Source organism: Numida meleagris, chromosome 1 (genome assembly GCF_002078875.1).
Source record: "Numida meleagris isolate 19003 breed g44 Domestic line chromosome 1, NumMel1.0, whole genome shotgun sequence".
In the NCBI taxonomy this organism is placed as follows: domain Eukaryota; kingdom Metazoa; phylum Chordata; class Aves; order Galliformes; family Numididae; genus Numida; species Numida meleagris.
In genome coordinates this window covers 19536824-19681002 of record NC_034409.1, presented here as the reverse complement: position 1 = coordinate 19681002, position 144179 = coordinate 19536824, and positions in this window count along the sequence as shown.

Here is a 144179-nt window from a genome sequence, read left to right as displayed (position 1 = left end):
GCTCTTTCCTCGGAATAGAGTGTTACAGGAGATTTTTGATCTGAGGAAATAGCTGCACCTAGTGCCCAGGAAGAATGGAAAGGAGGCAGCACCTGGCATTCAAACAGCTCAAAAAGTTGAAGTCCTTTCAAGGTTATACAGCATCTGAGCAGTGGTGAGTAGAATAAAAATCTGGGGCTGTTCTAAAGTGGTTGTGAGGTGCCTTAGTACTTTTGCAGATCATGTCCCAGAGGCCATTGAAAACCCTGCAAGGGGCCCAACTGTCAATGCAGCAATGTTGTACTTAGGTTTAGTTTGAAGCTGTGAGACCTACATAATAATAACTAAATGCCTTAGGGGAAGATCATTTACTAACTTGTTCAATAGGTTATATACAATCTTTATGCAAGAGTAATATTCACCCCAAATTATGAAGTGTTCTATATTAAAGGAACGTTAAATCTCTTACACAACTTCAATATTTTCAGGTACTGGACGTTATGCCTTTAATATAACTATTGATCAGGCAAAACTGGCAAAAAAGCTAAGCATAAATGGCAAGTATTTCAAGACTACTGATTGACACAACTAAGTTTTTATAAATCTTCACAACAAATAATGAAAATTCTAATCAGTTACATAAATGATGAATCAGAATTTGTGTGTTTCAGGGATTTCTATGATTTTTAGAGTTTCTTAGATTCCTATTTAAGGTTAATAATATAATATTCAATTGTGAATAGCTTTATCGAAAAGATCTTCTGTTAGCACAGTTCTCCTTCTATAAGAGATGTACCACAGTGTGAGATGGATTAGATCCACTTATATAAAAAGACACCAAACTCTCTCACTATTTTTCTGTAGAATACAGAAGATATGAGAGGTGGAAGTCAATGTTAGTTTTTTATCAAAAGGAACTTTTGAGCACAGGGTGTTTTTACAAATACCTACTCATACAAAATTGTAAGATATATATTACAGTGATTAAATTATATGTAAAATAATAAAAGCAACAACAATAAAAATGAGCATTTTAAACAATTTTAAAGCAGCCTTATTTTTTCAGACATGTTGAATCCAAATGTTTGGCAGCAGAATGTTTCTTTTTTTAGCAGTTTTCATAAGCAAACAAAATTGGCAAAGACTAGAATGGGAAACAAAGGCAAAATGAGTTGCTCAGGATTACTAAAGAAATTAGTGACACAAGCCAGGAATAAGTTATACAGCCTTCTGACTCAGAGACCTTTTTCTCCCCCAAGTCTGTTGAAACAAAATCATAGAATGAACATCAAGTTAGTATTCATAGGCTCACTATTAGAAAAATTTTGCTTAGGTAGTCACTTTTGTCTAATACCAGTTATGTATTCTAAAGGAAAAAAGAAATTATTTTCCACTCACTTAACATCAGAATTTTCTTCTGTGCTGAAATTTATGCTAGAGGAGTTTATGCAAAAATAGTTTGAGAGCTGAGGCTGGTTAAATCAAAGATCACATTTGTAGAAATTTCAGGTATTTATTATTTATCAGTATTCCCTCCAGGCTCATTTATGATTGGGCAGCTGGCTGGTCAAACAAAATGTATAATGAGGAAATTTCTTCTACCTTCTCCTTAGTAGAAGTAGGATTGAGTTTCTTTCACACATCTGGTTAATAATTCTTGCAGAATTTGTAGAAGTGGGACTTTGTGACCTTTATCCCTCTGTCAAACTTGACTAAAATTGCCAATGGTTTTAAAAGTCATAAATTCTGGGACAGAACTTTGCCCAGACATCACATCAAAATTATTTATTTGGGAAAACATGGCAGAAAATAGATTGAGAAGATCTCGTTCTGTTTTGACATTTTCACAATTTATATCTTAGTTTGATTTAGCAAACGTGAATCATGAAAGTGTGGGGTATTACTTTCATGGAAGATTCTTGTTTCATCTTATTCACACAGTGGGAGATCTGTATGGTTTTGGCTTTGGAAATTATATCCGGGGTGATTCAAAACTAGTTGTTATATTGTACAAAACACTGAATTCTAATTAACTCATGATTACCAGCAAAATTATGAAAGAATTAAACAACTTTATTTTGTAAGACAATGGATTGACTGTATTGTGAACAGTTAAGTAACCAAGAATAAAAAAAAAAACAAATTTTCAGCTCTGTTTTCTGCTTATATTTAAAAGTACATGTGAACTCTTGCCCAAAATATGGATGAAAAATTTTCTTCACTTTTTTCATTTTCATTCTTTTCTGAATGTCTGGAATTTATCTGGGGACCAAATGTGCTAAAATAATGAGGGGATGATATTTTACTGGTATTCAAGTCTGAGCCTTTACAAGAACCCAGTGTGACAGTTTCGGCCTGAATTTGCCAAACCAACACTTACTGGTCTCAAGTTCTAAAAAATATACAAAGTTTTTTTCTTTATTTAATGGAAGTGATCTCATGAAATACAGCTGCTTTTTTAAAAATGGGATCCCACAAAACACAGGAAAATGAGGACTAAATGCAATATTATATTTACTAGCAATAGACCTTTTTGACAAAGAAATAGTCTGTCAAGAAAAGGATCAAAAGAAGATTGGATGAAGCACCAAGGAAAGTAGCAGAGGAAACAATACTGTATTAGCAAAAAAGGCAAGATGATCTACCCAGTGGGCATTTCTAATTGTTACAATTCAAATTAAGATCTGCTGTTACTGAGAATGTCTGGAGTCATTGTGTTCCTTTAAACAAGACAGAGATGCTGCCATTTATGCCATGTATCCTCTTCAAGTTCCATGTTCTCTGAAAAACAGTATGACTTTCTTTGATATTTTTGTAGAGAAACACATGTTTCTCAGTGCAAAACTATTTTTTCTTTTTTTTTTAAAGTGGAAAAAAAGGAAAGAAAGAGTATGAGAAAGAGGCATTTTTGTTCATGTACACTGCTTCTCTCCAATGGTGAGAAGAAGGCAGTGGAACTCACAGCACACTCAGAAGAGGTGGAAACTAATGTTTATCAGCAGTAACTGATCTTGAAGGTACGGAGGATGGTTTTATTCTTGACTAATCTTTCTTTAACAATAAGATGCATTCAACACTGAAGAACTGCACTGGTAAGTCTCTGCAATAGGAAGTATTAAATAGTGATCACAAGCTGGATCCCAGCTAAAGAACTGTGAGCTGGCCTTTCTTTACTCTCATATAGCATTGCAGAAATTTTCCAAGCAATCCCATGCCCCATCTCCTTAGGACTCTGATTCCTATGTACTTCCCAGCGGAGCAGATCCTGGCAAGAGCTGTGTAGCTTGCAGTGCACAGGGCTCACAGGATTTGCTTCCTCACACAACAACTAGTTAACCTCAGTTTTTTTGTTCTGTGCCATCTGCCCATGGGCAAAGTCTTGTGATGTTGTACCTACTACCTAACTTTCTCTGTCTATGCATGAGATACCTAAAAGGAGTCCTAGGTGGACACGTAATCTTTAATGCAGGCACCACCAATGGACAGTTCATCCTGTTTGAAAGTAAGTGTTTAAGTAGAGTCAGCTGGCCTCAGGTTATGAACATCTTTGCTCCACTGACTGTAGAAGAAGCATCTATATCTCTATAGCTATCTCTATGTCTCTGTCTCTCTGTCTCTCTAACTGAATCAGCTAATAAAAACACCCTTTGGAAAATTCAAGCTGAGTGAAATCCTGGCCTCATACTTACACTCAGCCTGCAGAGCAGATAATTTGAGATCAGTATAACAACATAAAGGTCAAAATGGGTATTCAGAAGTGCTGGTACAGCAGTTCAGAAACCTTAGTTTACCTCTTCTCTGTGCCATCTGGGAAAAGGGTCATATGTACTCTGGGCCATGTACCAACATAGGGAATGTCCTACTGGAGGCATTTCTACCCCTTCATGCAATACTTGCTCAATTGAAATAACTTTCTAAAGAGAAAAATGAGTGAAAAGTGAAAGGTTGATTTGCTTTCCCAAAGTATTATGTGGGAAAAGAAATATGTACTAACTTTTCTCCAGGTATGTCTGTGCAGACATGGAGCAGTCAACTGGGAAATGAAAAGTGGGAACACAAAAATTAGATTAGTGGGGTAAACATATTCCAATCACAAAGAAAGCTTTTACTTGTGAAGTAAGGACACTGCTGAAGCTTGAATTAAGTCTAAAGTAAATTTTACCAGTCTCTTGGCCACAGACATGCTAATAAAAACCTAAAAGTCTCATGTTAGCAATCAAGAGACTGTAATTTGCAGTACAAAATAAATTCATGAAATCATTATGAAACTTCAAAACAAGTTCTCATTCAGAGTCTCCAAATTGCCTTCAGTAACTTTATTTCCTTTACAAGGGATAGAAAACTGTAAGGCATTGAAGCAGAATAAAAACGATGAAGGTTTTTCAATGGACTCATTGTAGGAATAAAGAAAATAAACCATCAAACTGGCCTTTATTGTCAAGGTAAAGAGCTATTTCTGTGCTGAACATTTCTGCACTGATTTGTGAGACACGCTGTCTCCGTATAAAGTTTACATCTATATACTATTCACATTTTGGTACTGAATACAGAAAGAAAAAATAGGTTAAAATAACTGGGAATTATTCTCCAAAAAATTATGTCACCATTACCTCAGAGTAAATGTGTCTTTAGGTTTTTGTTGCTCCTTAAATAGCTTTTTTGTGCTGCTGGAGTTTAGCACTGCTGGAACTCTGTCAATTCTTGACCTTATTTTTTTGTTGCCTAAGTAAGGAAAACTCCCAGCTGATTGTAAGAGTGCTCTGTTGCCATCACAAAAGATCCTCTTTTTTGGGAGTAAAACTGAATTTCCGGTGTGAGATCATCAGGTTCAAGAAAAGAAGAAAAAGACATGCTCTTAAAAAATAACTGAAGCAGACAGAAGAGTAAGTATTGAGGATTGTCTGGCATGCAGTCAGATTGTCAGTCATGGCAAGACATGAGCAACATGGGCTTTGCAGCTGCAGGCTGGAAAAATCGGTGAGACTAAACAGTGAGCATTTATCAACAACTGGAAGCATTTAGACAAAGCAACTAATTTTTCATTGTCCTCCTTCACAATCTTTTTTTTTTTTCCTTTCTTCTGCATTTTTCTTCAGTCTGAATGGAAATTAGCATACAGAGTTCTCACCAGTCCTTCTGAGGGCTTTTTCTCTTCTACTTCATTGGCACAGTAGAACTGATCGTGCACAAGCAAATTATGGCCTGATTAAAATATTTGGGGGCCAGATTGTCTGCAGAATTTATTTAATTTTAATGGGACTGGCACTGTTCTAAGGAGGTGGATCCTGGTGAGAAAGAGGGTGTTAATTCCCAGAGCTAGGCTCTGGACTCAGAGTGCTCTGGCCCAAAAATGTTTGAGCCTTCAAAAATGTAAGGCCTTGGACTTGAATGTTTGGCTTCTGTCAGCTGCTCTGGACTATATTCTTGTGACAGGAAAGTAGACCAGTCTCTTTTCCATGGAAATATGGTTTATTGCCATGAGAGACACTACAAAAGCAAAAAGTGGGGACAGATGAGCTGAGGCCTTGTGCTTTCTACTTACTGCTGTGGCTTCTCTGATGGAGGTATATGACAGAGCCAATAAAAACTGGGGTAGAAAGAAGCACATGAGTACTGGTAAGACAGTTATTGGACTTGGAACATTGATATTAAGGATGAAATTTTTGGGTTTCATTCTAATCAAGGGTATAAGAACACAGAGAGGCTTGCAATGTTACCACAGGATATTCTTGTCTCAAATAGTTAGGAATGGTGAATGATTTCCTTAAGCATGTGGGGTCGTGCAGGCACTATTCACTCCTATTCTCAGTATGCAACAGATAGCTGTTTCCTTTCTCTTGTTCATGAATTCAGTGACTATGAAAGTAGCACGGACACAAAATGTCATCAAAAGTAGTGTACCACTTGCTTACAATAGAGATGGAAAACACTATGTATGATTGTTGTTTTGAAAGTAATGCCTCCTATTTTATTATGTTTGTCCATGATATCATAGGCAGATGTTGACAGTATGACAGCAGAGGTTGAACCTTCCTGCCAGTATGCCGTTACATGTTGTTACTGTAGTACAGATGGCAGCAGAGGGGAAATCTGACAAAATGGCATCTGACATGGAAGTGCTTGTGAAGCAAAGGTGTGTAACTGAATTCCTCCATATAGAAAAAATGGTACCCATTGCCATTCACCAACACTTGCTGAATGTTTATGGAGACCGAACAGTGGATGTGAACACAGTGAAGTGGTGTGTGGTGCATTTCAGCAGTTGTGACAGTGACAATGGATCATCTCTACTGGTGCAGATTTTTACGAATCCAGCATGCAGGCTCTTGCTCATTGCTGGCAAAAATGCGCCATTAATGGTGATGACTATGTTGAAAAAGAATGTTTTGTAGCTGAGAATTTGCTCTATCAAACGGTGCTCTTGTACTTTTTGTATCTGTTGTAGTTTCCATGGAAGTAAATAGGCCTTACATTTAGAGCTACTTATGTATATGAAGATATGCAAGTCAAGATCTGTTAGGGAGATAACTATCCAGAGAAGTCATTAGCAATAAAAAAAAAAAAAAAAAAAAAAAAAAAAAAAAAAAAAAAAAAAAAGTGGTGTCAGAAAGCAAGCTTTTCTTGATGAACACAGGAATTGATGACCTCACTTTTTTCACTGTCTGCAGACAGATAGATCAACTGAAGACTCAGACCTTCATTTCTGTTACTTGTACATAACTCATTGCATGGAGAATTAACTAGGTGGCAGTAATCACTCAATGATCTCAGATATGCATCATAATCCTTACAATTTTTTTTTTTTGTTATACTAAAACTGGGGAAGGGAGAAGAAAAAAAAATTGTGCTCTTAAAAGAATATTTTGTCTTAACAATGCTCTGCAGCAGCTTATGTAGCAGATCTACGGCTAGTACAAAGTGTTCATGGATTCTGGTTGATCACTACAGTTGCTTATACACAGAGCCTTTAACTCTATGTGATATGAAGAGCTGCCTAATTTACAGAAAAGTAAAGATGTTCTCAAACTTTTAACAGAAAATTCATGCCTTCAGAGAATACTGTCCCCGGTTGCTTCATCCTCACTGGTACATCAACATTCAGCTATTCTGTACATTAAACAGTGGCCACATAGGAATGTGGGAAAAACAGGAAGATGGAGGGTGAACTCTGATGACACTGAGATGGAGTCATTCAGAGAAGAATACAATGATGTATTGTAAAACTTCTGTTTGTCAAAGCAAGTCTACATCTTCTGAAAAGTAATTATGATTAGAGTAATTTGCTCCAGTTCACGTCAGTAGAAACAGGGAAGATACAACTAAAAATTAAATATGAGCTACAGGATTTTATTCATCGTGTATCTCCCATGAAAGAGGCCCAAGTGGAAATGTAACTGCATAAGGATCTCACTTGAAAAGCTTTTAGTGTGAAGCTAGTAGGTGGCTGGTGGTAAAAACTCTGGGGTTTGTTTCCTACTTAGTCCTGAGGTTCCTCCTGGGTCTAATGGAAGAGACTAATGACAATTAAGAGGCGTAAGTTTTCAAACGGTGTATGAGAGTTGGTGCTGCAAAACTCTTACCAGTTCTGTGGTGATTCTTAAGGATGTATTATTTGGGAGGTATGAAAAAAGCAAATAAAATACCATTCACTACACAGAAAGACTGGCAAACATTCGCATTCTTCTGAAGGAATGTGAAAAAAAACTTTATTTATATGAGAGCAATACCTTGTATTCATGACCACACAACATATGAATGGAAGGAAGCTCAAAATGCAGACCTCAGTATGTCATTAATATTGAAAGCTCTCTCAAGTAAATTATGATTATATTTTGGGACTCTTTCTGTAATATGAAATCATGACATTCATTATTGCTTTCAGAAACAAGTGTACTTTTACTCCAAGTTCAGTGGTACAATTCATGATTGGCTATATCTCAGCTAAAGAGTATGGAGTTGTGCCCAGTTTTGCTGGTAGTAGATTTGACCAAGTTATCTGTAGATTGAAGCTCCTTGGAGTTTTGGCTCAGCGACAAAGAAAGAAGTTGGGTAAAAATATCTTGACTCTCTCAGCAGTGGGAAAAAAATCACTGGCATGCATTTATATGGAAGAAATATTATATCACAATATTCACACAGTTTGCAACATTTTCTTTTGAATGTTGCTGTTGTCAACTTTGCTAAGGAAATACATGTTGAAAGTATTATTTTCATTCAGTCTGCCATTGTGGATCATGGGTTCATTGACCTGTGATCATTTTTTACTTCCTCATTTTTTTTTCTCTCCAACTAGTTCTCTTTGTGAGAACAGCAAAGTAAATGTTGATATGTAAAAAAAAAATATATCCTCTAAATAAAATTATGAAAGCTATTTCAATGGGTTAATTATTTCAGTCTCAAGTGGAAAGTGAATCAGTGAGATTGCTTCTGAACTTGTCTTTCTCTTTCAGTGCAACTACAGAGGACTCTTCAGATTGTGTAGTACCTTTCACTAGGAATAAAAGCAATGACCTAATACAGGATGAAAATCCTAATAGAAGAAAGTAGTCAAATGAAGGTGTTTCTACAAGATACATTATTGCAAACAAAAGCTTTAATAAGAAATTAGGATTAACATTTAACTTGATACGTTTTAAATATTCCAAAATGTATCTCATCTTACCCCATTATACCAATGACTCAAAGATATTACTACCAAAAATCTTAATCAAATGATATTATATGTTTTAAGAACGTTAGCCAGTTTTATTGGAATATCCATGACTCCTTGTAAGAAAGGAGAGAAAACTGGACTAGATTCTGGAGTCACCTGTATTAGATTGTTTTCTCTTTTGGATCTACTCTTTTTTTTTTATTTTGTTGCAGCATTCAGAGATCCCTCAAGATTCACACATTAATAAGATTTCCATAATATCTGAAAGCCAAATTTATTGTCAGAAAGTACTTTTAGGAGTGAGAGATGGAACAGTTTAACTTTTCTTAATCTGAAATAGATGCTGTTATGACTGCATGTTGAGTACCTCTTATTCTGGGAAAATATTGTTGAGAATCAAAGCTTCACCTGTACCCTATGCCTTACTGCAAAGATGCAATACTATTGGAAAAAGGGAATTTGTGGAATTTGCTGTTTGTTCAGCCTGCAACTGATTTTATGCCTGTATTTCCCATTTTAATTGTTAAGCCTTGTTCGGGGTTAACTTCTGTTTTTTTTTTAATTCTAAGGGAAGTTTCCAAGTGCAAACAGGTAAACTGACAAAGGTACACTAAGAAATCGCTCAAAACTTTCAAAATTTAAGTCATCCATCTCAAGTTTGGATTGACATCTTCAGGCCTGCATGGAATAAAATGTACTAGGAATATCCCAGGACTTACTGAACTGTTTTCTTTGGTAATGTCTCCAGATGGATTTTGTAGTCTAAGAAGGACTATGACTAAGAATTAGTAATTTGTAGTAGAATTAGATATCTAATAAGACAGGTTTTTTTGTTGTTTAAATTTGGCATGGATTAACCTGAATAGACAAAATTGTTAATATTCTCAGCTTTCCAAGATCCAGCCAATGGATTCTTATTCTGCTAAAATTTCACCTGAGTGACTAACAATTTGAGACATTTTTGTATAACAAATTTTAACACATTATTGAACACAGATTAGCATTTTTCAAGAGAAACCATAGTATGGTCAGAAACCATTGATTCCATCAGTGATTCTGAAGTTATTCTTTTGAAGAAATAGTTGAAAAAAATATTATTTATGATTTTTGTGGGAGAAGCAATGTCTGACGAGGGATTTGGAAGAAAAATGGGTGAATGCCAGTGGCACTAGTTTGGAAGTAATTTGCAGTTTATTATTCTGATCTCTGTGTAGCAAGATTATAAATTTATAAGTTACTAAGATTCATATAAATTACATACAAAATAGACAAATAAATCCTGCCACATTAAAAAAAAAACACAGAAATTAAAAAATATGATTCCTGGTATAGCAAATTTATCCCTCTGCACGTTCTTTTTATGAATCAAAGTTAAAATTACATGACCATTTTCTAATATTTTCACAAGACTTTTAGATTATTTAGTCCAGTGGTAAAGGTTGCTGTTTTGTATTCTTTATTTTCTCTCTGTTCTGTCTGATCTAGCCTTTGCTCCATCTAATCTACACCATACCATCCTCATCCCTGGATTAACTGATTACTCTCCTGTCTTGGCTCACTAATCAGTTTTGTTTGAATTTCTATTTTATTTACTGTTTCTTTCATTTTAGAACCATCTGCATAAATGATAACTATTTATTCTTCATAAAATATATATGCACAAGTCCCTGTTTGGGATGAGGTGAGGAAGGAGAACCATTACCTGGAACCCTTTGGAGCAAAAACCCTGTGCTGAATTGACTTTTAACATGGGTAGGTCAGAATAAAGAAACATCTTTCCTTAAGCAGTAGCTTACTATGTTCAAAAGAATGCTTGGAAGAGTGATATATTATTGCAGCCACCTATACACCATGGGTGCAAAGCTCTGTTGTCTGTCCTTGAGAAGAGTGGTTTACCCTCCCACTGCTTAGCACTTATGCAGCAATCAGCAGGAAGAATTAAGTGGAACTGCAGTGTGTTTCTGTGTAGCTCAGCAGAAAAATGTTCTCTGCTCTGCATTCCCTCAGACTGCTCAGATAAATTCTAATCGACAGGCTTCCAGAAGCAATGGCCATTACATGTGCATACAGCATTACTCAAGTAAGAAATAAGACTGTGTTATAGGTAATGTTAACAACGAAACAGGCCACGTTTATCTTGTGGAGGTGCAACAGGGAGATTTCTCTTTGCAAATAAAGGTTATACCTTCTCACCTGTTTTTATGAAGTCTGTAAATGCTTTGTACATTGGAATAATGAGAAATCATAATTAAAGCAAAAAAAAAAAAGTTAAACGGGATAGGAGCAGCTCTGCTAATTTCTGAGTGTCATGTTACTGAGTCCAGAGGATGAGACAAAACCATGATCTTTTGATTTATTTTCTTTACATAAAATAATCCCACTATGTGATACTATATGAAGTCATATAGTAACAAGTAACAAAACAAACAACAAATAAAAATGCCAAACTGAAGCTAAATATTATGAAAAACACTAAAATGATAAAAAAGCACAAGCTTCGTTGTCTTCTGATGGGAAGTGCTTTTGGAAATCAAGTAAACTCTTCTGAAAAACACTTTCTATGTCCGAAGTTTATTTAGCAGAAACCTCTCTCTTAACTGAAAGAAGAGATTTAGATCAGTCACATGTAGAAGTCTTCCAAGGGTAGTCATGTGGCTTATAGATATTAAATTATGTGAAATGGTGCTTATACTTACCTGTGGGATTATGAGCTCAGAAGTAGCACTGCAGGGAAAAGGTTGGGAATCCACACTCATTCCACAGGCCCCAGAATTATAACTGGAATAGATGCAAATGGCATGCAAAAAATGGAAATGTGCACAGCAAAGGAGTAACAGCATTTACTGCACAGAGAACTGGTTTGAAATAAGAACTACAAATGTAACATTTAGAGAAAGATAACTATGGTATAAATCAATACGGAAGTAGAGAAGTGTTGCATGAGATGAGGTATTTCCTTTTTGAAAAAGAATAGGGTATTTCCAAAATGGAAGATTATTATTTTTTTTTTAAAAAAGAACATTGTTGAATGCATTAACCACTGTTTCCACTGCTTGCAGGAACTTGAACAGACAGAGGTAAAGAAGACTTTGGGTCACTGACAGCAGCCTGCAGAAAGATAACATCTCTCATACACTATAGAATAAGTTTAACTGAAATGTGAAAAACTGTGAAGAATTCTGTGCTGGATACACATTGAATAAAGCCCATATTGTACCAGGGTCCATCACTTACCTTCCTACTGAACCTTGCTTTTTATAGATTAAAAATTATTCTTTTTGAGGAAAATAAAAGGAATTTATGTACATGCATTCTATATTTCTTAGATTTCAGTTCTGCAGTGTAAACTTCTGACATTCTTTCTCATACATATTCTTCTCACAAGCAATATCATGTGCATCATTCATTACTGAATCTTCTGTATTCGCAGTCTGTAACCTTCCGCCTGGTAGTGAAATCATCCTATTTATCACATTGGCACGAAGGACTTGTTTTTAAACCTTAATATTACTTCAGCTTGCAGAATTTAAGCAGGACCTGACTGTAAAAAGAAGGACACAGCTGTTACTCCACTAATACACACTACTTTTTGTCTAAAATAACATGTAAAACCCACATACAAACTGTTGAGATGAGTTAATTCTGTCATGCAGTAGTGTGGGGTGTTGAAACACTTGAGGAACCAATAGTTTATCCACCACAGCAGCAAATACGACTGAGAGGGAGTTCACACTCTGGGACCATGACCAGAGACAGATCAAGATGAACCCTACCACATTTGATCTTCAACAGAAAAGAACAAAACTGCAACAAGATTAGAGATCTACCCAAGAAGAATCCTCTGAGGGATCAGTACCATTGCTAAACCATTGTTTTGTTACTTCAGTTTGCCCCCAGTTCATCACTAGATCTTGTGCTCATTCTTCTAAAATGAAAATCATTTCTGTATAGCAACATCTAAAATAATTTCATAGAATTATCCATGGCATATGTCTATACAAATTTAATGAGTTAAACTGGCTAATATTTAGTTTCATGTAATCCCTGGATGATCTGGACTAAAGTATTCTAGGGAGTGATTACATAAGTGGCTTATCCTGAGTATCTGAGAGGGAAGTAATGGTAAGAGAAACCATGAAACCAATAGAATGAAATGCTTGTAAAATGCAGTGATCACATCTGTTACACTTGTATATAGGATAGATTTTATTTGTTTCTTCCAAATGAAAAAAGAATATCAGTAAAAAATCTTAGAGTTAATTGGGCTCAGCTGCTAAACCGTTGCCTATATACATTCAACACATAAAATTATCCACTTTGTCAAAGTACAGTAAATTCCGTGGAATTAGCCAGTAATCTGGCACAATGACCTATTAAATTTTTCCCTCTCTGTTTCACTTGGCTAATTTCATTTTTACAATGGCACGTTTACTCTCAACTTCACCAATATAGTTCTTGCTTACAGTTCTACTTTCTTTCATTGTTTTATTGGTTTATTTTATTCTTGTTGTCAATCCTTATTGACTACAGTAAGAAGCACATATTATTATTGGCATTTAAGTCATTAGTTTGTGAGGCAACATTTTTCATTTACATTTTTAGAATTTGCAAATATTGGGTGCCCTGTTCTCTACATGTATTTCATGCTGTCTCTCATAACATGTAATTATATATAAAATGGGTGCTGCTGAGCACAAAGAAGGTTTGTGGGTATACTTACCCATGCTGTATGACAGTTTCTTTATACCTTAACAATGGTAAAACTGCATAGGAGTTCAGGGCTCACAGATCTAATGACTTTAAGCGGCTTTCAGTTAGAAGTCTAAGTGCAAGCTACTCACATTTTTATAAGAAGTCTGAAGCTTTGAAAAGGAAAGTAACTAATGATTAGGCACACTGTATCAGAGAAGAAAGAGATTTCCCTTTGTCACAGGGAAGAAATTAAAGTTTTAATAATACTTCTTGTTGAAAGACTTTTTTTGGAAGCATGCAGCCTACAATGTAAAAAACGCTGCTAAAAATATTACACTGTTTAATCTGTAATATGTATAGAAGGAAAACACCTTCATCCTGCTGTCTGGGCAATTAGACACACCTCCTTAATGCACCCAGTAACAGAAATTGTGCTTTTTATTCTCTACTAATTTCTCTGCTAATTCCCATTGGTTTGTACTCCAAAAAGCTCTAGAGTTTTTCCCTTTATTCTTTCAAGAGTATATAGAAAATCATATATTTATATATATGTTTACATATATATATATACATATATATATATGTAAACAACAACAATAACAAAAAAACCCACAAATAACTCTCCCACCCCTTTCAGAGATACTACACAATGTAGGCATTTTGCTCAACAGGCAAAAATTTGCTTCACTGGTAAATTTAAGTGAATAAAATCAAAAGGGATAGGTTAGGAGCTATTATTTCCTATCAGTTACCATGATCTTTTGGTCTGTAGGTTTAAAAAATATGAGACTGGAAAAGTGAGATGATTGTAGGTAGGAGATGGACTCCCACTTAATGAATGAATGATAGCAAGGATAGGAGAAATTGCAGAGATTTAACTGTAGAAAAAGGCAGCCCTTCCTTGATGCAGTGGACAAGAAGTAGAAAATTAGCAATAGATGTGTATAGTCTAAGCCAGTGGTTTTGATAGCTGCTTCCTGAATGCCTTGTACATGTTAAGATTGCATATATCAGAGAAGTCAAGTTAATAAAAAAGAGAGTTTTTGACATGAATAGGTCAATGACAGGATAGGAAGGAGCCTTCAATGTTTAGCAATAGTGAGAAGATGAAGACTAAAAAAAAGATCTGAATGAAAATTTGTATTCTCCGTATGGTTTTCAGTGACAGTGATTAAACAAAAAAGTAAAATAAGTTTAGCCATGACATTCTCTAATATTTTTTAATATATTTCATACTAACTATCTGAAATAAGAATAAGGATTTATGCTGATTTACTATGAATGATTCAGCTTGGGGCAAGATGCTTCATCAGTTGGTTATGGAAAGTTAAATTTTGAGAGTATTAATTTCAGTGACTACACACACTTTGTTATTAAAGGAATGGTAAATCACAAGGCATTTCTGAGAGATATTAAAAAGATGGGATAAGGTACGTAAGGTTCCCTGAAGGTTTCATATGGTATAATCTAATGGTGATAGAACCTCTGTCCCACCATGTGTTTGGTGGCTGTGCAAAGGGATTTGTGATCATTGCTAGGAAAAGATGGATGCCCAAGTGAGATCATACCAACGAAAGAACACATTATATATTAAAAGTGAGAGATATGTGATTCTTTCTATTACATATTGAGTATTGCAGACAAGGCGTGAACATTTCTTGTTTAGATTCCCCTGGGACATCTGTGAGAAAGATGAAGCAAAAGCTTTCTCTTTGCAAGAGATGTCTGAGGTACACTTCTTGTTCCTACTTGTGTTTGGGATTTCCTTGCACTGGCAGGTCTTTCACCCCAAATTTCCACCCTGCTATATAGTTGAGAAACACACTTCTACTCAATTTTCTTATAAAAAACTCTATAAAATATAAAATGGCGGCCATTTACACATTACGTCCGGTCCACTAATATTTTGGGACTGTAAATCTGTTCGCAAGGAATTGTATTCATACCTCTTGTCTTTTTTTCTTTGCTTTTTTTCCCTTATTAATTTTTTAATGAGAAGCTGATAAGTTTAATCCCATAAGGTAACAACAACTTTATAACTTTATTTTTTTTAAAACTTAAGTGACTCTTGTCCCTCCGTGGTATTTTCCTCTTTGGTGTATTTACACATAGTAGTCATATTCTTTCCAACTTTCGTTTTGCTTGGCTAGAGAAATCAGACTCTCCTAACTCTCAGAAGAAGGTTCTTCATGCTAGAAGCTCATTTCTCTACTTTCCCTGCTCTTTTTTCCCAAACAGGTCCCAAAGATGTTGGGACTGGGTGCTACCCTGGGTCCAAGGAAGCTTTCAGCAGTGTTTGATGATACATGCTACCGTCTCAGGCAGACAATTACTTCCTACCTGAACAGTGGCTGGCAGTTTCATACAGACACTTCATAATTCCAGGTGAACTTGATCAGACTTTGGCTGCCCAGCCTTGCCTTACTGCTTAGCCTTGTGTGCTGCATTAACAACAGAGTGCTTTGAAAATATAAGGAGCCTTGGGGTCTGTCTTACGTCATGAATTTGGATGTGCCAATATTTTCATGTCCAGCATATGAGCTCGCAATTCATAATATGCCATCTCACAACAGAGGAGCAGTCAATATTTACAGCATTTTCATCTGTATTGAAAACGTAAGGCTGGATCCGAAGTCAGCAATAGCTGGGGAAGAATATTACTGATGGAACTCACAGATCAGCAGGCGACCAGAATTTCTGACCTCCGTTAGTCTATGACAATCTGGCTTACCTTTGAATAATGAAACACCTATTTATTGCGCAAGTATGGCAAGGCCAGTGACCAAAGCACTTATGACACATGTTCCAGTTAACAATACTTTTTATTGCATTAGCAAAATGCTAACACATAAAGTCACTTATCTTTTTAAAAATGTGTAAGTACAAAATAAATTATTCATGTAGGACTTCACTGAATTGCTTCTGATTCAGTTTTTTAAAGTCTGAAAAACACATCTGGACATGCATCAGAAAAGAAACAGGATAGACTTCCCTTGAAAAAGCTTTTACTTTGGAAATAACCACATAATTTGACATCAGAATGACCCTGGGATTCAGTTGAGTAACATTAAAGCAGCCCATCAACAGGAATTAAAAAAATCCAAGCTGAGACCATCTTGCTGACCTGGTGAAAACTGAGATGTGCAATGTTGATTTGGTATAATGGCAGCAGCCTTATACAGTTAATTGCAAAACTAAATGTATTTATTATACCCATTACTATTTCTGTTCTCCTTAAAAATTCTCAAAATTTTTGTATGTGAAAGCCAATCTGGAAAAAAAGATAGCTTATGAAATGTCAGCATTCCTGGGTGCATATCGGTATGTCTAACAAAATAGGATATAAACTGAAATTATAATCACTATAATCCTACTGAAGTCATATTAGATTTTTCTATATACATAAAATTTGGATTGTTTGCACAATTTTATATTATAAAGATAAAATAGAATGCATGGTAGAAGGCAAAAGAAGAAACTGAAGTGACGGAAAAAATAACAAGATTATGTACCTATTTAGACAAATAATCTCAAATTTGTCAAATGTCAAATAATTAATTGTTTTAGGAAAAACATCAATATATCTCTTAAGAAATAGATTGGTTTTTCTGTACGCTTTAGATTTTTCCCCCAGATTCTGAACTTTAAGAATTATATATATAATTAATAATTAATAATAAATTATATTATATTTTGATTTTTAATAGAAGTAAAAACAAAGGCCTTAAATATAACTAATTTAGTGCTGATGGTTAGGTACATTAAAGGCCAGTACAAGCTTAAAGTGATATATGTACTGTACATTGATTGCTAAAATCAAAACTATAGATCTGAAAGTCCTTGCTTAGTTGTTCTTTTGCTTTGAAGCATCCTCCTTTTCAAATGTCCGCAGCAATTCACATAACACTTTCATACAGGCACATAATAAACAAAATCTTGAATTACTAGTTCATGCCTGAGCATTCATGAAACGAATAGGCTTGATTCGTCCACACATAACTCTAAAGACTGTATTTACTTGCTGACTTATGAGTGTCTGGTGTCATTTGAAATGTCTTGAAATATCTATGGCAGTACTGAGAGGACCATCATGTCCTTCTAGGACATTATAGGGTAAGCCAGGAAGTATGCTGTAGGACAAATGAAATGACACTAGACACTTTTGTGTAGAAAAATATGTAGACACTAAATTTAGGTTTTATGTGTGATTTGCACTCTCTGAAGCAGGAGACAGAAGACAGGTAGGAAACCTTACATTATATCTAGTATTGTCCTAGAAGAATATGCTTAAACAATGGAATCTTCCCTTAGTTTAATCCTAAAAATGGGCATCCAGTGCTATTGTATGGTACCATGGGATATCCTAACTAGCCTCTACCCAGCACTTGAGGAAGACATGTTTTTTTCTTAAGTTCTGCAACACCGTGTCAATGCCATGTGGCTTTCCTGGACACCCTATCAAATCTCAAACAGCATTGGTTGTTTATGTTCAGGCAACTGAGTCAAGCCTGGAATGTGGACACTTTACAGGTTGTTTTCATTCTGAGATTGGTACTGAAATGTACACATTCATGTGTCAGTGTTAACCTGTGAGTTGAATAGCTGCATAGGTGTATAACTACATTTAAAGGAAATCCAATCAATGAGAAAATTGAAAGCATGGAGAGCTATTTTTCTGATCACTAATCAGCTGCTCACATAAAATGGCTAGAGCCTTTTAAAATATCTTAGGGTGTTAGACAACTATGTGGGGCTGGGAGATTTTGCACTGATTGTAGGGAAGATGGGTGCCTTCCTGGAGCAAGCTGGGTACCCCAGGAGACAGATTAATGTATTTGGAGTTTCAGATAAAAGTTGATTCCTATGCTTGATGTCAATGTCATGCCCAAATAGTTCTCTGCATATTCAACGGAGACTTGCATATTCGGTGGGGACAAGTAGACTTGACTGGTTATGGGTATCTCCTAAGACAAGATGAATTGCAGCCTAAAAGAGGCTGTTGATGTGGAAGTCCTTCATATAGCTATCTTGCAGATATCTGTATTACAGATATGTATATTTGACCAGATGAATCCCACACTGTTCAAAAAGATCCATCAGACAACACTCAAGTTCTCCTATGAACTTTTAAGATGATGGTGGCTGTATCACTACCATTACGCCCTTCCCTTTCTCCAAAACTATTTCCATTTATTAGATATAGCAAAGTTCTTGGACAAGCCTGGCCTGAGACAGTTTGCTTGCATAGCTCCTACACCCTGAGCAGATGTCTAATGTAGCCATAGAAACAAAGACAATATAGGTTGATACACCAGGCTCCTAACTTCAGCAGTAAAACATATCAGCACCTCTAACTATATTTAAGGCAATCAGCTACAGTTCCAAACAGTGCAGCCTGGATTGTTCATATATTTTATCTTCTTTTTCTTCATATGAAGAGCTATGGTAGTCCATAAACTGAGGTTTTTTTTCTGTTAGAATGAACTTATGTATTCATCACACTATTTTTATATATTCTCTTTCAAACCAGTAAAACTAAGAAATTCTCAGAAAATAAACATCATGAGCAAGGCAAATTATTTCAACACTGATTTAGAATCACTGAGCTGTGTTTGTGCAAACTAAAGTGCAATTTTCTTTGTTGTCTGTACCAAGAATTTATGAGGCTTCTTCAAGACAATAATCAATAGCGGAAAAGACACTTTGGGACCAGAAATTTAGCTTATATCCTTGTGCTATGGTACAGAATATATGTTATACACATATAAAAGTAAACATATTTTGTTTAAAAATAAAGGAAGAAATCTCAGGTGTGTTGTAAAATACATCATACAAGGTTATAGTCGACTGATTGATAGACAAATGAATCAGTATTTGCTGCTACTTTACTTTTATTAAAAAATAATTCTGTCAAATACTTTATTATCTGAATAATCTCCAGGGTGCAGCTAAGGGCAGTGCAAGCTTTATCCTCTCTTAAAAGCATTATAATACTATACATTTTTACATATAGTGCTACCATTTTGTGAGTATGCTACTCACACTCTTAAATATTGTCAATATGGGCTGTTAAAAGACAGATAATACATTCCCTTACCTGTTGGAGGGCAGAGAGACGTTATTTTTTATATCCAGTCATGCAGTTTTCTTTGGTTGATATGAGACCTAAAAGGGAAACACAGTGTTTAACTCTACATTTTTGAATGCTGAGAGTTTGGAAGCACCCACAACCAGAGGTAATATAAGGAGGTATATACTGACTGATACCATTAGGACGTGTTCTTGAAATATGATTTTGCTAGCTTGACAGAATAACTATAAATATTTTTCTCTAATAAATTTATTTGCATTTCCCCTTCTTTTTCAAGAAGAAAAGGTGAGTCTTATCCAGTTCTTCAAAGGAAAACTTGTATATCTACAGTTTTTACTACAAACCTAAATTCTCTAGAAGATAGTTCTAACAACTTTAACAGAGAAACTTCCCTTTAAACTTTCAAGCTCTGTCCTCATCTTCATCATCATCTTATATGTCAGCATTAGGCAGACAATCACTGAGCATAATGGTTGTGTCAATGATTCCTGTATTGTTTGCTGGAATCTACCTTTAATACTATGCTGCTATAACTAAACAATGTTTACCTTTTAATTTAGAAGCTGAAGTATGTTGGAAATTTTAGGAAGATATTTGCAAGATCTAGGTCTTAAATTTGAATCCTTGTGGCTCGATGTCCACTGTGTTGGGTTGACCTCACTACAAGAAAGTCCACTGTTTTCCACTGTGGGCCCCTCACTACAAGAAAGACATTGAGGCCCTGGAACATGTTCAGAGAAGGACAATGAAGCTAGTGAGGAGTCTGGAGCACAAGTCTTAATGAGGATTGGCTGAGGGAACTGGGATTATTCCGGAGAAGAGGAGGCTCAGGGGAGACCTTATCGCTACTTGAAGGGAGGTTGTGGTGAGGTGGAGGTTGGCCTCTTCTCCCATGTAATTAGCAATAGGACTAGAGGGAATGACCTCAAGTTGTGCCAGGGAAGATTCAGGTCAGAAGTTAGGAAAAATTTCTTCTCTGAAAGAGTGATCAGGCACTGGAACAGGCTGCTAGGGAAGTAGGTGGTGGAGTCACTGTCCCTGGAGGTGTTCAGTAAATGTGTAGATGTTGTACTAAAGGACATGGTTTAGTGGGGAAATATTGGCAGCTGGTGGAGTGTTGGACTAGATGATCTTGGAGGTCTTTTCTACCCTTGGTGATTCTGTGACCTTGGCTGTCTACCAGTCCTAGCTTCTGTCCCAACACCTTCCACATCAGAATAAGAGAAAAAATAAGATGAAAAGATTTATGGGTCAAGATGAAGATGGGGAGATCTCTAACCAGTTACTGCCATACTATGATGGTCAAAATAAAATCAACTTGGAAAAAAATATTATATGTATATATATGCCAATTGAAATAGATTTGTTAGTGAGAAAAAAAAGACAAAAATCAAAACACCCTTACCCTCCTCACCTTGCAACCAAATTTTTCCCAGTCTAGATTCACTGTTTCATTACCAGCACCTGTACCTCCCCATCTCAAGTAGTGTAGGGAAGACAGAGAAAAGAGTTCCTCTCGGCTGTTTCTTTTCAACTAATGTTTTCATACTTCTCATTTCTCTCTCACACAATTGTTCTGTAGCATTTTCTATCCCATTTTAAACGTATTTTTTGAGTGCCACCATCTTGTCTGAGAAACTCAGCAGAGTGTCCATTGGAGCTGGCTGGAACTAACTGTGTCCAGTATGGGGCAACCCCGGTTTCTTCTCACAGAAGCTGTACGTAGAGACACAATACCTACACAAGTAAACATGAGAAAAATATGAATTAAAAAGATACTGAAAAAAACTTCGGATGTTGCTCCAGCATAGCATCCAGAAGTTGACCTGATTTACACCTGTTTCATCCATCCTGAAAAGATGGCTGAAATATGTTTTGCTTTAGACAGTTATTTCTGATGGCTGTGCAAAGCCTTTGAAGAAAAATATCTCTTGGTTCTTAGGTTTCAAGATGGAATGTGTTCTCAGCAAAGTCTTAAAGAAGATGCCCTCTCCTTTTGCACCATCTCAATTGCTTACATACTTTTAGATAATCATACTGAGGTTCTGAAATCTTACTAAAGCAAGCAGAAGTGATGAACATTTGAAAATCGTGTCTCCTGCAGAGGAAATCAGGGGTGTCATGCTCAACTCTCATACAAAAGTATTTGATTGAAAAATCCCATATAATTTTTAATCCTAAATTAAGAACATTACTTCAGTATAATTTATTTTACCCTATTGTCTCCCAAATTTTATTTTAATAATCAAAGTTATAAAAACCACTCAGAGTTGCTTAGTAGAAATTAGAAGTGTCATAATTCTGGGAAATCTAAATATTTAATCTATTAAGTTTATAAGAATCAAAACACAGAAGAGTTTGTTCAAAATTAATGCATAGTACACACTCAGAAAGAAAGATCTGTGGAGCACAAAGCAAGGAAGTGTCCAAACATTCATGCAACTATGTCATAAATCATGAGTCCAGACCACTGACAAAATGTTCTAGAGAGCTGTTCGTTCACAAAAAAAAACCCCTTTCTGAGACATATAGAATTTCTCATGACTTCAATATGTTTCCAAGATGCATAGTTATGTGAATAAATTCTGGGTTTTGCAATAGTTGGATACATATGCCATTCTGATATAAGGGCTGCTCGAAAAGTAATGCCTCCTATTTTATTATGTTGGCCCACAATGTCAGAGGCAGATGTTGGTGGTATGGAAGCAGAGGGTGAACCTTCTCACCAACATTTTATTACAGACAGTTGGTAGCAGAAGGATAGTCTGACAAAATGGTTCTGACATGGAAGTGTGTATGAAGCAAAGGTCTGTCATTAAATTCCTCCATGCAGAAAAAATTGCACCCATTGACAGTTGCTGATACTTGCTGAACATTTTATAGAGACCCAACAGTAGATGTGAGCACAGTGGGGCAATGGGTGGTGCATTTCAGCAGTGGCAACAGCAGGCCACCTCCACTGATACAGATTTTTATGAACATGGCATGCAGACTCTTGTTCATTCCTGGTGAAAATGCATAGCTAATGGTAGTGAACATGTTGAGAAATAGTTTTTTGTAGCTGAGAATTTGCTCTATCAAATAGTGCTCTTTTGCAAATACTCTTCTTTGTATCCATTGCAGTTTCCACAGAGATGTATAGGAGGCATTACTTTAGGAGCAGCATACATAATGAGAAGATGCAATGTAGCTCAGATGTAAGCTTTGGAGTTGGATCAAACAGCAGCTGTAAACCCTTCCAAGCAGCTGCAGCTTCATTCAGGGCTTAATGGAACATGAATCACAACTTGCCATTTGAGCCTCTTCCACAGCATAGAGGCGACAGAACAGCCTGGCATTAGTTTGAGGTAAAAGAGAAATTAGGGTAGATATAGAAAGCAATTACTCTTGTGAATGAAGTAATCTTTGTGCTTTCAACACTTGGGTTCAAAGGTTACTGACAAAATCATCTCATTCTTCAGAACCTCTTCTTGAATCCATATGTAGTTATTGTATTTTTCTATATGCAGTAGTGTACACATCCACTTAAAACAGGTTGAGGTGTGATCCACTGACCTCCATAAGGGCAACAGGAGTTTCTCATCAACACTAATACTGTCCAAGGCTAAAATGTGTTGGAAGAATTTCTTAGTGTTTCTGCAAAATACAGCTATTTGCCTAAATCTCAAAGCTGTGAATATGTGTTCACATGCACTGCAGTTTGAGGTATTTCAGCAAAAGTGAATAAAAAATTACAAAAAACATATATCAAATGTGGAAGTTTCTTCATAATAAATGATCTTAACAAACACTAGCAAGGCTTAGTCAGAGAACTTCAAGGTAGTAATCTCCATGGCCAGATCCACTCCTAAATTCCCCAAAAGCATATAGTCCACAATGTAGCTGCCAATGGTACAGACTGGTTTAATTTAACACTCTAGGGCATTCCAGCAGTTCTCATGAATGTTTATTTATATGCCCACACATACCCAGAAGTACTATGCCGCTCCCATATAGTTTTTCTGTGATACAGTTTGAAGCACAGCATTGCCTGAGATCTGCTTAATTACCCTGAAGAAAAGTGTCACCCCCTATATCAGCTGCCTAATTTTTCTAGAATACCATTAATTTGGTCACACACCAAGTACAGAAGAGAAATAGATTATATGGTCTTCACAATTTCTTTATCCTTTTGGTATATTCTAGATTATAACTGGTATGTTCCCTTTTGAAGCTTTCTTAATGCTTTTCTTAAAGATCTTTAAAGCCCACTCTAGATCTACTAACAAAGGTTATGGGACCAGTTGGAGAAGTGGAAATGAAAAACTGTGGCCAGACTATTGCTGTGGTTTAACCCAGCAGGCAGCTAAGCATCAGACACATGTTTGCATCCAGTGGGATGAGGAAGAGAATTGGGGAAAAAAAAAAGCCAAAGTAGAATGCAAGGATTGAGATAAAAACTATTTACTAAGACAGAAAAGGAAATAAAAAAATAATAGTAATGATAATAACTATTACTGACTATCTCCCCCCAGTTTTATTGTTCAGCATGATGCCATATGGTATGAAATATCCCTTTGGTTAGTTTGGGTCAGCTGCTCTGGTTCTGTCCCCTCCCACCTCCTTCTGCCATCCCAGCCCCCTCACTGACAGGACAGTAGGAGAAGCTAGAACATCCTTGGCTCTGTACAGCACTGTTCAGGAACAGCTAATACATTGGTGTCTTATCAACACTGTTTTTCTCCTAAAGTGAAAACATGGCATCATACCAGCCACCATGAGGAGAATCAACTCTATCCCAGCTGAAACCAGGACAACTATCCAGATTTCCACAGAAGCCTGGAAAAGTTTTAGATCTTGGGGACTCTGAGCAGAGGAAATGCTTCTTCTCCCTTACCTGAGATTTTTTTCATAGATTAATGCCTGTATAATCCAACATATGAATGATGATAAAATTTGAATTTCTATCTTTGGCACCATGTAGATAAGAGGCTCCATGCTGCCTCTTGCCCTGAGCTCTGCAGTCCTGCCTTTAGTAGTAAGAATGGAGAATTTCTCTTCTCTTGGAAGTCCCTTCATCTTTTTAATAGGAGTATTAAGAATGGTTAGGCTGGTGTGCAGGAGGAACATTTCTTGTATATAAAGTCATTGGAAGCAGGCTGTAGGTAGGCTACAACTATTTTAACAGAGTATAGTTCAAAACAATTGTATCCATAGAGTGAATCAGGTGTTGCTATGATCCCAGCGTCCACCTATATGTGTTTCGTAATGCCTTCCTTATGATTTGCTCTGCTCTGGTTCCACTGACTGAAAGCACATTAGCAGTTGGATTGCAACTATATTCTCTTCAAGAGTGTGTAATTTAGCTTAATTTAATCTACCAGGAACCCAATTAGCATGCTCCAAATCTGCTCTGCCATGCAACCAGTGCCCACTAAGAGGGATGACTGAGAAACTTCCTTCAAACACACATTCCTGATCTGACTAAAATGCTAGCTGATGTAGCATCTTAATCACCTATGGAGAACTAGGATAAGTGGCTTGTGTTGCTTCTGAAGGGCTTCAGGATGTCAGCTTGGCAGTTCAGTTGCCTAGGGAGGGGCATCTAATGCCATTTGATTTGCCCTAGGAAATTCTCTCTGTTTTTGAAACAGCTGTCCATTACGGCACTGACTTCCCATATGTACTGCATCATATTTCATATTTGGCAGCCCTATGTGGGTGTTTTGATACCAGAGGACATTTCAAAAGCCACTATATATCTGTCTTTAGGCAACCAAATCAAGATTTTAAACTTTTACTCTGATGTGATTTGATTGCCCTTCCCCTCTTGTCCTGCAGACGTGGGAGAATCAGTTCTGGATAAAGTAGCTGTAACTATACATACTAGTCTTGTTGTACCTTGGTCTTCAGTTATAGATATTTACCTGAGTGCTGGGTGCTAAGTTCCTCTGTCTGAACATGGAGTTCATCTTCTTCTGAAAGAATTCCCACGGAGTTTGCTGTACTCAGATTAAAGATGCTTACATATGAGAAAAAAAAATGTACTGGAATTTCTGACTTTTTTCCAGCAGCATGTGCAAAGACTGATTTTTTAATCATGAACAGCTGCATACACCCCACCTTAGGAACTCTGATTAGTGACATTTTGATTGTAGATGATCCCCAAATATTTTGAAATTTTGCTTTCAACTTGAATAACATAGAGAGAAGATGAATCTTTATAATTATCTTTAAAGATGTTGCTATCAGCCCTCCTCAAGGAACGTTGTTTCACACAAAGTAAGAGCCAGATTCTGCTCCAAGGCAAACAGTGGTTGTCAGTGGCTATGCCTTCATTTAAAAGAAGGGCATGCAACTTCAACAGTTCTTCCCATCTCAGAGAAACAAATTTGGCAGGTTTGCAATGGTAGACAATTACTCCCATTCTTCAGACTATGAAAATGAAAAGTAAGAACTACTTACACAGAAATCAGAGCCATAAAATGTGAACGTTTGTCATTTTGTCTGACAGTAGTCATGTGCCTTTGTGCTTGCAGCTGCGTTATGGAATTTACATTCTTTACAGAGATAATTCTGCTGGTGCCAGACTACAGCTATGGATGGACAGATGGATTAGCAGAGTACCCACATAAAATATAAAAGTAGCATGGGAGCCCAACATACCAAATAATAAGTGTATGACTTTTTCTTTAATTGTTGGATTAGAGCAAAAGTTTGATTTCAGACTAGTAAGATTTAACAATTTCTTTAGAATTATTTGGAAAGTACCGCTGTCCTTGCATATAAGGGCAGGGGGGATTTTGTTCTATTTTGTTCATTTGTAGTGTAATATTAATTCTCATCACATAATGAAATAACATCATTAAAAAAAAGGTTTTTTTAAAAACATCCTCCAATTTTGTGGAAATTCTGGTGTATTAGATAATTATTCCTCCACAATGACCAATCTCTGCGGTAAAATGTAGAATCTCCATAAACATAATGTGTTAAATTTGTGATAGATTTATTTTGTGCATTAAGTACAAATATCCTTAGTACTCCATGAGTTTTACTTTAAGTTGAACAGTCATGCTCATTTTCTCATTGCAAGCGCAAATGGTTCCACTTTCTAATTCTGAGCTGTGGTGCTCACCACAGATATGACTGTAACCATTTGTAGCACTGAACTCATGTTTGGGATGTGCAGATCCGTGCAGAATCATTTTCTTTAAGTAGATATATTGAAAGTTCTTTATGAATTAATTCAATGAGGTTTGAACCAAGATGAAAAAATTGCTGAGAACTCTGCAACATCCCATTCTTCTTGTTGCTAATCTCATTTTAGAATGATGGTTCTGTCTATCAAATGAACAGAAAATACAAATTTTATTTATTTTTTAACTCTGATGTGTTTCAGAGATTATGAAACACATTTATTGGTGTTAAATTTCAAGTATTAAACTTGTTTATGGTCCTCAAGGAAATATGTACAGATATTTTATATTAAAGTTACCTATTATGTGTAAAAACATCACATAAAACATGATAAAAGGAAGGAAAGAGGGAAACTCAATTCTCTTTAACTTTACTACATTTCCAGTGGTGAAGTGCACATAGTGAAGGCTTAGAAATTATGGCAAAAAAATAAAACCAAACCAGGAAACCTCATCCCATTTAGACATCAGAATGTTTATAAACACATCTGCTGTGTTATTTAAAATAACTTGTTCCTCTGTTCTAGATTACAGGCCAGAAAGGTACAGGATAAAAACCTTCCTGATCATTCCATACTTTGTCATACATCATTCTAAGAGTGTATGATTATCTTTAATGAACTTCAAAAAATTATCTGTGTACCTAAAATAAAAAAGTAATTTATATCTTTGTAGCATCTTTGAATTTTTAATTACTTGATTATTATTGTTATTTTATTTATAGAAGCCACTTTTTATTTCCTTTAAGTTTAATAAGAATTAAATTGTGTTCTTTTTGAAGTATAAACAATAAAACTCTTTGTTAAAATAATGTGTTATTTTCATTTTAAAGGATCCATTGTTTGTGGTTTCTTGCCTGTTACTTGTCATAAATGGGTAATTGTTTCCAGTAGCTTAATTTAAGGCCAGAGAGCCTTTTGCATCCTCACACTTCTTGGAATCCTTCTTCAAACAATACATTTAAATCAGAGTTACATTTAGCAGATGCATTAGGAAGACAAACTTTATTAATAGATTGAGTAGTGGACTTTTGGAATTTATTTTGGAATTGAGCAGTAAGACTTCTTATTTTTCTTTTGCATTTTATTTCTTTTTTTTTTTTTTTTTTTTTTTTGGAAGTGGAGTTGGTGTGTGATTGGATTACTTGTCCAAATTTTCTAGAAATGAATAAAATATAGAAAAAAAAGGATCTTTCCTCCAAAAATAGCATGCTTTAGAAATTTTTGTATTAAATGGTTACATGTTCAGCCAAATTACTGTTGAAATTTTCATTTGTATTCATTACAGTATTTAGAACTGGACTACTGATTTTTCATAATAATCATCAATATGAAACTAAACAAGCAAGGAAATCGTTCTAAATTAAAGATTTTGCTGCAGTTTGGCAGGCACTTCTTGAACACTAGAAATGTTAAAACTAATTTTTTTTTGTGGTGGTCCAAGTTTTTCTCATTAACACCAGCAGTGCCTAGGCACAATATCTCTGAGAAGGGGAGGGATTCATATCTACTGATGTATTTTTGGGTCTCTAATATATTAATAGGAAAACCAAGAACTGTATAAGTAGTTGCAAACACTTCCTCACTTCTGCAAAACATAGTACAGCTTTAAAACTGGAAAAGGAGGAAAAGACAAATAATTCAAGGACAAAAAGGTGACTGATGAACACAACAATAGTGAGCCTTAAAATGTGGCATACATTAAACTTCAAGAGAAACCTCTCTTTCCTATCACTTACATACTGACTCATCACAGTCAGCAAGCATGTCAACATGCTAAACATGTCAGTCAATCTTTGATGCCCGATAGTCCTCCTCTTCATGACAAACACAAAAACCTGTGTCCAGAATATTCAGTGACTAAGAGCTTCTAGCAATATATATGCATGGATAACCTTTCCAATATCACCATTCTTGTGCAAAAATCAGACTTTGAAATGCACAGCTACATGTGAGGAGAACAAATTAATTTTGGATTCTTCAGTGCATCTCCAGCACTTCTGGGGGGAATTCACTTGGATCTGGGACATGAAGGTAAATGAAAGTCTCCTCCTCTCACTCACAGGCATAATGGAATAGTCTACTATTAAAATATAACTCATTTGTAAAACAGGTAGAAACAAATATAGGTTTTGTTATTTTAGTTTTCCTATTTTTTACCTATCAAAAACTTAAGCAAAATCTCTACTAAGATCTGAATAATGTGTAAAGGCAGATATGTTGCACATATGCTTCAGTGGCACGTGTAATAGGTAACAATAGTCTCAAAGCTCTCAGGAAGCACTGTTAAAAATAGTAGACTCTACGAAAAAAAAAAAAAAAGAACTGAGTACCACCAGTATCTTGTTTTATACCACACATTAAGTGTAAGATTCATCATTACCAAATGCTATGCTACTTACTCTAAGCAAAGAAAGTGAAATAGCAGATGAAATCCATATTCTGAATCAATTCCTTATTGAATGTGCTTAGCTTGACTATTAATTTTCCTCCCTAATGCTACTTTACTGACAATAGACATACTGCTGGGTAGAGCAAGCCTTTGCACTTCTATAATCCTCAGATTATTTCTCAAAGAGAAATCCATTAAGAGCAATATGGATCTAGATGCAATTCTCAGATTCTCCTGTACTGTACATTCATGTAATGGAACGGACTTACATGTTCTATCGGCACTAGGACTGAACATGTGGAATTTGTTGCTAGGGGAAGCTGAGGTACCATAATATTGAATTTTAAGAGGTTGGTTAGATTCTCTTTCTGCTATATGTAAAAACAATAATAAGTAGAGAAATGTGAAGAAAGAAAGTGCAAATTTTATCACAAACTAGAGAAGTACGCTTGCAGTGTATTATATCTAAAAGTATTACAAAACACCGAAGTAAGTCACAATAAAATAATTGTATGAATGTTTTCTTCTTACATTGAAATATTTTTTCCCCACTGCCTACGAATTTTAATAGTGTCAGCTCTCCAGTAATTGTTTCACTACACAGTTCCCTCTATACAAGAATATATGTTTTAGAAATGACATAAAACAGAATGATCGCACCCAGTAATTTCTAAATAGTCTTTGATAATTTTGTATTATTTGATAATATCTGAATATTCAATCTCTAACTTCAGTAGGCTGTTGGAGAAAGAAAGTTTCTACAGAGGACTTGTAGTCTGGTGACTCATTTTGGTAAATTACCTGACTATTTCCAGTGGCTTTTGCTACATGTTGTAGAGGAAATGGTAGAAATTATCAAATAGTCATTTGAAACATAATTTGCCACAAGCAAAAAACCCTTTTTCTTTTATTCCCAGCACTTAAAAAGAGAAAACACGTGTTCTTAATCACATGAAAGAATGTCTAGTGTATTTTATGTCTTATTCAGGTGTTCTTGGGACTCAGTAAAACTGTCTAGCTTGTTTTGAGTTTTGAGTAATTACTCATTGAGTAATACAACTCAATACTCTCAATGAGTAACTTTGTAGAACTATGCAAAATAATTATGCAAGTTGCACCATAGAGAAAAATATTAAGCATTACCAAAGTTCTTGTTGTTATTTGTTTGTTTATGTAAAGGCAAGAAACAACTTTTCAAATCTCAGGTCTGATTTGACATCTTGTTTCTTTTGGTATTGTAGTTGTTGCTCAAAGAGAATTCCATCACAAAATTTTTAATGTTCTGAATTCATTTTTAAAGCCTTTATGTTGTAATAACTTTGGTCTAAATCAGGAAGGTGTGATTTTACATATTTGTTTTTGTGAATTAGAAATTTCATTTTATACCAATAAAAACTATAGTTATATATAGCAGAAATTCTCAGTTTTATATAGGCAATTAGGTTTTATAATTAAGAAGATTTAATGATCCAGAAGACAGAAAATTTTTATTAAGTAAAGCTGTAATTTTCTACAGAAATGACAACTTTATCTGCAGTTAGAATGCTTAATGCCCTCTTGCAGTGTAACAAATATCTTTGCAGCTTACTTTCTAACTGTATAAATACATGTTAGTGATATAGGGATATGAATTAGATAAAATAAATATGTCTTTGAAATGCAAAGCTTCATTGTCTCTGATAGTCTAAGCAAACTATCAATTCAATAATATCCATAAATCTAAATTTTATTTAGGACAGAGGATATAAAGTAATAATCAAGTATTCTTTATTAAATCCAAGAGGTTAGACAACATTTTATAAAGCCTAGTTTTAAGATCTTGTGAAAAAAACTGTTACAGATAGTCAGCAAAATCAGGTTCAAAGGTGAGACTTGGCATAGGAGACCTAACCCAGACTCACAGATAACTGGTGAAATAACCTAGTTTGCTTGTGCAATCACAATGTTCCATGCAAGTCCTTTCGATGCCTGTAATTGGCTTTCTGTGGAAAAAAATACACAATAGCATTTGTAAGTAAGCAAAGGGGAACAATTTGTAATAGCTCAGTGATTTGTTGAACTAAATCCTATTATACAGTCAATTCAGAATAGCACAACTGGAGAAAAAAAATCTATAAAATATGTGAGTCAATAAAATCCAAACAATTGCAATCTGCTCCTTCAATAGACTTATTCAGCAGAGCAACAGAAGTTCTAAAATAAAGGCTTCAAAAGGCCCACAAAACTAGTATCAGTCTGGTTATTCAGGTTACAGGTTTCTAAAAACAAGGCCTGAATGCTTTTGGTCTCCTGATGGGAACATTTGGCTTGCTCAAATGGCAAGAGCAAAGCTGTGATTCACAGTTCTTCTGGCTCTATGAATGAATCATTCCTAGCAGCTCCAGAGCTTTCCCATTTCCTGTCTCCTCAATATAACACAACTACTCTCTGCTACTCTGCAGCCATATCTACAGCTGTTTCTCTGCTGTCATGTATCAGTACTGCAGAGAGGTATGACTGCCTGGTCATATGACTGCATAAGAAAACAGTGAAAATAGATCTATACTGGAAAGGATTAAGAAACCAAGAACTCCATTTAAGTGACAGAATCATGGTCTAATAAAAGCTACCAGAGAATCAAAACCACAAAAGAACCACTTTATGCACCACAGCGGAAAAATGTAAGAATTATATGTATTTTGACCAAGACTTGACTGCTTTTCTATTTAAGTTTTGTAAATTTCTATTTTAAAATGTACATACATATTATTCTCTGTATAATTAATATATCCATTTTCATCAATTCTGCAAACAGAGGAAATGTATCAGTACAGTATCAGAAATGTTTTTGCAGTGCTAGAGTAAATGATTTTGTTGTTGAATAGGTGAGAAAGTGAAAATGAACGGATGGTATGATTATAGTTGTTAAAGTAAATCTATTCTCTGTTTTTCAGTACCATCACAAGCCAAACAGCAGAAAAACTGTATTTACAGTATGTTCATAGAAATACTAAATACTTAACAAGCTTCCTCAGAAGCTTAATTTAGCTCTCCTTCATAACATGGAACATATTTATACCGAAAAACCACCAAGTATTAAGAAATAATGAGCTCTGAAGCATCCAGAATCATCTGTCCAATACTCAGCTGAGCTGTAAAATTGACTAGCATGGCCAATTTTTTTTCAGCAGCAGAGAGTTAGGGATAAAACTAGGCCAGGCCAAAAGGAAAATGAAGTTCAGTGAGTCTGTTTACACTCCCTCTGCACATCGTTCACTGGATTGCTATGTTGCTTTCAAGTTTACTGAGCCAGGTGCTCTGAGTCATCCTTCCATCCCTGTTCTGTGCCCATCCAGTACATTTACTGGCCTTAGGTTGTCCATTTATAATTTCTTCCCAGAAACAAGATGTCACAGTCTAGCTACTCTGGACTTCATAATTTAGTCTGTCTGTTATGCTTTCCTGCTGCTTTAAACATATCTTCTCCCAAAGCCTTACAATGCAGCTCTTCAGGGACTTGAGTTTAATGTAAGGTGCATTCATCTGATTGAGCACACCAATCTGTATGATATGAAAAAATGCAGCCAGGTTAAATGGTAAAGAGAGCTGCCTGTGTTTGCATGCTTCAGGTGGATGCCCTTTTCTGGAGAGCTCTTTGTAGCTGAAGGACAACTATTTTCAATTATTTAGAAGATCTCCTCCTTTCCCTCTCCCACTCTCCCTTTTTTATTTTAGCTTTCAGCAGTAAAATTGTCTTGTAAGCCCCTGTTTGTTTTTTTCCCCCTAAATGCTCTTGGGCAAGGGTTTCTATGAGTTTACGGAGGTACTTTTTACGGAGAGCTGTGGGAATACCTTTGTTAGGGGCTACCAAATCTTGCTATGTGATAACAATGGCCACTGCCAGAATCTTTGTGCAGAAGTGCACAAAGTCGGTAGAGAGTCATCAGGGAAGTTGACAGATTAGTTGTCCTAAGGCCCCTTCTTTCCATCTCTTCAATATCTCCATAGATGGAGTCTCCACAACCTCTCTGGGCAACCTGTTCCCATGTTCCGTCACCCTTACTGAAAAGCAGTTCCTCTGCATGTTTGTGTGGAACTTCCTGTGTTCAAGTTTCAGGCCATTACTCCTTGTCCTATCACTACACACCACTGAGAAGAACCAGGCCTCATCCATTTGCCTCCCACCTCCCTTTAGATATTTATAAACGCTGATCAGATCCCCTCTCAGTCAGTTCTCAATCCACCTCCCTGTCCACGTATCTATCCCACACTTTCTAAGTTTCATAACAAGGCTATTGTGGGAGACTCTGTCAAATGCCTTTCTGAAGTCATGGTACACAACATCCACTACTCTCTGCTCATCTACTCAGCCAGTGATGACATCATAGAAGGCTACCAGGTTGCTCAAGCATGATTTCCCCTTGCTGAATCCATGTTGACTACTCCTGATAACCTTCTTCTCTTCCAATTGCTTGGAGATGGCATCCAGAACAAGTTGTTCTATCACCTTTCCGGAGACAGAAGTGAGGTCTACTGGCCTGTAGTTTCCCAGATCCTCGTTCTTGCTCTTCATGAAGACCGGAGTGACACTGGCTATCCTCCAGTCTTCAGGCACCTCTCCCATTTGACCTTTCAAATTTCCATTTGACCTTTCAAAGACAATGGCAAGTGGTTCAGCAATCACCTCTGCCAGTTCTCTCAGTATATGTGGGGGTATCACATCAGGGCCCACAGACTTGTGTGTGTTGATTTTGGCTACACACTCTGACCAGATCCATCTCAATCAACAGAAAGTCTTCCTTCACCCAGACTCTCTCTCTTACCTCCAGAGTTTGGGATTCCTGAAGGCTAGTCTTAGCATTAAAGATTGACGCAAAGAAGGCATTCAGAATCTTCACCTTCTCAGCATCCTGTTACCAAGGCACCTACCTCATTTAGTAGGGGTCCCACATTTTGCCTAGTTTTCTTCGTACTGCTGACATACTTAAAAAAACCTTTCTTTTTATCCTTTACTTCCTTTGCAAGGTTTAATTCCAAGAGGGCCTTAGCCTTCCTTGTTGCATCCCTACAGGCCCTGACAACATTCCTATGTTTTTCCCAGGTGGACAGGCCCTTTTTCCATATTTCATGGGCTTTCTTCTTTCCTTTCAGTCTATCCATGAGTTCCTTGCTCATTCTTGCAGACCTCTTGTGACCTTTCCTTGATTTCTTACTCTTAGGAATGCACTGATCTTGAGCTCAGAAGAAGTGGTGTTTAAGCACCAACCAAATCTCATGGACCCGCTTACCTCCTAACACCCTAGCCCATGGGTTACCTCCAAGAAGGTCTTTGAAGAAGTCAAAGTTGGCTCTCCTGAAGTCCAGAGTCTGGGTTCAAATGGAATGTTAATTAATATATTGTTAAAAACAGCTAAAGTTTATGAGTACCTCTAATCTGGACCCTGGTGAGACTGTAACCCGTACGTGGCTGTATCATTGTGAGCTGCAGAGGAATGTTGACAACTTCTAAGAGAAGTGAAGCCAGAAGTTTAAGTTAACTTCTTAGCTTTGTACTAATGTAGAAAATAAGTGCCTGTACAATCAGAAATAGCTGTGCACTGGGTTAAAAAACCAACCCATAGTAAAGTCCCACTGTGATATAAAACCAGACACTGTAATGTCATGGATGTTGTTTGGAGATTTAAATGTTCACTAGGCAAACATTTTCCTTGGGAAACATTATTAGTGATCAAATGCAATGTTTTCTCTGGCCACTACTGCCACATAGTCCTGTTAGTCATTCATTTTAGGCAGATCATTGGTAGTGTTAAAGGAATTATGCTAGAATTTTTCTCTTACAAGATAATTCACATATATACATGTATATTTCCCAGCTGGAGGAAACTTACCCTTCTCCACAACAAACACTAATAAAACATTTACAGTGTGGATGACTTTGAAATTTGTACTCTAGACTGCAGTTTTAAAAACAATAAAGTGATTAGTCTGTCTCACTTTATAAAAATACAAATAATACTGAGAAGGTATATTATTCAGCATATAGTGATTCTCAAAGATGTACTTTACTAAGTCTCAAAGTATGATTTCCTGGCATAAACACAGAGGTTTCTCTAAGGGTCAGTATTGGAGTAGTCTTATTGAGCAGTCTGTCCAGTATAAGGAACACAGATGTTATGACCTCAGATTTGGAAAGCCAGTACATAATATGTTTGTCTAAACCTGTATCATCAGTGGTAGACATAGAGATGGTAGTCTAATGTACTTTATAGAAGACTTCTAATTCATCAAGCAATTTCCAGGTCCTCCTACCAGTCAGACTTACAGACTGCCTTTTTTTTCTGTGCTGAATTGGATCAGCGTGAACCAATGCCAAAACAAAAACAAATTCTCAGGAATGATTTTTTATATCACAGCTGTCCTAGGAGGAATAGAAGAGCAAAACACGAGTTCTAATCAGAAACAAAAAGCTTGGCAAATAGTGAGAAAGTACCTTAAATCTGTTAATTTGCTAATGTAAACTATACTTGGATGATCTTGCATCACGTTTCAATGTTAATATCTCCTTTCTAAGCAAGTAGCAAATATGAAAATATTTTTTCTCTTTCAAGCAATCTTCAGACTTATCTACAGGGGATGATATTGGACATGTTTATCTTCTTACTTATTAGAAGCTTTCCACTGTCTATTTTTATTGTAGCTTTTAAGGAAGAGTCATAGCACAAGCTTGGCAACAATTGCTTTTTTGCTAGATTTGTTTTGACTCATCTCCTTAGGAAACTCATCATGGACCAGAGAACCCATCTCAGCTAAATAAAACTCAGTCTTGGAAGGTTATCTGGTCTGTAGGTTCATTACCATTCCTACTGGTCAAGCCTCTGAGCTTCTGGATATGAAGTGAACCAAGTAAAGACCTCTTCAGCCTTTTTGTTCTACACAAATAATGTTACTCCTAGTCCAGTGGTATGGGAGAAGGAAAGCTGCTTCTTAATATTCAGGCCAGCCAAAGATCAAGGTTTCAGTTTACTTACCACCTGTTTCTTAAATAATGTGAGTTCACTATGAGTAAATAACTTATCAGGCTTAGAATGATGCTTCAAAGTATAAATATGAAAACATGCTATTTCCTCACTTAAAGGATGCATTAAATTAGCATCTACAGATGGGCAAAAAGAGTGCCATGTGAGATTTTGTTAGATTTTGATTGTCATTGTAGATGACTCTGAAATGTGGAAGTTTCACAGGCCCGCAGGGACAGGGAATTAACAGTGTTGTGCCTTGACCAAGACTTTGTTTCTGTAGGTTCTTCCCTACTTCCTACTGCTATTCATTGAAGATTCCTATTCCCTACTTCTGATTTAAAGAACTAATTTCTTCCGCTAATGCATCACTAATAGGCCCATGGCAGGTTGTGCATTCTTTCTTACAGGGCCAAGCTTTTCTCTTTTTTTGACTGACAGTTGCTTGTCTGGGTTGCTTTGCTCCCACTTTCTGCATAATTATACCTCTTAGTGATTATATGAAGGGCACTGTGATTTGCTACAGAAAACATTTAGGAATACCTAACTGCACTACATCTACTGGTGTCCCACTTTTATATCTATATCTCCTTTATTGAAACCCAGCCTGAGCCACCGTATTGTCACTAGTTTTTGGTTTTTTGTAAATTTTCTCTTTTACAGAAATGCAGAAACATATCCTTTATATATTCTCTCTGCAGAAAGTTTTGTACAAAATGGGAAAAAATCTCCACAACAGTGCAAACAAAAATACTCCCAAATCCTTGAACCGGGAAGACGTGTACTCATTTACTGCATATCTTAATCTGTTAAATATAATCTGGATGGAAAATTCTCGAGGAAAGAATCTTGTTTCATTATTTGTCTATTTTTAAAATAAGTCAATTTGCATTTATAGAATAACCTGCAGTGTAGAGGAAGTAATTGTAGCTAAGTATATCTACCTGCTTTCCTTCCTAGTCCCTCATTTACTTTCTTCCATTCCATTTCCCTATGTAATCTGTTTTGCTCATCTGAAGCTCTTAGCTTTTGGGAATCAGCCATATTATGTATTTGGAGAACATTTGGAAAAACTGAGCACTTTCACATTATCAGTAATAATTAATGAAGCTTCTGCATGCTTTGTAACAGTATGCATGATACACAAGCAAACAAAAAAACACAAATGGACAAAATGTTAGCAAAGAATTGCACTCAATATGTCTCAGTTATACAGTTTTAGTAAGATAAGATGAAATAACTAAAGAAAGTTATTAAGTATCTGTTTATATGCTAGGAAGGAATATTTCTTTCCTCATCATCAATCTCCTTTCCTCTATTGCCTTTAATGTGCATCTCACTGCTTTTTGTACCTGACCTACTAAAGCAATTTATAGCGTGATAATGCATAATGTTTGTGTTGGCATTTTAAATGGATTGCTGTGGTAGTGCTTTGAAAGAGAAACAGATGTTCCAACCAAAAAAAAATCTATAAGGTCATCAACCACCTATATTGATGCAACATGAGACTCAGTCGCTGATCAATTAATTCTGTTTGCATATCAGATATATATGTGATGCTGTTAACTGTGTTCTTAGGTGACCCACAACAACTAACAGTCTACTGTCCATAATACTCTCTAATATTTTCCTGAGCGACTGTTATATATTTGACTCTGCTTACTGGTTCACTGAGATTATTCTACTTTATACTGGTATCCTTGGAGATTTTGTTTAAAGCTGAGTTTATAGTTTTGTTTTCTATAAGTCTTTTCAGTTTCTAAGAGCCAAGGAGGTAATTTTCCTGGGAGAATATATAAGGAATTGTTAGTTACGTAAGTCCTTTACAAACATATACCTAACTCTGCTAAAAGTTTATTTTTTATTTATATAGACTTTTCCTTTTAAACAGTCAGAACATCTCCTTGTTCAGCCTGTTCCTGTTGCCTCTTGTTCTCCCACCATGCACTTTTGTGAAGATCTTGACTCAAACTTCTTGTTGCTCCTGTTATATGAGCTGGAGAGCAACTGCTCAGTTTTCCCAAAGGTGTCTGCTCCAGGTTGAACACATCCATATCCCTCAGCATCTTTTTGCAGGGAAAGAGCTCTGAAGTGCAGCAATTCTGGTGGCCATCAGCTGAACTTCTTCTAGTTCATCACTCTGTCTTGTGCTGGGGTCCCAAACCTGGACAGAATCATAGAATCATATAATTATAGAATCATAGAATCATAGAATGGAGTTTTAAGAATGTGAGAGACATAGCAAGCCTGCCAGTGAACACTGGGACAAAGAACTTGTTGAATACCTCAGCCTTCTCTGTCTGTTGTAGACAATTCTCCCTTCTCATTTATCAGAGGAGGTACACTCTCCTTGGCCTTTGTTTTCTGACTAATGTAGAATATCTTGGTTTTTTTTTCAAATCCTTCACCAAGCTCAGTTCTATGTGAGCCTTGGCTTTTCTGATCTCATCTCTGTGTGTCTGGATGTCTAAGGAGTACTGAGTAGAAGGAAATAAATCCTTCCTTCGATCTACTGATGATGATCTTGGTAATGCAGACCTGGAGGCTATTGTCCATCTTTACTGCAAGGGGCACTCCTGGATCACACTCGGTTTGCTGTCCACCAGGGTTCCTTGGACCTCTTCTGCAGAGCAATTATCCAGCAAATCAGACCTCAGTCTGTATTACTGCAAGGGTTTCTTTCCTCAATGTGCAGGAATTTGCTTTTATAAAGTTCCTCTTGGACCACTCTACCAGTCAGAATAAGTCCTGCTGAATGGCAACATCATGCCTGAGTATAACAGCTGCTCTTACCTATCATCTCCTAGTTTGACAAGAGTGCAATCCAATGCCTTCTCCAGCTCATTGGTAAACATGATAAACAGAATAGGCCCCGCAAGAGACTCCTGTGATACATGTTACCAACATCCATATAGACCACTTGACCTGTTAACAATTATCTGTAAATCCAACCTTGTTTTATTCTTCTTCTTGTTCATCCATCCCATCTCTAACCTCCTAACTGGGATGCCAGAATATTGCAAGAGGAAGCGTCATAGGAACTGCTCATCTCTCATCCACAAATCCTATTGTTTCATTATGGAAGGCATACAGTGGGAAAAAAAAACTCTGCAATCAATGATAAGGACAATACTGGATAAGGATGGTACTTCTCTAGCTTCTTCTCTTCTTAAGCAATGAATTCAGAATTCCCCACCTCACCTTTCAAATTCAGCCTATCCTTTCACTAAAATATTGGTCTTACCTTTTTTTGCTGGTCTTGAGTCTCTTTCTTCAGCTCACGATTCACAGCTGAAACTTTCCTTTTATACACTTTTTTCAAACACACCTTTTATTCCTCTCCTATTTCTGCCTATGCTCAAAGGAACTTCTTCTCCCTCTTTTAACGTGTTCTTTTGATATAATATACTCAAATTCAACTACTTGCATCATAAGCCTCAGGCTCAGATACTAAAGCATAAATGTGTATTCCGTAAAACAGCTTTATTGACAGGAGTCAAATTAAAAAAATCTCCTAGTCTTCAAGATACTTTTATCCAATATTATAAATATATTCAAACAACTAATCAGAAGATCTATGAAGAATATACTAAAACTGAAGGATAAATAAGAACAAAACTGTTTACAGTTTTCAGTCATGAAAATAGCCATATTTAACCAACTGATAAGTAAAACAAATGCTGGTTGCCACATTTTAATGAACATTTCTGGAATTCAAAAATATGGGCAAATAATAAGCCTCTTATTAGGAAGTTTTTTAAATCTCTCTTTTTCTGAAGTTTGATGTGCAAGTAGAAGTAAATCAGCAATGCACTAGAAAAGGCATGAACATAAATAATAGTTTATAAACACACTGATAACCAATATGAACTAATGAAAAGCTTGAAAAAAAATATTAGATGAATTTTATCCTCCTGGGATGCACATGAGCCTGCATATTGCAACTAGGATGCTGGTATTGAGCTAGGATGGCTGGTATTTATACTGGGACACAACACAGACATGAGTGAAGGACACCACCTCATACTGTAAGAACACGTGTTATGCAACCGAGTATGCTGACTTGATGTAACGCTGTGCACGATTTCAAATTCTATTTTTCAAATGTTGTCATTTCCATTTTGTGGAAAACTGCAAGCTGTCATCAGTGGAAAAGTATCTTCGTCATTTTTTTAGTTCTCTTCCTCTTTTGAATTTGGAATGACAGGGTTGCTTCCAGCTATCTCATTGCTTTTTCACAACTGATGTTAGTAAATCTAAAACATTTCCCCTTGTACATTATCTATGCATCTTAATTTTGGTTAATCAGGATGCATGCACTCATTCTTGAATCAATTATTCATTTTATCAGTGCAAGCATTCATGCAAATGGAGGTCAAGGTTCAGGCTTTCTGAAAATGCAACCCAAATATTATTTTGGAGAATTACGTTTGAAATAGCAATGGCTTTTTATCTACTCAGCTCTACTGCCTGTTGACAATACTCAAAAGTTAACTAACTCTCTCCTTGCTTTCCTCCGCAGCTAACTGCAAGACAATTGCTTTTGTAGAATAATGACAAAGGCATACTTCTCTTACAGGGTCAGAAAATCTCAAGTTCAATGCATACCACACACTACCTTGGCTGAAAGTACATTCTACTGTAATAACTGAGTCACTGGTCTGACAGCTTGTCTCCTGGGCACTTGCAAAGCCACCATGGCTCCAAGTGAATGTACAAAGATGTCTTGTGCTTTCATTTTGAAAGTTCCTCAGAGGATTCCCTCTTAGAAAGAGCTGCTTTTGAAATGCACAGAGGGACAAAGAAACAGGCAAAAGGAAATAACTGTTGCAGAAATATGAGAAATATATATTCTGCTCAAAGTTATATTACCTGTGTTCACTGGCCAATATGTACTTTGCACCAAGGAGGATAAACAATCCAAATAATTAAAATCCATGGGAACCAAAGCAAGGAAGCAAATACTCAGGTTAAATAAAAAGGGACTCATTTGGAGATAACCCACCTCATAAATTTGATGACAAGAGTTTCCAAGTTTGGATACCAAATGAGAGACATAAAAATAGCAGGCGATACTTAAAAATCGTTGTAGCCACAGAAGCATTTCAAACTCTGAATAAGCAACTTCACTTACTGTAGCTCAGTTGTTCTAATTCTTTTGAAGGCTCTCCTTTCCTTGGTGTATGGAAGAACAATTGTGAAGAAAAATCCCTGAAAGTACTTAAAAGAACAAATAATAAACTATCATATTTACACTGCATTCTTAAACAATCAACACACAGTGTTCAACATGCTTAAAATGTCATGGATACTGCAGGTTACAGAGACCTTTTGTTGTTTTGCTTGCTTATTCCAACAGCTTTAGGCTCTGAAATCTGACAATACTAGTCACAGCAAGTTATGCTTCATTTTTGTGGGAAATGTAATGCTGTTGTCTAATTTTCTTTCATTAGCCTGCCTGGATCTGTTGGGAGGTCAATAAAATGTGGGAAAGAATTAGGTAAAGACTGGATGCTGTCATTTACTTGAGATTTCAATAACTTTTATCAGCTGGTAAAAAAAAAATCAATTTGATTTGTTCACAGTATATTTGTTTTCTTCTTTAAAGAGTTCTGCATCAGCATAATAAAGAATAACATGGAGGAACATAGAAACCCTCGCTTAAGTACAAGTTTACATGACTTTTTTTTTCTTAAGTGCATATATTATTGCTAGAAGTAAACATGAATTTCCCAGAATCACATAATTGATGTCATAATCATATCTTTCTGCAGAGATCGTATATAAACAAATGAACCACATTTATTCATCCTATAGCTTCTAATTTAATAGCAGACTCCACAGCTGCTTTCAGTCAAGGGTAGGTCTACCTGTATGTGTTGAATATGTTCCAAGTTCATCACTGTTGCACTGCCTTACAAACACCATATTCCCTCTACATTTCACAAAAAAAAAAAAAAAAAAAAAAAAATCCAGCTCTTTCACCCCATGGAAGTCAGGCTAGAACTGTAAGTCTGATGCTATCCTCTGGCAGAAACAGAGGTTAAATCCAGTTGAGGATATTTCAAAGTCATTCCTTTGTTTGTGAAGCACTATCATGAAGCAGTTCTGGTAAAGTAGGTGTATTCAGTTCATGAAAGCCCTTTAAACTTTGTTGCTCTAATAAATATTAGATAGTATTTTACAGAATCTGGGTTATAGCTACTAACATTTTGCAGAGTCTAAACCATTTTTCTCTTCCATATGTGTGTTCACAGACAAAAAAAAAAAAAAAAAAAAAGCCTAGAGTGCCAAACTCACCCCAAAACATCTAAAAGAAGTCTTTTACAGCTAGCTATGTATAATGTAGTAGTTACATAATTTGTGTATATGTATCTGTATTTAAACTCCTTGTTATGCTCTGGAATGGCTCTTCTTAGCAAGACTAATCCTTCATGTAGCTATGTATTTTAGATGTTCTCTATACATAGAAAAATATTTACAACATTTCCAGGAAAAAGAAATATATAGAGAGAAAATAGAACGTATGTTTACAGCGATTCCCAGAAACTGCTTGGCTGTGGTTTTCTGTATCATTCAAACAGCACATGAGAGAACTTTTTAATTCAAGAAAGAGACAGGCAAATGAACCATCATAATTATAGAAAGACAAAGAAATATGAATACTGAGACCAGACCAACAGGCACTTCTTTCAGATCCTCATAATGGGAGGTTACTGTTTAGATTGAAATTTTTCATCTATAGTTTCAGCCTGAAGACCTCTTTTTGAAATTTTAAAGACAATTCCTTCTTGTCTTTAAGAGTTGTGGGGTAGAAGCAAATAAAGAGTTATGTCTTCATGTCTGGCACCCTCTCTGTATTGAAATGTGAAAGTTTTTGCTAGTTCACCTGCAGACAACTGTTTATATGTTCAACTCATTCATGTGAGTTAGTCAGCTGACATTCTGCAGACAGGTAACATTTAGTATAAACCACAGAAAAAGAGAATGCAGTGGAATGTGGTAAGAGACTTAAGAAAACATGTCACTCTGTGTACAACTGTACTGGAGCGTCCTTTGTGTGCCTACTTCACATAATCAGAAAAGCATCCAATGAAGAACATAAGCAGTAATTCATAAGATTTCTTTTTTTTTTTTTTAATTGTTTGTTTGTTTTTTTGGGGGGAAATCAAAGAAACGTACACATTCCTTTATCAGCCTTCACATTTGAGCATTCTCTCCTATGGAGAAAGGTTGAAGAACCTGGGTATGATTGGTCTGGAAAAGAGAATGCTCCAAGGAGATCTCATTGCAGCCTTCCAGTACTTAAAGGGATCTTAAACGGGGGGGAGTGACTTTTTACAAAGTTCAATAGGACAAGAGGGAATAGTTATAAACTAAAAGAGAAGAGATTTAAATTAGATATTATTATTAGGAGGAAATTTTTGCTCAGAGGGTGGTGAGGCACTGGAACAGGCTGCCCAGAGAACTTGTGGGTGCACCGTCACTGGAGGTGTTCAGGGCCAGGTTGGATAGGGTCCTGGAAGCTTGAGTGCTGTTCCCCTGGGGTTAGTATTGAGACTGACCCTGATTAATTTCATTACTGATGACCTGGATGAGGGGATTGACTGCATCTGCAGTAAATTTGCAGATGATACCAAGCTGGGAGGAAGTGTTGATCTGTCTGGGGGCAGGAAGGCCCTTTAGAGGGATCTGGTCAGGCTGGCTGACTGGGTTGAGGCTAATGGGATGAAGTTCAACAATACCAAGTGCCAGGTCCTGCACTTTGGCCACAACAACTCCAGGCAATGCTACAGACCTGGGGCAGAATAGCTGGAAGACTGTGCTGAGGAAATGGGAGTGCTGGTTATTACTCAGCTGAATGTGAGCCAGCAGTGTATCTAAGCAGTGAAGAAGACCAATGGCATCCTGGCTTGTATCAGAAATAGTGTTGCCAGCAGGAGCAGGGAAGTGATTGCCCCCATGTAGACACCTCTATTGAGGCCAAATCTCGAGTACTGTGTTCAGTTTTGGACCCCAAAAAGTCCAAGAAACTACAAAAAAGACACTGAATCCCTGGAGCATGCCCAGTGAAGGACAATGAAGCTAGTGAGGGGTCTGGAGCACAAGTCTCATAAGAAGCAACTGAGAGAACTAGGGTTGTTCAGTCTGGACAAGAGGAGGCTCAGGGGAGACCTTATCACTCTCTACAACTACCTGAAAGTAAGTTGTGGTGAGGTGGGTGTCAGCCTCTTCTCCCATGTAACTTGCGATAAGTCTAGAGGGAATGGCCTCAAATTGTGCCCAGGGAGGTTCAGGTTGGATATTCGGAAAAATTTATTCTCTGAAAGAGTGGTCAGGTGCTGGAATGGGCTGCCCAAGGAGGTGACTGAGTCGCTATCCCAGGAGGTGTTTAAGAAATGAATAGATGTTGTACTAATGGACCTGGTTTAGTGGAGAAATATTGGTGGTAGTTGGACTGTTGGACTGGATGATCTTGAAGGTCTTTTCTAACCTTGGTGATTCCATGATTCTGTGATTGATTCTATTGTATGAGTTGCTGGGTGGCAACCCTGCCTGTGGCAGTGGAGTTGAACTAGGTGATTTTTAAGGTCCCTTCCAACCGAAGCCATTCTATTGTTCTATGATTCTGTGATTGATTCTGAGCCCCCTTTCAAATGAAATGAGATGTTAAATGCATATAAACATTATTTTCAGCAATCTTCTTTGTAAGGAATTACAGTATTTCTATTTGTATGTTTTGTCTCTGCAGGTCAGAAACAAATGTAAAGAATCTCACTTAACTATATTTTGGGTATATTATCAAACACGTTACTACTGTACTCTCTTACTGTTCTTTTCTGAAAAAGGTCTTTCAGATGCTGGTCATCTATCTAAAAAAGTAATGTAGCAGAATTATGTTTTCATCCAACTATAAATATAGCTTAACCTCACTTTATATTCTGTACTCTGCAGAATTCTGAAAGTTGACAAGGGAGTCTTGAAAATAGTTTAAAAAAGAAAGCTAACTCAGCAAATCACTCCACGTAGAAAGAAAGGAAAAATCAAAGAAAAAAACACATCACACAGTTGAGAAGTTTAAGTTTGCCCAGAGATGTGGTTGATGCCTCATCCCTGGAGACTTTCAAGGTGAGGCTGGATCAGGCCCTGGGCAACCAGTTCTAGAGGTGCATGTCCCTGTTCATTGCAGAGGAGTTGGACTAGATGACCTTTAAAGGCCCCTTCCAACTCTAAGGATTCTATGAGTCTATGATTCTGTGATTCATTTAAGCTTGATAAGCATTGGCTTACATCTCCAAATAAAGGGAAGATTACAAGAGGTTTCAAGTCTGAGAGCTGTTAGAACTCAGAATCTTTAAGGAAGTTTCTCCCAAACTATCTAAAACATGGAGGTCATTCAGTGAGAAATGCTGAATTCATGCATAGGATAAAACGATCTCTGTTTTTAGAGTTACACTAACTATATGGATTCCAAAGAACTGTTGCAAATGAACCTGAGCCATAAAAATAAAACAGTATATTCAGCACCTCTTTATGCATGTGAGTTATGAATCTTTTTATGGAGTCTTATTGGCTTCAAATACTCAAGTAGAACACCTTGTAGGATGAAGACCTAAAAATATATGGGAAGTCCTATGTGACAGGTGAAAGTGAACCTAACTCTTCCATAGGCGTTTTGTTATACAGCTATCTCTTCTTATCTTCCACAATATCTCTGCAGAGATGCCTGACATAAAAAATTACAACTGCTGACCCAGACTTTTCCTGAGAAAGGATTCACAAAAATTTGCCTGTTACAGTTAATTCAGCAACTTTCCCTTTCCCTTCTTATGGCTAAAATCCACATATGTTGTTAATTACATTTGCCTTGACATAGATCCATCTTCCCTGCCTTTGAAGGGGTTGGTGGGGTGGGTGGTTTGCTCGCTAGGCAGTTTCTCAGACTCTTATCACTGTTTTAATTATTTCTCATAAATGTTTACCAAAGGGAACAACACACACACACAAAATCATATAGTTGATGAAGTAGTAGAAGAATGTTTCTAAAAATAGTGTGTAAAAAAAGTCACAAAATATCTCTTATTAATAAGTACACAGAAAAGTGGATAAATGTTTGTGTTGGCTTTTTCTCCAGTTAGTTCAGTATTTTTCTGCTAGCAGACATTGTGGAATCCTTATGTAAATTCCAGATATGAATTACTTCAACTAATAAGGGTAGAGATAATAAATATAATAATTGTGAATAGATGTACTAATATCTTTGTTTTACATAATTGAAGATGCAAGATTGAAAGTTGTAGCATGGAAGAAGTTAAGGGCAAATTTCTTTCCAGAATCCTTCATCATTTCCTCCTATAAAACTCCTTTACAGGTTAGTTCCTCAATCTCTTTTTACTGGAATGATATGGAATCTTACCTTTGTTTTCTCATTCTCTTTTTTTACCTTCTTGATTAGGGTACTACAAAGTGACTTTAAGATCACTGCAAATGGCTATAAGCCACTTTAGACCAATAAGGTACACTCTTGACATTATGAACAACAAAAAAAGTGTTCAACCTGTGTAAACAAATGGTTGAAAATGTTTTCATAAACATTAGGTCTCAGAAGACTAAGCAAGAGTTTTGGGTGAGGGTTGCTAATCACCTGCTGTAAATCAGTGTATCCCCTTTTCTTAAACTGAGTAATGTAATTAAATGAATAAATCTGAGATGAGAAATGAAATAACATAACTTTGCTATCGGATATTTGATATCCATAGGTAGTTTGACATAGACTGTTTCCCATAGGAAAAGCTACTTGATAGATTAGGTATGGTATAATTTTGTAGCGATTGGAACCTGATGAGTGCTAATTCAGCTGATCTTCTCAAGAAGTTTATTCAACTGTTCAGATTTTTGCCATGGCTCGCTGTTGGATACTCAAGATAAGACTGTTACGTCAAAGGTAGTCAATGGTCACTTGCTTTCCAGATAGATATCCATTCTAATTATAGACTGTGTAGTGTCACTTAAGAACTTCTTTAATTCACTGACATCCGTTAAGATCTAGTGAGCTTTTCCTAGGGTCTACTCTTTCTCAACTAATAATGAGGAGTCTAGAATGACTACACTTGCCAATATGATGTCCATCTGTGGGAAGGGTCTTAAGGGTCTTTAGTGTTAGGGAAGATTATGGAGCAGATCATCTTAAGTATGACCACATGGCATGTGTGGAACAACCAGACAATCAGGCTTAGCCAGGGTTTGTGACAGGCAGGTGTTGCTTGACTAACTTGATCTCCTTCTGTGACCAGGGGACTCACCCAGTGGATGAAGGAAAGTCTGTAGATGCAGTCTACCTAGACTTTAGTAAAACATTTGACTCTGTCTCCTAGAGTATTCTCCCATAGTATCTGGCAGCTCATGCCTCGGTCAGGTGTACTCTTTACTGTTTTAAAAAATCCCTGTATAGCCCAGAGAGCCGTCATGAATTGAGTTAATTTCAGATGGTCACTGGTCATTAGTGGTGTTCCCCTAGGTTCAGTACCAGGACCGACCCTGTTTAATATCTTTACTGATGATCTGGATGAGGGGATTGAGTGCACTATCATAAATTCACAGATGACACCAAGCTGGAAGGAACTGTTGATATGCCTGAGGGTAGGAAGGCCCTACAGAGTGATTTGGACAGGCTAAATCAATTGGGTCAGGCTAGTTGTATGGGCTTCAATTAGATCAAGTGCTGGGTCCTGCACTTTGATCACAACAACCTCAGGCTATGCTACAGCCTTGGAGCAGAGTGGCTGGAAAGCTGTACAGACAGAAGGGATCTGGGAGTAGTCAGCAGCCAGCTGAACATGAGCCAGCAGTGTGGTGGCCAAGTAGGTGGCCAAGAAGGCCAGTGGTGGTATCCTGTCTTGTGTCAGAAATAACCTAGTCAGAAGGACGAGAGAGGTGATCAGCCTCTGGTGAGGCTGCACCACATTCAGTTTTGGACCCCTGACTAAAATAAAAGATATTCAGGCCCCGGAGTGTGTACAAAAAAGGGTCTGCAGCACAAGTCTTATAAGAATCAGCTGAGGAAACTGGGATTCTTTGGTCTGGAGAAGGGGGAGGCTCAGGGGAGACCATATTGCTCTTTGTAACATCCAGAAAGGAGGTTGTAACAAGGTGGGAGTCAACCTTTTCTTGCGAGTAACTAGTGATAGGGTGAGAGGTAATGGCCTTAAGTTGTACTGGAGGAGATTCATGATGGATATTAGGAAAAACATATTCTTAGAAAGGCTAGTAATGTATTGGGACAGGCTACCTTGGGAAGTGGTGGAGTCACCACAGAGATGTGGATATGCGGGATATGAGCATGGTGGTGATGGACTGACAGCTGGATTAGATGATCTTTAAGGTTTATTCCAACCCTAATATTCTATGATTCTATGATTGATTCTACCTTGGATTTTAAATGCTTTTAGTAGGTAAACTGGAGGAACTTGGTATCATCCTGAAACTCTCAGTTTATTTCACATATTATTGCATTACCTGTACTTCATTTTCAGTGGAGCATAGGCAATACATAACACACATGTTTATAGATTCTTAAAATCTTGCATATATGTTGATGCCTAGCTTCTATTATTATAGATAACATACATAGATGTGTAAGATCTCAGTGTTAAAAGTAATTATGATCTTGTCCAGTTTTAATCTTATAAGGTATAAAATCAATGAATCAAAAATAAGTACTTCTAGAGATACAAATGCTTTCCTCGTTACCATAAAGTTTACAGTTTTCATTGTAGGTTTTATAACAATAAGAGCAAAAAATAAGGGACAACATATCCATATTTACAGACAAGAAACCAAGTATGTTCATAAAATGGGGATAATAATTTTAATTGCAGGCTGACTGAATACCTCACTTAAGGACACACAATAAGTCTGTGGTGGATCTGGAGCTGAACCCAGGTCCTCTGCTGAGATCTGTGTCCTGTATGCCAGACAGGAAAACTCACTGAGATGAGCAGATGATTTGTCTGAATGTAAACACAAGCACTACTTCCTAAGCAAGAGGAGAAAACAACTTTTTAATTGCAGTTTGCAGTGATTAATCAAATGAGATCAGAAGTATGAACATAGAATCTTCTTACCCTGTGCATATAGTGAACAATACTCCCTAATGTAACACTATAACTACACAGATTTATAGGACTCATTACATGCAACACATCAGCAGAAAAATCTGAATAAATGTGCTTTAAATTTAGCTTTTTTTTTTTTTTTTTGTCTTTCCAGTGTGGGACATTTGATGTATATTTAATTTTTAAAACTTGTTACCCACAAATGTTTTAGATCCCAAATGGAATCTTTTAGGGTAATTACTGGGTCACATTACAGACATGAAATGAACAGTTCTGCTAACCAAAGGCAGAAGCATAAAATGCCTGTTTCTTTCATTACAAATGGACTAAAATTTTCCATATTTCTGAGGTTGTCACCATTCAAGGAGAGGATGGTATTTTGTCACCATTTATTTTTACTATTGACTTTGAAGACAATAAACTAAGCTCCAGTGTTTGTGTTATCTGAATATGTGTATGAGCATCTGTAGTACATGGGTAAAAGCCATACTTCAAGGAGGTTACACTACAAAGAAATTTCATATACAACTACTTAAATAAAAGTAGCCAATCCCTTTAAACAAAAAAGGGTGAACTTAAAGATTCAGGTTTAGTAATAAATACCATTATTAACACTTAGCTCTTGTCTTTGATAAAGGCTGAAACTGGAATGCAACCAAGTGGACTTTTGAACATTTTCCTAACACTGTACAAGATTGCTTTCTTCTCTCATTGGTGCTGTGTTTAGGCTATTTAGATGATAGAAAATTACAACTGTAATGTTCTAATGCTAAAGCTTAAGGACCATCTGACAAAATTTCTCACCTCTCCTCACTAAGGAAATGAGTTCCATGCTGCCCTGAGCATATCTAAGGTCCGTATGTGTTTTCTGTATTAATGCAATTATGCTCTGTTTTCCTCAGAAGGTTTCTGCTTTCCGGATATGTGCATTTATTCAACCAGGACAAGGAATACAGTCTGTTAGACAAAAGGTTGTGGTAGAGCTGATGTTTCCCATGGGAGGAGAGAAGGACCTTTTCCATATTTGCTTTTTCTTCTTAGCATTTCTTTAAAACATTGTATATCTCTGGATGTTATCCAATTGTTGTGCTGTAGTCTGACTCCACATTGGAGGTAAATTGCAGTCATCCAGCAACATGGTAGCCAAGTATAACACCTGGAGGATACCTGGCTTTCTTTGTCCATCTCAGCTCCAGCATTTATTCCATCTGACTGCAAAATGCACAGGTCAATGAAGCTGTACTCTTTGCATTTAAGAACTTGCAAGTATCAATTTGTCCACCGTTATTTTGATGTATTAATTATGCTTCCATAAATGCCTAGTTTGAACTTTATTTTAATTCTGGGCTATCCTGATATATTAAGATAAGGCTTAATTTTTCAAACATTTTCCATTCTTATCTCCAGTCTTTCTGGTTTCTGCAAAACTCCCTTCAACTTAGTATCTGTAAAACTCACACAGGAGCCTTGGCTGCCCCCTGACACAACAAAGACTTAAGTGATATCCCATGTGTTACCAAACTAGTTAGGCAGAATTTGTCTGTATAAACCAGCAAAAAATGTTGTAGTTAAATTGAATGAAATATTGAACTAATTTTGAGAAGAAAGATTCATGGTTTCATGACACCATTCTTTCCACTCTAATAATGCAATTGTTCTGCAAGATTTTAGTTAGTAATGTTTTTGGTAGTTAGGAGGAAAAAAATAAAAGTTTAAATAGTAAATAAATCCATACAGATCGATGGTTTTAAATTATTCAGACTATCCAGTAAATGGATAGAGAAACTATTTTAAAAAGTTCCCTGAGGCTTAAGGTGAAATTGCAGTCCTTTGGTGAGGCTTCCAATAAATAGATTACGTGATTGACATGCCCAGGGAAATAGACCTTCTCTGAGCCTGCTAAGTGCCTCTTTTAACACACAACTGTTTGTAGATTCTGCATGGCTTAGTAAGCAGAACATATAAGGATTCCTTATGTTCCAGATTTTACATATGCTGTTTTTTCTTTTTAAGGAAAACAGCCTATGATATGTATACATAACTTTAAGTAAACTGTAACAAGCTTTTTGGAAAAGATTTTAATTATAATAGGCCTAGACTTAGTTATGCACACTTTTTTTCTAAAAGCTTCTGAGTTCTTCTCTGCATATAAATTAGTGTTCCTGGCCATCCATAGCAAACAGAGTTGGAGTTTATTATATTTTTTAAGACAAATTTGAATCAAAATTCCTAGAGATGTTTATGTGATCTTTTGGAAAGTTATTCATTCAGATAGCGCCTAAATCAATGCATATTTAATCATTTACTTACTACAACAAGTCTTTATTTTTTTCTTAATATGACCAGCTATCTAAGTGAATTCATTCTTGATTAGTAAAAATAATGAATAAACTGAACATCAAATCCAACAAGTTCCTCTTCTCTTTCTCTTCCAATCTTCCAGGCCATTCAGTTTCAATGAAAAAAAAACCTGAGCTATAGAAGAAAGAGAATTATTATAACAAGTATTCTAATGTATTCTGGCCAAATTCCGATTAAATATACTAAAGAAATCATTATGTTCCATTAGAACCTGAGTGTTTTTTGTTGTTGTTGTTGTTTTTTTTAAGGAAAACCAATAATTTTTTCCTCTGTTCAGTTATTCCTTAAAAATATATTGAGAAAGGAAGCACTGCATATGGAAACAGAAGCTTTAACTGATTATATTCACAAGATACAAAATAACAAGTCCAGACTTTTATGGTTGCTTTTATAACACTGACTCACTCTACCCAAAGCCAGGCCTTCCTGCCTCAGCAACCATCAGTCTCCAACAGTTTCATACAGTGTTTTTGTCCAAATAAGTAGAAACTACAGATTCTCTCTGGACTGTTTCCAAGAGAAAGATTTACCATGGGCAATTAGAATAAAAAGAAAGAACAATAATAATTACACAATTTTTTATTGTCACCTTATCCAGCTTTTGAAAGATACCTATAAACACAGGAAGTAACATTTTAAGAGACTAGTTGATATAGCATGTACAATTTTTATCCTGCAACTAATGTCTATTAGATACTAACTCTTCATGGCAGATGCTGCTCTGGTGAAGCAAGAGGGAGTTCTCAAACATCCAAAATCCCTATGTGTTACTTGTGGACGTATGCTTGTAACATATCCATCTGTAACTGAGATCAGTCAAAACACTTTTGCAGTCACTCATGGTCCTGCTTATGTTCTTAGCTGCTGCAGACTAAACATCCCAATTGGCTTTGGTCAGCATGCCAAATCATGTAAACGTTTCTAAATGTGCGTAAATGGACATCTATTTACAGGCTCTTGCTTGCAAAATCTCTGGCTCTTCTCTTAATATAAAAAATAAAAAAATAAAAAATAAAAAATTATTTTTCTCCTTCTGTAAGCCTGGTGCGTGACATATAAGCATCACATCTGACTTGTTGTAGCACTCCTACTCAATGAAATAAGGGCATTTGCTGTGGTCAGACCTTTCAGGTTTCCTCTTCAGTAAATATGTAACAAAATTTCTACATTCTGATTCTGAGGAGAAGTCTCCCCTCCTTGGTCTGCAGATCCAAAAAACTTTTTGTTTGACAAGTTTGTGGCAAGCAGTCTGAGCTGCTGATCATGGCTTAGGATTGCTCTGAACTTGCCTCAACTTACTTTCCTAAGTTGTCATGTTATGGGCAAATTTTAATAAAATTGAATTTGCTTTGTGAAGAACATCCAGTATTTGCATTCCAGAATTCTATTTTATGCTAGAGTTCTGAGATCTGTAAGGTTTATATTAGTCTAAAATTGTTACACTGAATGAGACTGAGGAACCTCTATCTAGGAGTCAAGTTTTTTTACAAGCAATAACAAGAATCACTTTTCAAATGGTGAAATCCCAATGTTCAGTGTAGGATGCTGGTACACATGCATTTCATTTATTTGCAAAATGAGCTGTTCAATGAAAATTAAAAGCTATTTTAACAATATTTTCCCATCATTTTTAAAGATAAATGAGTATAAAGTTTTGTTTCCGTCAAGTCAATATGAAAGTTACTTTTCTGGATTTAAAAAGATAATGTTACACTGAGAAATTCTAAAATGCATTAGATACTCAATTCTTTGCTGAGACATGTAATTTAGAGCCACAAAGATCTGGCTGAAATAATAATATTAAGCTTTGTTTTTAATTTTTCTCAATCAACTAAAGGCAATTTGTCATTACCTAATTAATTTTCTTCTGAAGAAGTAAGTGGTAGTTTGAAAAATAGCAGCATATTCAATAATACTGATGTTTCAATATTCACAAATACTAGTATTTTAATATTATTCATGCCTCAGACTTTTAAAAAAGGTTAATATTTTTTGCTCGGTATATTTCATAGTTCCCTTACCAAAAACGTGTATGATTACTGTGATATTAACGTGATTAAATTCAAGAATTCTGGTCTGAGATGAGATTGAAGCTCTTTGTACCATATCTGAAATTGACATGGCATGGACAGCTTTTCCTAACAGCCTCTGCATTGCTGAAGTTGCTGATGTGTCCACATACTTTGGAAAATAAATCATTTTGAGAATACATATCTGTAAGAAGACCACTGAAGGGAAAAGTGCTCAGGGAAGGACTTGGATCTACTGTTGCTGATGCTAAAGAGAGAGATCCACAGATAGCTATGGAGTAGGATCAATCCTGCAAATCCCAAAAGAATTATATTTACACCACACTTTGCATATTAAAAGATAAGCGATCAACACTGAGATCAACAGCTTATCCTTCATATCTGAAGGCATAGTAGATTTCAGTTATACATACAATTTCACTCTGTCAAGAACTGAATTAGCTGTCACTTCAAATGCAGTATACTACAAGAAATCATAATAGCTCTTGAAATCTATTTAAATATTTTAGACTTCAACTCTGAAAAGGCAAAATACTATATATATTCTGTTATAAATGCCCTTTAATGTACTAACATATCAGATTTTCACAAGTATACAACAGAAATAAAGAAGAACTTTCTGGAGAACAAAACAACAACTACAAACCTTTCTATTTTCAAAGCCACTTGAGAGATTCAGGAATAACATCATTCAAAATAAGTGGAAAATACGTTGCCTCTTGTAGTAGGCATGTTACTGAGTACTCGGGCTGTAACGCTGAAGGCCCTTGCTCATATGCTTGCTATTGGTTCACCTACTTTACTTGAACCCGTGTCGTAAGAAGGAGAGGCTGTCCTTCTTTGTTTTCATAACAAGGTGTATAACAACTCCGTGTATGGCCTTTCGGAAGAGAGTGGCCAGAGCGGGATATTCAATATGATTGGCCAGGGGCCCGCGTGAGCTTCTGGAACAGTCTAGTAAAAGATAAGATATACTATATAGTTTTGTAGCTTTTAACAATAAACGCCATTTTGCCGCTCATCATATTGATGTGTAAATGCGATGAGGTGACCGGGGACAGAAAGTAGTCCTTGCAGGCAGGGTGACAAGTTACGAACAGAAAATCATATGTGGTGGTCTTCACTACAGCCTCTTTTCTTCAGAAAGTTCACTAAAGATGATGACATAATAGCTTTTGATCACATTGATTGAGGGGAGGACTATATATATTTAAACAATTTAAGATACTCTTGGAATTATCTTCAGAGACTTGATTGATTGTGGAGAAACACTTTGTAGCTGTAGCAAAAAAAAAAAAAAAAAAAAAAAACCTCTGAGATAAATTCCAGTGAACGTATATTCAATTACAGTGGTGTAGATGGAAAATACATTTAGGGAGAAACAGTACATATTTTTTGTATTAATTAAAATGGTATGATTTTCAAAACATTGAATCTAGAATAAAATGAATGTGATTATTTATTAATTTATTTTAGATAAAAAAAATAGTTCATTGGCTGTGGAATCATGGAAAGGATGTCCTTTTTTTTGTAGTGTCTGGAAATTCTATGTGATATAAAACAGCTATTTTTAATACAATATTGATAAACTAATAAAGTGGCAAGATGATTAGAAACACAGCTGATTTTTAGGTGGAATAGTCATATATTTTTTCACTTTATGTCACCATATAAAAACATATTCACAAATTAGAGGTATAAATTATGGGTTTTGCAGTAACAAATATTTTCTTGGAAGGACTCAAATAGAACCCTTGTGTATTGTTATCACATTTTTTTCTATGCGTTCCTGAGAAAAAGATGTAGCCTCATTTAAATTTTAGCAGTCCAGTATGGGCTAATTGCTGCCATTGATAGCCTGAATTACATCATCTCAAGAGGAGAGCAGTATTACTTCACAAAACTTGGCCAAAGTATTTTAACTTTAAACACGCAGTCAGGAGGGAAGATCAATAACTTTGCTAGTGACATTGGAGGTTTTCATTTTATTTTCTTGTGTCTTTTTTTTACATCCTGGTTTGGATGGCTAGATTTTAGTCAAGCAGGCTGAAAGTTGCAGCTGCTTTGTAGTATTTTTAAAATCTCTCATGCAGAAAATGTTTACATGCGTTCTAAATTTTATATTTTGAATACAGCCATCATTTCAATGAACTGAGAACATACATCTTTAGACAACTGTAGACATATATATATATCAAACTTCTGTAGAATCAGAACCCGTGTAAAACCATATTCTTTAAAATTCATTGTCCTCTGTCTGGAGTAACACCTTCATTAGTAATGCATGATTGACACTTTCCTTTCTGTAAAGCATGACTTTCATGACATTCATTAAACTCAAGTAGCAATCATTATCAACAGACTGAGTTGAACGATAAATGTTCTTCTCATTCTGTTGTAAGGTCATACTAAGTCCTTTCATGTGTTTTTGTGAGATTATTTCTCTTCAGAGTAGTCAGGTTTCTGAGCTTTGAACTGGAACTTCTCTTTCTCTCTGTGAATGGTATTTATACTTCTATTTTTCCTACCTCTTTTTCTTCTCTTTCTGCTTCTCTGTTTTGTTTTTTTTTTTTCCCCATCTATTCTATTTCCCTATTTCAAACCCTAATTTCCTATCAAAAATTAGTTGAAATTGTATGTCTCACATTTCTATAAGAAGTCAAACAAGAAAGGATTAAATACACACTTAAAATATTCCTGAAAATTTCACTGTATTTCTCTTAGCTTGCTTGAGCAAAAGGTGGTATGTATGTATGTATGTAAGACCATGTAGGAGTAACTAAGGAAGTAAAATGAAAATAAAAAATGGAAAGAAAAACCTTTGAAAAATTATCCTTATTTGTTTGAAAAATTTCTTTAAATGTAACCTCTTTCAAAATTTGATAAGGCATTAATGCTGAATTGAACTCAGTTTTATTCCTCACCATCACAGTTTCTGGGAGAAAAAATCTCTAAATCACCACACAGTTTCTGCCTAGATCTTGCACAATTGTCCTGTGTGACAGATGCAACCATTTCCTGCCTGGGGCTCTTCACAATGAACTTTCCACTTATAAAAGGTCTTGTTAGATTCATAATTTCTTCCGTCCTCATGGTGAATGAAGAATATAACAAATGTCATGCCAATCTTTTAGGTTTAAATCCAGGGATCTTCATCAAGACAATGAACGTTCAAGTAGAACCATGTTGAAAATGCTTTTGCCCTAACTACAGTATAATGCATTTTCTTTAATGGGAATGTAGTATTTTAGCACATTAGTTAATTAAGGATGAGCAGACAAATGGAATTAATTCATTCAACTGCAGTGAGTGCAGAAGAAATGGAACATTTTCAATTATTGCTCAGTGAGCTATTTATTAAAGAGACCCACAGGTTAGAAAAATATATTTAAATGTTATATATGGAAAAGTATAATTTAATGAGTCTAATGCTTAAAGAAAATGTGAGGATGAAAGTGGCAATGCAGATTGTCTTCTTCATTTTCATCTTTGAGTAACTGAGTTCAAATTTGAGATTATTTTGATGTTCTTAATTGTCTATTATTGCAAAATTCTACACATCTACTCAATCTGGGAGAGCAGAAATGGCCAGAATAATGCAATTCAGTAATTAAATGCATTTACAGACCTGCATGGGAGAGTCTGAGTTGTAAAAGACTAAATCTGGTAGATGTTCTTCTTAAAGGGCCATCATTCTAGTTAATGTAAAATGTATTCACTATTTCAAAAGTTAAAAAAACAGTATTCAAAGTCAGCATTTTAACTGAGTGTAGAAAATTCCATGACTGTAAAACACTTCAGTGTTAAATTGCTAGGACTCATTTATAAAAGTATTTCACTGCAGAAAATGAAAAACTGTGGCTGAAAGGAGACAGTCTTTACTGCTTCCTCTGAAAACAGGATGGGTACTACTGGAGTGATTTAATAAAGTGAATCTCATACAAAGTGTAACTTGTAGAAGGGCTCCTTCCTCTGTGGCCTCCAATAAATCAAGAAGTACAGTACAGTTCTTGCTAAAATCATATCTTTGGATGTTACTCTCTTCAGTCTAGAGGAAAAAATACTTTAAAATTACAATTTAGGAAAGTTTCATCAAGGAAATTGCATATAACATAGCATAATGCTTGACAAAAATAAAATATTCTGAAAAAACTGATATATATTTTTTCATATTATTTCTAAATTAACCTTTACTTGCTAAATATTTTCCTTTTGGAATGAGGACACAACTGTGGGAAGAATGTCCATATTTTATGATCAGGTCAAAGTATCTGAGCACCAAGATTTTGCTGATTCAGTTCCTTCCTCTGGGGACTTAGAGCCATGAAACTCCCACCTCTCCAAGACTGCCCTGTTTTCCTCTGGTCTGTTGAGGAGAAGCAGTGCATTGTAATTTTCTTCTGCTGTCATTTTTCTGCATAACACAAAGGCATGAAGATCCTCTGTGATCCAGCTCTCACCTACAATGAGCAACTGAAAAAGTAAGGAAGGTGAGAATTTCCTTGAAGTTTTCATTATTTATCTGAATTTACATTAAAATATTTAGAAGCCCATTCTGATGGAATCTTCAATAAAAATGCTAATAATACAGAGGTCGCATAAGGTAAAATAAAATATAAGTTTTGATTTCTTGACTTGCATGATAGTTAATCTTACCCTGCACGATACAGAACAGATGATGTCAGAGCTATAACTACAGTTCAATTATTAGATTATGGAGATGCCTTTTATCAGTATGAAATCAAATCAAAGCTTCAAAGGATTGAAAGTTCTCAGTGATAGATCACAGTGAGTTACACTGCTGTGCCATTCTTGAATGCATCACTGTTATACATATGATAATTCTGGATGATTAAACATCGAAAATAGACAAATTCAATCAAGATCTGTTTAAATGTATGAAGATAAATTTACTCAATTACTGCTCAGCAACATAACTATTTGAAAAAAATTCTTCATGCATTCACGGAATATGAATTAATTTATGAATCAGGAGACTGGGAACTGATCTTGAAAGGCTTTTTCTGGTAAGGGTTAACAGACTGCAATGTAGGAAATCAAATATAAGGTAGAAGTTTTATGAAAACAAATATGTATTTATACTAATTCTACTTGTTATTTGGATGCAGACTAGCCCAAAGCATGTAGAGAAAGGGCTGAATTAAATGTTTATTGAGGCTATTATTACAAGATGCTTCTAATTTTTCAATATTTGTGTGAAGTTTTTTGTTTGTTTAATTAGAATATCACTCCCTTCTAAATGAATGTAGGTATATAATGTCATAGAGCTCTGAAAACAGTGAAACTCACCATGTTGACATTAACATGATTAACTGTCTACACTAGTACTTCTGGTTTCAGAATACAGTCTTCTCAGCTGTAGGATGACTGATTACTCAGCATCAATCAAGGACCAACAAAAGCAAAATCCTTTAAACAACCACTTGTGAACCAATTTTATATTTTAAGTCTGATTATGTCTTGATACAATGTTTGCAGACTGCATACTTTGTGAACAACAGTACCAGAGTTTGTATTGCAACGGATCATTAGGGTTCCACAAAAAGTCTCACACTTCCAGAGTGAGATATACTCTCTACATACATTGACCAAATTGTTATGTTTTTCAGTATAGGACTGTCTGAGTGGTCATAGTGGTCACCAGACATAGTCTGTATTGAATCATAGAAAGGTTTGGGTTGGAAGGGACCTTAAAGCACATCTAGTTCCAACCCAATGTCATGGGCACATTGCCATTCACCAGATCAGGCTGCCCAGGGCCCCATCTAACCTGGCCTTGGGCATCTCTAGAGATGGAGCATACACTGCTTCTCTAGGCAGCCTGTTCCAGTGCTTCGCTGCCCTCTCAGTAAAAAATTTCCTCCTACTGTCTAATCTAAATCTCCCCTCTTTAAGTTTAAAACAATTCCCCCTTCTCCTGTCACTGTTAGACTGTGTGGAATGTCGGTCTCCCTCCCTCCCCTCAAGTTCTGAAAGGCCACAGTGAGGTCTCTGCAGAGCCTTCTCTTCTCCAAGCTTAACTAGCCCAAATCCCTCAACCTTTCTTCAGAGGAAAGATACTCCAGCTCTCTGATAAGGGATAAAGGCCACAAAGGCCGTTCTCTGGACCCACTCCAACAGCTTCACATCTTTCTTGCACTTTAGACTGCAGGCTGGGAATGGAATGGGAAGATGGTCAATGGGCAGCAGCAGCTTTTGGCCAGTGCTGATCAGCTGTAACTACAGTGGTAATGAATGTTGCACTATATCACTCTCCATAAACTGTGATGTAGAAAGTCAACATTACTCAGGATATGCCAACATGCTGCAAAGAACATTTGTTTTGTCCAGCAAAACAAACAGCAGAATTCAACCCTAGTAAAAACAATAGTAAACAAAATATTCACAAACACCCTCACTGCAGATATGCACCAGCAACAATTAAAAGGGCAAGATACAGTGAAACAAACAAAGGAAAATTATATGATGCTATTTCTCTAGTAGGTGAACCACAGAAAATAATTCTCCAGAATAATCATCAAGTCAAAATATTTTAAAGCCTTTTCAGATCCTTTAACTTCTAATACTGGAACTGTGAATTACCCTCTGAAATGTACGGAGCAAACCGTTCATAACTATATGTAGTCTATGGGAAAGACTTCTTGGCATGTCCCCCAGTCCACTAATCTCTGGACTGTTAGTAAAAACTGACAGATGAATAAAGGTTTCAATAAAATCCTTTTGTTGATATCATTACTGGAGAAAAAAGTTTTCAGAGATTTTTGTTTGTTTGTTTTTATCTCTTCCTCAGTTTATCTTTTGTAACTGGATGTAATAGTCCAAACTATTTACTTTCATTTCATTGTGTCAGAAAAGGACTAATGGCTTTTCTCTCATCTTCCCATACAATACATGTACACAAAGCACATACAATGTGAAATGTTTGCCCTGGAATAGTTTCAGCTGCCTCTCAGTCACTATCTCTGATAGTCACTGATTCTCTGGCTACAGTGACTGAGCAGAAGAAAAGAGATAGCCTTTGGAAAGTTAAAGATTGAGTTTTGCCATGAGATGCTAGTTTAGATTTGCTTAACTTTCATGCTGTATTTCAGTCCTACCTGAACAGAAAAACTTGTCTAAAACACTTACAAACTCGGGGATGTTTTCACAGTTTAGGAGAGGATTTGTATTAGGATAAAGATTGATTTAAAGTTTAGATAAGGTTCACATCCATTTTCTTTTTATTTGACCATAGTATTTACATATACTTTAGTTATAATTGACGCAGTCCTTCACTGCACAAATTCTAACTCCTCATTGTTTATCATTCTCCTTCAAGAGAAATACACTTTTAAATATTATGCTTTCATATTAGTCTTTGTTCTGACTTCCTTTCCAAAGCTAAATACATTTAAGTAAAAATACTGGGTGTATCTTAGTTTGATATAAGTCCTCTGAAATATTTGACTATTTGTTCTGTTCCTTTACCCAGCTCAGAGCTTAAAGACTGTTTATCACAAGTATTATCTTAAGCCCATTTTACTTTAAACTGTAAGCATGACCTTTAGGTTAGTGCTCTTTATGTTTGGCTAAAGAGAAAAAAAGCTCTAGGAAAAATGGATTTTTTTTGTCCTTTGTAAGAAATTAGAAAACAGCCAATATTCCTAGACACCAGCATAATTTCAACCTATGTGACTCCAACCACATTGTTTGTCCCATCGAAACCTTCAAGTAAATTTCCAAACTGTGGCTTTTTAAATCCATTCATTTATAGACTGTCCACTTTCTGTGTTGTCAGCTGGCTGAACACAGTGGAAAGTATTACTAAGTGTGCAAGGACAGTTAAGCAGTGTTATAGTGTATTTAGACACAGGGCTCTGTCTTTGCCCTTCAAAACACCACAGATCCTTTGGAGTTCAATACTTAGTAGAAGTAAGATTTGCTGTTCCCTTAGTGGCTAGCATTTATTTAACCAGAGGATCCAGAGTTAAATCTGTTTGGGGCCTTCTCACCCATACTAATCATTGCAAATACAGGAATGATAATTTGAGACAAGTAGACGCAGTGCCTTTTAAGACATATATATGGCAGACTGAACAGACTAATTTCTAATCCTAGAAAGGAGTAGGCCATCCAAGAAAGAGGTTCTGTTTACAAATTGCATGCCTGTCCTTTTACTCTGCCCAATCAATAAACAAGGCCTGCATTTCTCTACTCATTTAACTTTGCTGTATAAAATCTCTAACAAATCTCTACACATTTAGCCTTTACAGAGACAGAGATTTTGCTTGAGAACTGTATGAAGGTTTCCTCTGACTTAGTATTTATGTGTATAATTCTCCTAATTTGGCATCAGAAATGTAGGAAACATTTATCTACGTAAAACTTGAATTTGTTAAGATGACATTGAGATCAGACACAAACTATTTCCTAAGACATACTTAGGCATATGTCTCTCTAATACAATGTAGTGCTGTGTGACAAACTTAGGCTAACTCAGAAGGTACTTGTGTACTAGAATTTCTGTACATAATTACAGTATCCCATCAGTTTAATTGGTACTGCTGGGAAACAGGCAGTCTGCTCCTTAAGTTATTTTTTTTTCATGAAAGCATGTCTTAAAGACTGCTTTTTAAAGCAGATATTTAAACTCAAAACAAAAATGACAATGGCTTGATGCCCTTGAAGGCCCTTTTATACCTATGAAAATATGCTGCTAGGACTCTCATTTTAAAAAAAGATACAAGGGAAGAGCCGGGAAACTGCAAGCTGATGAGCCTCACCTCTGTGCCTGGGAACACCATTGAACAGACCCTCCTGGAAGTTGTGTTAAGGCATATGCAAGATGAGGAGGTGGTCCTTGGCAGCCAGCATGGTTACATTAAGAGCAGTTGATGCCTGACCAATTTTTTGGCCTTCTGCAATGGAGTAGAAGATTCAGTGGGCAAAGGAAGGACTACTGTTGTCAACTCACTGGATTGCCAAGACATTCTTTGTCATCTTTGGAAGGTCATGAAGAAGAACAGACAGGTACCTGAGGACTGGAGGAAAGCCAAAATCAATCCAGTCTTCAAAAAGGGCAAGCAGCAGGAGCTGGGAAACTACAGGCCAGCCAGCCTCACATCTGTCCCTAGAAAGGTAGTGGAACAACATATTCTGAATATTATCTCCGAGCAGGTGAATGAAAAGAAGGTTATTAGGAGTAATGAACATGAATTCACCAACGGGAAATCATGCTTGAATCAATCTGTTAGACAAGACAGCCAGCACAGCTTCATCTAGGGCTAATTGTTCCTGACCTTTCTGGTAACCTTCATCCATGATGGAGTGATGGCAGAGGTAGACCAACAAAGGTCAACTGATGCTGTCTACCTGGACTTGTGCAAGGCCTTTGACATGGCCCCACACCACAACCTTATCTCTAAATTGGAGAAATACAGATTTGAAGGCTAAATTTTGTGGTAGTAAGTAACTATTATTATTATTATAAATAACGGATAAATACCGATTAAGTTTCATTTTACCAGGTCTCCTATTATTATGAATTTATTATCATTCAGTAAAAATAAAGTTAACTACTCCTTTAAGTATTGTTTTACTTTTTTTTTAATATATGTAAACATTGATTTTTATTTAAAAAAGAATTAAGTTTCTGTGTAAATTTCATAACCTAACCATTCAGTTTGGAATTAAGCTTTCTTAATTAGGCATTGTTTGTTTTTGCAATACCTAAATAAGACCATGCTTCAACATAGGTGGTTGTTTCATACAATTTTTACTGTTTCAAATTTTTTTATATCCCATAGAAATCCTGAAAGAATTTTTCACACCAATTTTCAACTGGAATTCTTCATCCTAAAAAATATCGTGTTCTAACTTGGTAGAAATATGATTTGCTCACCTGTTTTAATTGGTCTCTTAAGTTATGAAGTATCTGGATGGAATTTGCTCACAAGAAAGGCATAGTTCTCCTTTGTCACAGTTTCTTTTTCTCTTCATTTCTTCTGCTAATTCCTTTTTGCTCTTTTAATTTGCCATTATTTCAATTCTTTTTACTTTCTTGCTTTTCCTTTCTTCCTTAGTTAGACATACAGTGGGAGCCAGGACTGGACATAATGATCACTGGCTATAGTTACTTGCAGTTGATTTTTACCTTACAATCAGACAGGAAGATGTAAGAAAATACATTAATAAGTAATATTAGTACTAATTCAAATTTACAAATAAGCTCCACCTATTTACTAAAAACTTATAATGGCAACAAAGTAGATATATTTTGAATGTTTGGCAGTGGCTTAAATGAACAAATCCTACTGCAAATGAATAGGGAATTAATTAAAGTTTGGAGTAAGTATCCTTGAAAGGCCTTAAAAGGCCAACAGGGAGGCATATTATATTGCAAAATAGTAAAAAGTTGCTGGAGAAATTACGAGAATGAACATGAAGAGAAACTATGCTAGATGCAGCTCCAGTAAGGCTATTGTATTCATGTCTACTGAATGCAGAATATGAGGTACTTTGGACAGAATTCTCTGCTGGAGAACAGACCAGTGAGACAGTATTACTTGAAAAATCAGGCGTTACTTTGCAATGCGCTAGTTCCTGATAATGAAGATTATGTTGTATGCTGTAAGGAGCATGCACTGTCACCTATCACAAGAAAGAAATGTTCATCTTTCCTTTATACTTTCTCTACACAAAGAAAAAAAGTATTCACAATCTTTAAGCAAGAGCAAGGCAAATATTTGCATAGACAAAATTCAGCTCTGCTAAGTCAGTAAATGAATAAATTAAGAATCAAAAGACATGAATATAAATCTCAATCCTTCACCTGGCATGTAGATACCTTCTTCCTGTGTTTCTCTCTCCTACTCTTTCAACAAATTCCTCAGTTGCGCAAGCACCACCTAGTATTTTCTGGATCTCTTAGAAAAGATCTTTTTGACTGCCACTTTTGGGGCTAACTCACTTGCTTGTCTCCTGCTTCAGGCAAACTGCCATCTCCTCATAGGAATTAGAATGATAAACATAGACTTCCTGCTGACTTTGCCACTGTGCCTCCCTGCCCTCCCAATATTTCTGCCAGCAGTTCTTAGCTGCTCTTCAAAAAGAAACCATCTCCGTTTGCAGATAGTCCTAAGCGCTGAAGGCACACAAGCCTTTTTTTGTCAGCATGGCTTCTAACACAGCAATCCCAGATAGCAGCACAACCAGAAAATTCTAAATGTTATACCGTGTACCTCATGCAAAGGACTGGAGAAGAGTCTGCTGAAGAAAAGCTCGTGTTTGGTTGGGTCAGTATGTTCCTGCTCGGTGTTATGCTCTGTGTGATGTTATACTTATTCCATGCAGTTCTCCTGTTGTTGACCTTAAACTGTCTCAAAATGACATACTCATTTCTCATAATAGTAGACTTGTGGATTTTCCTGTTAGGTTTCTTGTATAAGCCTGGCATCTAAAGACTAATGCAGGAGCAGGTCCTGCCTGCTGCGGAGTGTGTTCAGCTGAGGGACAGAGAAGTCTACTGACTCCTGACATAAAGAAATAGAGAAGATACTCAAGCAGTGCTGAAAACAGCAGGTTTTTGTAATTATGTTTTGGGAGAATTTTTAAAAATTGACAAGTTTTGTAACAATGTACAGAAATTATGGCTAATCAGTTCTACGAATATTCCCAAGGTTACTGTTTGCTCTGAACACTGGCAAATTACATACAAGATTGGAGTGCAAATGATAGGACTTAGGAAAATGTTCTGTGTTTTTTTTTTCTTTGAGAAAAAAAAAGCAAAAAGCAAAAACAAAGCAAAACAACAAGAAACTCACGTGGTGTGGTGTGGTGTGAGTGAAATGAGAGACTGCTGAGGCCTTTCCTCTGAGATGAGAGTCTTCTCTGCTAGCAGTGTTGTGTGCATCTTTCTAAGAGCCAAAACAGAGGTATTAGCAAAACCATGGGAGGCAAATGGAGTGGCAGGGAGCGAGAAAGAGAACAAGGCAGAACTGAGGGGTCATGGTGTAGCATGAGGGAGAGCTGGGGAAGTGCTGGGAGCCAGGTGAGTGGTAGGCAGCAGCTATGGCAGCCGGCAGAAGCAATACAACTTGCATCAATTTAAGTTAAACCTTGATGCCTAATGAGGGTTTAAAATAATAAAAATTACTTAAGGGGAGGAAAACCATCATACCCACAGTTGTCAGAGTTCTATGAATTCTCACACTTCAAAAACTGCTTTTCCTTGATTTGTCTATTTGCTGGAGTTTTCATCTTTTAAGAATAATTTTGCTTATGATTAATTTTAATCATCTTCTTGAGAGGAGCAAAGTAGTCCTCTGAGCATGGGAAAACTCAGTATGTTTTCCCCAGGTTTCTTGAAGTAGGCCTGACCTGATGTTGTGATTAACACTCTTTTGCAAATGTTTTCTCACTTGTTGGTTTATGTATTTTGTACTGACTTAATAGTCTTTTCTTGATCTGCAATTTAAATGTATTGTATTTTATTTATATGACAGGAGGGGCCCTGTAGAGAGATTATTTCCTTTCAAAATTAGCTCAGCAACTCAACTCTCTTTTTCTCTTTTCCTCACTTCTGGGATGAATCTTAACTGATTTGAAATCTGTCAGTAAAATTATTTAAGGTGCATTTAGTTACATTTCATATGACGGAGTTTTAACCAAAGTCATTTAAAATTCATTATTTAGCAGCATTGTATCGCATGACTGATCGATTTATTGATAAATATAGCTTATTCAAGGGGGAATAGGGGTCAGTATATATCATGCAAAAGGTATTAGACTGAACTTCACTGACTCCTTCGGGTGCAGTTTGACAAAACACGTTCCAGTGAGTTGATAGGTTGTGCAGAATATCTGTATCTAGAGGCAGAAAACATTAGCATCAGTAGAGTCTTGGAAAGTAACATTGGAATGTGTGTAATAAAACCTGAAAAAAAAAAGTGGATTACAAAAACTCCTACCTTTTAAAAATGTCTCCTCTGCAGTCCTCTGAAATGAGTGAGTACTCCAAATCATGCTGAGAACTCATTCTTTTGTAGATGGAGATTCTATTCTGAATGCTAATCCAGTAAGGAAAGTGTTAAGTACTTACTGTATGTGTAGCAGTGCTTAGCAGTGAACGTTTACATCCAGTACAATTAATACCTTTTGTGTTTCTTTGATCCTACTCCATTTGATTTTAACTCCTCTGGGACAGGTTTCTAGACAAATCAAAATAAATTTGCAATAACTGTAATCTGTTTTGAAGGACATATGATTCAGGTTTAAGAAGTTCTAACAAGAACTGTTTTTTTTGTAATATAGTCTATTCATCACTTCTAGGTTGAAAAATGCAGAAAGTAGCCAATCCACTGAAAATGAAAGTCTCTAAGGATTCTTTTTCTTTGCATCTGTAAGCACATAAAGCATGTAGATAAAAGCTAATGAGGACTGATGTATACTTTTAATCTTCAGTTCATACTGACGTATTCACATGACTTAAAACTACTCAGACTTACAGCGGTGGCACTCGTCAGAACCTTTAAACAGCACCAGAGTACCTTTCTTGTTCCTCAGGAGCTCAGCGTGGAATCATAGATTCATAGAATCACCAAGGTTGGAAAAGACCACCAAGATCATCCAGTCCAACCATCCACTTACCACCCATATTTCCCCACTAAATCATTTCCCTTAGTACGACATCTAAATATTTATTTAATCCCTTCTGGGATGATGACTCAACCAACTCCCTGGGGGCAACTTGAGGCCATTCCCTCTAGTTCTATCGCTAGTTACATAGGAGAAGAGGCAGACATCCACCTCTCCACAACTTCTTTTCAGGTAGTTGTAGAGAGCTATCTCCTCTGAGCCTCCTCTTCTCCAGACTAAACAACCTCAGTTCTCTCAGCTGCTCCCTATAAGGCTTGTGCTTCAGACCCCTCACCAGTCTTGTTGCCCTTCACCAAACACATTCCAGGGACTCAGTGTCTTTCTTGTAGTGAGGGGTCCAAAACTGAACACAGTACTCGAGATTTGGCCTCACCAGAGGTGACTGCAGATGGAGTAGTAGGTCTCTAACTGTTTCCATCTGAATCATGGGGGATTTATTCTTCTCCCCATCCCAGATTTCCAAGTCAAGGGGTAAGGTACCTTGAGGGTAATTGGTCTGACTTTTAAAAACAAATGTAAAGGAGGCATTGAGAACCTCAGCCTCTTCCTTATCTTCAGTGGTCACATTTCCTGCCGCATGCAGTAAAGGATGGAGATTCTCCTTAGCCCTCCTCTTATTGTTAGTAAATTTGTAAAGAAGTTTTTGTTCTCTTTTACCACAGTGGTCAGGTTGAGTTCAAACTTGGCTTTTGCCTTTCTCATTTTCTCCCTGCATACCCTAACAGCTTCTCTGTACTTTTCCAGAATTTCCTATCCCTTCTTCCACCGTAGATAGACTCTTTTTCTCCTGGAGCCTCAGAAAAAGTTCTGTGTTCATCCATGTTGGTCTTCTTCCACTCTGGCTCGTCTTACAGCACAGGAGGACAGTCTGCTCCTGCACCTTTATAACTTCCTTCTTGAGGAGTGTCTAGCCTTCCTGGACCCCATAACCATTCAGGACTGAATCCCAAGGGACCTTCCCTCCAGTTGTCCAGAACAGTTCAAAGTCTGCCCTCCAGAAATCCAAGGTAGAAGTTTTGCTGCCCCCCTCCTGACCTCACCAAGAATAGAGACTCTGCCTTTTCATGGTCACCCTGTCCAAGACAGCTCCTGAACTTCACATCTCCCACCAGTCCTTCTCTGCTTGTGAACAGCAGGTCTAGCCAGGCATCTCACCTGATAGGCTCTCTTACTCTGACTTGAACATTTTCTGGTTGATTAAAAGGACAGCAAAGTCCTAGAAATTATTAGAAATGGTTATAAAGCATTTCTTTTGGAGTGTCTCTGTTGTATATTTAAAAGTGAAGATCTATGTGGAAAAAATTTATTTTTTGACATCTTTTCCTCTAAAACTTTTGCAAATGGGCTGCCTGTGTCTGATCCTTCTGGCAGAAGCAGGTGGAAAACTGGAAGTTGTACATTTGAGTATAGTCATGTGGCTGAATATTAATTGAGCATATAGTTACAGGCATAACTAAAAAGTTCATGTAGAAATACTCCCTTTCTAGTTGTAGAGTGGCCATAAACAGAGTCTTTAACGAATTAACATCTTACCTGCTCTTGTTGATATATGCACTTGTGGGAGTATGAGGATGTAAATATGCAGAGTGAAAAGGAAAGTTCAGCAGGTGTCAGTGCTATTAAGCTTCATATTCTCATCTTGTCTTTTATATCTTCAGTACCTATGGCAATAACTTTCATCACACTTTGGTATTTATAGTTAGTCACTTTATGTAGGACACAAAAGAGCTAAATTCTTCTACTGTTTACACCAGCGTGACACTGGGGCTTTTCTTTTTTCATACATCAATGCAATAAAAAAGCAAACAAACATACAAACATATGAAAAACCAAAAACTACTTGTGATTTGAATGGACAGAAAACTACTGTAATCAATAGGTAGAAATACATGTTTGGAAATAAGTGGTCCTGGAAGAGGCTGCTGTGGGAAAATGAATTGAGATCAGTTTGGATTTTACCTTTACTAGTGGGACCATGTAAGACCAGCAGGTAGCAATATGAAATTACTTTCTTCCCTCTTCTGTGTTCTCTATTTTCCAGCGTGATTATCAGGATCACTGTCTCAGCCACGTCCTCTCTTCTACTTGACCCAAACAAGGAGCCAAGTGCTCACCTAACACCCCCACAAGCTGTTAGCCTGCTGGACAGCACACACAGATGCTCTGACAATAGGTTTTTGGTAAAAAGGACAAAGTGATGCAAAATTTGTGGCATGACTGTTGCAACTAAAAACGTGATAGAGTAGGCAGCTGATACTATTGACAGCAGTCATGAGAAAGAAAGGCATATAGATGTTTAATGTCAACAGTTTGTGAAGGACTCAGCCTTGAACTACAGTGAGAAAGGAATAAATGATGCATTTGACTGAATCTTTCTCATCTTGTGCTGGCTTTCCCTCTGCTTTTAATATGTGTGAACAGAATTTGGCACAGTAAAAATGGCATCCTCCTCCTAGCAAGTGGATTTGCTTCTACAATGCCTGTGAACAGGCACCACCCAGGGTGATTCAGAGTGGAACCTCCTCCAGATAGGCATCAGTTATGCTGCTTTGAGTCAGAAATGGTACAATTTTTACTTACTGCTGAACATTGGCTTTGTTTGCATATCAGTGTGTCAGTTTTGCCTATATATAAAAATACTATCTACGTCCTCTTCCTCTGGAAAGTGAATATATCTGTTTTATTACATAAACATGATTTAGCCAAGGGGCAGTGGCTTGGAGGCATTGCTCTGTACTGTGACTGTTGCAAATCTGTATCCTTCCAATCATTTTTTCTAAGCATTTCAAAAAGAAGAAAATATTTCTTCATGTATGCTGTGCCTTTGTGCATATCTGCCAGGGGGTCTGTCTGAGTATTCAGGGATGAGAACAAAGCACTCAGTTTGAAGTTCTCTTCTTGTATTATGACACTTAAAAATCATAATGGGAATACTTTTCAGCCTGACTGTATTACAGCTTCAGAAAGTGTGAAGAGGAGATGAAATGTCAAGGGCAATCGCTTGCTGCATTTCTGTAATAATTTTATTATCATTTCCGATTTATAGCAGACGGTTGTGAAGCAGTTATTAGAAATAACATTATGCATGTGCGTTTGTGAGAGAGAGGGAAAGAGATTACTTACTGGTAATACAGTGCTGTCTTCTGCTTTTAACACAGGACGTACAGAAGTGATTGGCATGCCTGGTGACGCCTTCCTTAACCCATGTATTCTTAAAAGAAACTGTAGAAGTTATTATAAAAAGGGTGTCAGGAGCATCATAAAAAAAAATCAAATCAGTGTTTAAAATACATAGGGTACACTTAAAAGGGACCATGGAGCATGATAATTTCTTAGAAAACATCACCCTGAATACAGGACCATTTGTTAAAAATCAGGATGAATGTGAATATTATCTCTTTATATACCTGAGAGTGCTCCAGGGGCTGATAAGACATAAATTCAAGACAGAAAAAAATGATAAACCTTGAGTGTGAAGAGAAAAAAACAAACAAACCAACTCTTTTTTTCCAGTTGCTTAAATGAATGAATGAATGCATAAATGGATATGGTTAAGAGCAGAACCTCCGTGGTAAACTGGAGAATGTGGCATTTTTACTTCCTTATTTATTTATTTATTTATTTATTTAAGCCTCCAATTCATGCAAGGAAGATACAGTGTATCATGATGTCACAGTATTTTTGTTATCAATGTAATCTTACAGCAGGCACATTTAGAAACAATGAGGAACCTTCTCCCATTTCCTCCAGCTGCTTCCCAGTCCAGTATTTACCCTTAACCTCAATTTTCTGTCTTCTCTCCCGTCTCTGTCCCCACACATTCTTAGTACACCGTATTTCATAGCTGGACATGAGCCAGCAGTGTGCGCTGGCAGCCCAGAGGGCCAACTATGTTCTGGGCTGCATTAAAAGAGGAGTGGTCAGCAGGGAGAGGGAGGTGGTGGTCCCCCTCTACTTAGCTTTTGTGAGGCCCCATCTTCAGTACTGTGTCCAGGCCTGGGGCCCCCAGCACAAGAAGGACGTGGAGCTCTTGGAAAGAGTTCAGAGGAGGGCGACCAAGATGATCAGAGGGCTGGAGCACCTCTCCTATGAGGAAAGGTTGAGGGAACTGGGCTTGTTTAGTTTGGAGAAGAGAAGGCTCCGGGGAGACCTCATTGTGGCCTTCCAATACTTGAAGGGAGCGTATAAACAGGAGGGAGATTGATTGTTTGTGAGGGTGGATAGCGATAGGACAAGCAGGAATGGTTTTAAACTGAGACAGGGGAGATGTAAGTTAGATGTTAGGAGGAAGTTTTTCACTCAGCAGGTGGTGACGCACTGGAACAGGTTGCCCAGGAAGGTTGTGGATGCCTCATCTCTGGAGGCGTTCAAGGCCAGACTGGACATGGCTCTGGGCAGCCTGGTCTAGTGGTTGGCGACCCTGCACTTGGCAGGGGGGTTGAGACTCGATGATCTTTGAGGTCCTTTTCAACCCAAGCCATTCTATGATTCTATGATTCTATGATTCTATGATTCTATGATTTTTCTCATCCCTTCCCCAAAGACAAAGATCAGTTTTTACCAAGCCATATTTAGGTTGGTCTCTGGCTCCAGCTAAAATGCTCATTCAAACCACTGTAATCTCAGTCTCCTGGTCTCCACCTACTATTCTTCCAAAATTGTTGTCTTCATGAATACAGTTACACTCCTTCCCTGTCCTATATTGCTTTGAGATGCTTTACACAGAAATAGTCTTGGCAGCAATGTAGTTTTGAACAGGACCTTATATTATGGATTGGATTCTCTAAGAGTGCAAGTAGAAACTTCACTGAGCTTAGAGACAGTGCTGCCATTCTAGTTCACAATTGAAATATCTTTTATCGGTCCTTTTAAACCCAGAGCAGAAGTTGAAGATCTTTTATGATATCAGAGTTGTCAGTATTGGTTCATCCCTGACATTGATTTCCTAAATTATGTTTCTCCTGCTCAGACCGGGTGACAGTAAGAATATTCTTAAATACTTAAGTTCTCTGTCCCCAATTTAGGCCTGAGTTGCATGCATAGAATTTAAGAATACTGAGAAAGATTTTTTTTGAGTATCAGTACTCTAAAAATCTGTGAAAGGGAATGATGTTCTTATAAGCAAAAAACAAACAAACAAACAAGAAAACGTGCTGTGACCCAGGAGTAGCAATAAGCTTTTCCTCTCCTATGAATTTTTAAAAAATATATTTTTTCTATATAATACATATATGTGTTCATATATGTATTACATATGTATGTATGTATATACATACATTAACCTGCTCTGTAAACATTTTTAATGTTCAAGTCAAGCACTTACATAAACTCCATGGTATATTTGATATTGATCTAGTGGGTGGCAACCCTACCCATAGCACAGAGTTGGAACTAGATAATCATTGACATCCCTTCCAACCAAAGCTATTCTTTGATTTTGTTTCTTTGTCATGGTTGATTCTGGTAACTTTCATTAACAACATGAAAGGAACATGAGGGCAGTGTTGTGAACCTCAGTAATTTGTGATAATACTACTAATAAATAATAATAGAATATTATCACAAGCTTTGTTTCCAAATCACTGCTCTTCATTTTAAGAAAACACATTTCTACCAAGAGTTTAAGTTTTTCCTGAAGTCAGTAGAAGAACTATGCTTAAAATAAGCATGTAACTCACATTATCATTATGGTATAGTAATTACACGCATCATCAAAAGCATAACATGCCTCTAGGTATGGTATGTTCTACTGTAAACTCCAGAGTGTACTACACACACATTCTGTGACACTTTCTAAAGCCTAAGAATACTAATTCTTATGGGAAAACTGTAGATTTAGGAATTGTGTATCAGGAATAATTACTGCCCTCCTTGAGTGTGAATTCCTTTGTCCTATAAAAACCTGTGAAAGTCCCTCTATAAGATATTTTTACATCACATTGAAGAGCTGCTGATAAAAGCTAAAAATGAGATCAGTTATACCAAATTGAAGACAAGGGTGAGGAGACTGGGAATGTTACCTCAGGTTGAATATTTATGTGATGTTGTGAGTGTATATAATGTTCAGAATAGATTTTATCTCCATGAATCTGATTAACCAGGAATAATGTACTGGGGCAATTAAATTGTTCTTAGCAACATATTTTAAGGCTTTGTTAATTATTAAATTAGTGCTTGGATTTGATGTTAGTTTTTTAATATCTAACAGTGATCAAATATATGTTTTCCATGGTAATGAATGGGGTTATTGCATTCTGAATTCTGCAATAGTCTTTTCATATAGAACAAAAACTCTTTACTCTTTCATACTTGTGTCAGAGATGACCCTGACCAAGCAAAAACTATTTCAGAAGTTTTTGTGCTTTAATTGATGCTTTCCATCTTGTTGCTCTTCCTCCTGTAATAACTTTCTGAACTTTTAATTTAATTTTATTTTTTTCAGATCTGAATCTCTGTATTAATGCCTTCCCAGAGAAATCTAGCATGAGACAAAAAGTTATTGATAAAATGAAATCTCATATATCAGGTATTTGGATTCTTAAACAGGTTCATACTTGTTTAAATCCCCCTCTGAATTAGAAAAACTCAATTTAGCTGACTGATACCCTGGAAAGGAGTAAGGTATATCAAAACTAGAAAGTGTCTGGATCTTATACATAGTCTTGATCACAGTATTCAAAATAAGATATCTCACGTGTTTTCGGTCCTTTTAGTGGTATTTCTAAATGCTGTTCCAGATCAGCTTTCTCTCCACTGCTTGAAAACTATGACACAAATGCACTTTAACAACTAACTGGAAAAAAATACAAGACAGCTGTGTCTCAGCACTTGTTCTGTACCTTCAGCTTGAGAAGTTCTGTATCATATAAGCTTGAGAATTGGGTCCACATGAACAAAATGAGTATCAGCTAGGCCAAGTACAAGGTGTTATACCTGAGCTGGGCAATCTCAGATATATGTGCAGACTGGGAGAACTCACTGAGAGTAGCCCTGCATAGAAGGGTTTGGGGGTCTGGTGAATGGAAGCTGGACATGAGCCAGCAGTGCACTACTTTGAAACAGTATCCAAATATGAGAACTCCACTTTCTATCAGTCTCACCTCAAAACTATTATCTGTCACAGCAGACTTTTTGTGAGTATAGATATACTGACATAACTCTTCAAATCAGAAGGGTGACTTACTTCAAAACTGATAATGTAGAATCCTGAGCATGGACTGGGTTGTATTTGAATGTTTCTTACTTTTCCTTCTGTATATCTCATCCACATTTGCTGCTTTTTTTTATCCTGGTCAGAGTCAATGTAATTCCAAGCAGTAACTTTACAAAAATGACAAGTCAGAATTTTGAAATACATGACATTTTAAAAGTTAAACCAAATTTCTGATACAATTTTACTTACTTCATTTTTAATCATTAATATTGTTTTAATAATATGTTATCAACATTTAATCCTCAGAATTCTTTATATGAAAGAAACATGGTGAGAAAATAAATACGTATCATGATAAAAACTACCCCAAAGTTTTTCTAAACTCAACAAAATTACTTGAAATTAAATACTGACGTGTCCTCATTACCGGCATTTTGTATCTACAAAATTCCCTTCATTAGTTTTACTACTGTTGTTACTATAGGAAGGTGAGAAGGAAGGACTCTAGTTTGAGTGACTAATTGTGTAATCGTGTACAAGAAAAGATTCAAAATATTCAAAATGAGTAGAGTCTAATGCACAACTAAAGAAAACAGAATGCCCTGAATTTAATTCAATTTAAATTAGTAAAGATCATATTATAATAAACTAATCTATGGGTGCATTTGTCTCTTTTAAGTTGTAGCCTTCTGAAATTAGGTGCCCAGTCTAAATCAGACATGTAGTCTCCTTTTAGACTCCATAAAGAGACTTAGATATTTCCAGAGATAGTGAAGGTAAATCTGTCTTTCAAAACAGATGTCTTCCTTCCCTTACCATGCAGAAGGAGCCTAAATTTAGAGTAGACATCTAACTTTTGGATTATTAAAACTAGATTGAGTCCCATTAAGTATCTTCAAAGTGGAATACTTATAGACTGGTAAGAGGTAAGAGCCACTGTAGAAAGGCAGTTATCATCTATCTTCCTTTTAAACTCCTTTACGTTTTTATATGATGAACAAATTGATGAATATCTTGCATTGAAATATCAGAATTGTTTATTAATAAAAACATAATTCATGGAGATCATAATTCTTTTGTACATTAATTCTGCAAGGTTTTTACATAACGACTCATTGACAGTGGTAAAATCATCAATCCCGAGAGCTTGTTATGTAAACCTTCATATGAAAAAAATGAATAAAATGGGCATGTGTTGTGAAACCCATGAAAACATCTTCCAGCAGAATAAACAAAGCAAAATCACAAAGCCTCTTATAAAACTAATAAAAACAATGCACATAAAACAGTAACCAGAACTTTTTTGTGTGTTCTCTTATGTTGAAAAACTCTCGGATGAGTCAATACAAAAATCTAATATTAATGTAAAAACATGAGTAGAATGACATTAAGGAGTTGTGGAGGTGGGAACAGGATTTTAGAGATCTTCAACAGTTAGCACTGAGCTTTGATTAGAGCAGAATAAAAGCTTCATCTTATAGACTCACTTACTGAGTACAGTTTGAGACTCATAATTAGAGACTCAGGCAGATCCTGAATGATACATTATTTCCATATTTCTAAGAGTTCTTCAAATTTGTCTATTCAATGAACTTGACTAGTGTCCACTTGAAAGTATGTAAACATTTGATCTCACAAATAATGCCTTTGGCAAGGCATTTTTTTAGTTTAGCTGGGTGAAATTATTACAATTACTGTTATCAGTCCTATCTCATATAATTTATGAGTAGAATTAATAAATAAAAATTAGCTGTTGCCATTGTAATACACTGTTCATGGAATCACAGAATTGCGGGGGCTGGAAGAGACCTTTAGAGACCATCGAGACCAACCCCTCCTGTTAAAGCATGTTGCCTCAAGTAGGTTGGACAGGAAATTGTTCAAGTGGGTCTTGAAAATCTCCAGAGAAGGAGACTACACAACTTCTCTGGGCAGCTTGTTCCAGTGAATCGTCACCCTCACAGTAAAGAAGTTCTTCCTCATGTTCATATGGAACTTCCTGTGTTCCATTTTGTGCTTTCTGCCCATTTTTGTGTCACTGGGCACCACCGAAAAGAGCCTGGCTCCAACCATTTGACTCCCACACTTTAGATATTTCCCCTCTCAGTCTTTTCTTTCCCTTGGCTGAACAGTTCCAGGTCTCTGAGCATTTTCTCATGAAGGAGATGCTCCAAGTCTCTAATTACCTTTGTGGCTCTCCACTGGATTCTCTCTAGAGTACCTCCCTAGACCTACTGACAACACTCTCTTTGACACACTCTGGTGGTCAAATCATTGGGCAATGGGCTTGTTCACATAGTTGTAGCTTAGCACATATTTCTGTTCACAGTATACCATTCTTTAGAAAACACAGCACTTCAAGGTTTCCTCACTTTCCCTGGCATTTATATTGCTTTCAGAGCAAAAGAAAAAGTACGATGGCATACGATGGTTATAACGGTTTAACTGCAAACAGCTTTGTGGTACTTAGTGTAAGAATGAAGCAATAGAAAAAAACGTATGCATTCCCAGAACAATTCCTAGCAGCATCTCACAAGATCTATTGTTTTGATGACGATGATAATTATGATATATCATAATGGCAGCTGAACGCAGTCTCTGAAGATCATTGCTGACATTTTTCCACTACCCTCTCACTTTCAAATGACATCATAATAATGATATTAACTTATCTACTCTTTTCTGATATGGTTCCTTTAGTATCAATAAACACAGTGATAGTGTTGGGTTTATGGAAGAGAAGATATAACCACTGTGTCACAGAAAACACATGAAAATATGTAATTGCTCACTAAATATGATGACAGTTATTCATGTTACAGCTGTCTTTGAGGTTCTGAGTGTTTATTTTTAAGAAAAGTTTCAAGAGCATAAGGAATGGGACTTATCTGTGTTCAATTCCCACATTATTTTGCTGAAAGGCAATTTTTCTCCATTTCTTTTAAAACTGGGCATGGATTCAGACCACAGATATTAAAGAAAATAATTTACAGAAACTGACAAGAGATGTTCGCCTTTGCCAGAATTCTTGGCCTAGGAATTACCTTGCGGTTCAGATGCTCTGTTCTTTCTACTGTCCTCAGTGAGCATGGGTCAGCTTCAAGGAAGAAGTGGTTTTTTTGTTGTTTTTTTTTTTCTTTTTCTGTCAAATCCCTATGAAACTAGTGGGTAATCTTAATGTATCCTCATGTCTGCTTTTACTGAAGGGTTTTTTCTTTCATCGTGGTCTTTAGATGGAGGAAGGACTCTCTGGACCAGTTGTGGCAGTGCAGGTGGGTGCCTCCTGCTTTCTTAATGTAGATGTGGATGTGGGTAGGTGTGAAAGTCACGAGTAGGCCCTTAGATTGTAGGTATCCAGATTTTCTACTCTTTGGCATTGGTAAATCTATTTAAAAATGCTGAAGAATGTGTGTCAGTGGGAGTTTTTCCTTCACTCCTCTCACTCATGAAGCAAGAAGAATTCCTGATGTAACCAAGTGCTCTCCTACATGCACTGACAGCCACCCACTCACAGCAGATATGTAACTAAAAAGAAGGGAATAAGCACAACAAAAAATAGATAGAAGTACTCCGTAGAGAAGGGAAACATGGCAACCCTGGAAAGATAATACAAGTACTGTGACCAAAATGTCTTTTGATATTCAATAAACCTTGATATGTTTTCTTTGTTTGTTTTTGTTAGGGCTGAATCTTGTCCATGAACTTGTTTTAAAGTCATAAAACCAAATTCTGGTCATATACCCTGTATACAGTCACTCTACACACTTCCTATCCTCTTCCTACCATTTTTGTCTTCAGCTTGCATTCTATTTGCACTTTATACTGCTGTGAACAATTATTGACAAAAATGCAGTTCTTCATTGCTGGAACAGAAAGTACCTGTCCTTCCAGGATTTTGAGGTCAAAAGACAGGTTATCTTAAACGATACTTGTTTGTAGCATTCTTCATATGACAAAAGAAAAGAAACTGACCTGCAATCATTCACATTTTCTGTGTAGATTTTAATAGGATTATCTGGTAGGCATGGATATCTAACACTTTTGAACTAAATGAATTAAAATATGAAAAGAAGATGAATGGAAAAGCCAACAAATACATAGAAACATCTATTTCATTTATTAAAATACCTCATGAATAGCTAAACAAGTTTTTTTTATTAATATTGTCTTTATTTATATCTCATGGTATTATTCAGAGAATGCAAATGTGATGTGTTCCACAAATCAAACCTGGCAACTCATAATCACATCCTACTGTATATTATTTGATATTCATAGACAATCATTGTCATTGACAAAAATATGTATGTGGGAGAAGTGTCTATCATTTTTATATACAAATTAATCAATAAAAAGGTGTGCATGAGGGTGCTATGAATGGCAGCAGATATCTATAGGCTTTACGTAAAGAAGATAACTCCTTTCCTTTAATTTTCCAGGTCTCCAACTTGAAGATATTCTTCACTGTGTATCTTAAACCATTTTTTTCCCTACAATTCCTTTTTCTATGCCAGCATATTTAAGTACTAAAATATACTAAATGCAGAAAAAATAAAATATTTTAATCATTTTCTTGTTGAATTTCTACAAGTATGTTGCTCAGAGTAAGTACACGATACACCCAGTGCTTTCTGTAATCTTTTTCTATCTCTGATAAGATTTCCATTTGAAGATACTGGAATAAATAAATTTTACTCCTTGAAGATTATCATAATTTGCTGATAAGGTGTCACTGCACCTCTCCTTTAAAGAGTTAGCCTAAACAGGCAGTGCTCCCATTTACCAGATCAGATTATCTGTTTCATAAGACTTAGGAAGTATTTTGTTTCTTGAATGGGACAATTAATTCTGAAATATTTTTCTAATTGCAGCTAGGGTAGTGTTCTGCAAAATTTTTAAATTAATCTTTACAATATATCATGGTTATTTTCCTGATTTCATCTTATATTTGTTAGCACTGGAATTTTCTTAATAATGATTTCAACCTGAATATTTCTCCATGTTCTCCTTCAGAACTTCCTGAGGTTAGTTCTTACCTTATTCTCTCTCTAGGCCACCTGGAACCTCAGAGAATACTCTTTATTACTGATTTTTTTTCTTTTTCTCATTTCTCTAAAATTTGGAAAGATCAAACTCTCATATTGGGAGGTTGGCTTGTTTGTTTGTTTTGATTGTTGTTGTTTTGTTTACTTTTGTTTTCTTTTTAGAATGTTTTTCACATATAAAATTCTTTCTCCCTTTCTGGTAAGATATTGCTGCTGTGCCTATGGCATAGCAGAATAGTCTGCAGAGCAGGATGAGTTAAACAGAAAAGTATTCTTAGACTCTTTACTTCATATGTTACATCATGCATATTCATTTCGCTTTTCCTCTAACATTTTTGTGTTCCTTTTTCAGTTGTAGAAAATGCATAAGCACTTCACTTTTGGGGGGGAATAGATTGCCTGGTAAAGCACTGGAGTGTCCAACATGCAGGAAAAGCATTTGTCAGGAACAGTAGGGAGATAATTGATTTTGTCTTGGTCAGGGAAATACAGAAAACATTTTGAGGTCCTTCTGTTCAGCCCTATTCACTCCCTAGTTACTAATTATACTCTCCCGTCTCAGCATGAAGCTCTTCTTCCATTCATTTTTAATTTTCTGCATATTATTTTATTCATTCGACATGAAGTCCTGCTGTAAACCAAGAACCAGACTGTCTTTTTTTCACTACAGCTTTCTTCTTATACAGACTTACTTTCTTCCGAGATTAACTGTTCCATTTTTCCGATCACTCATGATTATCAGACCACATCTGAATTTCTAATTTCCACACAAGATTCTAACCATTTTATATAACTTATGCTTAATTTCCAGAAGATTTTATCTCTTACCTTTATTCTAATTTTACTTTATGCTGCTGCCTTTACCTCAGAAGTAAAAACATAATCCTCTGTTTTTTTAATTCACTACTGCCTGAAACATCTGAAAACATATGTCCTCTTTAAGTGAGATCAGAAAAAATATAGCTTCTTAAATCATGGTTAGCAGCTTGTTCACCCTCTCAAATCATTTGGATATTATTTTGCAGATTAGTATTTCATGAGAGGTGTTATCCTGACTGAATCTATCTAGTCCTTAGAATTTTTCACTCTCACTCGTTTTGACTGTGAATATTTGAGAAATCTGGCTCAGAACACTAATTTATCACAAATCTTTCTAGTACGGCTCATATCCCATTGTGGTTGTCCTGTACACTATGATCCTACCAGGAAACACTTTTTCACTGCGGAATAAGGCCTTCAAAAAGCCTTCTTCCATAATGCTTCCATTCCACAGACAAAGTGGAAACTAGAAACTTAAATGGATCATCACTGTTTGCAGACCACAGCATCTTGCCCATGTAGCTCTAGATACAGATATCTACTTTCTATGATAACCATGTGTGGTCTCCCTTCTCTTTCATCTTGGCTCTAAGACTGTTAAACTTCATCCAAGGTAGACAAGAATACATAAATTATGAGGCTTATTTTGTATTTAGCCAGCTAACTCTTGTCAACAGGAGAGCCTAGAGACTCATATAATCTCAGTCTCACTAACGTTATACTTTTGCTACTAAGTTTTAATTTTCAAGACTTGAAGTGCTTAACCTGATAAAGGCCTTTAGACTTGATATAGGCTATCTGGGTGGAACTCAGTGGCCTGTCCTATATGTGGAATAAGAAATGATTTTATATGGGTTTTTGACTTCAATTTTATCAAAGTATCAAAATGTATTGAAAACTGAATGCACACCTTTTATCTGAAGTCCTTAAATTCAAGAAAATTTAACTTCAGCTCCAAACTCTGTGATTGCATCTTTAAAGGCAGAAAGTTGAACCATAACCTTGGAACCAATCACTCTTGATTTAAAAGTGACTAACACTGAGAACTGTCCTGCTGGGGTCGAGTCTTAGAAATACGTGAGTATCTGATAGCAGGTACAAAAAAGTCAGAGCTCTTGCTACCTTGATCAGAACCTTGTGCTTGGACAACTTGGAGATAATGTGAACTACATGTCAGTGTCTCACCTTATTGCAATAAAGATGATCTCAGGTGATTTTTTAATCCCAGAAGAATACTTCTGGACACTATGCCATGGTGGGGTGTGGTGGAGAGATGTTGGGGGGAAAGCTTTTAAGGGAGAAAATAAAGTTGAGAAAAGCATTCTGATATTTATTATTACCAGAAAGGAGGGAAAGGAAACTAATTAGAATTTTAGATTTAGACTTGAAGAGAGCTAAATCATAATCACTAGATTATTTTGCATATTAATGACTAATGAATAACTGATAAATGAACAGTGGTATTTATTTGTAGTCACTGCACTGATGTATTTATTTATTTATTTTTATTTAGATCACTTTTAGGTAGTGTTGCACTGTATTTCCTTTGTAAGTTGTTACTCAAACCACTCATAAATTGTCACAGAGTTCTTATTTCAACAATAGAAAGTGTTTTTCTGCCATATATAATGAAGGCTACACTTCAAATTGGAAACATCTCACACCATCTGTTTCTTACACTTTTTCATATCATCTAGTTAAGGAAAGTAATTTGAAGTTAACAAGGAATAAAAGATAATGAGGTCTGAACTAGCTTTGTGAATTTTGTCTGCCCTCCCAAATCGCCCTATGCTGTGAGCTGTAAACACCATAAGAAAGACATTGGCATAATTAGGCATATTTCCAATATCTTGTATCTCAGCTTGTTGCATTAATCAGTCTTTTCACCACTTGGTGACTAAATACAGTGGTTTAGAGAATTTAGGTATTAGGTGAAGTAATGAAGGGAAAAGTATTGCACTGAGCATGTGTGTAAGATCTATTTAGTGGAAATCGGTTTTTAAAAAAATAGTTTATAAATGAAAATTATGGGACCTTTTTTGTTCAGATATTGTTTTATTTTTATTTTTATTTTTATTTTTATTTTTATTTTTATTTTTATTTTTATTTTTTTTATTTTTTATTTTTATATAAAGAAATAGGATTTCACCAGCTCTGTTAATTTTTGTTTGTGTATCCAAACATAGTAGGGAAATACAATTCTCCATGCTGGTGTTTATTCCCAAGATTTCATAACTTTTACTCAAGTGTTTGGTGTCAACAGTTTACAGGCAGGTTCAGCCCGGTTCCATGACTAATGGGGTGGGGGACTCACAGACCCAAGCCCCGGGAAGGGGAAAAGGGAGAAAGGGTAGGGAGATGGGCCTGAGAACAAAACAGCGGCAACAATCTGAGGAGAAACTAATTTACTAAATAAGATATCGGAATGCAAAATAACACAATATAATACACCATAATTACAATTTAAGCTAATAAATCCAATAAAATGAGAGAGAGAGTCCAAAGTTAAAGTAGGCCTTACTCTAGTTCTGACAGTGAGATGGTTAGGGAGCAAGATGCTGCCAGGATGAGAGATGGGCAGAGAAGAGAACACGTCTCATGGTATGTGAACAGTTTAATCTTTCCCTCTGAACGGAAAACCATAACAGAACAATAAAGCCCTCTGGGGAATGTAGTAGTTCTTCTCTTCTGAGAACCAGGTACCCACAACTATCCATGCTCCACGGAACTGGAGCATTAACTCTTTAACTCCCAGTACACTACATGATGTTATGATGTGGAATACCAATAACCAAAAGTCATAACATTAATATCTTCTGTGCTTCAGGAGAGAATGTAACTCAAGAACTCCAATGAGCCATTTCAGAAAAACTGTCCCTAGGCCTTTGGTCTTTAACTTTTCCAAAGGAAATGAGCTCTTCATTTTAATTCCAAATAACCTCCCCAACTTAAGCTAAGTATAATACTTCAGGAAAGGGGAAAAAAACGAAAACAAAGAAACGTAATCAAAACACACCACCAACAAAAAACTCAGCTATCCACCACTTAAACGTTAAATTGAATTATTTTATTTTAGTTCTATCACAGTAATCATTATTACAACTTAATTTGTGCTTGGATTCAGGAAAACATCTATCTTCCAGAAAACTCTTAATCAATAGTACACACAGAGATAATTGTTTAAATTTAATTACTAAACTGACCATTCTGGTTAATGTTATAATTTATGTGAGTAAAAGCTGGAATGCTCTATTAAGAACACAAGAAACCTACTCTCCTCTTCTTCCTAGTCTAAAAATGTGGTGAGTAATACACATTGCATTGTTTTAGCGCTGTGAGAGAATCACAAATGGTTGTTATTGCAATAAACACTCTAGACACCTGCTATAGATCTTATCATTTATAAAGTATGAAATACTTTTGATGAGGTAATCTCTCTTCAAAAAATGGGAAACACATTTTGTATAAAGAAGAGAAGAATGATACAAAATTGTAACTGTTTCATGGCTGCATGCCATATTCATTGTCTAAAAGTACACTACAAAAATTAATTATGTTGGCTGAGAGACATGTAACATATGCAGAAAATGCAGGCAGTTCCTGGTATATTTGTCAAATTCTGAATTTCACGCATCACAGTGCAGCAATGTAGTTAATGGGCTTTAAAGTTGGAATATGTAAATACGTAATGACAAAAAGTGGCTTAATGAGGATGAATATCCTTGCTGTCACTCTTTTTGGATAAGTATTGATGAAACACTGAGAACATGAATGTTTTCCTTTGGTTTCCTTTCTAAGTCAGAACTTTCATTAATGACTGTTTTTATAAGAGTGAAATTCTGTGTCCCTGAATAGTCACTGTAATGCTCGAGCAAACATAATGGATCCTATTAGTTTGTGTTTGTAAAACAATGACTCCTTCAGAATCAAATGTGGTAGAGATTAATGTGCATAGTACACAGAAAACTCAAAGAAAATAAAATGTTTTTGCTGTGTATTACAAGTAACGACATTGAAGTGAGTGACAGGCTTTTTTTATTTATTTATCTATCTTTTCTAATGGATCAGAGATCTGATTCTGAGAAACACCAAGTAGTGGGAGCAGTGCTAAATATGGAGTAATTCCAGTAACACTCATAAGGTGCAGAGTAGAGCTCAGTCGGTGAATCACAGTAAAGAAAAGTTGACTGCTGTGAAAGTACTTTTAACAGACTGTTAAATACCACTTCTATAAAATTCCGGTTAATACACACCACCCTAGTCATTATTAACTTCATCTTCCACAATACCGGTGCAGTCCACTAGATACTTAGTCGCAATACAAACGACTAAAATTTTGCCAAAATAATCAGTTTACTCAGGGGAGTGTATGGATGTTATGGTGTGGGTTTTTTGGTTCCTTTTTTTGCAGTGGATATGAATAAAAAAAAATGGAAAGAAATAAATGTCATTCAAACTCAAAAGTAATGCAGTGATTTTTGACAAGGAAAATAGATAATATAATTTAAAAACAACAGAAACAGTCATTGTCTGTGATGACATTTCCTGGTGGAGTTTCCTCCTAGTGGTGCTGTTGAAAGGGATTAGGACAAGAATATGATCCTTTTGAAAATAGATGTGAAAATGTGTCAATTTTTACGCTTTAATGTTTTATCTTACATATAAAAAATGTTTTAAAATGGGTATGTTACAAATTCTGCACCACTCTATTTCTTCTGAGTAAATACAAGACAAATTCTGTTGTGAGTCTACTACTGCAAAAAAATCAGTTCAAGTTCCTTTTCATGATCTGTGATATCCATGCATCCTCTCAATTTGATTAAGTTTTGTAAAACTTCATCTGCTTTAGAACTGAATTACAGTAGTTTGTTAGAAGATGCAACTGTACTTCCTAGCACTTAAAAAAGAAAAAAAAATGTCCAATGAAATCTAAAATGAGCAGATCTTCAATAAATATTTGGATTTTTTAATAATTTTAATTTCTGCATACCTTAATAAAAAAATTCTTAGCTCATACACAATGCTGGGATATTACATGGTGAGGAATAGAGGGGAAGATAAATAGGAAAGTTTTGCTGGGAACAGAGATCTTCAGAGCACATCTTCATGTCTTGGTGCAGATTGCTACACACATGCATTTGTGTGTGTGTGTGTGTGCTGGTCTAGAAACTGTATAATGGCATTAAAGTGTGAATTAAGTTATCATTTCTCTAATTAAGCTTATTAGCTCAGGCTTAACAGCATTCTTTCATGGCAGTCTGGCTCAGATTGCAGGCAGAGTGGACTCATATTGTCTGCACCCAGACATGTAGATTTACCCAGAGGCAAAGTTACCTAGAAATTGGATTCCTAACACTGGGATTCCATGTTTTTGTTCTTTGGAAGGGAATTAAACTTTGTTAAATAAGTTTCCTGTAACCTTTGTGTCTGGCTAAGCCAAAACATCACTTCTCCATCACTGGAATTCCATCAGGCTTTGTGAATCTTCAGGTGTACTTACTATCAATAAATCTAAGCATTCTCATTTTTATCTAAAATCTGAACATCCTCATCAGAAACAAAGAAGGAATATCCTGAATCAGTACGTAGAGTACAATCTGAGGACTAGAAAATGATGCTGAAATTATTCTCACAAAAAGGAAATTATTGCTCTTGCACTAAAAGAAAGTGACACCATTAGGAGACAGAGGAAAATGTGCAGTTTAGAGAATTTACTTGTACTTGGCTAAGAAAAAAAATCTTGGATAACTAAAGAATTATTTGAATTTTGAACTTTTCACTCATGGATTTTGCTGAATCTCATTATAAAGGGCTACTCCCCTAGAAACAAAGTGCATTTTTTTCTGTAAGCATATGGCAGGTTCTAGGCATAAAGAAAACAGCTCTCGATAAAATTCAGAGGGAACATCTGTTCAAAGAACCTACTTGGAAAGTAGCCCAGACATTGGGAGAAAACTTAGCTCAGTGTCCAGCTGCTGCAGAACCATGGAATGTAGGATAAAAAAGACAGGAGACAGAAGCAAAGCTGGCTAACACGTTTCACATCTCCATTGACTACCAAACCTACAACTAATTCCATTTTCAAGGGGTGATAACACACACTTTTAGATGCAGGGAGCAGAACTTTAACAACGTTGGTTTATTTTGTGTAGCTGAACATCTTACAGGTTACTAAAAATTGAAAGAACTGAAATTATAAAGTGTTATGTAATGTGACTTGACCCACTTTAGGTAGATGGAATTGAAAATACAGCTATTTATAGAAGTTGCCCGACATGTGAGAAACAAAACTGAGGCCCTAATTTCTGCCAGCAGTTAACAAATAGAGCAGAATTTTTAGTGTCTACTCTTGGGAAGGACATGTATGCAAACATTGTGAAGAAGGCAGATTTTAATACTGCACAGAAATAATTTCCACAGTGGAACTTCCACTGTGGTACTTTTACATTCCAGATGAATGTTTCCAAACCTTTCTTCAGGAATACCAGGGTAGGAGGAGATGGTGGAGGAGGATGTAAAATAAAAATCTCGACAGAGTATTGTTTCACCACTAGGCTACTATTTTACATTGTTACTAGGGAGAAGATAGTTTTACACACAAGATACTTTAATTAAAATCCTTATTTTCATAGCAGGACAAAGTTCTGATTTAAGTCAGGCTGATACAGTATGAATCACTGCTAAATTTTGATAATGACTTAGAAATGTTTGCTAACATTCTAAGGTGCACCTTTCTGAAAGGTAATGGTCTGACCTTTTTGTTAACTTTAGTTAGGGATGATTCAACATAATGCACATGAAAACTGCAGTGTATAATGTTTTAAATAGTTCTCTTCTACTCCCAAGCAAAAGATGAGTAAAAGGTTTTGGTGAGAAAGAGGCAGAGAGAATTACTGTACAAATATGTTTTATTCAAAACTCTCTTCCTTATTTCTGCTCCCTACACTGAAGTCCTCACCCACATATTTCTCCTTACCCTCTGCCATTACTTCGAGGTTCTCGAAAAAGCACTCCAGACAAATGCTGAACCTCTTTGGGCATCAGCCTCTAATTCCAAAGCACATGATTGTCCTTCATCACTGCAGCCCTGCTCTCAAGCCCTCAGAGATATGGAAGGGTCTTCCACTGCCATGGCATTTTGTGCACTTGGAGTCATGTGGAGTCCTAGTGGCAGGTAAGTGTCTGGATTTTGGTTATTTGATTTCTCCTTAAGGAGGCTTTGCACTGTCCTCTCCTCTTCATCTCCCACCCTAATCTTTTCCAGGGGTGCTGGCCACCTCTTGGTTACCATACTGCTTCTTGAGGTATATTCTCAGGATCTTTCAGACTGATTCTTTATCTCTTGAACACTGTGTTCATGAAAATGCTCAATAATAAAAAGCATAGTTAAAACACCCCAGTAGTCTTTAGTTTGTATTTTGGGGTCCAGAGTAGATAACAAGCCAAAATACAGCTATCACTTATTTTAATTTTCTTTTCATGCAGCCAAAGAAGAATGAAATTATCATCAGTTAGATGTACAAATAATATATGCTTGTATTATAGCAGCGCTGGCAGCTCCCATCAGTAATTAAGTATCCCTTCTAGCAAGCAGTACCAACACAGACTATGAATCACCCCGCAGAATCTAAAGTAAAAATAAGCTCATATTGATGAAGCAGGCTGCTGGAACTGGTTTTACTTAAGAAATCAGGCAGTGGAAAAGGAAACAGCAGAGGTTCAGTGATCAGGAATTCAGGTAAAACTGCGTTTTCCACAGCTATACAATAACTACTTTGCATCTCCATAATCCTGATGGACGTCAGAAACAAATATCATGTTCATGCGGCCAGCTGCTGCCAGACCCTCCTGCATTTCAGGCTGACCAGATGTGAACCAGATCAAATTCTGAAGTCGTATAGCCACAGCATCACATCACTGGGACTTAGCCTGTCAGTGTGCCATGCTCCAGTGTGCCTTACTTCAATATGCCCTACTTGGATATACCTGTGTTTTTTGGAGTAGACATGTCTAGACTAGGTCATTGGTGCTTTGTTACAGCATTACAGGAAACTAAGGATAGTTCTGGTTCAAGTGACCCTTGGAAACACAAAGAACAACTGCCCAAAGTTATCTTATTTTGCCTGGTATTGCCTAGATCTTATGAAACACATTGAAATTTCTCATGGTTTCCATTTGAAATAATTAAGATCCCTCTTGAGCAGACAATATTCAGCCAAGAATATCCCAAAGACTTAACAGACCTCAAGAAACACGTTGCAAACCCACATCTGGATTGTAACAAGATACAAATCTAGCAAGTTTAGCCAAATGCCAGCTTTTGTTAAAGATATTTCTTGTAACTGTAAACAGAGTTACTTCTATGATAGACACCATCTGTTACATTTTCATAAACTTTGAACATAAGTTCTGCACTTCCCGGATGGTTTCACAACTTGATGGCAACCTCCCTTAGGTTTTTATTCTCATTGTCTTGCCATATTTGTATACACAAGATCAGTTTATTACAAATTCAGAAAAGCAGTCTCCTGGGGCATCCAGCAGTAGTCCATTTTGACTTGTATTTGTTCTCCAATTAAGCCTGTAATCCTATGAGTAAATGATTCAAATATATTTGATCAGAACTGCATGCATTCAAATCACTGCTGTGGACAAATGGTAACACATTTACATTAAGGACTGTTCAAAGAGCAGCTAAGTCTGGCTGTAGCTGCAGGACTTGTAAAATAAGGAAAATTGTGCTGGGAAGGAGATCTGGCTTTTGACAGGAAACTTTTTAAAATATAAAACTGTAGATTGTCTGCTCATTATTAACAGCGTGCTAGACTACCACCCAAAACCAGAGAAATGTTTTCAATCACTGGCAGTGCCATTGTGAGAATAGTAAGCAGTTGATAAAGGCCTTCTGATCTATTTCTTCCAACATCAATATTAACCATTTTTATCCTTCAGCATACCTAATTTGAATGTATAAATTCAATACATTTTAAAGACTGATCATCCTAGAGAGAAAGAAAAAAGTTTATAAAATGTATCTATTACTTAGAAAAAAATAACAACAATAAAAAATAATGGAAAATAAAAAGTACTGGAGTTCTTGACTGCTTCATTCTGCTTCTTTCTGCTGTAACAGCACTTGTTCGTTATAACTGAAATAACCCTTTCCAGTCTTCTAGGTGGATGAATGAAAGAGGAAATTAATATTTTTGTGCTGCACAGGATATATAGGGAAGCATACCTCTTTTTAATAATCAAGGGACTAATTACAATGAGGCTGTAAAATTAGCTTTTTTTAGTAGTACATATAGTACATACAGTACAGGCACCAGACCACACCTTAAAACCCCTACACAGAAATGGACTTCAGATGTTGAAAAATAAGAGAACTTCCCAAGCTGCATGCTATGAGATCTACACAGTTTTTTTTCTATGTTCAAAAACGTTTTTGAATCTCATTCTTCAAATTCAAGCTGCATTTTCACAAAGAATCTATTTTGACTCTGAATATAGTCCATACTCTCCACAGGTATTTAGAGTTTGATACTTGCTGGAGAAGCAAAGCAACCAGTTTATTGACATTACTAAGAGTAAATAAATATTGCTGAAAATTTGAATTATTGAGAGCTATCTGTTAGAAACTGATAGCAGCCACCTTTAGCAAGTAATGGTTTTCAGTGGCTGAATAGATTGAGGAGGTAAGAAATTGTGTTAAAATCTTTCCAATGCATCTTATGAACAAAGGCAAATACCTTATTTACCAAGTACTCATAAGTTTCCATATTAAAAAAACAGACAAACAAACAAACAAAAAAACCACCTACACCATACTATCCTTATGTCTGGGAATCTACTGATAACTGGTGCATGAAAATACCAAAATTAAAGTGATGTACTATATCCAATCTAGTAGTGCATATGGTCTGACTTGTGGATGTATATGTGAATACTTACTTGAGTCCTACTTACTGACCTGTGGGCAGGCATTAAAGAGGTGTTTTAAATGGCTGCCATCAGATGATTTATCCTGGACAGTGCTCCAATCTTGAAAGAAGAATAAAAAGCTTTACAGTAATTTATGGTAATATATTTGGTAGGCTAAATTATTTGTTTTTCTAAATTTCTAACTGATTTATCAAGGCTTATTAACTGGAAAATATGTGTCCAGTGTCAACATGGAATTAGTGACACTGATATAAATGTTTACGTGGGAACTGACTGCCAGAAAAGAATCTGAGATTGGCTAAATCACTCTATGAGAAATTTCAAAAATTGGTTGAAATATTAACTTTGTATGTATGAACTTTGAAAACTGTATGCATTGTCTTTATCTGGTGTAGAAGCGTCTAATAACAATATTAGTAATAGTAATAACTTGAATACAAATTATTTAAAAAAGAAGGCAATAAAAATACTTCATTTATTTGGTTATTACTAATTAAAGAAGATTACACCCAGAGTAAAATAATTTACAGAATCCAGTTGATAAGCTTGCACCAGGAAAGCCCCGCTTCTTACTGTTTTACTAAACACATAACAATTCCTTCTTTCTTCCCAAGTGGCACTGCAAAGGGAAAACACCATTTATACCTGTCACATCATTTGTCTCTTCACCAGCTAAGTCCCGCCTGCTCGTTGAAAGCTCTTTGCTGATAAAATGGTGTTGAGAGGGAAGGAAACAGCAACAGGTTTTAACTACTTATAATGAGTCCTAGAGTCTTGTCAATACTGGTAGACAGAGCTTTTATGTAGCTAGCACCTGTGCTATCTTTTGATTTAAAGTTTAAGTCACAACACAGAAGAGAAAGGAAATGTATTTATCTCCCCTCCCCTCCCCTCCCCAGGGCTGCTCTCAAGGAGTTCTTCCCCCAGTCTGTGTAAATATCTGGGATTGCCCCGGCCAAATGCAGCACCTTGCATTTGGCCTTGTTGAACCTCATTAGGTTCTCTTGGTCCCACTTCTCCAGCTTGTCCAGGTCCCTATGGATGGCTTCCCTTCCCCTTACTGTATCGACTGCACCAGCTTGGTGTCATCTGCAAACTTGCTGAGGGTGGCTCTTGATGCCATCGTCTATGTCATTGATAAAGATGTTGAAGAGCACCAGTCCCAAGACTGACCCCTGAGGGACAGCACTTATGACCTCCACCCTGACACAGAACCATTAATCACAATCCTTTGGCTGTGTCCAGACAGCCAATTCTTAATCCACCGAACAGTCCATCCTTCAAACCCATACCTCTCCAATTTAGAGTGAAGGATGTGGTGAGGGACTATGTCAAAGATTTTGCAGAAGTCCAGAAAGATGACATCTGTCACCCTTCCCCCATCCACTGATGCCATTGCTCCAGTGCATGGATCAATGTTGGAAAGTAGTATTGCTCTCTATAATCAAACATTTTGTTCACAGCTGGGGGAATCCCAGACTGTGGAGGTAAGAAAATGAGTATGGTGAAAGGAAGACTTGCTTTTGGTTGAGAAGAATATGGTCACCTAAGAAAACTCCGTGAACACAAATTCCTGGGCCCAGGTTGAATGCACTCACAAGTGCTGAGGGAGCTGGCAGATGAGATTGCCAAACTACTCTCTATCATCTTTGAAAAGGAGACATGCATGAGGACTGAAGAAAAGCCAATGACACACTAGTCTTCAAAAAGTGCAAGAAGGAGGATCCGGGAAACTGCAGGCCAGTCAGCTTCACCTCCATCCCTGGAATGGTGATGGAATAGCTTATTTGGGATGTCAGCGTCAATCAAGAGGAAGAGAAGATTATCAAGAGTAGTGAACATGGATTCATCAGGGGAAAATCACGCTTGTCTAACCTGGTAGCCTTCTATGAGGACATGACTGGCTGGGTAGATGAGGATAGTGCAGTAGATATTGTCTACCTTGTCTTCAGCAAGGCTTTTGACACTGTCTCCCATAACATCCTTGTAGGTAAGCTTAGGAAGTGTGGAATAGACGGATGGACAGTGCGGAGGACTGATAATCGGCTGACTGTCAGAGTTCAAAGGGCTGCGATTAGAGGTACAGAGTCTGGTTGGAGGCCTGCAATTACCAGTGTTCCCCAGGGATCAGCACTGTGTCCGATCATCAATATCTTCATCTGTGACTGGGATGAAGAGACAGAATTCACATTCAGCAAGTTTGCTGATAGTGCAGAGCTGGGAGGAGTGGCTGACACACCCCAAGGCTGTGTTACCATTCCAAAAGACCTGGACAGGTTGGAGAGTGGAGTGGGAGGAACGTTATATGAGGTTCAAGAAGGGCAGGTGTAGAGTCCTACACCTGAGGAGGAATAACCATCAGTATAGGTTAGGGGATGACCTTCTGGAAAGGACCTCTGCACAGAAGGACCTGGGTGTTGTAGAATCATAGAAACGCCATAGTTGAAAGAGACCTTCAAGACCTTCAGGAGACTAGAGTCCAACCTTGCGCCTGCCACCAATACTTCTCCACAAAACCACATCCTTTAGTAAAACATCTACACCCTTCTTGAATACCTCCTGGGATGGTGACTCCACCACCTTTCTAGGCAGCCTGTTCCTGCACTTGACCACTCTTTTGGAGAAGAAATTTTTCCTAATATTCAACCTGAATCTTCCCTGGCACAACTTGAGGCCATTTCCTGTAGACCTATTTCTAGTTATGCGGGAGAAGAGACTGACCTCTACCTCATTACAGCCTCCCTTCAGGTAGCTGTAGAGAGCTGTAAGATCTCCTTTGAGCCTCCACTTCTTCAGACTAAACAATCCCAGTTCCCTCAGCATCTCCTCATAACACTTGTGCTCCAGACCCCTTACCAGCTTCGTTGCCCTGGAAACGCTCCAATGCCTTGGTGACATTCTTGTAGTGAGGGGCCAAAAACTGAACACAGTACTTGAGGTGCAGCCTCATCAGAGCTGACTACAGGGGGATGATCAGTTCCCTGCTCCTGCTGGCTACACTATTAGTGATACAAGCCAGGATGCCATTGGCCTTCTTGGCTACCTGGGCACACTGCTGACTCATGTTGAGCCGAACGTCATCCATTTCTTCTGCACAGTCTTGCAGACACTCTGCCCCAAGGCTGTACCATTTGCCGGGGTTGTTGTGGCCAAAGTGCAGGACCCAGAACTCTGTCTTGTCAAACTTCATCTCACTGACCTCAGCCCAGTGATCCAGCCTGTCCAGAGGTTTTATCCTGTTTCCTGGAGGACAACAGGTTTGTCATGAGCCAGCAGTGTGATCTTGTGGTCAAGAAGGCCAATGGTAGGTGTCCTGGAGTGCATTAAAAGGAGCATGGCCAGCAGGTCAAGGGATATGATCCTCCCCTTCTACTCAGCCCTGGTGAGGCCACATCTGGATTACTGTGTCTGGTTCTGAGCTCCTTAGTTCAGGACAGACAGGGAAATTCTAGAGAGTCCAGGAGGGCAAGAGAGATGATGAGGTGCCTCGAGCTTCTCCTCTATGAGAAAAGGCTGAGAGATCTGGGACTGTTCAACCTGGAGAACAGAACACTGAGAGGGGATCTTCTCAATGCTTATAAACATCTACAGGGTGAGAGTAATGTTTATGGGTCCAGGCTCTTTTAACCGATGCCCAGTGACAGAACAAGGGGCAATGGGCACAAAGTGAAATACAGAAAGTTCTACATGAACATGAGGAAGAAATTCTTTACTTTGAGGGTGACAGAGTATTGGAACAAGCTGACCAGAGTGGTTGTTGGAGTCTCCTTCTCTGGAAATATTCAAAACCCGCCTGGAAGCTTTCCTGTGTAACGTACTGTAGAGAACCCGCTTTAGTGGGGGGTTGGGCTAGATGATCTCCAGAGATCCCTTACAACCCCTACGATTCTCTGATTTTTGTGTCATTCTCTGATTCTATGATTCTGTCAATAATAATTTTGAGGTTTGTAATGGCTACTTAAGAATGAAAAATCCCAAGAATAATATACGACATAGCAATATGTGGATTTGTTCACCAGAATACTTCAATCTCAGAAGAAGACAGAGGTGGTTGCATTAATGGAGAATCAAATGCTAACGATGACTAATTAATGCCTAAAACCAAAAGTTATTAAATTTTTTTTTTTTTTTTTAATATGGCTGGGATTGACTTCTTTTTGCTCAGATGAGAGATTCAGCACTCTTTGATAATGCTTCTCTATGTTTTACTGAAACCAGCTATTACTCAGCAGAACTGAGCTAAAACCCTTAAATTCCTGTTAGGACCTCATCAGTAATAGCTTTATCTCAGATCACTGGCTATGGCTTTAAATAAAGGGAAGAGAGAGAATAAAATCACCACCTAATTTGCTGTCAGATTATTTTAAGACACTCAGCTCCAGTCAGTTAAACTGACTCAAAAACATGCTGGTAGAAAAATAGTATAGTGGAAATGAACTTAGTGAACTCAAAAGAAAAACAACAGCATCAGACAATGTAGACTGCTTCCCTGAGCTTCCTGTCATACAGTTAGTCCCTAAATCCCAACAGAGCCAGTGAAGGCAAACAACATTTTATTAAGCAAACACAGAAGTCTGGGTCTTTCCTGTTTTTTTCATAATGAGGTCACCTGAAAAATGAGCTAGATATATCTCAGGTGTTTGGGGGTTTTTTTGTTGTCTTCTGCAGCTGTTATGCAGACAGAGGAAGACTTTTCTTTCCTGTTATTTATTTATTTTTAACAGATCCTGGTCATGTCAACACTGAAGAAAAAAAGAAAGCATGAAGTGTTGGAAAATGCAAACAATTTCTCCTTACACAAGGTCATCAGTGCTATGAGTCAGAAGAGGAAAATGGAATTCAGGATGCTGGGCAAACATTAATATTATTCACAAATGAGCTGTAAATTGCCCTGTTAAAAAGGTAACAAGAAGTTTACACCAGATGTTTGAATGGCACAATATTATTCAGGAACTGCTTGCAATTGAATGTGGTAACTACAACAACATAACTTCATGCACTGTTCAAAAGCAAAGGGAAGTACCAGTCAAGTACTATATAATACTTATTATGAAACAGCAAGTTAAATAACAAGCTCTGGAAGTGCATAAAACTTTGTTTAGTTCTGCCATTTTGTGTGTGTGTGTGTGTGTTTTTGTGTTTTCTGTTTATTTGTTTTGTTTTGTTTTTCCCATTTCATCAGTATAACTTCTGGCCGAATGCCCATTGGACCCATATATATTTTACAGGTGCTAGAATTCAGAAATCTTCGAGAGGGAAAAAAAGATGTATATATAAGAGATTATATTACACTTGTAACATTGATCCAGGTTGCAAATTATCATTTGAAATAGGATACATTATCCAGAAGCAATTACAAAATGGTGTGCCTGTTAAAATAGCCCAGGCACAGTGACTGAAAGGCACTTCCATAAAAAGGAGGAAAAGACAAACAGCTGCAACCCTAACGTAAAACTTTAACTGGACAAAAAGGAAATCTAGTTCTTATGCTTAACTGTTCCAGTTTTGCATCATTGTGATCATTAATTTCAGTGTGGCATCTTCTGTCAGTCATTCATATAAGCCACATCACATTTGAGCCTACGTTCAGTATTTCTCTGAATGTGTTAGCAGCTTGTGTGCTGAAGATGAGTTACTTTTATAATTCCTAAAGCTGATCTTCAGTTGTGTGAATTCCTCAACAACTGAGTCTATCCAAGTGTTAGGCAAATCTGTGTTTACTTTTAAACAATGAGTATAACTCCAGCTAGAATGCAGTAAGGATTTCTTTCTGTGTAGAAGCTTCAGTGCTGAAAAGGAAGATTATTTTTTCCCCATACTAAGACCATTTGATTTGTGATCTTTATGTAACTATTTATGAAAATGACTTTTGATAGTAATACTATAAACACATCCAGATATGTTTATGAAATTCCAAAGAAAACCCTCACTTTCATTTTTGCTAACCAAAATAAGAAAAATTTGTAGTAATTTCTATTTCATTCTACATAGTGACTATGTATTTTTCCCCTCTTGAAAGATGAACAAACAAAACCCTCAGTGCATCAGAGGCAATCATGTTCATTAAATTTTAAACCAGAAATATATGCAGACATTTACTGCTTGATTGGATTCTGAAAGATTAACTTAGCATATGAGCTTCAAGTTCAGTTAGATGACTCAAGTGGTTAACATGTCCCTGATTTATTGTTCTCCAGGGGCAAAGGGAATTGAAATTTGACAGACAGGGTACACTGTACCCATTTAACTAGCAGAACATTAATTCCCAGAAGTCAGAACGTGTGCATTACAAGCAATACATCTTTCCTTTTTGTTTTGTTTTTAAGCTGTATACTGCTTAAAATAGCACAAACGATATCTGAATACCTAAGCAATTCCTGTAGACTGAACTGGTGCAGAGGAAAAGGAAGTGTGTCTGTCTAAGAAGCACTTAAAGGAAGGCTTAATGGTATGCTTGATATAATGCAACTTACTAGTCAAATCTTTTGAACTCATAGGACTCTTTGGGCAGCAGAAGCAATAGCAGCATGCGCTTCTGGGAAGAGAGAACACAAGATAAAGAATGTGTGAGTTGCAGAGATAAACTGGGTTACAAGATGGGAACATCTGTAAAATGTGATACAAAACATGCTAATCATACCTAGTTATTTGTTTCCCTACTGCACTTCCCTAATTGCAGTAGAGAACCCTTGGCCATACTGGCCTATGAGAGGCCACAATGTTAGTACAGTTTAGACTTCTGATACTCATTCGTATAGCTAAATTTTTATTCCACATGCATAAAATCACAAATACAGCCTTTAAAATCAAAAGTCTTTCATAATCTTCTGCATATTTTTTGGTAGAAAATTTTCTTTCCATAAAGCACTGCAATGCCAAAAGTAAAGCTTTTTATAGGACTAGAGGACTGACAGTATGAGAGTAGTAATTCTAAATAAAGTAGCTTGATTTAATTTGGTTGGTAAATTCTATTAAGATCCATGTATCACATAGTACCTTAGGAAAACAGTGTGCTTATGTTGTTACATGTGCTCAGTGTGGAGATACACTTGGAGTCCTTTCTGATCACTACTGTAGCAATTTCAGGTCATGAAATTATTTAGAATGAACTGTACTTGAAGGAAAGCTATCATTGTCAGAATTAGCTCTCTTAGCTCTGTCCTCTCTACTCTTGCTCAAGAGCCAACAAAGCAATTGCAAGTTTCCACTTCTATGTCTTTAGCTACTTTTCCTGCAGTTACTTCCTTTTTACTTCTTTTACAGGATATGAATTCTTTCACAGTACTTCAACTCTGTTTTGCCCTGAAGGTGGAGTGTTTGCCATAGGTATACTGATTTCTGGACATTTTTCTATCTGTGGGGTGTTGGATTTAGGGATTCCATTTCAGCTACACACACAGCTTACATTTAGTGAAAAATTTTCGGACTAGATAACTAATGATTTATTGTTGCCAACAGTGATTTTCTAATTTCACTACCGTAATTTCCACTGAAAGCTCCATTTACATCACTCTATGTTTAGATTCCAGGTAAATGCAAGTAAGTAATTTAGTGCTGTGAAATGAAAGTAAGTAATTTAGTGCTGCGAATGTGCCTCACTATTCTAATTAGCATGATACTTATTATAGACCTTCTTTATTTCTTTCTAGATAAAAAAATGTCCCAGAGAAACAATTGCCACACATTTTTGTGAAGAAAGGAAGAGAGGGGACTTACACTACATATATTACATAAATTATTCTCTATTCTTAATACAAACTGTGCACTGTAATTTAAAGCCAAAGTACAGTTACCCATTTTCCCTTGCAGTCAAGCTATATCACCCCTTGCCTTGACTCCGTCCTTTGGGACATTGCCAGCATTGTTACAATTTAATGGTATGTCCCACTGTTTCAGGAAAGACATGCCTCCCCAGTCTCACTGTCAAATGAAGGCTTGTCAACAACCCTTAATCACTGCTATTATTAGGAAGGTTAAATATATGAACTTTGTGGATTGTAATGTCTATTTTCCATTTTAGTTTGCTAAAGTTCAGTTGTACTATTAGGAAATAAAGATTTAACTGAGAGAAGTTTTTTAGTCAGATCTCTGAGTTTATTTGTCGTTGTTTGTAATTAATTTTGTGCATGTTGTGTTCACATTCCAAAATGCCAGCACAAGAGCTGAGAATACATGTTAAGCAAAGGAGGAAAAATGTATCTCTCACTGAAAATAAAATAACACTCAAATCCCCAAAACACTATAGAAGCACCGAAGAATACAAGGGACATTTTAATCCCAGGCAAGATGAGAACTATGAGAATGTCAGAAATTAGACACATCTCCCATTCCTGGTGCACTGTTGTCTACCCAGGTGAACAATTACTTCCAGGAATTGTGGCTTTGAAATTGGTTGAATTGCACACATACTGAGAACACAGTATGTATTACCTAGGAAGCCTTGGAATATTTTCATTGCAGCCAAGTAATAACAGCTACTTGGAACTCAGTTTCTGAAGAAAGGAAAACTCTTCTACCTTGTATCAAAAACACAGAAGAGTATTCAGTAAGGAATGTAGCTAGCTGGGGAAGAGTCGTAGGGATTTTTGAGAAGACATAATAGATCAGAGAGTTTTTTTTATGTCACAGGAAGTAAGAAAATTCTTGGTTAATTTGCTTTTCAAATTATTAATCATACCATATTCGTTTCCAGTATATATGTGGCATATACATGCTGGTCCTTGAGGAACACACGCTTTGTATTTTCATTGCCATGATGTGTCAGTAGGATGGTGTTCTAATCTTTTCAGTATCAGGTAAGCAGTTCCTATAACTCCTGAGTGAGGCTCTTGGGCAAGGTACATTACCTGTCCTGACATAACAGCTTACCCCAAGGTGTTCAGCTCCTTGGTATAGCCCCTCTTCTGTTAACATGGTTCCTCCTCTTTACATACTTCAATTTTACTGGCTCATTGAATGCTATTATTATTTATCTATTTATAGATTTAGTTGGCTGAGTTAAATTTCTCCTCCATTTGTGCGTTCAACAAGCCCATGGGGGTTATTGCAAGACACAGCCAGTGCAGGAGAAAAGAGAAAAAATTGAGTAAAGACAGAGGATAGGAAGAAACTTCCTCCCCCAAACCCTGAACCACGTAGGTCTCTCTGAAAGTAATGTTTCCTATTTATTTCCATGTAAACAAAAGCAGATACAAAGAATACAATAACACTATTTGAGAAATTCTCAGCTACAAACACTTGGTTCCAACACACTCACTACCATGAGGAGTGCGTTTTTCACCAGTGATCAACAAGAATCTGCATGCCACACTCCTAAAAATCTGCACCAGCAGAGGTAACCCACTGTTTTGTAGCTACTATGACTATGTTGTTGCTGAAACACACCACCCACTGCCTCACTGTGTTAACTTCCACTATTCGGTCTCCGTAAATGTTCAGTAAATGTCAGTGAATGCTGATGAGTGATTTTTTCCTCATAGAGAAATTCAGTGACACACTTTTTGTTCATACACACTTCCATGTCAGACACCATTCTATCAGACTGCCCCTCTGCTCCCATCTGTCACATGGCAACAACATGTAACAGAATATTTGTGGGAAGATTCAGCCTCTACTGCCATACCACCAACATCCACCTCTGACATTGTGAGCCAACATAATAAAATCAGAGGCATTACTTTAGCAACAGCCCTCTTATTACACTTATTCAAGCTACCTTAAGTAACTTAAAGTTACTTAAGTAACATCAACAGAAGCAAAATTTCAATAAGACTGACCTACCCCCTCCACTGCTTGTTCTTCACTTTCCTCTACTCATCATCTCTACACCTTCCTGTGTGTTATACTCTTAAGGCTCTGTTGTTTGTGAATGCAAGGAATCAACTGAGCTGAGCAACATCAATATAAAATAGTACTGCTTTTCAGTTACCTGGTTAACTGAGTAATCATTCAATCTTCTGACCTGGCAAAATGGAAGCAGATGATGTGTTTCAGTAGCAGGACAGGAACAATCATTTAGGATGGAGATGATCACTGGGTGGCTTAATCAGACATTGTGTGACTTGTCCCCAGAACCACAGACTGAAGCTGGCTGTACCACTTCAGTGTTGCAACCTGACAAACACATGCTGCTCATAACAGGGTGATTAACAGCCCTCCACATTCCTATGGCCACGGCCAGTGGTGCCTCCAGCCTCCTGACCTGTTGCACACATAAATCAGGATACACTCAAGCATCGCATTAAGCAGAGAGGCAGCAATTAATAGCTAAGGAAGCAAGAAGAAACAGTGATTTAAACAGTGTCCCAGTGGACTAGGAAATATTTCTTTTGTCAGTCTAGACTGGAATACACAAATAGTAGTATTTTAAGTAGCTGTTTTACTCTTATCTTCAGCTGGGAGTTTACTGGGTGTCACATGGCTCACTGCCATTGTACTGCCTTTATCAGAGGTGTTGCAAGATCACTCCTGGGAGCTGATCTTGTGTTCTGTGCTTCTCAGTTTGTGCCAAGCAGGACAGAAGGACCATTAAATCGTTTGTTAGGGTATTTAGCATTTTATTTGGTTTACAGATTAGAATAAAGAAAGATATTAAAGACACACTGTCAATTTACTCATCCAGAAACAAGAAGCTTCAAGTTAAATCACTTCTATTCCCCCTTTCCCAGGATGGTAGCATCCTGGAGGCTTATTGGCCTTAAAAGGATGAAGGGCTGCTGTCTCAGATCTTAAAGTAGAGGGTCTCAATTCCTGACCCCAAAGTATTTGTCTTGGTTTACAGGGATTATCAGATCAGGGAAGTGAAGCATCCACATAGTTGTTATAGTGACTATCATCTTCACTCTCTGTGCTGGTTCTCTATGGTAATATGGAAGGAAAATGATACATCCACTTGAAAACACTTTAGGAAATTAGAAATAAGTAAGTACCTCCAAAGCTTATCATTAAACAAACCATAATATAATTACTGTTTTCCAATGAGGAATGTGTAGCTGACTAGCTATTTTGAGGGATATAGGAAATAAACAGGTATTTCAGATCATTTAGGAGATTGTGAAAAAAAGCACTTAAAATAGATGAAGTAGGGAAAAGAAAATAAAAACATGCAACATTTTGATAGTTGGTGTCCCTGACAGATAGTTATCATGTATACATTCATGTATACCTTTTGAAATAGAACAATGTTCCTTTTTTGAAGCCTTTTTTCTTAAAGAGATGATGTTGAATTTGGCATTTTGGAGGGCTACTTTTGATCATTTATTACCTTTCTTAGTAGCATTTCATCCCTATTCATTTCCCTTCCCCTTTTAGAAATTCCCAGAACTCCTCTCCTCCACTTCAGCCCATTCCTAGGCTTCTGTTCAGTTTCAAACACTCAATCTAAGAAAGTGTTTAAATGCTGTAATGACGATGAAGAAAAATTTTAGGGATGGTCCTGTCTCTAAAAATACAGCATTTACATGAAAAAGAGCTTTTTATATTTTTTTCTTATTATTTTTTCTGCCTTCTACTTTTCCTGGCATCTTTCTAATATTTGAAACCCTACTTGGCAGCTTTCTTCCTTTCATCTTCTGAGTGCTGCAAATAGATTGAACAACCAGCATATTGAACAATGGCCAGAGGTCATTCATCATCTGAATGTTGGGCAGAACCAAATTTTTAATGAAAAATCTCTGTTTTTTTCCCCTATAGAAAGTTTACTTTATTGCTTGATATAACTGTCACTCTTCTGTGTCCTTTATTTTTTAAGCTATTCTTCTTTTTATTTATTTATTTATGTAGTCTATTCATTTATTTTCTTATTCTGGCCAGAATTTCTAGGCAAGATGTCCAGAAATCATTTAGAAAAGGAAAAGTGTTTTGAACTATTTGAATACAGCTTTTAATTCGAAATTTTTCATCCATTTTTAAAACTCTGCTTGTGCAATTCCAATATGCATAATTAATGCATTAATTCTATATTAATGTATCTCCTAATTTTAGAAGTCATTTCAAGTCTCACAATTTTAATACATAAAAACTACCAAAATTATTCAGATAAAAAAGAAATTTTACTCTATTTTCAAAGATAGAGAGCTACAATTCAAAATGATTTTTGAGTTCAAATGTAGTCTAATTCCTCTGTGTAGAGCAAATGTGTTTGTGCAGGGAGGAGGAAGAAAGAGTGGAAAGGTATAATCATTGCAGTCTCTTAACAGCATCTTGCCCTTCAAAAGCACTAAGCATACACTAGGGTGATAGCCTGGATGTGCTGTATTGAGTTGGAAGTAACCCTCCTATCCATTTTAACATGAATAAAGTAAAGGAAAGAAGTAACCTAAGGAAAATGAAGACTCAGATATACTGACAGCAGAGCTACAGGTATGGATGGAGCCTGTGCTGCACCTGATCCTCTTTCACCTACAAATGGCCCGAGAACACACTACACCTGAGTGCACAAGCTGCAGCCTCAGTGGTTCTTTACTAAACACATATTTTCTATCCAGAGATTAAAGTGAATCCAGGCAGCATACATAAGTTCTCTAAAAAATTAAAAAATGAAAACCCCAGATACATTATAAATACAGACCATCCTAGACTACTTGTTAGACGTTCTTCCTTCTGCTTGATGGTACAGATATTGCCATGTCATGAGATTTGCTTGTCTTCAATATGGTTCATTTGACCTTAAGTTTTAACTATAATTTTCTGAGCTACATTTTTACCATCCACATCTGCTTAGAGACATGTTGAATACTGAAACAGAATTCTGTTCATATCTGTAGGGCTGGGCTCAGAGAAAGTGTTACTGACTATGATAACAGTGGCAGAAACAACACTCGTGCTGGTATTTCTTATCAACCTTCTTTCATGTAGTGGTGCTTTGAAATATGATGTCTTGCACTGACGTGCACTTAAACCCAGTCTAGTTGCAAACAGAGCAGATTAAGCACATGGATTGCATTACTCAGGGCACTCCTGATTTTAAACCCACAATATCCTTTTTTGATAGCATTGTATTCATCACTCAGTTGCTTTGTCACATGCTTTAACCTAATACTCATCTGTTTCTAAGTGTTTTCCTGTATGTCCATTTATGGACTGGTCCTAATGCGGAAAGAACTTGCATCTGCTCTGAAGATCTTTACACTTCCTGGCAGGATTTGATACTGGATTATTTCTTCCTCCTTTACAACTCGTGCATCTGTCTGTGTTGACTCTCATTTTATTCTAGTGTTTTTCTATAATAATTATGGACTCTGTTCCTGACTTTGTCTATGTTTAGCATACTGTTGGGTTTGTCGTTTCCAGTTTTAAATGAAAATATTAAATGACATCAAACATAAAATAGTCTCCAGTGTCAAGACTTTCTGCTAATCTGATGATAACATTCCAGTTATGCTTTGTGGTTAGCCTTCTGGCCATATGTCTTCTTAAAACACAATGTTCCTATTTCACTTGCATCCACAGTATAAACAAAAAATACATACTATATGACTTATTTCCATCTCTTGTCTTTCCAGGACTCTGCAAGGTGCTGCACTTGGGCTGGGGCAATCCCAGGTATTTATACAACCTGGGGGAAGAACTCCTCAAGAGCAGCCCTGCAGAGAGGGACTTGGGGGTCTTGGTGGACAAGACACTGGACATGAGCCAGCAGTGTGCGCTGGCAGCCCAGAAGGCCAACTATGTTCTGGGCTGCATTAAAAGAGGAGTGGTCAGCAGGGAGAGGGAGGTGGTGGTCCCCCTCTACTCAGCTTTTGTGAGGCCCCATCTGGAGTACTGTGTCCAGGCCTGGGGCCCCCAGCACAAGAAGGACGTGGAGCTCTTGGAACGAGTGCAGAGGAGGGTGACCAAGATGATCAGAGGGCTGGAGCACCTCTCCTATGAGGACAGGTTGAGGGAGCTGGGCTTGTTTAGTTTGGAGAAGAGAAGGCTCCAGGGAGACCTCATTGTGGCCTTCCAATACTTGAAGGGAGCGTATAAGCAGGAGGGGGAACAATAGTTCACAAAGGTGGATGGCGATAGGATAAGGGGGAATGGTTTTAAAATGAGACAGGAGAGATTTAGGTTAGACGTTAGGAGGAAATTTTTCACTCAGAGGGTGGTGATGCACTGGAACAGGTTGCCCAAGGAGGTTGTGGATGCCCTGTCCCTGGAGGCGTTCAAGGCCAGACTGGACATGGGTCAGGGCAGCCTGGTCTAGTGGTTGGCAACACTGCATTCAGCGGGGCGGTTGAGACTCGATGATCTTTGAGGTCCTTTTCAACCCAGGCCATTCTATGATTCTATGATTCAATCTGTAGATTTCTTAAAAACTGGTCCAGTCTTATTTTTAGTGCCTTCTACATGTGGAAATTTCTCATAGTTCTCATCAAGTATATAATCCTTTGGAAACAGTTTCTCTTTATAATTTAATATTACTGCTCTTCATCCAAGCATTTTTCCTCTCCTAGGCCTTCACACATTTGCAACCATCCAGTGTAGTGCACATTGCATCTTGAATATATGCTTGAATGGTATAAGTGTAGAAAAGTCACTATACCTATAAAAGACATTATGCACAGTGCAAGCAGAGATACTCCATAAAGGATGCAGAGCCAGAACCTGAAGGTGAGTCAGTACCATAGGGTCTGGCCATGGTGGGCACAATCAAATACATGAAAATGTGTGTTTCCACATCAGCTCTGATTTTATATTTGTAGTAGGTACACGACATATTGAGCACAAACTTCACATGATACTTTCCAGTCATATTTCTTTAGTATTTATCTTCAGTAAATTTTTCTTTTTCTGTTTAGTTGTGGAGTAGCAGACTACAGGAAAACAGATTTTCTTGCTAACAGTGTTTCAAGTTCATAGACCTATATATCAAATAGATGATTATAGAAACAATTGTGATTCACGAGGTAGGCATTCAAATAATCACTTTGTCAGCATAATGTATTTTTAACCACAGGAGAAATCTCTAGCAGCTCAGTTCTTCAGATCTCATGTTTACTGCCTTAACAAAATGCACATATTTTATTGTAAATTATGATCACATTTTAATTGGTACCTAATAATAAAGAGTGAAATACCCATGATTAGGAGTAAAATTTCAAATAATCCATCAAATTAGATCTTTAATATTTAAACGTGAAAAATTCTTTGTAGTTCTCATTATTATACAAATAAATTGCCATGATTTCTGCACTTTGTTAAAAAACAAAACAAAACAAGTTGCTTTGGGAGTGGTAAGATTAACAAATTTGAATGTTATGTCCCTTTTCTGACAATTGCCAACTACTCCACATCCTGATGAAATACTGACTGGAAACTCCCTGCATCCACTATGAAGTCCCTGAGGCAGCTCCTTCTTTGCCTCTTAGCACCTATCTAACCTATCTATAAACACTGCATTAGCAGAGTTCCTTTGAACATTTAATGTACGAGTATGAAGTGAGTTTATGCACCGACAAGAACAACGACTTCAAAGTGGTAATATATCTTTTTACTACGTTGCAGAAACAAATTACTCCATTTCTAGCACATAATGGAAATAACTTTTTTTTTTTTAAAAAAAAGAAGGATTTTAATTTCTAATCAATTGTGGTATTATTTGTTTATTTGTGGTTGCATTTTACTTTTCTCATATTCACTTTAACATACTCTTAATAAATAATTCATGTTTTAACATTTTTGTTGACTTTTAATAAAACCTTCACTTTTAAACACCATGTAAAACCAACATTGAGCAAACTTTTATGTAAGAATTGATTTAAACTTGGAGTTTGTAGCCACTACTGAATGGGTATCATTCTCTCTTATTTCTTTTTCTTTCTTCAGAACTAGATTCAAATATCAAAACTGTGCTTAGTGTTCAGTCACTTCACAAATCATAATGCAAAGCAAAAAAGCAAAGGTTATAAAAATTAGTATTGTTTTATCTGCTCGCTTTATTGCACACTCCATTATTTAATAACTAAGCTACCTCTCACTTACTTTTCTCTTGCATAGCGAAGACCTGAGGAAGTATTATACAACATTAAGAAATTTTACAATAACTCAGAAGGAAGATTGAATTTGGCATGTGTAGATCTATTATGAAACCAATAACATTCAAGTTGAGCAGGCTCTAATAGTGTATTTGGCTTGCATAGCATCACATTCTGATGGTAGTAAAATGAATGGATGAACAGCAAATTTGGACTTATTCAGGAACTTTTTGTGATTTATTCATTAGAATTTAGCACACTTCTATTTTTACTCATATGACTTTTTTAAAATAAAAAAGGCCTTCCCTATCCAGTTTTTAATACTAACTACTTGTGAATATATTCACCCTTTCCAGCAGAATGTAAAAACTTCTCCTGGTGATACTAGTTGATCCTACATAAAATAATGCTTCAGCTAAGCATTGTGAAGACTTAGTATCTTAGGCAACTTTCTATATTTGGGGTTTCCTCTGTATTTACAACTAACTATCCAGTGTTTCCATCTACAAACCCTCAGTTCATTTTTAAAATAAAAAAAAATCAGATTTGTATTTCTGTCATGACAGCTTCTGTTTATCATGAAATTACTGTTCTGTGACCTCGATATGCTGTATACACTATTTCATAGTTAGAGATGTAATTTATTATCGTTCCTGTTATATATGTTATGGATAGTGTAACTACCCAAGCAATAGTAAATGGAAAGTGCTCTGCAAAGACAAAACAACAGACTGCTGTACTGAATAACATAATTTTAGGCTCAATTCTATTAGCATTCATTGATATCTTGAGGCTCTAACCGAATTTGAGGATTTGATCTGAATAGACTAACAAAGAAAAAGCTGGAGAAAGCTGATCTGAGAGCCTGTTGGCCAGCTGTTCCAATGCACTCGGTTATATCTGAAGAAAAAGAAAACTCGTGTTGTTGTAATAATCACTTTATACTTCAGTGGAATTCTGAGTAAATGATTGTCTCGAGAATGATCTCTTAAAAAGCATTTTGTCTTTCTACAGATGAATTTGCTTTTCAATTACAAGAAATAATGTTCATCCAAGGCCTGTGCATTATCAGCATTCTTATAAATAGAAGGAAAAAATATGAATATCAGTTAGTCTAAGACTGAGACTGCTAGACCCAGTATAACTTGACTTCATTATTAAAATAAATGGAACTTTTTCCTTCTTTGCAAGACAGCAATTGTACTTCTTGGCATGTATCTAACATAGCTGACACTATGTGGAACGGATTTATGACTGCCATGATTATGTTAGGAGTTATAATTATTTAAGATAACCAGTAGATCTAGAATTCAACTCAGTCACGAAACATTACTGTAGTTATAATAGTACATAATGATGGAGTATTTATTTTATTCTTATCTATTTATTTTATGAGGGCTGCTCTGAAAGAAATGCCTCCAATTTTATTATGTTGGCCCATGATGTCAGAGGTGGATGTTGGTGGTACAGCAGTAGAGGCTGAACCTTCCCACCAACATTCTGTTACATTTTGTTGCCATGCGACAGATGGCAGCAGAGGGGCAGTCTGACAGAATGGCATCTGACATGGAAGTGCGTATGAACAAAAAGTGTGTCACTGAATTCCTCCATGAGGAAAAATGCACTCACTGACATTCATCAATGCTTGCTGAACATTTATGGATCCCAAACAGCAGCTGTGAGCACAGTGAGGTGGTGGGTGGTATGTTTCAGCAGTGGTGACAGTGGCAGTGGTTCACCTACTGGTACAGATACTTATGAATGAGGCATGAAGACTCTTGTCCATCACTGGCAAAAATGCATAAGAGTGTTGACTATACTGAAAAAGAATGTTTTGTAGCTGATAATTTTTCTCCAAGAAATAGTGTTCCTGTGCTTTTTGTATCTGTTGTCATTTCCGTGGAAATAAATAGGAGGCATTACTTTCAGAACGACTTATGTAATTTATGTAATTGCCTACACAGATAGTTAAAAATAGAAAAAAAAAATTCCTCAGATGTGAGGTAAGCTTTTTTCTACCTACAAAGGAGAGATCTGCAGAGAAAAACCTTATCTGATGAAAACCACAACACTCACAAGAGTCTGTGCTGTATTATTTTCCTCTTAGTATTTTTTTCCCTGCTTTGAGTACATAGTAAGTGTATCGGTTACTCGAACAAATTCTGCCTTTACCTACACTATGAATAACACAGGTTGCTAACTGTTAAGAATGTGCTTGGTTCAGTACTATGAAAACTCATGAACTTTGGTTCTCAAGTGAATAATATTTTGTAGTAAAGGTGTATTTTCTTTTTGTTTCATTCATATTGCACTTATCAAAAGGCTCTTCTTGTAACAAACCCCTTCACTCTGGTGAAAATTTGCTGTTCAGGATGGCTGACATGAGGCATACACATACACTCCATGAAGACTTGATTCCACTCCTGCTTCCATCAAGACTAGAGGAAGATTCATAAGCTGCAAATAAATGGGGGTTCTTCAAATATGGAAACTGGCCCTTCTCACTCTCACTAGACGGTGCTGCAGAGTAGTTTTCTGAAAAGTAAACATAAATGCAAAGTAAATTGTTCCCAGAAATGGCTGAGTTACATTTCACTCTAATTATTGGTAAAATAATATCTAGAGGGGAAAAAAGTCACAGGCAATGTAGATATAATCAAATTAAGATTCACTAGTAGTCCAGATCTCTAAAGTTAAGTTCTTTACAGATTTTGTGTGATAAATGGATTGTAAATTGTAAATTGTGATATTAAAGTAAGAGGATTGTACAAACTTTGTCAAAAAAAATTCATTGTAATGTTCTGCACTGGGAAATCATTCAATCTCATTCAAACTCCTATCAACATAGACGATCTCAACAGTATGGTCTCTTCCCAAATGAACTGCCTCACAAGCATGACTAGGTTTTCCTGTAAGCTGTCTTTAAGACTTCTCTCTGAAATTCTCTGACAGATCCAATCTAATGCTCAGTAACCACACAAAGACAAAATAATGCTTTCATCTCAGAAAGAATTTCATTCAGGAGGGCAATTTGTTTTCTATAACGTAATAGCTAGAAGCCTTGGACAGATTCCCAGTAACTGCAAGATACCTTGTCTTCAGCCTGATGGGGTGCAAGTGGGCACAGCCAACCTCCTGAAAGAATAGCACAGGCCAGGGCAGGGAAAAGAAGGGACAAGAGCACTTGCCCTGTTGCTGGTGTTACATTATGCTGTAAACAGAAGAAAGGAATTATGAACTATGGAAAACTAGGCGCAAAATATAGCTTCATACTGTAGCCTAGGGATAAAAATAATCACTGTGAATAAGTTTGAAGAAAATAAGAAAAAGGCTTGAGAAGCGAGCCCTTGCAAACCTAGTGAAGTTCAACAAGATCACGTGTAAGATGTTGCATTTGGATCAGGGCAAACCCAGGTATGTGTACAGACTAGGAGGAGAACTCATTAAGAATAGCCTTGTGGAGAAGTGGATCCTGATGGACAAAAATCTGGACATGAGTCAGCAGTGTGTGCCTGCAGCCCGGAAGGCCAACAATATCCTGGGCTGCATCAGAAGAGGAGTGGCCATCAGAGTGAGGGAGGTGATTTTCCCACTCTGCCCTTGCGAAGCCCCATTTGGAGTACAGCATCCAGGCCTGGGACCCTGAGTGGGGCCAGAGGAGGGCTGTGAAGATGATCGGAATGCTGGAGCACCTCTCTTGTGAAGAAAGGCTGGCCCCCAGTGCTTGGAGGGAGCTTAAAATCAGAAGAGAGACTGACTTTTAACACAGTCTGATAGTGATAGAACAAGGGGCAACAGTTTTAAATTAAAATGAGGGACAGTTAGGTTAGATGTTAGGGGGCAAATTTTCACTAAGACTGTGATGAGTTGCTGGAACATGTTGCCCAGAGTGCTTGCGGATTCCCCCTCCCTGGAGGTGTGCTAGTCTATGTTGGATGGGGGCCCTGGGAACTGTCAGAATATCACTGTGTGTAATCATTTGTTTATTTTTCCTCTATTCTAATAACTCTTAACTATTCTGAGTACAGTTTATGTGCATCTCAGGTGCGACTCTCTCTCTTGTGTGATTTGTTTTGGTTTGGTTTGTTTGTTTATTTGTCTTCCTTTAGAAATGTAGGATTACATTTAAATATGCTATTCAGTATGTTCAGTGGCAATTGGGCTGCTTATAATGAAATTAGAGATAAAATCATTTTAAGATAAATTGACAGTATATCCTAATATTTGAAGCTAAGTATTGGGAAATACATTGTGTATGTCTTGAACTGGCACACAGGGAGAAAATTATACATATCTTGTATGTTCAATACTAATACTAATGCACACACAATACAGGCATATGTAAAGCAGATGCACATCTGTATGGTGTAAGAATGACTATACAGAAGCTGATTTCTCCCCATTGCTTGTTTTAAATGTGATTCTATTAATTGCCAGCTGGCTGTGAGCTGGAAGAGAGCTGTCAATAGAAATAACAAAAACAGATTCATCACTTGATTTAATAAGAATGGTTCAGTACACATCATCTGCACTATGCATTCATTCTTGCCCTTTTCTAATTGGTCTGTTCAAATTGTAGAAGATTACATAATTTTAGTTAAATTATATGAGAGGGAAAGAGAGCCCAAATAAAACAGGGAGAGAGACAGAGAAAGTGAGAGAGAAATGATTAATTTATACTTCATTTTAATTCACATAAATATAGTTGTGTATTTTGAAATGTTTAAATTTAAAATGAAAGACAAATGAGAATTGCTTTGATTTGCGTATATCTGTATTCCAAACATCTATCACCCACTGGAGTATGGAGCATAGAAAAAGCTACTTCATGTTTAAATTAAGAAAGACAGAGCACATGCTGATATAAAAAGGATACTTTCTTAAAAGGAACAGTAGCCAAAAGACCTAAGGCTTAAGCAAAAATGACTAGATTTTCAACTGGCTCAGTGAAAGGCTTACACATTCACAAACTATAATGGCAGTTGCATTAGGTGTCAAAACAAAGAAAGTCATAAATATTCTTCTTCCAAAAATTACTTTAAAAAAATCACTTCTGGTATTTTTTAAGTGTTTGAAAAGTAAGGTCATGCTTTAGTGATACTATATGTAAGAGCATTTTGAATCCTTCTGCAAGACTTAAGAGAATCTAGGTCTTCAGGCCCAAGCAGGACACTTAGCTGATACTTTGTGTAAAACATCTCTAACTTACAGTATAGACAGATTCTGATTCTTGTGGTGAAAGCTAAGTCAAACATGCCTTTCTCAGCATAAAATATAGTTGAATGCAAAATATATTATCCAGTATTTATGGAAGGAAAGAAGAATGTCATGGACATTAGCTGTGTGTGTGCGAGGAAAAGGAAAGGTGCCAAGGATGTTCCTGACCACAAAGGCTAAATCCATTCACTTTGGTTTGTTCACTCACATACAAAAAAATATAGAGCTGCTCTGAAAGTAATGCCTCCTATTTTATTATGTTGGGCCACAACACGACAGGCTCATATTGGTGGTATGGCAGCAGAGGCTGAACCTTCCCACCAATATTCCATTACACTTTGTTGCCCTGCAACAGATGGCAGCAGAGAGGCAGTCTGACAAAATTGGTATCTGACATGGAAGTGTTTATGAAGCAAAAGTGTGTAACTGAATTCCTCCACGTGGAAAAAATGGCACCCATTGACATTCATTGATGCTTGCTGAATGAATATGGAAACCAAATAGTGGATATTAGTACAATGAGGTGATGGGTGGTGTGTTTCAGCAAAAACACCAGCACAGCAGCTATGAAACAGTGGGTCATCTCTGATGGTGTAAATTTTTAGAAGTGCGGCATGCACATTCTTTTTGGTCACTGAAGTGAAAATGCACACCTAATGTTGGTGACTATATTGAAAAAGAGTGTTTTGTAGCTGAGAATTTTCTCTCTCAAATAGTGTTATTGTATTCTTTGTATCTGTTGCTTATTTCCATGGAAATAAATAGGAGGTATTACTTTTCAGAGTAACCTACATTTATATATATATAGTATATTTTTTTTCCCATGTACTTTGAAGATATGTAGCAGTGGAACTTTGTTGGAACTCCTATGTCCCTTGGCTACTGGTTTTGAAAACTTACGCTATGCGATAAAAACCTTTCTCTACCATTGCATGTTGCCACTTTACACAAGATCTTCTTCCACATTGATAGGTAGCACTACTATCCTCCAACTGGTTTTACAAACATGTGAGAAAATATAAATTCAAAATTTGAAGAACTAAAAGCATTATTCAATTTCAAAGTGTTAATGTTGTTCTATAGGCTGTATAGCATATACATGTGCTATATATTCTATATTCTAGTTGACTTCCTGGTAAACTACATATAACTTTGGAGGTAGTGAGAAAAAGGAGGAGATTTTCATGTACTTGCTGAAAAATGGACTCTGATATTTAAGAGTATTTAAGAAAGAGCTGAGATTTTAATATTCAGAAGACAATGCTTTGTGTATTATTTCTGACATTGGATGTCATTTTTCTTTGCTTTTCTCAGGTGAGAGGAAACTTGGTTTGAAATACCTTATCCTCCATATTCTTGAAATGTCTACAGGAGTTTTATTCTCTCCAGAATTTGGCTGTTGCTATGTCCATTGATGATAAGTAAGAGTAACTGAGTAACGTTTCTTCTAAAATGAAATAGTGAATCCTCACAGTTTAGCTCTCATTGATATATTTCAAAAGGAGTTGTCTTTTCAAACATACAAAAACACATTCTCTGAACCATTCAGGCTTTCTGCAGATCTAGGCACTGCCTCACTTTTATCCACACAAATATGAGGGTAAGGGACTTTCTTAATTACTATACATAAGCTTTAATAATGGGATGACTACTTAAAAATGTAAATTCACACAGTTACAAAATTATAATATATAAAGTATTTTGGTAATAAATTAATTAACTGAATGCAATTCCAAAGATATTGTAGATTTTATTTTATATCATTTATATCAAAACAGTTTTCAGACAGTGCAGATTTCTTCATATATCTGTTCATGGGTTTGTAGAATGAAAAGCTAGAAATGAGGTCTTTGTTTTTGCTGCGCAGGATGCAGGTTTTGGTATAAACATTGCATTGCTTTTAGGTATCACTCTTACACACAGAAGAGTTTGACACCATTGATGTGTGTATCCTGTTTCAACAGGCCTTGAAGTCAACAGTTTTTTTTTCCGTGTATTTAAATGGATGTAGGAAGAGGAGGACTGCTTTCATATTTACTGAATATATCCTGTTAAACAGCCCAAAGAATGATTTACCAGCTGTTTTGCAGGATACTGGCCTTTGTTATGAAATTATTCATTTTCCTGCCATGTCACAGCACTGGGAGACTTACTTGAAAGAATGAGCTGCAATGCCTGTAGGCCATGGAAGATTCTACAGGATTACCCTATAGATATGCTACAGACAGAGAACATATGCTGCATAACTAGTCTGTAGTGAGTGAGGCTGCTGACTTGCCACAGCAAACTGCCCAACTCTATTTCCACCTCTAAGACTAAAATGCCTCTCAACACAGACCAAAGGACTGTGTAAAGAAAACATTAATTTTTTATTTGGTTTTCATAGCTGACTGCAAGAGACCAAAACCTCCAATCCAGAGGACCATTATGCAACTTTTGCCACAACTGCTATATTGACTTTAGAGGTGGTGTTATGAGATTGAACTGCATCTAACCCCTGGGGTAAGCAATCTTGTCAGGTCAGACCTAATATGTTTGAGTTTGGAACTCTCCAGTAATAAATACCTGCATAAAATATTTCAGATTTACATGGCTTCAGCAGTTGTGAGTCCTTTAAGTCACAAAAGCATCAGTGTTTATTTGAGAAAATCAAATATTGGGAAGGGAGGAGAAGCTGTGTGGAAACGTTTATGGGCAAAGCATAAATTTGAAAAGAAAAAAAGTTGAAACCTTGTTAAACTAGTGATGAGCAGGAGTGGAAAGTCAAATGGACTTAATATGAGCAGAATTTGTCAGTTGATTTTCTCTGCACCTTAAAAAATAGCAATACATAATTTCTCCTTGAAGTGGATTCTTTAGGCACGTGTTTCTCAAAACACCATGTTAATGATTCCAAAAGTACCATAGGCTTTGGCTACAGCTTTTGGAAGAGCTGTAGCAACTGTTGGTAACCTGGGGTAAAGTACATTAATTGCACCTTAGCACTGCCTGACAATACTGCTTTTTATGTACATCCAAAATGTGGTTTGGTCTTTTGTCAGTGGAAGGAAGACATTAAAAAACGAAACAGAGAAAAGCTCGATCAATGGTCAGAAGTGGCATTTGTCTGTCACTCCCTAACTGCTTCTATACAACCAGAAGCTCTCAACCCTAAAAGTAATGTTTCGCAAACAAGCTGGTGATTGGTGCATGATTGTGAATTAACACAGATTGCTAGCACATCAGGAACTGAAATCCTTTTTCCTGTTTTTCAGTTTGTAAAGGATAAAATCCTGTAGCCTGATGTTTTCCTTTCTGAGAAACTTATCATCCTCCCGGAAGCAGACAGGCTTGTTTTTTCTCATTAAGATGGTCTGGAGAGAAAAAAAATTAAGTTTTCCTGTCTTCGAGTTTTAAATAGATCTCTGAAGCTGTTGAAGTAATGTGCTGCACCCCTGTGTTTGTATTTTCTGTCAAAAGAACTCTACTTTCTGGAGCAAAGTTCAAAGTACAAAATATTATATTTAGAAAGAAAAAGGGTAAAGGTTTAATCTTTTTTTTTTTTTTTCACTTGTTGTTGCGTCTTGGACTAACTACAGAGTTTTACTGCATTTTAACAGCTTCACAGATACTTATTTACTACATCAACCTAGAAAAATGAAACAATAACAGCAAGAAAAGCTCTCCGTTTTTGACTTCTGGTGCCTCAGATATTTTGTGTGTTGTCTACTGTTCTGTTTAAAATAAATTTTAAAATTGCACGAGTGTCTTTATATCCTCCTGCTATTTGTTATTAAATTATTTTTACAGAGTCCTGGCCAAGTAGAGGACCTGTCAATCTCCTTCACCCCCACTGAGGTGAGGGAGATGCTCAAAACATCCTCTCAGCTTCCTCATGAATCATTCAAAAAACTGGAGAGATGGAAATTGTGGTACCTTTATAGAAACATAGAATCACAGAACATCCTGAGTTGGAAGGGACCCAAAAAGATCACTGAGTCTAACTCCTTGCTCCACACATGACCACCCAAAAGTCAAACCCTATGTCTGAAAGCATTGTTCAAGTGCTTCTTAAAGTTTGGCAAGCTTGGTGCTGTGACTACCACCTTGGGGAGCCTGTTCTGCTTCCCGATCACCCTCTCAGTGAAGAAATTTTTCCTAGTACCCAAACTGACCCTCCCATGACACAGCTCCAGGCTGTTCCCTCAGGTCCTTTTGCTGTCACCAGAGAGCAGAAATGAGCTCCCCTCATGAGGAAGCTGTAGGCTGCCATTAGGCCTCCCCTCAGTTTCCTCTTCTCTGGGCTGAACAAACAAAGGGAGCTCAAGCTGTTCCTCATATATCTTGCATTATTGGACATCTTGGAAGGATGGAGCTAGTCATGAAGTCAAAGAGGAAAGCCATCAGAAGGACATTGCCAGACTTGAAAAGCCTCTGTGTATTCACAGAGTAAGGTTAGCTAAGGTGTTGGCTAGGTAAAGTTTCTGAGTTGACTTATATCTGCTACGTTAGGTCCTAGATTGGCCTTAGGGTAAAGAGCAGCCTTAGAGTAAAGGCAATGTAAAGCTCAGCTGTACTTAAAGTACTTGTTGCAAGTCTTCTATTCAAGAAATTGTATTTTAGTACTGAAAACCTGATAGTTGATACCTGAGGTAAGAGGTCTGTGGTAGACAACATTGTGAGTCTCAGAATCCTCAATATTTTATAGCTTTGTGGAAACTACAAAATCTGTAATGCTACTAAGAAATTTGTAGTGGATAAAGATGAAAAATCTATCTTTTATCTACCCTAAAACCTCCTTCCACAACCTGGTACTGTGTACATTTTGCAAAGTGAAGCAAAACTGAAGTTGCTTTCATTTTATTGCTCTAAGTTCCCAGATGAATGAAAGGGGGATGTACTATAAACTACAACTGGGTCCAAAGGATGAGATCCATAAAAGCCTCAAACGTTTGAGAACATTGCATTTTACTGAATTTGACTTCCACATGATGACCTTATTCATAGCCTGCATTTGTCATAAAGTGTTCCTGGTGTATCATAGGCAAAGAGTGAAGTTCAGAATGGGATCTTCTGAGATCAATATACTGAGAAGTGCAGTTGCTAAACCTAAATCTCACATCTCTGAAACTAGAGTACACTTTGTTCAGTGTACAATGCTGGGTTCGCTTCCCACTCCTCTCTTAAGAGTTTATGTTACATAAATACAACATGCGTTCCTCACTCATCCTATCCTGAAGAAAATTTAAATACCAGTTTAGCAACTGAAGGATTTGGTCAGGGAATGGAAGACTTTGATTTCTTCACTGCCTGAGTGCTTTCTTATACTTTGTGTGGTGAAGTGCTTGGGTGAGGTTCAAAAAGGAACAGAATTTACCCCCTCTTGGTGAATGCTCCTGTCACTGGCCTGAAAAGTCGACACTCTGTCTCACATATTCTCTTTCTCTAGGTACTACTTGTCACAATTTTCTTTTTTCACTGTAAGTGTGATGTAAAGAGATGATGATAAAGTTAGAGAAGTCACTTCAAGTCTGATACTTAAGGTAATGGAAAGGCTGAGGATAGTCAGGAGAGATAAGAAGGAGGGCTTGGATTTTCTGTTCTGAGGGACTTCATATTCCTTCAGTGAAGTGATCAACTACTAGTTTTATTTTATGAAACATGGATTGCTCTTCTCTAGATAATAGAATGACTTGAGTTGGAAGGGATCATTAGAGGTCATCTTATCCAACTCCCCTACAGTGAACAGGGACATCTTCCCTCTTTTAATTTGAAACCAGTCTGCCTTGTCCTATCACAACAGATCATGTTAAAGAGCCTGTTTTCTTCTTCCTTATAGCTCCCCTTTAGATACTGATAGGCTGCTATCAGGTCACCTCGCAGCCTTCTCTTCTCCAAGCAGAACTACCCCAGCTCTCTCAGCCTGTCTTTGTAGGGTAAGGTGTTCCATCCCATGGATCATTTTTGTGTCCCTCCTCTGTACACATTTCAACAGGTCCTCATCTCTCCTGTACTTAGGACTCCGTATCTGGATGCAGTACTCCAGTGAGGTCTCACCAGCACAGAGTAGAGGGGCAGGATCTTCTCCCTTGACCTGCTGACCACGCTTCTTTTGATGCAGCCCTAGATATGGCTGGCTTTCTGGGCTGCAGGGGCAGATTTCTGGCTCCAGGACCCCTGAGGCAAGTCTGTGATTTATCTTTAAGTCCCCCAACTTGTACTAACAGTGGAGATTGCCATGACCCAGATCCAAGACCTTGCACTTGGATATGTTGAACATCATGAGGTTCTCCTGGGCCCATTGCTTGATCCTGTCTAGGTCCCTCTGGATGGCATCCTCTCCCTCAGGTGCATTGACTGCTCAAACAGCTGGGTGTCATCCACAAACTTGCTGAGGGTGCACTCGATCCTGCTGTTGATGTCATTGATGAAGACATTAAATAACACCGGTCCCAGTACTGACCACTGAAGGTCACCACTTGTCACTGATCTCTATCTGGACATTGAAAAATTAACCACTACTCTCTGGGTACAATACTGTAACCAGTTCCTCATTCATCTAACACTATTCATCAAATCCATATCTTTCCAATTTGGAGAGAAGGATGTTGCGGAACTGTGTCAAAGGCCTTCCTGAAGTCCAGAAGGATGACAGCAGTAGCTCATCCCTTGTCCACAGATGCAGTTATACCATCATAGAATGTCCCTAGGTTAGTCAGGCAGTATCTGCCCTTGGTGGAGCCATGCTAGTTGTCTCATATCACCTCTCTCTTCCATGTGTTGTAGCATAGCTTCCAAGAGGATCTGTTCCATGATCTTCCCTGGCACTGAGGTGAGGCTCACTGGCCTGTAGTTCCCTTGGTTGTTCTTTCTACCCTTCTTAAAAATGGGTGTGACATTGCCTTTTTTCCAGTCACCAAGGACTTCACCTGGCTGCCATGACTTTTGGATGCATCTCATTTGGACTTGTAGACTTATGGACATTCAGGTATTTCAAGTGATTGCAAACCTGATCTTCTCTTACAGTAGGAGAGACATTGCTCCCCCAGTTCCCACCTTCAGAACCATATACTTGAGGGCTGGGTGAAGAGCTGTTGCCAGTGAAAACTGAGGCGAAATTTGTGGAGAACCTCAGCTTTCTCCCCATCTTTTGTTACCTGCTTGCTTGTCTTGCGCACTAGGGGAGTATACCCTCTCCCCTTTGCTGGTTGATGAACCTGTAGAAGCTTTTCTTGTTCTTCTTTGCACCCCTTGCCAAGTTCCAGCTGGCCCTTGGCCCTCCTGACCCTGTCCCTAGATCTAAACTAGAAGACACATTGCCTTGGTTGCCTTGTCAAAGTGCTCAGAATTTTAAGTTCTGCAGAATGGTAGAGTTTATTATGTTGGGCTTCTGGCCACGCTGACATAAATAAGCAGCATCTGGCCACCTCAGATGGCTGGAAATATTTGGTTCTGCTGTGAAAAGTCCTTGTTAACGTATTCATAGAAGTATTAATTGGAAGGTATGGGTGGTAGTGTCTTTAGCTCTACGTCACTAGAGTTTGGGCTGTGGAAAAAAGAAATCAAAGCACTTGAAAGTGATTATGGTGTGAGAAGTGGGAAAAAGATTAACTTCACATAGACTGCAGAAAGCTATTACTAGAGTTTATGTTAACAGATCTTTCCGAATCTGCTATTGAATGTTATCTTGTACAATTTTTGGATGCTCATAGATGCCCTAATCACAGTAGCAGTTCTTTCCCATTTGTTATTTTCAGGATATGCAACACTTTCATAAAATAGAACTCACTGTCTCTGTGTTTTGAGATGAATGTAATGTATATAACTGTGCAGGACAGATGCATTAAGACAACTTGGACAATAAAGATAGGACAGAATGTGGATACCATTTATTATTTGATGCAAAAGTCAAGCTTTGCATCTTTGCTATGTAGATATACAATACAATGTACAATATACTAAAAAACAATATACATACTATACTGTAACATATCCTAAACAAAGGCATTTACATTTTTGGAAATGGACCTGTATAAACAGTATGTTACTGAAAATGTGTTATTGCAGGTTCTTTTTTAATGGCATACCATATTAGTTTGTCATGTACAAATTGTTAGGTATGGTACAAATTGTTATCTTTTATGTCATCTATTTTAAAGTGCTTCAGAATAAATGCTTAATAAATCAAACATAGCAGCAAATACATTTTACGTATGTGAACCTATTGCTTACATAACCTCATGCCATAAAGTAATGTATAATAAATCAAACTTTTTCACATATACTGGTAATTAATCTAAACCTAAATAAGCTGCTTTAATGCAGTCAATAAGTGGAATTGAATTGTGGAAATTAGGTTCTTAAAATTTGTTAAGGTCAAATAACTTCCAAGAAAACAATACCAAAATTTGTTTTTGTCATACCTAGTCTTCAGTTTGTATCTGCAGATACGGTTTTAAGTATTGTTGGCAATACACTTAACACTGACATAGCTTTCTCTTTCATGTGGTCACAAATAAATGTTCACTGTGATTTCTCTATACTACTATAAAACCTGGCATGTGTCATCACCCCAGCTTTTTTTTACGATTTCCTTTCTTTAAAGTCCTTCATTTTCTAGAAATTTAAAATACACATATGGAATTTTCCGATACTTCATGTGAAAACCACTGTTTATCTCACATTAGTGAAAAATATTTCTGTTATATAAAATACAGATATTATTCTATGCTTCATGTGTTTCTTACATAACCCTGGGCAGAGTTAGTTTCAGCAAATGTCTTTTTAAATAAGCGAGAGAATCTGCATTTAGTCTTCATTTGATTAGACTTTCGCTTTATCTATTCATTTTGATTTTTTTGATATGACTATTTAAGATTGCATCAGTATTTTATTTCTCAGTGCTTTCAGAAGAATATTATTCTATCCAATGCTAAATAAACTGATTGTATAAAAAACACTTCCTTCTATGTAATGAAATGAAGTCTTCTTCCAACCATGTTGATAGGGAAAGAATGAAATCTCTTTCTTACTGACTTGCTGAAATCATAAGTACCGATGACATATAGTTTACTGAAAGGTAAATAAAAGCTGGAAGGTTAAACTTCCCAAAGGCAAATTTTCAGTTACAGGAGGAGTCAGAAGTCTTCATTCTCAGGCCTCTGCTTTAACCAGTAGACACAGGTCCATTTACAGTTCAACTTTCTGTCAAAACTTGGATCTGTAATTAATCTTTCCCTTAACCCAAAAGAATACACCTATAGACACCTATGATTTATTTACTGGAATCTTACCTTCTGACCCTTTCCTGCAGGTCCTTCACGACTTGAAATTATTTTTCATGCAGTAACAGCATCATTATATTCCTTACTGATAAGATATCATATACTAGTAGCAATTCTTACACGCCATGTCTCAATAGACCTAACAAAGCAGAAAAAAAAAAAAAAGCCACCAGGAAATCTGTTTTTCAGTCTTCAGTAACGTAATAGAGAAAAGAATCTTTGCATATAAAATCTGCCTTATAAATATGTATAGATCTTCAGGCTTCGATAACTAAAAGAAAAAAAAATAAGCCCATAAAAATGGAAGTGTCCCATTTGAAGACATAATATAAACATTTTGCAAGTTAAGGCATGATGACTTGAAGAACATTAATAGAATGTGTTGATTTTATAAGCATAAAATTGGTGCTGTGCACCAGTTATAATGCTGAGTGGAAGCTGACAGCTAAAATCAAAATAGTTTGAGGATTATCTAGGGTGCACATTAGGAAATTAGACAACTTCAGACATGTCATCCAAATCTGTACAAATGTCAAGATTTTCTCAGCAAAGGGTCAGGTTTAGATAGGGCAGTATCTAAAATATTCATGGAAAGGCTACATTTTCCAAATCACACTTTAAGCTGTGGCAAGGCAATTGTTGGGATCTCCCTTGCAGCTGTTTGAGCCACACTTGGCCTGCCGTGTATGGACTACAGTTTCCATAGAAGCTTTCAGAAAGTTATGTTCACTAAGAGAGAATTATTTATAATGTACTAAAGACTGTTCAATATATGTGGTGCTGTTCTTGATTCCAGAGTCTCCAGCAGAAGAAATGAATGCAACCATTCATATAGGAGTCATTTCATTCAAATAGAAGTCATTTCTACTAACCATGAAATCCTTCAAAATAGCTACTAAGATAGCTGACCTAACAAAACAAAACAAAACAAAAAAAAACAAAAAACAGAAAAAAAACAAAAGTTGCTTTAAACTGTCCTATATTTGTCTGAAGTGTAACCTTACTGCTGTGAAGTGTCCAATTAAATCTAAAGATCAAGATGATCTGAGATGCTGAATCAATAGAAAAATAGATAATTTCCATAATAATGACGATTTTTGTCAAGTATACTTCAGTGAAAATCAGAAGTGAGAAGTTGTGCAAGGGGATCATTCCAGAGGATGCTGGCAACAGGATCTGTGATCTCATAAGCAAATTCATAAAACTGTGAAGTAAGGAAGTTGCGTATGGGTGTTGGGCTTTAATCCTTACGTGTTTCTTAAAAAGTATTTGTTAATGGCTTTGCACTATCATTTTACTTTTTGGTGCAGAAGACATAAACTTAATGATAGATCAGAAAGGATATGCATTCCTCATTCTGTTTAAGAATCAAAAAAATTCACTATTCATGCATTCTCAATTCATTAATCTATCTGGATACTAATCTCCATGCTTCATTCAAGGGAGAAAATCTAGTTAGTGATATGTCATTGTTTTTCTAAAGATGCATGAATAATTTGTGTTGATTGAATCGCTCCAACAAATTAGATTCTTTTTTCTCTGTTACAAAATCAATCAGTCAAGACAAAGTCACAATTTTACTTCCCAGTAAAAATATGAGCCTAATTATTTTTCCACCAGTAGTTCCCCTAATATTGAATAGTCAAATTTTGTTGTAAATACTTAATCAAAGAGAAGGTCACAAAGTTTTGTTTTCTCTTCACAAATGTGCCTTCTCGAGAAACTGTATTATGCTGGTCATGTTTCTTCCTCTTACGTGACAGATTTGTGGAGATGTAAGAGTGTTTACTGCCATGCTTTTGAAAATGATGCTTTTGAAAATGATGCTTTTGTTGATAATACTGATTGAAACTGGAAGATCTGATGCAGAAAACAAAAACTTCCTTCCAGTTTCCAAGAACTCAACTGTTTTTCCCATGCAGATAAGGGCTATTTATTTCATGATATTGGATTTTCAGATCGTGTCTCTCCTAAACAGTATCCACTAAATTGTGTGGAATGAAGACAATTTATTTGAAAAGCATCACAGAGAACATTCAGTCTTCTAACATTTTTCATAGCACTATTAATGTTAACTTATTTTAGAATGACTTTATGAGATTAGCATAAAAGCCCTTTCCACAGGAAAAAAAAACAAAACCCTTCAAATATTTTCAAAAACTCAGTTTTGAAATGATAAATGCTTTTCAGGAAATAAACTGGACTGCATTTCTGTTCAATGTAACTCTCAAACTGCTTAAGCTGTTGTCCCGTTTTATCTCACTAAATAAAGTTGTGAAGCTCTAAAAAAAAAAAAAAAAGAAGGAAAAAAAAGAGTTGAGAATAGAACTTAGGTTACTTCTCACCCTTTGACTACTGGAGCTTTTTGGAAGTGGAAACAGAAAGTAAGATAAGGAAGGATTTCTCAATTACTAGCAAACTTTCTGATTGAGTTTTGAGCTATTATGTATCTGGACAATTCAAAGCTCATTTAAAGAAGTTTCTCAGATACTTACATCTGATCAATTCCTAAAGACAAAACCAATCTTCATAAATCATGGATGTTATTTTGCAACTTCATAATGGAAATGTGTGTAGCTCCCACTGTATTTATTGTCTGTTTTTTAATAGACATAGATTACAGGATGCTTTACAGGAAGCTGCGTCATAATTTACTTTTCTTTCTGTTTTCCCATGTTTCTACTTCGGTTATTAGTTTTAGTTTATGGGGATTAGAGTGTGTGAAACATTACTTTTTTATGAAAGAAAGAAAAAGAACAGATCTACAGATAGATATACTTACGTCCTAAAAGCTCGCATTATCTTTCATGCCCCCTCTGTGGATTAAGTTGAAAACAAATTCTTTTTTGTTATTCTTTGTAAAGCCCTTCTGCGATTTTTAAATACCTGCTCCCTTTACTAGACTTCCCTATGATCCTGGGCTTCAAAGACTGGTTTTATGAGGAAATCATGCTGTCTCCCTGTCTCAGTGTGCAATCTTTCCTGTCATCCACTCTGGGAGCTTCTAAGCATGGCTTGCTGCACACAGATTGTTTGTGAAGCTGCCAAACGGAAGCCAGCAGCCTAGCTGAGCTGAAAGAGATAAAAACAACATTATTTCATAGCTATAAAAAAAACACAATAGACTTGTAAATGGTGCCTTGTACAAACAGGGTTTTTCTTCGTGAAAAGAATAGTTCCTTCAGCAGAGATTGAGACATCTGTATTGTTCATTCACCTCTTGTGCATAGAGTTGCTATTAATAGCCCCACATTAGAAAATCTTGCTATAAATAACATCTGAAATCCACTCCCATAATACCCTTTGTCCTTAATATGCCTTCATTGGGACATTTGCATGTTTACCATGAACAAGAGAACAAAACAACTTTGGATAAAAAAGGCTATGACTACATTCAGCGATTCAGTTCTTGGGATGACTTTCATTTGGTGGGGGTAGGAGGAAAGAGAAGAAAGAGACAAGCAATAAACATCTCTCTGAATTTTCTCCAATATTCTAGCTAGACTAACAGGCAAAAAGACACAGCTTGACAGACAGATGATTGTCTTATCAACTGTAACCATCTTGGAAAAAGTGTATCCAACTCTCCTAAAATAACTAATTAATTAGGAACTTGTCCCTCTGTTCTCTTGATATGGGAACTTTTCACAGCAGATGGTCTGTTCCAGGATACAAATTGTACATTAGTTTTCAAGTCTTCCCAAAATGAAGGACATCATTTAATAAGCCCTTCCAAATGAATGGTTCTAGTGAAGAAGTTGTTGGAAAAGATTTGACAAGATGTTTTAAAAATTTTATCTCTGTATTTGGGTCTTTTAGTTTGCACAATGATTTTGTGTTTTTTTTTTCTTTTTTTTTTATTCTCCAATATGAGAAATATGCATTTTGATTTTCTCTCTCTCTCTCTCTCTTTTTTTTTTTTTTTTGGTAGTAACAATTATTGCAAGAGCGAAGCTGAAGGTACCAGACTTTAAACAAACATTTACCTTAGCTGTGTCCATTAGATGTTGTTAACCAGAAAGTAAAAAATGTTGTACAAATTGTCTGGCTGTGAACTACTTAGATTTTCAGGCTCTTGTCTGCTCCTGAAATTTAATTTATTGTACCTTTTCTACTGTATCTCTCAAAATAGAGTAGATTTTAAAATAATAATAATAATTGAGGAGAACATGATAGGAGAAGTGACTACTGTTCTTCACGTCCAAGAAAGGACAAGAATAAACCAGTTAAATTTGGAACAAGGAAGATTTTCACAGCCTGTCTTTTGCTTCTGTCTGCTGAATTCAATTTTACCTTAATTCAAGCAGAATGTTCAGTTCACCTTTCACTGATGGGTAGTTTGTGGGTTTGCAGGACTTAGATGACATTGGTCTGAAGAAGCTCTACAAAATCAACACTAACATGAGCTGAAGTTGTTTCTCAATCTGTTTCATTTTTGAGGAGGATAATATTCTTCTCATACTGCTTCCTTCCTTTCAGATGGTTTCCTGTTTCCAGGTTCATAAATTATCTACCATTTTTAGTCACTCCAGTGTTTTGATGTCGTCATGGTTCCTCCAGGTGTCTCTGCTGTGCACTTAAAGGAAAGACACTATTGTACTAGAATAACAATTTCAAACAGATGATATAATTCCTGAGCAAACTTATTTTTTTGCTTATATGTTTCAAACAAGAATGAGACTGGATATCAAATTCCACGAGGGGGACAGAAATGCATCTACGTCTACATCCTAGGTTATTTTGTCCTGTTTTCTAAGAGGTCCCACTGCATTATATTGCTAAAACAAAATACTGCAGTAGACATGCAGTAAATGCCATTTCATCTCTTAAGCCTTCAGGTGATCCAGCTTTCAAACATCACATTTCCACACAGCAAAATCTCTTTTCCATACATGATGGTGTGAAGGCGCATGCAAATGCTTGGGAAAATACTGTTCTTCATGGTTTCAGCCTGCATTACAACTCTGTGTTATCCAGACTATTTACAATTCAAGTAGGTTAGGAAATCACAGTCTCTTCTTTTCACACCTTCATCAGTCACCTATGACATATGCAGCCAGTATGTTACTGGCAGTCTCTAATATAGTAATTCATTGTTGTTAATGCAACTGTTCATGTACGTATTCATCTTTAGGCAATGCCTGCATCTGATTGGAAATACATGAATAACAAGTAGATAGGTGAAAACAGACCATAGCAACAACATTTTGACCAGCAAAGAAAATAAGATGGTCAAATGAAAGCATTCAGAAAACTCGTGATACGTTACACAGATATTCAGAATTGTGCATGTCCTAAATGCAGCATCTTTTGGAGCTTTGGCTTTTTAATAATGAGTTACTAGTTATGTAAGTCCTGGGTTTAAAAATCAAATTTGCTCCTGCTTGATTTAAAGTACACTGCTGGAGATGCTGAATGCTCTTTGGCCATAATAATTATTGTAATACTACATATGAGATTTTTAACAATTTTGTTGCCATACTATATGTGATAATAAAGTGGGATGATCAAGTTTTAACTGTATTTGGAAAATTTCTTAATGTCTCAGTTCTTGAAATCATTATTAGATAATGAGTAATTTTGAAGAGAAAAATACAACCAAGTAAAAAATACATGGATATTTATTGTTGTCCATTACCCTAAGAAAGCTCTGCTCTAAAGGAAATGTTGTTCCACTGCAGAAATAGCACTAATTTTTATTAGGAATGAACTGTTCATTGTTTTAAGTGATTGTTGTATTTCATCATGTATATATTTTTTCCCAATATATGTAAATCAGCATCTGAAAAAGGCTGATAATACAATATAAACTCGATCTATGCATTGTAATTTTCTTGAATTCACATAAAACAAGGTAATCAAAAGTAATGGTTTAGTAATTAATATCAACTATTTGCAATAGAGTTTGTTGCCTGTTGATCTTGAAAAAGCATGAAGACCTTATTCTGACATACTAGAAAAAGACGTTTATAGATATTGCTAGTATCTAGGGTCAACAAAAGGATTTCCAAAGTAGACAGCTTGTTTATTTAAACAGCTTAGAAAAAAATATTTCCAGAAGAAATCTAGCAGTGATAGTAAACTGATATTGCAAAGTTTTATGTGTTATCATCAGCCAAAATTCTTTACAGATTTGTTATTGTAACAAATTGAAGATCTTGAAGAATAAAAGCTCTTCAATGAAATATTTTACTTTTCTTGAGAATATGAGTCCCAGGAAAATATGCATTTTTGAAAATTAAATCAACATAATGAACAAAAGTATATAGGATATGAAGAGAATCTTTTTTATTGCACTGGATTATTCATGATCTGTAATCCACAAGCAAATAATCTAATTTTCTCAGGTAAATATTATTCAATTTATTTATGTTGCCTATGTTATAGATAAATAAAATGAAAAAAGTATTTCTGAAAACTTTTTAAAAATATTTTTGGTCATTATTTTTACATCTCATATTGAGCAAATGGATACTTGGATTATCATGAATCCATATTTCTAGGTTTTTTAACAAAATATAAACCCTGAAATTGCCGAAGATAGGTTTATGTTGAATTTAAAAGGTCACATTTTAACACACCTAAACATTATGCAACTTAGAATCTTCTGCAATGTATTCCCACCTCATCTAAATGCTGAGAGATGTTAAAAGATGCTGGATTTCTCTTGTAGTCTGTGTGTCTATATTTATTTCTCAGAAAAACTAGAGGAAATTAGGATAATATATATACATCCCTTGCCGCAACATCATATCACAGTATTACAGAATCACAGAATGGCTGAAATTGAATGGGACCTCTGGAGGTCATCTGGTCCAAACCTCTCCTCAAGCAGGGATGCCCACAGCAGGTTGCCTAGAACCATGCCCATTGTTGTTCGTTACCAAAATTTCACTCTAAGTACATGTCTGTGTGCAATGTACATTTTTTTCTTCTTATCAGGCTAATGTAGAATTTTGTGTTCATGCTTAAAAGAAACATTTTGAGAGGGAAATGATTAGCTTATGCTAATTTTTCTTACTCTTTGTACTTAAGCATGCTTGTCTTACCTACATGAACAGAAGGGAACACCTCAGTGTCTGTTTTACACTGTCCTGGGTGTTGTATTAGGTGAATAACGGAGCATTCGGGTTGTAACGTGGAAGGCCCTTCCCCATTTCGCTTGCTATTGGTTAGCCTACAGGAGAGGCTGTACTTCTTTGTTTTAATAACAATGTGCATGACCACTCTATATAAGGGCTTTTCGGAAGTGAGTGGACAGAGTGGGATATTCAATATTATTGGCCAGGAGCCCGTGTGAGCTTCTGGAACAGTCTAGTAAAAGATAAGAAATACTATATAGTTCTGTAGCTTTTACCAATAAATGCCATTTTGCTGTTAATCATATTGATGTGCTTTGTGCAGCAGCTAGCCAGGACCAGGTTTTGGTTCTCTGCGTGCAAGGGTAATACGAAAAGGGTCGCCGGAGTTCGGTAACACCTGGGATTACCTCAGATAGCAAAAAAAATCTTTCCAGGAGTGTCTCTGGTGTTTCAAAACATTTGATATTCTAATTAAAATTGCAGCTCATGAAGATATATGTCTTGTAATCAGAAACAAAAATTTAATTAAATAACGAAAAAAACAAGCCACAAAAAAACCCACAAAGGTATGTTGTTATAAAACATCTTGAATAATTCAGGAATCAGAAGAGAAACAAAAAATGGAAGTACTGGAATTTTGTAATTTTAGACACACTCTTGTGATTTCTCAGAGCAGTAATAATGAATGTCTGAATGGTTGGTCCTAGTTGTACTTCCAATCTCTCTCTGGAATGACTTTTTTTCCTAATCTCCACCTATTTTCTTTCATTTCCAATAAAATTTTTGGGTAAACCGAAATTATACTAACTTCCAGAATATATTAAATGATCAGTATACTCATCAGATGCCTCAGTTGTTATGCAGAGTATTTGTGCTGCAGTGTAAGAGTTAGTAAGGGAAGTGGAAAAATTAGAAATGGAATTACCTTTGTTAGTATCTTATGAGATCAGTACTCTAGTTCTGCATTAAGGCAGTGAATGAATAATGGGAGTCTAACTAAAAAGATTATCTGCTGACAGTGGCAAATATCTGATTTATCCAGGAAAGCTTCTGTAACTAACCTATTACCACATTATTAACCATTTTATTTGTTGAAAAAAGGCTACGTTTTTAGGTGATTAAGTAGTTGGAAGCAGTTAGAAAATACATGAGTAATTTTACCTGTTTGAATAAAAACTGTTTGAATACCTGAAAACTGAATACCTGTTTGAATAAAAGAGTATGAAGAAAACATTAACCTTTTATCATACAATGGCTCCAATTACCACCACCATTTCACTGATTAAAAGATAAATTATGACTCAAAGAGAATACATTTTTCTTCTGTTTTTGACTAATTGCTAGTAATTATTTTGAGGCCAAATATAGGCAACTTACACCTGCATGGAATTCACAGAAAGGACTGCTGTAATGAGTAATTAAATCCAAGTTATATGTCTCAATAGGTGCTTAGAAGAACGGTACTCTGAATAAACAGGAATTTGACAAAACCCTGAAGTATAGAGCTGGGCAAATGAGAGCGCGGTCCTGAATGGGTTGATGACGCCAAGCTTGAAGAAGCACTTGGAGGCCTGGGCTTTATTGATATGGCTAAGGGTGGCCAGATAACAAAGTTAAGAGAAGAAAATTTGTAGCTCCAGCATTGTCAGAGTAATGGTAGCAAAAGAAAGGAAGGGAAGAGAAGAGAAGGAAGACAGGAAAAGAGAAGTGGAAGGAAGTCTCTACGTCAAATTTTCCTCTCTTTTTGTATCTCCTATTAAACTCTTCATTTCTTCTAATCTGCTTTCTTGGTCTATTTCAGTTACCTCTATCATTCCTTTTCACATTCTTTGAGCTATTTCTCAACTTGCACAATGCCATATTCTAGCTCCTGAGAACAGATGTGGAAAATAATAAGAGGACTTCAAAAAGCCGGAAGAACTCTTACTTTGTGTGATGTCTTTTAAAGCTTATAGGATTTACTCCTCATTAGGATTTACTTATACATTTATGCACATATTCCTTTATTTATGAACACACAGAAACATTAGAGCATTCTACTACTAAGTATGTGTTGCTTTTAGAATTGTCTATAATGTTTCTATCTGTAAGAAACACATATTTAATGAAATAAAATCTTGGTTGTCACTCTCATTTTCTTCTTGCAAGTTTATTTTTAGTATTTTTTTTCCATTGCCTTGCAACTTCCCATATTTTTACAAGTATTAGTTGACTTAGCCTGTAACTGTATTCTTCATATAATGTTGAGGACCATTTTACTTAGGAATGCCTACTGGCTTTCATCTCAATATCTAGGACAGTTCTTTCCCCTTTTATTTCTCTTTCATGTTGCTTGTAAGGCTTTATGCTCCAGTTCAACAACATATCCTATCACATATCAGTCTTCAAAAATTATGATGCCTTTTGCATTTTCCAGAGTTATCTTAAGTTTTGGGTTGTCTTGATACATCACATGCTACACAGAAGAGCTCCAGACAGAGCTACATATTAAACATACTGAGTTACGGTACAGCAACCCAGCTCTGGGCATTTCCAGCTAGGTATGTGGCCCCTGAGATACAGGCCTTGTGAAATCAAACCTCAACATTGTTCCAGATCTTTCTATATATACATTTGACACATCTGTATTTTGTTCTCCATGAACAAGGTATCTACCACACCTCTGGTCTACCTGTTCCTGTGTCTCATCACCCTTATTTAAAAAATCACCTTCCTTATAAATCCTTCCCTTAAGATCAAAAGTGACCATCACTGATCTGTAATAAATCCCTCCTTATTTAAAAACATTTAAATGTCTTCACATTGTTTTTAATTCTTCTGCTGCCATTGCTCTATTTAGACACCAGTCTTTTGGCTCTGGAAAGCAGTAGAGTCTATGTAGCATCTTAGAAAACCAAGGAGAATCTAGAGACATATAGTTCAAGTGTCATTTCCACACATAAAAATCAAACAGGAGCAATGATATACACGTCAACTCCTTTGTTCACTAATATTAGACCAATACCACTGCGCTAAGAAGTAATTCTGCCTTATAATTGGTTGAAATCAGACACAATTCACAGTCCCAAGCCCTGATATAACCAGACACTAATACCAATTCAGATATTTGTTCCAGCTCTGTAAACTTGCTTGGCCATCAGAAAAAAACGGTGTGAGAATGGAAAGCAAAATGCGCTTGTACTGTATGTTTGCGATCCTCTTAATAGGATCTTGACTATTTAGAACTCATTGTGCAAGATCCTCAACGAACAGTAGAAGACAGTCCTTATATTAGTTCAGAGGCACACAACTAACCCACTGGCCAACACACGACACATGGCAATTTCACTCCTTATTTTTCAAAGAATTTTCTTAATGAAATGAACTGTTAAGACCAGCGCATGAATGTGAACTGAATATTGCATGCCATCTAGCACAACATTTTAGTGCAAAAGAAATGTGAGCAATGTTCAGGCATCTGTGAATAAAAATTTCAAGTTGTGGAAAATATACTCCTTTGTCCTAAAGAGTTTTCAAGTAATAATTCACTCTTATAGAAAGGTCTTTCCTAAGGTCAGGCTACCTTTATTTCACAAACCCAGAACACAGCAAGGAAGTGAATCTGGACATGACCTCTTTCAACTCCTGTTCATTAGAGCAGATGATATAAACAACGAAAGTCTTTCACTGCAAAGCCTGGGAAAAAGTTGAAATCACAGCATCACCTAGCCAACAAGTGAAAACTATTGAAATGGAAACAGCACAGTCTCTTAACTTGTGTTTTTGTGAAAACTGTTTGTACCCAGAATTAGAACAGTACCATTCTGTAAAGAAGAAATCTGGCCTCAGGTAAAGCACACTCTAATTAATATGTTTCTCCCCTTAAATGGTAATCCACATTAGAGTTCTTTTAGTTTAGAGTTAATGATTGTTTGTTTCTAAGTAGTCTCATTATTTCAGTGAAACTAATCCTGTTTCACAATGAACAGCATCAGAAGCAGGACACGGGGGTCCAAATTTTCCCTTTCCATATAAACAAGCTGAGTCAGTCCTTGCTTCAAAATAGAAGAGAGTATTTACACGCAGACAACCAAGGTTGTCCTGATTTCAGCTGGGACAGTGTTGATTTTCTACATAGTGTCTAGTATTATGCTGTGTTTTGGCTTTGGGAGAAAGACAAGCATTGGTAAAATGATGGTTTGCTCACTTTCAACTTAAACACTAAAGAGAAGAAGAGGATAGAAGGTCTTTTTATATATTTTAATTATCTGCTGTATTTTCTTGATATAGTTTTGGCATTACAGTGTTTTAAATAATGGAAGAGGTAGCTGAGGGACAAGATTCACTTTTTAATTTGAAGAAAAACATTGCTAGAACCCAGTCTAATAGAACTTTATGTATGTTCTCTTTCCTATTTTTATTTTTTTCTTATTTGCATAGTGAACAATTGCTAGTGATAGATACAGCTAGCTGTTACTTGCTAATAGACGGTGTTACTTCCTGGACAGGCATCTTCACCAGCAGATGCCTTCATCACCAGAAGAAGCCCAAGAGTAGCTGGAAGACCGTGTGCAGGAAACGGACCTAAGGGTGTTGGTTGATACTTGGCTGACCATGAGACAGAAGTGTGCCCAGATAGCCAAGAAGACCAATTGAATCCTGACTTGTATCAGAAATAGTGTAACCACCAGGAGCAGGGAGGTAATCTTTCCCTGTACTCAGCACTGAAGAGGGTCCACCTTGAGTACTGTGTTCAGTTTTGGGTTCCTCACTACAAGAAAGACACCAAAGACCTGGAGTGTTTCCAGAGAAGGGCAACAAAACTGGTGAGGGGTCTGGAGCACAAGTCCTATGAGGAGTGGCTGAGGGAACTGGGATTGTTTAGTCTGGAGAAGAGAAGGCTCAGGGGAGACCTCATTGCCCTACCTCAAAGGAGATTGTGGTGAGGTGGGTGTCAGCCTCTTCTCCTGCGTAACTTGCAATAGGATTAAAGGGAGTGGCCTCAAGTTACACTAGGGGAGGTTCAGATTGGATTTTAGGAAAAATTTCTTCTTCAAAAAAGTGATAAAATGCTGGAATAGGATACCAAGGGATGTGGTTGAGTCACCATTCCTGTAAGTGCTTGAGAAGCATTTAGATGTGATATTTACATACATGGTCTAGTGGAGAAATATTGCTGGTAGGGAGGTGGTTGGACTAGATGATCATGGAGGTCTTTTTGAAGCTTGGTGATTCTATGATTTTATGATTCTAATATTAGGCTTTTATTTGGTTACAAAACAGCTGGGAAAAGGGAAAGAAAGTCAAAAGGAACAAGAGGTGATGCTGTTGCCGTATTCTGTTTACTTGGTGAGTAGGAGTTGGAATTAGATAATGTGCAGGAACCTACCTAGTAACATAAAGGAATGAAGATCTGGAGAGGTATTCAGGCACTTACAGGCATGTAGTGGCAGGTACGTAGGAGAATGTTTGGCATCAAACTAAGGAAATATTCTCTAGTTCTGCGTGATACCTATCAGCCTCATGCAGATGTCTAGGATGCTCTAGAGAGTCTCAGATGACATAATTACCTTTTTCTAGGTACCTGCTACTCATTAGTCACATTCTCTGACATTAAGGTTGAAACATACATTTACAAGAAGAAAGGAAGTGTATCTTTCTTTATTCAGCTCTTTCATCTGCTGCTTAATATAAAATATCAAGGAATATGTTTGGTTCAAGAAGGCTTAATTCAAGGAGAATATTTGATTCCAAAAACCTTCATAGAGAAATCCCCTATATTTTACTATCTTAAGACATCACTTTGACTTTTGCTTCTCCATCTGCTCTGTAGCTTATCTGGTAGTATGTTGTATGGGTGCAAAATGGATAATCATTTTTCCCCCATTAGTCTGAGTAATTAATTACCCCTTTATGTACATATGCCATGTATCCATAATGTAGCTGACAGGTTATAATGTAAGTTTTCTATTAATTACTTGCATCCAATCAGCTGAATGTCTCAATCATAACTCTGTGAATAAGAAGCTACACACAGAGTCTGCCCCAAGTTCTCAGATTTTAGGAGAAAGAATCATTTTTACCACTCTGTTTCCAGGGAATGTCACAAATAATCTAAAGAAATAAGCAAACGTGTTAACTCATTTTACTGTATTCTAGTTGCATTATTCATATTTAAGCACAAATTGGTTAAGATGAAATTGAAAGCGAATTACATCAAGTGGTTTGCTTTTCTTAAAAATGAGATCTGCTTTAAAATTTGAAGAGAGTGTGTATTTCTAAACACTTTGACAACAGTGTTAAAGGCAAGAAAAAAATGGTTATTCTTTTCACGATTTTTTTTCTTTAAATATTTTAGATTTATATAATAGTTATTAATAGCAAAGATGCTCCTTATATCCAATACAGAGGAAGTTTTCTGGCCAGACATCCCTTAAATCAACTTTCAGGAATGGCTGAATTTCTAAATAAGTCTCACCTTATTCTAAATATAAAAACTATTTAAATGAGGAGGTAATTACCCACCCAAAATAAATGCACTGGCACTGTTCTCTAATTGCTGCAATCATGTTGCACATGCTTACCATCACCAGAGCTGACAGCTGAAACTGAAGAAGTTATTTCAGTGTACTATCAAGCCCAGTGATAATGGTGCTGAGATACATGTAAACAACACCATAGCATTATTCAGCATTGTAACAGTTGCAAGGAAAATGCATGGCAAAGAGAAAAGTTGCGGGAGATGTGTATCAGCAAGCAGCTGTAGGAAACAACTAGAGTGAAACAGAAAACTTTCATCCTGTGTATGAATTTTAGCTTATGTTCCAGTGAGTTATTTCTTGGCTGTACAGAATACCCATTATCATTTAGGTGAGAAAACTAAGAATGGATCAGCCAATAACTGTTAGATTGGGAATTCTTTAAGTGTCAATCTAGCAATTTTTCAGACTGCAGAGAAGTGATGAGTTCTGTTAACAAGGCAGGGAACTGTAATTTCTAGCTTCTGAGAAGAAACTGAATTGGCAAAATTAGAGATAGTTTACATGGTTGGAATGACTTGTTACAAGCAGCGTGGAAAGAAGTTAGAAGAGTTCTGCACCGAGGAGTGGAATTCTGTAATAAACACACTACTACATATACATCTGTTTTGGTGGAAAATTGATGTAAATGAGCTAATTAATTAGTATAAAAAGTAAATTAGGGCAAGTTTATATGTTTAATCCTTCCAATTGGGCAGCAGGAAAAGGTAAGATCTATGCCTAAATTTGTACTGCTTAAACTCCCTTAATCTGCAATTATTCTTTCCCTCAAACATCTATATCTGTAAGGCTGCTACTACAAACACAAAAGAAAAGGGAGACTACTTTTCCTTGAGAGAGAGAATTAAAATGAAGGACAATTGAGGATGATCAGTTTGGAGTTAAGACTGACAAAATATTAGGAATTCTTTTTTTTTTTTTTTTTCTCACAGATTGACAAAAAGGCAGGTGAACTATATTCAGTAAGATCCAATTAGAAGGCAACAGAAAGTACTGAGATGAAAACTACACGAGAATTGTGAAAAGTGATTTTGTTTTTATATCCATCTGGTTTTCACTGACACATTCCACATCCTTCTACACAACTAGCTAATAGCTAGTGCTGCAGACCATAACAGCAGAGAGCATGGATTTGAATGGGAAGTCCCAGCACCACCCAGCAAACAGGAGAGCTGCAGTTCCAGCGAGATGTTTGAGGGTGATGAATCCATAGAGATGATATTGTAGGGAAAGTTAAAGAAGAAATGGATAAACACAAATCCAGAGCTCCACTTTCATTATTGAGTTTAGCTGGATTAGAATTACTTTTTCATCAAAGAGTGGTTACTCTTCCATTTCACCCTTGCTGTTCGTTTCCTATGAGAGTTTCCCTTTGACACAAGAGGGGGTTACGGGACTCCCTGGTGGACTGGATTAGCTTCCTGTTTCTACTGAAAATTACCCTTCAAAACATGAGTAGTTTTCTCCCGGATGTACCTGTAATTTGGGAAAAAAACAAACATAGTAATGGATTTCATAACAGTGCATTTCATGCACTAGGCTGTAAATTATAAATGATGAACATTAAACAACAGTTTCTATTGATGAATACAGTTTAATGATAACACTCCATAATATATCCCTCCAACTCTTGGATGATTGAAGGCAGTTTATAGCATTTATAACACATTTTATAGTGTTATAGAAGCATTAAAAGAAGAGGAAAATGTAAATATTACAGCAATATTTAAAAGGTAAAAAATAACCTGCATTGGTACTGGTGGAAGCCCATCAGCAGTGTAGGGCACTACTGATAACTGCCTCCTAAGAAAAGCCCTTCTAAAACTCAAAGAGGACATTTTGCAGCCCCATTTTTTTTTTCCCCTAAAGACACAGAGAAACGATAAAAGAGTTTTATTACTTCCTAGTGATTAGCATATTCATTCCAGCTATAGAAGATCTGATCCCTTGGGTCTTCTTTGTCTGAAGATATTTAAGTTCAAGCTCTATCTTAAGGAAGAATGTTATATCTTTTTTATCCATTGGCTTCATAGAAAATGCAAATGTAAACTTGAGTTCAAAAGTTAGGATTTCTCAATCAGCTAAGTATCTCCAGCTGTAAGATAGAGCACTGTGCTCCCTCTTGCACTTTTTTGACCTAATGATTCTTTAATTCTTCCAGCATAGCATCACTACTTCAACACGAGACCACAGCAATTCAGTCAATTTCAATGACTTCTGAAAATCACGTATCAGTTCAAATGATGATGTTGAATCTTCTGTCTTAAAATGTTCTTTGCCTCTTAAAGCAGGACGTCATCATTGTGGCAAAGCTCATTTCAAATTTACTTGATAAATCTCTCATCACCCTCAGACAGATATTGATAAAAGAGGCAATAAGGCTAAGCACTGTGCTGCCCCATAGAACAGAGTCATCAGAAGGTCATTTTCTTTGACATATCTCAGAAAAGAGGACTACCAATGAGAGATTCAACACGGCCAAGTCACGTGGATCTCATACCAAAGCAGGACACAGATTCATAAGGTTAATGTATCATATTAATCTGTTCCAGAATGTAGTAGGTCAATACTATCCTCTCATTGTCTCTACTTTATTAAAATCTGATTAACACAACTAAAGAAATACTCAACCTACATGTACAGATAAGCATACACTTCTGCACTGTGTTCAAGCGAGTGTGAGTCCTGAGTTGAAGAGTTTAAACTCTCAAATGTCAGAAGACACTGAATATGAACTGAAAATCTGATTTTGTTCTTCCTGTACTTCTACTTTATGTGTGTTCACAGTGAATCTATTCCAAAGCTAACTAAAGATAAATAAAGGTCCTTAAATAGGCATTGAATCAATCAGTTTCAAGAAGAAACAATACTGACCGAGGAATTAATAGTGATTTATCAGTGATATAGCTAGAGAAACATATAATATTGTCTTGCATATAAAAACCAAATATACATTATACACTAAAACACTGATAGTAAATTGCACAGAAAGTCTTGGATTTTGCGTTCCAGGTTCTTCATCACACTTTCACTTTGCTCACACTGATACAAATAACGTTATATATACATATAAAATTAAGTAGCAATGAAATATGGGCTTTGAATTCTCTTCACAGCCAATACATTGTAACTTTGGAACAATATGGAAGTTCACAAAATTTCACTAAAAGTGAATTATGAGAGATGGAAAAAAAAACTTGGTTGGTCCATACTATTTCTCCATGGCTGACCTGTAAATATTCAACGAATGGCCTTAATATTTTACATTTAATTACAATTAAAAGGAAAGGTAATCACAGATATCTTTCTTTTTCTTTTTTTCTTGTTTTCACTTTTTGGATGAGTGTAGCATTTGCATTTGCAACTACTGTGGTGATCTCTAACCAGCATGTAGATCAGAAGGTATGCATGAAGATCAAAAAAATCATTGCAATTTTTACCATAGATATTTTTCAAACTGAAAAAATAATACAGTAGTCCTGTCTTGTGTTTTTCCTCAAAAACTCTGACAACACAGGATGTCTATCAAGCAGACATAATTGTATTTATTCTGCAAAAATCCAAAGGTTATCAAACTGAAAAAAGGAAAATCTTCACTCAGGTTTCTTTTGATTTAACCATCACTAACTCTCAGCATTGGAAATGTAATAACTTAGCTGCTCAGTAACTTTTCTACATTTCAGTGCTTAATGAGTTGAGTTCTCAGACACGATTATCTGCTGTTAACTTAAGTATTGCTCAAGTTGGATGAAAAAGTAAAAACCTGTGCCCACACTTCTCATTTCAAGAACATCATTTGTTTTGATTCTAAAAGTCATCCCTGTGCAATGTGCACAAAAAGCTGCATTGAAGGAAGGAATCCCACATCACTTTGATTTTTCTACTTACTTAAGAGTATTTTCATTATATGTCCTTCGGGTCATTGTCACACACTGCATCTGTTTTTATGGCTCTGGAAGCTTCACAGAGATGCACATACTTCTTACTTGTTACATAATTTGTGATTTCTTAACATATGTTAAAAAATTACATTCTAGAAAGTACCAAATAAAGACAATTTATTATCTTCTTATGGGAAATTATCTCTTCTTGGGATCTTTTTTTTTTTTCATGAAATATATTTTCCTGAGAGCAAAAATGTTAAGATTGCATTTCCCTTTCATTCTATTCATGAAATCCTCCCACCCTCCCTTTTTTGTTATCTCATTGAAACATACATTTTGTCCTGTATTCTTTACAAGATGCAGTAAAATTAGTACCATTAGCTGCAGTCTGCATAACATCTGACCTTTCAGAAAGAGATTGCAGCATTTTCTTAATCTCCAGCCTCCCTAATTAACTTTCTTTTCACAAGGGTTGTTGCAGTTAGGAAGCATTTCAGCCTGTTAGCCTCTCTAGGCTATTTGCTTAAATAAACGCAATGTCTTTTTTCTATAAACTCAGAGATATATGATCATGCTGACAAGTCTCATTACATAGTGGTTAAACATACAATCCTCTTTTTATCAGCCTAAAATGCATCTCACTCTGACAGTAAGATAGTAGTTTTTTAACAGGTACAAGTATACATTACAATCATGAAAGGGAGAAAAAAACCTGTTCCTTGAACAAACTCTTCTGGACACTTTATTTTATTGGAATATTACATTAGATGAAATTATATGACTTCTTATACACAAAAGACTCTTCATTACTTCACATTACAAAATGAAAATGAAAATTTAAAACTCAGTAACTTTTATGGACAATGTCTTTTCTTTTCACTAGTTGAACCATTTGTTCATTTTGTTTTGCATCTTCTTTTTCTCCTACAATTAATTATGCTCTTCCATCCAGCTAGTGAGAAATAAAAGACACCTCTTTTATTCAGGAGGACATAATACTAGAAACAGATGCATAATGACTGCTTGTCCCTTACAATTAGAAAAAAAAGGGAAAGAAAGCACTTTGAAATTGAAAACATTTAATAAAACTCATCTAGCTGTTTTGGACCTATGTCTTACCCATCCATTGCTCTTCCATCTAGTCCTGCCTCTTCAGAAGGTCTTTGTGATGATTCCTTGTCAGACCAATGGGGACAGGTGTAGAGTGTGGGAAACTGGTACTATTTCTCCTTAGAGTTAGGACTGAAGTGTAAGTTCTTCTTCCACACACCCCAGATTTTGGGGACAGTGACTGAGGACTGCATGCTACTGCACACACCATGCATGACATTTGTTTTTTTGTGCCAGTTCTAGATTCACAGTTTCCCAGTCTCACCTTTTACTGACCTGGTGATATTACCTTCTGGTCATAGACAGAAAAAGCCAGTGTCCTGAGAGGATAATAGGAAAATTTGTATTTTTTATTTTTTTTTCCTTGCTACAGCAGAAAGAACACTGCTATTACTTATACTTAAAAAGTAAATGCATTAGTGTATTTTATTAATTTTCCATTACTTAATGCTGCCTCACAAAATTCTACTCAGTCAGGCAAGCACTTTTTTCTTTAGTCAGGCCAGTAAGATATCATTAATTTTTCATTCTCATCAATCACCATGGTAAAAGCTGTCTGAGAAGGTTTTGTGCTTTGGTTGGTAATTTGTCATGACAATTTTGCAAGGCTGTTTTAATGCTTTCTCTTAGCTGATTGAAAATGTCTTATTTACTTCAATTAGTTTTGCCAGTGAGACACTGTGGTTTTATACAAAATGAATTGTTAATTGCTCCCTAAAGCCTAGGCAGACACCTGCTTTTCTATTAAAACACAGATCAAACTGCATATGTGGTGAGTGCTAAAATTAACTCAATTGTACAGGTAAAGCAGAGATCTGAGTCTTCGAAATTGTAATACTATTACAAATACTATGCTATTTGTAATGTGAAATTATTTCTGATTTTCAGTTAAGTATTATTTTCACAATATACTGAAAATTAAACAAGTGGGAGCTAGCTAATTTTTCCTTGCTTGATCAATATTATTATATTAAATATATATATTTTGTATATATCCACATTGCTCAAATTAGTGGATGCTTCATAAATCCTTTGTAAAGCTGGTAAAGTAAACAACCTTTCAACAATTTTTTAAGTTTAGCTACTCCGCTCTTTATAATTCATTTAATACTGACAGATGATAGAGAAAGCAATAAAGATTGAAACATCTACATTAAGTATCTTCAAGACCCCATAGACCAGTCTCTAGTCAAGTGGCAGAATTTTTCTGTATATACTGTATACAATTCTCATAATGACATTAATATTTCCACACAGCGAGGTCTTACCACTATAGAATGGAAAAGAATTGTCCACAGCTGATTTCACTTGGTCACCAATGCATCCTGCAGCTGGTATAAGGCTATAATTACTGAAATTAATTAGCCTTAAGAAAGTAAGCCATGTGACCTGTACTTTAATACACATACTGGTTGCTATGGTAGCCTGAATAGAAATCTCTCTCAAGCTGTTAGGGCTCTTGGTTTCCTTTCACAATGAACAGTTACAGGGTGTAGAGCTGTAGATAAAGTAAAACCTTTTGCTGGACATGGTAAACTGCAAAAAATAATAAATTATATTTTTACCTGAAGGGATCATTTGATAGAAAGCTAAACATAGCATTTATGCTTCACAGATGAAAACCTTGACTATTTTTAAACTTCAGACATTGTCAGAATATTATGGTGCTGGTCAGAAAGAATAGAAACAGACCGGATGTCTGGGCAATATTTTCTTCTTTTACTTTACCAGTCTCTTTGTTTATATTATAAATCCGTCTAAACTCAAGCAGATAAAAGCTTTTGGACAAACTTGGCAGAAAGACATTTAATTTTAGTATTATTTTAAAATTACACAGTTTTCAGACTATTCACATATAAGCTGTTCCTTTTTTTCTTCATATATATCTAATAAAGACCATATTATACTACAAAAAAATTTGATCAATAGTATCATGGCAGCAGGAGATGCATTCTCATGTACTGAAGAATTTAGAAATTGTTTTAATAATGTAACATTATAAAACTTTTTGAGATACATGTTAGTGACAGGACGAGGGGGAATGGCTTCAAGTTGCGCCACAGGAGATCTAGGCTGGACATTAGGAAATACTACTTTTCTGAAAGAGTGGTCAGGTGCTGGAACGGGCTGCCCAGGGAGGTGGTGGAGTCACCGTCCCTGGAGGTGTTCAAGAAACGTTTAGATATAGCACTGGGAGACATAGTTTAGTGGGGTTGTTGGTGGTAGGTGGATGGTTGGACTAGGTGATCTTGTAGGTCTTTTCCAACCTAGCTAATTCTATGATTCTATGATTCTATGTTCCAAGATATACTTGGGGCAGCCTGGGCTGTAACAACCATGCTCTGGTTGAATTTGTGATCTAGAATATTGGCTTGGCAAAGAGGGTAGTCAGGACCCTGAATTTCAGGAAAGCAAAATTCCAGCTGCTTAAGGAATTATTGGAAGCGATCCCCCATGTAGCTGTCCTTAGGGAAAAAGGAATTAAGAGCTGACACCTTTTTAAAAGTGCATTTCTGAGAACATAACAGCTCTATATTCAGCAGTGCATGAAATCAAGCAGGGGAGGCAGAGGGTCAGCATGGTTGGGTGAGAACCTGTTGGTAAAACTGAGGGATAAAAAGGAAATCCACAGGCAGTGGAAGTAGGGACATGTGGCCTGGGAAGAATACAGGAATGCCACTCAGATGTGTAGAGATGGGATTAGAAAAGCAAAGGCAAAGTTAGAAATTAACTCAGTGAGGGATGTGAAAAAATATCAAGTAGGGATTCTACACATACACTGATCAGAAGAGAAAGCCCAAATAGAGTGCCAATCCTCTGATGAAAGAGAAGGGAGAAATGTCTTCAACAGATAGAAGTCTGAGATACTCAACAAGTTCTTTGCCTCAGGCTTCATTGTCAGCCAGGCTTCTAATACCTCTCAAGTTTCTGAACCTTTAGGTGGGGATCAGGAGTACAAAATCCCTCCCACTCTAAGCAAACAGAAAAGTTCAAGACCACCCAATGAGACTGAATGTGTACAAGTCTATGGGGCCTGATGACATGCATCCCAGGGTCCTGAAGGAACAGACTGCTGTAGTTGCCAAGACACTCAGTAACACATTCAGAGAGACAGGCAAAGACCCCAGTGTCTGGAAAAAGTGAAACATCGCTCTCATTTTTAAGAAAGATATGAAGAAAGAATCAGGAAACTACAGGCCAGTGAGCCTCATGTTTGTGCCTGGGAAGGTCATGGAACACATCCTCCTGGAAGCTGTGTTTACATGAGGAGGTGATCCAAAACAGCTACCGTGATTTCATCAAGGACAGATTGTGTCTGACCAATCTAGTAGCCTTCTGTGCTGGTGTGATGTCATCAGTGGACAAAGGAAAGGCAACTGATGTCATCTGCCTGGATTTGTACAAGGCCTTTTACATGATCCCATGCGACATTCTTATTTCTAAGTTGGAAAGATATGGATTTGAAGAGTAGACTATTCAACAGAGAAGGAATTGGTTGGATGGTTAAAGCCAGATGGTTTTTCTCAATGGCTCCATGTCCAGGTGGAGGCTGGTGATGAGTGATGTCCCCCAGGGGGACTGTCTTGGGATTGGTGCTATTCAAAATCTTTATCAATGACCTAGACAGTGGGATTGAGTGCACATTTAATATATTTGCAGATGATGTTAAGCAAAGAAAGAAGGAATACCATCCAAAGAGATGTGGATAAGCTTGAAAAGTGGGCCCACAATTAGATAATGTGTTTAAGTCCAAATGCATGGTGCTGCACCTGGATCAGTGTAACCCCAGATATGAGTTCAGACAGAGAGAACAGCTTACTGAGAGTAGCCCTGTGGAGAAGAACTTGGGGGTTATGGCAGAAGAAAAGCTGAACATAAAACAGCAGTATGTGCTTGCAGCCCAGAAGACCAATTGTATCCTGGACTGCATCAAAGAGGAGTGGCCAGTTGTCCCCAACTACTCCGCTCTCATGAGGCCTCATCTGGAATACTGATATCATAGAATCAAGGAATGGCCTGGGTTGAAAAGGACCTCAAAGATCATCGAGGACCCCTTGTCCTATCGCTATCTACCCTCATAAACAATCATTCTCCTTCCTGTTTATACACTCCCTTCAAGTATTGGAAGGCCACAATGAGGTCTCCCCGGAGCCTTCTCTTCTCCAAACTAAACAAGCCCAGCTCCCTCAACCTGTCCTCATAGGAGAGGTGCTCCAGCCCTCTGATCATCTTGGTCTCCCTCCTCTGAACTCTTTCCAAGAGCTCCATGTCTTTCTTGTGCTGGGGCACCCAGGCCTGGACGCAGTACTGAAGATGGGGCCTCACAAGAGCTGAGTAGAGGGTGACCACCACCTCCCTCTCCCTGCTGACCACTCCTCTTTTAATGCAGTCCAGAACATAGTTGGCCTTCTGGGCTGCCAGCGCACACTGCTGGCTCATGTCCAGTGTCTTGTCCACCAAGACCCCCAAGTCCCTCTCTGCAGGGCTGCTTTCAAGTACTTCTTCCCCCAGGTTGTATAAATACCTGGGATTGCCCTAGCCCAAGTGCAGGACCCTGCATTTGGCCTTGTTAAGCCTCATTAGGTTCTCATGGGCCCACTTCTCCAGCCTGTCCAGGTCCCTCTGGATGGCTTCCCTTCCTTCCAATGTATCGACTGCACTGCTCAGCTTGGTGTCATCTGCAAACTTGCTGAGGGTACACTCTATTCCATCATCTATGTCATTGATAAGGATGTTGAAGAGCACCGGTCCCAAGACTGAGCCTTGGGGGACACCACTCGTGACCGGCCTCCACCCTGACATAGAACCATTGATCACAACCCTTTGGCTGCGACCAGCCAACCAGTTCTTAACCCACCGAACAGTCCATCCTTCAAATCCATACCTCTCCAATTTGGAGAGAAGGATGTGGTGAGGGACCCTGTCAAAGGCTTTGGAGAAGTCCAGGTAGATGACATCCATCGCCCTCCTCCCATCCACCGATGCCGTCACTCCATCATAGAAGGCCACCAGACTGGTCAGGCAAGATCTATCCTTGGTGAAGCCATGCTG